At 39.1% G+C, this 138,745-nt stretch overlaps 1 protein-coding gene across 1 annotated transcript; it reads left to right on the top strand.

Annotated features, from left to right (window-relative positions):
• The first annotated feature begins 57,179 nt into the window (after window positions 1–57,179).
• Window positions 57,180–129,939, top strand: SCML2 (Scm polycomb group protein like 2). The gene is made up of 15 exons (XM_041472493.1): window positions 57,180–57,260; window positions 70,550–70,657; window positions 76,628–76,696; window positions 83,221–83,291; window positions 87,355–87,589; window positions 91,511–91,599; window positions 93,036–93,279; window positions 105,844–106,094; window positions 111,220–111,355; window positions 113,227–113,430; window positions 117,808–117,990; window positions 119,007–119,120; window positions 125,015–125,296; window positions 125,991–126,154; window positions 127,638–129,939. The coding sequence occupies exons 2-15, from the start codon at window positions 70,636–70,638 to the stop codon at window positions 127,761–127,763; spliced, it is 2,190 nt and encodes a 729-aa protein (XP_041328427.1). The 5' UTR covers window positions 57,180–57,260; window positions 70,550–70,635; the 3' UTR covers window positions 127,764–129,939.
• Window positions 129,940–138,745: the final 8,806 nt, after the last annotated feature.

Below are 138,745 nucleotides of genomic sequence, written 5' to 3'. Positions count from 1 at the left end.
TATTACCGACATATATTTTCTGTAAGTTTTTTCGTGTCTTAACCTTTGTTATTTGCCCTCCTCTTTCTCCAACATTTTTTCCAGTTAAAGTTCTTCAGGTCTCTACTACATGAAAACTTCCATGTAGCATCAAAAATCACGATGGGAAAAGATTATCTCTTCCTTAAAGGAAAAATAAAAATAAATAGCCTCCTAAAAAGCCCTTATCCTGAATCAAGGCAGAAAATCTAATAAAAACGCATGAACCTTGCAGACACAGGAAACAGCGTTTGTTGGTTTGTGCAGGCAGCTCTTGCAGGGGTCAGCCCACTCAGAGAGAAGACAACAGAACCCGGCTGAGGCCTCAGCACTAAGAAATGGTGTCTTTCATGGCAGGCCCAGCATGTGTTTAAAGAGTAAAACACCCTAATATTATTTTATGGTGTTTGAGCATGGATTTGTTGTTATCCTTACTGTTAAAGAAGCCTGTGAAGTACACCACAGGTTTTGCATTCACAGAACACAACTGAATAGAAAATCAAGACTAACAAAAGTAAGTGTCCACAAATATTTGTGAGACAATACTGAAATGTTTCAGGATACAACCAGATGCTCAATTCTAGCTGCTCCTGATCCAGATAAAGTTGTCTGCAAATCCAGGTATCCACAGTTGATCACAAATCGCTATTTCTACCACCTCTACTAGTCCAGGATCAAAAACCAGATCTAGTTTAAAAGTTTTTATACAAATCTACTTTACTTGTTTACATACAACTTTTTTTTAAAGAAGAAATCCCCACACTTATTTAAATAAGACACTTATTTAGCTGTCTTCTCTGAAATTAGATCCTACTTCCAAAAACCTTTGCAATAAGCCTACTATATCCTTTTTTTTTAATACAGAAGATTTTACACAATGAGAATAGAGAGCAGAGGGTGGGGGGGGGGTTTGTTTGTTTTTTTGTTGTTGTTGTTGTTTTTGGTTTTTTTTGTTGTTGTTGTTTTGTTTTGCTTGTTTTTGTTTTGTTTTGTTTTTAAATCTGCTCTCCCTTTAGGCCACTATCACAGCAGGCTCAAGGGGACACTCCAGAGCAGCTTTGCCATCTGGATTCCAGGTTGCCAAATTATTAATGCTCTTTCAAACAATGACTCCAAGCAAAGACAACAAACCTTTTCCAGAATCCTGCCACTGTTTTCTCTTGCTAGATGACAATTCCAGCCTCATGTCAGCAAAGACAATTCACAGACCAAGCTACCTAGACTACATGGATTCTCACACATCTCTTCTTACCCTAGCCTAGGTTAACGTGTTAAGATTTCACACTACAAAGTTGGAAGATTGTCTTCCAACTCTGTATCTAACAGAGGTGACTAAGTCTGTCCTGTATCACTAACAGATTAGCAGCATGACAAATTTATTTTCACAGCACAACAATCACAATGGTAAAAGTTTTACCTGTTGTGTAAACAAAAAGAAAAATTCACTGCTTGTGTTCCAATGCAACAGAGATTAGCTTGAAAAAAGATCGAGAAAGACAGAAGCTCTTTTAAAAAGCAATAAACATACCTATTTTTTTAACAGCTGCAAATGTGTTTGCCATGTCACAGACTTAAATCTGGGTATATCATTACCCTGTACTGCTTAATTCAATGCCTACAGATACTATAGATCATTATATTACAGTGACGAGGGAACTGGAACAAGCAAAAAGAAAGCATAACAATTGATCAGCACCCCCACAAAAATATACAAGAATATATGCCTACAATGTCATTATCCATCCCCCCCTTCCTAGTGTAAAGGATAACTAATTATTTAGTATTCTAGTATTCTAGTATTCAAGTATTCTAATACTTGAGGTAGAATATTCCTATGCTAAGTTCAATATCTAAGACTTGTAGGATGACATAAATATGCTGAAGCATTACGAATCATCCTGAGAAAATAAATATGACCTTTTGTTTTCTTAAGAACCCTTAAGTAGACAATTATCTTTTCTTCATTTAACTATATGAAAAACCTGTATTGGGAACCCCATTCATTCAGGAAAAAAAATAAAATTAAACCAACCATATTAAGGTGCAGCCAAATTTCCTGGATATCATCTAAGAAAAACTAAATTATCTCTACTCTCCAACTAATCAACTATACCTTCTAATAAACAAAGCAAGTCAGTACAAATAAGCCCTGGTTGCATGGCCAGGAAGTTTCTGGAATTAAGTTTAACAAGTTCTAGCACACGATAAACAAGTCAATAAATTTAATTATTTCCAAATGGAAATACACTGAAACACCATAAAACATGTGTTACCAAAAAAGTCTGTACAGCATGGAAAGATTCTTCTGTTATTCTACACTGGGATCCCATCTTGATAGCTTAAGCAGGATTTTCCAACCACGTACAACACTCATGGCCACAACCAGCTTCAAGAAGAATAAAAAGCTGAAGCACAAAATGAAATGCTAAAAACTAAACTACCTAAAACAAACTACCTAAAATAAGATACTAAACACTAAAATATATTTTAAACATTGTATGCACTCAAGTTACTTACCTTTCCAAGCAGAACACAAAATCAGAGAGCTGTACCAAGCGCTTGTACCCTACAGCGATCAGGATACTCAGAGCCTTTGAGAAAGCAAACAACTTTCCTTTCCTATCAGTGCTCAAACAAATACTGTTTTCTTTTTGATTTTGTTCACTCTGCAAAATGTATAATGTTCATTTAATAATCAGTTATTCCATTTTCCATTTTTTAACTCCTGTTTATTGTGAGTATGCAATCATATGATTTTTGAAATCATATAAGCAAACACAGGCCACAAATTAAGAAAACTCAGGTACCCTAATTTTTTTCTCTTTTATTCTATTTCAACACAGGAATATTTTAACAATTTGCCTATGTGGGCACATTCATACACCCCTAGGTAGGTTCTCCAGATGGTGTGTACAGACTGGAGGAGCAGATTAACTCATTCTGCACAATGCCCATAGGTAGTTCAAAAGCCAGGCAGAACCCCTGACTGCCCCAGACCTCTCCCTGTCATTCAAACACTGCTCCCACTGAAATCTCGGCTTCCACAAGAAGTTTTTCAATAGCGCCCAGCAGCAGGACCAGAGGCAATGGCCCCAAACTGAAAAACACGAGGTTCCCTCTGAACACCAGGAAACCACTGCGAAGGTGACTGAGCCCAGCACAGGTTTCTCCACAGAGGTCGCAGAGTGAGGAGACCCAAAAGTCACCTGGACATGGATCTGAGCAACTGACTCTCAGGTGTCCCTGCTGGAGCACAGGGCTTGGACTGGATCACCTGACAGATCCCCTTCCAACCCCAACCACTCAGTGATTCCGTGATCAGATCCCTAGAAAGGTGTAAGAGACACAGCTTGCCACCAAACGAAGAAGAAAGAAAGAAGAAGAAAGAAGAAGAAAGAAGAAGAAAGAAGAAACAACTCCCTTTCAAAAAGCTGTCATTAGAGCAGACTCCCTTTGCTCTCAGCTTGGATGTCTCTTATATCCCCCTCTCAATAACTGATCTTTACCTTGTCCTCAAATACCATCTCTCCTTGCCCTTCCCACACCATTATCCTATATCTTAAGCTCAGTCACTCTACTAAGTTAAATCAATTTCCTAGTGTCCTCAGGCTTTTCATCTTTGGAGCTCGGTAACTTCTAAATTCCAAACAGCAATAAGAACATTCAAACAGCAATTTTTAGTTTTTTTTAAATGCATGAAACCTGGACAAGTTTTTATCATTATTTGTGAAATCCTGAGTGAAGATTCACCATAAGAAGGTGAATCTTCCATCCCTTATTAGATATTCTAACAGCACTTTAAAAGAAAACTTTGATTTTTTTTTTTTTTTTTTACTTCTGAAGTAGCTTCTTTTTCAACAATTAACTGTTTTGGCTTAAATTAAATAAGAGTCAGAACTAAACCACATGAAAATCCATAAAATAATAATGAGGTAGTCATCCAATATAAGGAGGGTGGAGGGAAGAAAAAAAAATAGCCCAGATGCATTTGGCAAAAGTTATAAGCAATTTAAAAGGAGGATCCAAAGAGGAAGCTTTGGAAACCTTAATTATAGAAGAGTTCCAGACCTGTGCACTAAAAAAACCCCAACCCAACAAACCCAAAAACATCTGAAGAGGTAGCAAGACCAGATGTTTCAATTTACTCTTTTTGTATCTTTGTTAAATAAACATCACTTTTTAAAAAGAAGATTGGAAACTCCCATATATATGTATCAACATCTATTCTAAACCAAGAAATCTCACTTTTTATCTCCAGATCTGTATACATCATAGAACATGAGTACTGTTACAGTATTCAATTCTCAAATTTACAAATTTCAAGCTGACAACTATGATATTTATGAAGGCTTCATTCCATTTAGAGCAGAGATCTGAGACAAACAGAAAGGGATGGATTCAGTATGATAGACCTATAATGTGGAACTGGTGTCAATCTTTCTTTCAGAAATAAATAAAACTGGCACTGCAAGATAAACAAAAGACTGCTTAAAATGTATATGCTGTGATCTTTAAATTAATTTTTAAAAAATACTGAAAATGAGTCTAAGAATTGCAGGCAGTGGTCTTGGGGAAAAAAAAAATCCAGCTAAAAACCTCCACATCTTCCATGCTAAACCAGGATGTTTTTGTTTGGATATTTTTGTTTTTGGGGTTTGGTTGTTTGCGTTTTTTTGATAAATTCCTTAAACTGTTGTCTGTCCACAAGTTTAAGGCCATATCAAGAAGCCCATTTCAGTTACCCAAGCATTTCTTTCCTGCAAAATATCAATTCTTCAAAAGTTTCACTCAGTGAAATAAAAGAAAGCAGATTAAATCAAAAGATCAGTTCATGCAATATTAGGGCTTTTTCCTAATTTTAATAAAGAAGAGAGGTCTGCAATCAGGAACTGATTGGTTGGTTCAAGTGCAACAGGCAAGACTGAAATAAAGGAGAACGGTAACCAAACAAAAGCCCAGCAACAGAAAAAAGAGGGAAATATAACGACCTGTAAAATGAACAGCAGTTACCCAAGGAAAGTGTTCCAAATCCTACATATGGGGTGGGGGAACCGCTCCCTTCTGAAGTACTGCAATTCATTAGGCATTGCATGGTGTGATTTCTTTACCACAAAACTCAGATGAGCAAACTGATACAGACTTAAAACAGATGTGAATGTAATTTAACTTCAAGACTGCCAGTTGCTTACTTGGTAAGACGTTTTCAGGATTACCTGAAAGGAGCAGAAGTTTCAGAAGTGAAATTGGCACTGGGATAAGCCCCCAGAAACCCTAGACTCTTACATACACTTTTAGCACAGATTCTTGGGCTTTCTAAAATATTTTACATTAATAAGGTTTTCTTCTGTCACAACAAAAATAAAACTACAGCTCGAGAAGAAACACTTAATATTGTTTTGTACTAAGCAGAGACTTGACACATTCTCCCACCAGAGCCTTCAGAATTCATTTCTGGGTGATGCTATGCTGCCTTCCATGACCCTGAAAAGCACTAACCAATTCTGCTTCATGGATTAACACTGCAGATTAATATTGGTAATTGGATTTGTGTATCTGCCAAGAAAATGTGATTCAGTGCTCATCTACAATACTCATTTCTCTTAAGGTTTAGCATCACTCTCTATCAGTATGATCAGGAGGGATCGCATAAGAGTATCTCTACAGCAAATTATGAAAGCTAAAGAAATACTTGTGACTGCATATTTTCCTAATAAAATATAGAAATTCTGCTTGTAATTATGTAATTTAAAGTTATCAGATTCAATTTTGGAACTACCTTTGTGTTCCTGTGAAAAGGGAAATGCTATGCAACCATTTAAAGAATGGTATTTGGGACTGGCATCCTCAGCTGTTAAATATTCCTTAAATATAGATCATGGAACCTGTTTAGCAGCTTAGTTAAATTTAAACTTGAAATATAAGCCTTGGAAAAAAGAAAAAAACATCTGATCATCTACACCAGTTAAATACTGTCAATACTGTTTCTCATTAATCCAGATTTCAGCAAAATCCTGAGTAATATTTGTATCTCAATCTGTACTGCACTGATATCTCTTTTAGTTCTTATCTCCTTGGGCCACTACAATGTGATAGGCAAATCAGTTTGCATCAGAGCACACAAGGAAACTGGTACTAAGCTACATTCCATCCAGGTATTGGTTTTTATAGAAGATTCTTCAGCACTTGTATTTTTCTCTACACAGCTTTATCCTGAAAAAATATAAAATTGAGGGATCCAAATAATCACCTATCTTGTTCAAAATAACTACAAATTGTCCCTTTCTGGCATGATGTATACCTGTAAAATCCAGCATATAATAATCAGTCACCTCAATGACTTCAGTACTGTAATTACTAATTCTACAGATCAAACTACAAACTTCACTGGGAAGACATTAAGGCCTTGTTAACTTGGATAGCATTCATTTTAAGAAAGAAAACCAAAGTTAAAAGGCTTATGTTTCTGTTACACATGCTGAGCTTGTCTATACAGAGCAATAACAATAAACTTTATGATAAATATAATATTATTCCCTGCAGCAACTTTAGCACAGCCTCTCAAGTCTAATTCACTGCTTCTATATATAGTATTTTTTACTGTAATAATTTCCCTTCCATATGATTCAGTTCCATATACCTTTAAACTCTACTTTAGGGATTAAACAGCAGAGTATTGCATGAATAAATGGACATCAAGCAAATTAAACCAATGCTGCAGTCAGAATAATATGAATTAGTTCTTTCTGTACCAACAGCAACAACTGATAAACAGACCAGTGTACTACTCCACACTAATAATGATCACCTTAAATACACCATAATTTTTAGAAACTGACATTATGCCTTGCATGTAAGTCTCAGTAATTACAAGCAAATTTCAATAACAGCATAATCCAGGAGTTCTTGGATCAATTGCTATAGCAGAAGGAGGAGATAATAAAAAAATGTTCAACTGAATGTAAAGAGTTTTGGTCATGTTCCCTTCATGCTACTTGGTTTGTGTGCACTTTAGAGGTACAGGAGAAATGGCCAAGAAGGTCAGCTGGTAAAAAAAATGGTCATTGAGAAACCCCACAATTCCAGCAATGGCTATAAAGTCCTGTGATAAAAAATCAAGACACTGGCAGAAGACTACAAAGGTTTCCCAGTTACCCGGAGAAGCTCCAGGCACCTGCAAACTAACAACATTGCATAAGCTCAAACAGGAGAAACCAAGAGTCAGCCAATTTCACCCTGTCAGAACAACACTGGCTACTGTGTTCCCTCCCTTTGCAGTTTTACCAACAGCAGAATGGTACTGGCAAGACACAAAAAATCCTGACAGCTTCAGATTAGTAGGAGTTCCCAAATTCCCTTTTTCTTCTCAGCTTGTAAATTGGGAAAAGGTATTTATTTCTTCAGTGTGCTTCACAACCCACCTGATCACCATGGCAATCTCACAAAAAATAACATGGCTTGTTCATGACTAGAATCTTTAGCAACTCACATGTCTGAAATGAAAAACCAGCAGTTTGCTGTCACAGACTCTCATTCGCTTTCACCATCATGAACAAATCAGTAAGATTCTGATATTCTTCTTTTCATTTTGTTAATTCAGAAGATTAATCCACGGAAATAGAAAATAAGCAGAAAATTACCAATGAATTAGAGAGGAACTGCTTACAAGATAATTAACCAACTGCAGGCTGAACAATGCATTCATGAGACTGAAAAGGATAGGTACTGTGTTTGATCAGATTAGGAACTGCTGAGCAGCGTTGTTTGTAACTGCACCAGCAACATCTGTGAACTTCACTCAAGGCTGAGGGAGAAAAAAATACTCAAAATTCTCCTCAGTTATCCAAAGCACTTGCAGAATCCAAGCAAAATTAGCAAGGTTCATCTCAAGCTGTAGAACAGAAATCTTCTTCTCCTTCAGATTTGAAAAGCAAATGAAGTACAGCAACCAATTCAGGGATGTATACATGCAGATAACTTTTTAAGGTTATTTGAAGAGAGTTATAGGATTTTGTGAAGTACTCATACACACAAAAATCTTGAACTTTCACTTTTCAAAATACCTTTACTTGGTAAAGATCCAAAACATAATAATAACATTTTTTTTTAATTGCTCTAAGAATCCAAACAAGTCAAAGTTTTTGAATCAAAACCCTGAGAGGCAGCAGCTCCAGGAATGCTGGAGTGCTCAGGCTGGCCTCATGAGCCAGCAGCTACTGCCACTTTCCAATACCCTACTCTAGGCTGCCAAGGACTCTGTCAGACAGGTGACCTGATGTGGATCTTCTCAGTGTTTAAGTGTCTGACACGAGGGTGTGAAGAAGATCAACCCGGGTTCTTCTTGAAGGTGTCCCTGGAAGGACAAGCAGAAGTGGGCATGGACTGACACAAAGGAAGGTCTGGCTAAGGCAGCACTGTGGCGGTGAGGAGGGCTCTGAACAAGAGCAGGCTGCTCCCAGGGGCTGCAGAGCACATGCCAGAGATACTCAAAGCATCATTAGAACATGGTCCTTGGGCAGTCTGCTCAGTGTGGCCCTGTTGGTTGGGGGGTTTGGCTTTCCAGAGGCGCCTTCCAACCTCAGCTACTCTGTGATTCTTTGACACATTTGGAGTTACCTCAAACTACAGTACATGATGTGTCTGAGGGTATTACACAACAACAGAAACTAACTGCCCAAATTCAATAGAAGACTGCAAAATTCTGTTATTCCTTGCTTGTTCTATAGTGTCCATGTTTAATGCCTACATTTTAATTTGCCACAATCCTCTTTAGCAATCTTTATCTCAGGATTTTATCAATCCTGAGATATTCCTTCGCTCCTGCCCACACTTCAAGGCAGTGAGCAGCTTTCTAATCATTATGTTATCCATACATAGTCCCTTCAGATGTGCCTAAATTAAGACAGTCCTTAAACTTTGTATTGCTAATCTTGGCTCAGATGCCTGTTTTGCAAAATATGAATTGTGTGTTCCCTCTTTCAATGCAACATGATGTTTCCCGAATTTTCAGGTGTCTTTATAGCTTTCAAATAAAAAAAAAATTATAAAGAAAAAAATATATAACTTTCTTCTTTATTCCCCACACTTGCTACATTAAATTAACCAATTTGTTATGTCATGGAGCAGTTACTTTAGCAAACAGAAATACAAAAGTATCTGAGATTTTAAGAGATGGATCAGCAATTGCAACTTTTGAAATAGTTTCAATGATGCATCACCAAAATGATAATAATACTAAAGCAATAGACCATTCACTTAAAATCCCTACCAGAGGCCCCAGGAATGAAATTATTTTACCAGGCTAGCTTTTGTTATTGGAAAAAGCAGTATGAGCTGTGTCATCTTCCTTCGGGACAATGAAATAAAACAGAGATACAAGATGAATTTTAACTCCCCTTGAAGAATTTGCATACAGCCTGAAATTACGCTTCAAGACATTCTAGGTTACCTGTGTTTAGCTCACCAGTGGATTATTCTTCATTTGTGGTTTCATTTGTATAGCAAATTATTTATTAGCTGCTTATCCTCTACTTCATATTACAAAAAAACCCTGTCAAGTCTAAAAAGCCCAGACAGTGTAACTAGGAGAACACAGTGATATAATGTGGAGTGTAACTAGGAGAACACAGTGATATAATGCAACAAAATCTCAGACCTACAAGCAGGAAAATCACACCTAGAACCAAACATAAAAATGCATCACTGACTCAGGTTCTCCATAGGATGTTAGTTTTAATTTGCTGTGGAGATACAGAATGGATGGGGAAACACTTAGAACATCAAAGAAAAGGTTTCAGTGAGAAGTTACTGAAAAGGACTAGACTATGTATTTCCATTCCCACAGGAAGGTTTTAGCCTATTCATTGCTTGCTTAACTCTAACCATACTTATGATTTCTCTGGAGTATATGAATATACTGAGCAATAGTTGTTGAAATCAGAAAGGATGATCTCCTATAATCAAGGAAGAAAGACTGGATTCTGTTCTCTCTCCTACTCACCACACTGCATAAGATGAGATGCCAGGGAACACTCTTTGCTTACAAGGTCCCCTCTAATATCCCTCTCCCATTTCAGCATACAGGAACAGCCAGCCCTGGCATGGTAAAAAACACAGCCCTAGTAAGATTAATTTTAAGTTTTTTAACTGTTTGAAAACTGATGCCTGCACTACTTACTTTTTACAATTAGACTGACATGGTACAATTCAAAGGCAACCTAATTACATCCACATATCAAAGAACTGCTCAACACTTTTTCCTCACAGACACTCGAGGAGGAAAAAGCCTAAGTACAAGCATGTCCACTTGTAGGTATCATGTGTCTATTATAACATTTAATATTACATCAAATAAAACAATATAAATCAGGGGAGAGAGATAATATTTGCAGTCCTTTCCCCAAGTACATAATTGAGTATAACTGGCATTGAAACAATTGCTTCTGACCTGCTTACAGTTCTTCCATGATGATGATTAAATTCATCATAATGAATTTTAAAATTGTTCTCTCTTTCTCAGGTTTCTGAGGTTTTCAGGAGCCTCAAATTGTCCCACTGTATTAAAAAAATGTGATCTATTTATGGCATCTGCTAGATGCTGACAGACAGGATAGTGTCCAAAAAATTATTTTAGTGCACCACAGTACTAATACAAAATCGTGCAAGAGCAGGTAGAGGCAACAGTAAAAACCTCTTCACATGATCATCTGCCCGTAGTTTATGAATCTGTCCAAAACACACTGCTTTAGTCCACATTATAAATGCAGTATGCAAATTTAAGAGTCAAACAACTTCAGTTAGGGAACTCCTTATCTAGAATTCCTTGAGAATTTTTTAAGGCAAATACACTATTCACCATTAGAAAATGGAAAGTACCTTGCTATCACACTCAATCATTCAAAGATTTGGGAGAGATGAGAACAAATACCTAAACCTTCCTATTTAAAACAAAACCATCAATAACCCAGTAATTCACACAGTGAACAGCATGAGACTCTCAGCCTAAGCAAAGGCAAACATCAGTACTTCCAAATATCTTAATAAAAAGAAAAATTGCCAAATGCTTATTTACTACCCACTTTACAATTAATGAGCAGGGAAATATACCATCACTCTTTCTCCTCTACTTTCTCCTAGTACTGGTTCTTCTACTTCCCTTGAGGCTCACCTTGTGCTTTACAAAAAGTAAAAAGTTTCCTCTGAGATGCCAATGCAGATTCTAAATGAAGAAAGTAAAAACCCTAATCTGTGACACTAAAAAATGTACCTGCTAAATATGGAATCAGAGTAGGTATCAACACATCTAGGTTACCAAATCCTTCCCCTGCCTGCTCAGAAAGAATACAGGCAATAGCTTCAAAAAATTATTACTCACTTTTCATTAGCATGGCATCTGTTTCTTTAAAAGAAGGGGTGGAGGCTACATATCTTTAGATGTTCTTTATCTCTTTAAACCAAAAGTAAATCATTAACACCAGTAAGACCTGCAGACCATAGCTATTTCAAATATTTGTGGCTCTGCTGACTGATCGTACGAGTCTATACGAAGTATTGTCATCAGCCTAAAAATGGAGCTTTACTAAGATCCAATCTTCCAAGAACAGTAAAAAAGTACACTTGATTACCCACAAGTCTACCAAATCCAGCATGTGGTTTCTGTCAATATCCAAGAGGTAATAATGAGTATAGCACAGGAACACTACCAGCAGGAAAGGACAACCCTTAATATTCTCCCAAAGACTCTCCCTATACAGACACAGGCCCCAAACACAGTATTGTTCTCACAGTCTTCTAGTGAGATAATTGTTTTCTCAGATCTAGATTTCAGTACAGCCCTGTTTTGTGCATTTTGACAAAACAATGTTTATTTAACAAAATACCCCAGAAACTAAAAAGAGCATCATATCATGCCACGTTGACAATAAGACAGTTGTAACAAGAAGAGTAATTTAATACAAGAATAATCTACCAAATACAGATTTGCAAGTAAAACCTAGTTTACCTCAAACTTACACACAAATTTCTGGACGGGTCATAAACTGATTTGTGGCAGACTAAAGCAATTCATTAGAGTAGTTACTCAAGGTCTTAAAAACCTTAGTTTATTAGCCTTACTAAGTGGTAAAAAGAGTATCACTCCACAGAACAGAACAAGCTAAAAAGCAAACTGCCTCAGCTAACCAAAAGTCACTACAGTTCATTGAAAATGACTGAGTAATAAATCAGCCATATGTTAAAAATATTTTTTTCCTAAAAATGTCACATTCATTACTGAAAGGGCACAAAGCATGTGCCTTATTTGAAGAACTTAAAGTGGGTACCTGTCAACAGAAAAGGTTAGAATGCCAGAGCAACTAATACAGGGCTAAAGGATTTCTCATCCACATTAGTTCACATCAAGTGCAGAACAATTAAATCATTCCATTCTACCATGTCTTCAGACTGCTTTCACTGAATACTGAAAACACTGCCAAGTGGTACCTGTCTGCTAGAACACAGGAACCCAGAAATTTCAAGAATTATTAAAGTTATAGCTGTAGCTGCAACTTCGCTGTGTTCTTATGACTTCATCTAGTCAGGAGTGATTATTCTCATTTTAACAGAGTGCTGTTTAAGTGTAGCAATCCAGCTATAATGCCAAATTTGAACTGTGGGAGCAGAGGAGGGCAGGTAGAGAAGGGAAAATAGCCAGCTTGGTGCACTTACATTCAAGGTCTACAAAGTGAGCTTGCCTATGACACAAAATTGGGAGGGGCTGTTGAATTCTGAAGGCAGAGACATCCTGCAGTGAGATCTGTGCAAATCAGAGAGCTGGGCAGCCACCAACCCTATGAAGTTTAACAAGGGCGAGTGCCAGGTTCTGCACCTGGGGTGGGGCAGTCCTGTGCTGGGGAGATTTAGATTAGGTATCAGGAAAAGGTTCTTCACCCAGAGGGGAGGGCAGTTGGGCACAGGAATAGGCTCCCCAGGGAAGTGGGCGCAGCACCAATTCTGGCAGAGCTTGGGAAGTGTTTGACAACACTCTGAGTCACAAGGTGGGATTCTCAAGGTGTCCCATGCAGCGCCAGGAGCTGGACTCCGTGATCCTTGTGTGTCCCTTCCAACTCAGGACGTTTTATGATTCCCTCTCTTCCTTCCAATTGCTTCAAAAATTAACAGCTTTTAATGTTGTGAAATTCTCATTTAAGTTTACTAGCAGAAACAGAACATCCACTATCTGCTTATGCCTTCAAATAATTAATATGCCTTTTTCTCTTTTTTTCAGATTTGTAACATCAAAAAAAACCCTATTACCTTTTGACATTAATCTATTGAAATACGCTTCTGTAAAACTGATCTAGTAGTTATTAAGTGTAATTTTATCAGTTTAAATTGAACTAGAATGGAAATTGAATAGGGTGTTTTCAGTAGTTTAAGAAGTGCAGATTACTTGATTCATTCATCTCAACACTCATTAAGGGTTACAATTAAATTGTTTTAATATGGAAGTCTTCCTGAGAAGGCAAAGACATTTATTTCTGGTTTGAAAGCATTTCTTTACCTGATACAAAAGCATAGAACAATATGGAACTACCACTCTCAGTATTTCCCATCTCCTTCTATTTATTTCCATTGATTAGCATACAAACATGATTAACAACAGAATCTTACACTCACCACCAATTAAAATGCCTTGTAAAAAGAACTGATCCTAAATAATACATTTTCTTTAATACACCTTGTATCTGTCATAAATATGCAGCGTGAACAAGTATTATACAGACCCAGTTGTAGAAAACATAGACAAAAGATTAATATTGAAGACACTGTCACATGATCTTCTGCTGCAAAATAAACCCTATGGGCAGTAACAGTGACTTTTCATTCTCAGGAAAGTAACAGAAAGCACGAGTTCATAGGTGTATGATTTCCACTTTTGACCTTTACCTTTACAAAAATCAATATACCTTTACATAAATTATATACCTTTACAAAAAATCAATAAGCTTTAAAACCTGCTGATGCTGATCTCATTACTTCCACCACATATTAAGATGCTAGCCACTGGGAGGGCAGCAGAATAACAGTAGAGCTTCCATATGCAGAAGATGACTAACAAAGCAGAACTTCCTACACCTCCTACCCACCAGCAGAGCCTAACAGATAGTGTTTTACATATAGGTATCAGTCTTCTAGAGATGAATGACTTCCTGCATGTTCCCCTCTTTCAGAGTACCTGATCACTGCATTATTGTCTCATCTGAAACAAGGACTGGAGTATCAGCATCTTCAGTTAATTTGGAATACACACCTTGCACCATTCTATGTTTTCTGGGATATTTGACAGGAAATAAGACTTTGGGGAATAGTTCTAGTTCAGCATTTCATTTTATTACTGTCACCATTATGGATAAGCTATCACAGGCACATCTTTCAACAAAAATACCAAGGACAGTGTTTTTTCATTCTTCAAAATGTGACTGTGCATTGCAAATACCTAAAGGTAAGTGTTAGAACATCAGCTAGAATAAGAGACAATTAGCTAATTAGTTTCAGTCCTTTTTTTTCCCTTTTGTTCAATTGATAAGACATAGTCCACTATAAATTTCAAAAGATGTTTTCTTAGTACTTCAACTGAAGAGCTTCAAAACCCTATTTGAGGAATAAAACTAGGCAGAGAAAGAAAAAACCAAAAATATTAAAATGCCACATAGCATACTAAAGAATTCTCTTAAGATCATCTTACGTTTACAAACCATATGCACAGTATTTCTCTAACATACAAGTGCACTATTTATAAGAATGTTACGCTGTTTAAGGAAAAAATTAAAAATAGGTAGGCTTCACTTCACGGTTACACAGGGCTTGAAACTTCAGAGAAACAGAAATTGACTGAATTGAGTTGACACTTTTGTTTTCTTCTAGTGAAAATGAACATAAATGAAGTGCAGACAGACTTTTTTCTGTTTGATACAGCACACAGCTGGCATCTAAACATGAAGTTCTCAAATGGTAAAAAACCCATGTAGATGTGTAGATCTTTCTATTTCACCACGATTTTCTGCTAATCATAATTCTTCTCCTTCCTCTCTAAGCTCCTACAACATTTGCAGAAGTTCCCCCAAAAATTTCAGAACTGTAGAAGCCTACCAAACAGAATAATCCACACTGGAAAACTGAAGAACTACAGAGCTTAGGCTGTCTGCAAAACAAGAGTGGAAGAGCAGATCTCATTAAAGGTGTATTTCCCACTACTGAAAAAAGCAAGTTAGCCTGCTGTTTCTGCATTACAGTATTTTTAAATGTGTTTATAGATGTACAACAGCAACACAAATCCCCCTTCTCCCCCAGTCCCAAAAGAAATGCTTCAATGCTTCCCCTCTTGGTACTTCCACATCCTACCACCTCATTCATCAATTACTGCTTTGCTTTTTATTTTCTTTATTTTTACATAAGTACAACTGAACTGCCAAGCTAGAAATGTAAAGTTTATGCAATTATGACTTAATTACTACCAGGCCTTTAGTCTTCAAGGGAAAAATATTGAAAACATAGTGGGGTTTTTTGTCCCAGTCAGAAGAACAAATGCATTATGCAGTTGAATAGCTTTAATTTCTTTAATACAAATGGACAAAACAGTGAAGGACATTACAGGAACTTTAGGGAGAAATGACAATTATCACTGAATAAAAGAGCCCAGCATACCTTAGTATTCTATCTTAAAAGCAGTCTACAACCTAGGGAGACTTTTTAGATTTGATTTCTATTCAGTATTCTTCAATGCTGAACCAAGAACTCCACTATCAAAAAGGAGAAAATTAATGAGTTCCAAACAACTTCCTGTGTACAGAGATAGGAGAAGGGACACTGAGGATTGCTCAGAACAGCCCATCTTATGCCACTGTCAAAGCTGCAAAATCTATCTAAAATGTCTTCTCAGTATAGGCATAAGCAAAGCTCATTTCCACTTAACCTCTACCTTCTGGTACAAGTAGAACAGATAAAAACTATAAGAACTACTGCTGTTCACATCCTTCAGTTCTGATTCCATTAAGCAGTGCCTCTGCTGCAAAAAATACTTACAATAGAGGGATAGTTAATAGCATTACCAGATAATTAGGAAAAATTATGTTGTTTATTTTACAAAAGGCCTACTGTTTAACTAAAATCATTACAACTAAGTGCCAAAGAAAATACTGACCACTTTTTTACCTTAAAATTGTATAAGCAACAGCACATGAACAGTGGGGAATAAAAGACTAAAGGTGCCACCGTGATCAGAGCCAAGCAACAAAGGTGAAAACCACATAGCAACTTCAGATACAGCCCATAATGTTCACAGTTTATACCAAGAAGCATAAGTATGCTACAGATTTCTGTTTTCTCAAGGTTTGCTCCAGTTTGTATTTCTCCACCTGGTTTCACAAATCTCTTAAAGGAACACATGCAAAACAAGGCAATTAAATAAGCCCATTCATGGAAACCAAAGTATATTTTCAGGTTATGCTCAGCACAACTCCTTATACAGCACAGATTTTTATTTTTTTCCACTCTTTCCAAATTTAATATATTTTATTTACACCACTTAACTTTGAATAATTGGTCAGTCATTTATACCATGGTACACAATGCTTTATTACCTAAACTCCTTGAAGGCACAGGGGCAGTGTTTCATATCCCACAATTCTAGTAGACTTTTAAACAAAAAGCTCTCAGAGTACTAGTATGGAAACAGGGACTCTCAAAAATGTGATAGAAAACATACAGCTTTCATCATAGAACAAATGCAGGTAACTCACTCTTATTTACTCAACACTTGAACTAAATCTGTTTTTCACTACCAAAGGACAAATTCCTGTTTTCGTGTAATTCTTCTGTTGTGAAAGGGAAGGGTCATACAGATGCATGTTTAACAGTGTTTAGAGTTTAATTCAGGTATGCTGGGTTCACAGTATTTTGGGAACATAGTAATGAACCAAAGTAAGCCTTAGCCAATGGCTGCACCCTAGAACTTACTCACCTGGAATTGAGTCGAGTTGCTGCCTTGACTTACATTCCACCTTTTTTAGCACTCCAGTCACAACTGTACCATAAACAGCTAGCACTGGCACATGCACAGTTTTCTGCCCCGCCCCTACTGACATCTTAACTTGAAATCAATTTGAAAACTTATTTTATATGTTCTCCTTCAGAAGTATTACATTTCTCTTAGGTACTGCACTGCAATTGATCAACCTCCGCTTTCATCTCTTTTTTTTTAGATTAGTTTGAGCTGTTTCTCCTCTTCCTTTGGCTTCTAATTAAATGGCAGTATTGTTTTCCTCAGATGGAATTATTAGAAAGCATCTTGAGTTATAATAAAAGGGATAAACACAACATCCATTACTTTATCCTGTATTGTTAAGGAACAATATTTTAAAGGGAATGTCTACTTGTCTTCATTTAATCAGAGAAAATGGAAAAAGACTTATCAAATTGAAGTATTTCATTATGCACATATTCCAGATGACTTTCCTGAACACTACTTAAAAATATTTTTTGATGATCCAGTAATCTATATACCTTTTGGACAATTTCTCTTCAGCTCATGTATTTAAACATATTTTAAAAACAACACATTTAGGCATATTTAAAATACAACAACAAAAACCAAACAAAAACAATCAGGAGAAAATAAGTTCTTAGCATGGTATTATTTGTTACTTAAATATTCCATTAAGGCATTCTGTAATTCAAAATAATCTGATTTTTGTAACAAACAATTTAATAGCTTAATTTATAATAAAACTGCAGAGCATTAATGATGTATTTTGTAGCTTTTTGTACTCATCAAGTCAATCTTAAAGCACACATGACAGGACATTATCTAGCTTACACATACTTAGGTGCTCAGCACCATTTACTGTTTACCAGTAGCCCTACAGAACCCAAACGTGAGCACACACTACACTGCAGTAATATCCTTGTGCTTTTGCTTGCAACACATGACTTGAAAAAGCAGGGTTATCAAACACTGAAAAAGATCTCAGCTTTCATTATTTTCCTTCTAGAGTCAAACTTCAGGTTAAAGCATACTATGATGTCACTTCTACTGGGGTACAATGCCAAAAATCTGTTCTGTGTAACTACCAGGCATTTGCAGACATTAAGCAATTCACATCACGTTCAGAATTATTTCTGATTTACAGCAGAGAACTTCACCACCACAGTGAGCCATATGTAATTTAATCTGTCCTGCAGTTCCTCAATAAAATGGCAAAGTCTATTAGAGAAGGAAAAGGAAGTTAGGAAAAAATTTACCATGCATCACACAAATGTAATTGATCCTAGAGGTCCATTTTAATCTTTATCTATCATTGCACCTCAAATAAGATCCAATTATTTCAGCCTCACAGGTGCACTGGCTTTTCATCCCAAGGGATATGAATGAACCATGAAATAATTTTTAAAACATGTAAATTAACAATGCACAAATATATATGCTACATACCAAGCTGTCAAATCCCACACTTTAAACATCAAACTGAATCTGCAGCTCCCCAATTTAAACCTTTAGCACAACATATTCTCTCTAACATTAGCAACACAGCACAAGGACTGCTATCCACAGTATAATGCCATACTTGAGCACTACAGCTCACCTGGTGTTCCACCTCCAGCAGGAACACTCCAGGCCAGTGGGAGCCTTATCCACAGGGGCAACTTCTCACCTTGTACAACAGCCTTGTACCAGACCCTTCTCAATCACATGGCCCAGAATAATGCACACAGTCTTCCAGATCACCCAACACGTGTCTCTCCATGTCAGGGCTTCACAGCAGATGAAAAATCTGTAAATATGCTCAACAGAATAGTCTCATTTTCATCCCTGCTTCCATTTCACTACTGCAACCCAGCTTCCACTATTTCATTCTCAGCACTGTATGCAAAACCAGCTTTAAGGGTAGGAAATATACCCTATTTTCCTTTCTAACTATTACCTACATTCACAACAGGCTGTAGAAAGTGGAAGTGGTCAGGTCATTCATCTGTACAGCAACCTCCAGAAGCACAGATTAGGCTGGGGTCCCATCATACAGCCCTTACCTTTGAGATTCAACCGTGTAGAAACACATTCTTATTTTCATGCATTCGTAACGCTACTTCCCTACACCATCAACCTTGTATATCCAATACTAGAAGTTATTTCCCAAATTTGGGGATCTGACTGGTTTTAAATTGCTAGAAGTGCATAGGACTTGGCAATTCGAGCTATTTGGTGGGAACGATTTGTTGTAACTATTTCTGCACCTCACAAGTTACAAAGAGATTTAAAAAGTCATCAAAATATCAGAAAGGAGTAAGAAAAATTCCAAAATACTTTGATAGTCACGAAGTGAAAGTTACAATGTTATTAATAAATTCTTTTAAAATCTGAGCTATTCAAAAGAAGAACTAGGTGTAAGAACTAGGTTTTTTAAAAATTACCCATTGATTTTAAAGTGGGAAAGTAAATTTGCTAGTGTAAACAGTTTATTTATTTTTTCAGTAAGTGAACAATCTCTTCTCGCTAGCAATGAAGCTTTATGCAGACTAATTCTTTAAGGACAGCATACCTCCTCTTTTAATTTCTTTGAAGAGCAGCAAGATAACAAGCTTGATCTGCCTTCCATACTCAGTGAAATAGCCAACAATAGCTCAAATGTTATTTTAAGTGACTATAACTGGAACAGTCAAACGAAAGGTCACCCATTTTACTGGTATGGAAAAATACCGGATTGGCCTCCAAGCCTTCCAGGGCTGTTCAGTAGTTTGAATGATCAAAGGCGAGCAGACTTTGACCTTAACACAAATATCTTCCCATCTCCCCCTCATCCATACATATTATCTACAATACAATTTTAATCACTGTATTTTACAGTGATTTATATAAGCAAATGTGATTTATCTCAGAAAGAAAAATAAAACAAAAAAACCAAACATCTCCAAGCATCCAAACTTATAGTTAAAAGAATCTTAAGTTTCAAATACATTAATTACAAATATTCATTGATTTTTTTTCTTGTGAGTTACATCACATAATATTATTGAGTCAGCAGAAGCAACTGAAAAACAACTAGGTTAATAGATGGAAGGCCATGACTTTTTTTTTTTCAAATATGTTGTTCACTCACAGAGCTTTAGGCAACTAAAACGTCAATGTGTATAGGATTTACTGAAACAGATTTCATGATCTCCAAATGACAGGAATAGCTATTTGCTTGGGAAAAGCAGAGTCACTGTTCACCTTCTGAAAACACTGTTTTGCTACTATTATTGTGGGCATCCCACACTGTCACCTTCGTACTGAAATCTGATTTTATTTATACCAGTAGTAAAGATTTTAAAGAGAGTTGAGCAACACATTTGCTGTCCTGAAGCTACAGATTTCTTTAAATCCTCTGCTGAAAAAACATTTGAGCCCTCCAATTTTTTCAAGAAATATTTCAATTATTTCAATTTGATTTGCTGTGCTACAGCACCTCTTTTCTCTCTAATCCCCCTCATTTCTGTATTTGAAGTTCCTCCTGGCTGGCTGACAGTCTTCCTCCTTCATCAAGTTCACATTTCTGTCACTACTTTATAGGATATGCACCACCTCTTACCCACATATACCAGATGATGTTTTCTATGCCACCTATTCCCCTTTGCTCTTGATGACGGATCTAAGCCCAGCAGCTCTTTCCCCAATTCCTTAAAGAGAGGAAGTTCTTTAAAAACCTAAGTTAGACCATCAAACAGGTCTCCCACAGGGTCCCATGATCATCCATGAGAGTACCCTTGCTTCCCACCTACAATAACATCCCCAAATTATCACCCCTGTAACATCCCTCCCATCATGCCCATGCAATAACCTACTGCAGCAGCATCATGGCTCTCCCACTTTCCATCTGACCTTCCCTATGCACACAGGCCTAGCAGAAGGCAGCAAATGCCATGGTGGTTATTACTACAGGCCAGCCACAGACACACAGACTGGGGCTCCCCTTTTCTTGCGCAATCTCTTCTCTAACCACCTGCCTGTTTCTGTCAGTCCTGTACATGCAACAGGGCTGGAGAGCACGGCCCCTCTGCCAAAGTTGACTTGGAATTGGACAAGCAGTTCAGAAGTTACTGACAGGTGGGAGGACAGGCTAATGGACAGATGGATGGACAGATGGAACAATTGCATAAGCAACCTTCCCTCAAACTAAAATAAAACTTTGAAGTCCCACCTGTTCCACAAAGCATTTCATCAGCACTAGCCACTCCCCACTTCAAGGTTGTCTGTTTTATAATAGGCTGTAGAGCACAGAGTAGTAGCTTTAGCCTGTAGACTTACCAGATCAACACATTCCTGACTGTACATCACGATGTACAGCCACAGTGCTCCATAAATAACTGCCTTCAAACACAAGCTGTACACAAACAAGATTTCACAGTTAAGGAGAAAAAGAATGGTTGCATAAAAACATTATAATGGCATGTAATTTGAAACATCCTTTGTAATAATAATGCCAGCAACAAAAGGAGAAAAAAAGCATGAGCTTTTGGGGTGGGTTTTTTTTCAGGTTCATTTTTTTTCCTTTTTTTCTTTTGTTGGGGAGGGGAGGAGTCCTGTTTTGTTTTTCAAGAAATACAAAAAGAAGTAGAGAAGTAAAAATAAAGACTACTACCAATTAAAGGATCTGCAAAGGCGTCTTGCATCTCAACAGCCTAAGATTGTGTGAAGGGATAGAGAAGAAGCTGTGCTAGATGAACAGATGGATCAGGAAAGCGTGAAGAGGTCCATAAGGTAGACTGAAGTTTTAAAAGCACGAAACTTCTGAAGCCAGCACAGATTCTTGTAGGTGTTTTCATAAAAGGATTAGTTAAGGTGAGGCGACTTGGGGGTTTCTTTGGGTTTTTTAAAAAGCTTATAGGTGTAGGTAGATAACAGCATACTGTGTGTACACATCTGGAGTGGTGGATTTGGGAATACTCCCTCCTTATCCAACATGCAAGGCAAGGAAGACTGGAGGCATTTTTGCAGAGGTTAAGCAAACAACCTGATGGCAACATTGTGGATGTGGTAGATCAAGAGTAGGAACAAAAACAGAGGCAGATCAGAGCCAAGAGAAAAGGGGAGAGGGGGGAAAGCCTGCTTGCACCGAAGACATCAGCTTTGTTTTAGGTAGAATTCTCTTTTCAAGTGCTCAAAAGAAAATATTGTAACAGTATCATTACCATGAGCTGAGCAGGGAAGCGTGTTCATTCCCCAGAAAAAGAAGAATAATTTAGTTTTACACAACTTCTTCCTACTGACATTTTAGGAATAAACATACTTCTAGGAAAATACTGCTTTTGAGCAGAAGGTCTACCTCGAAAACCTCCTGAGGGCCCTTTTCCATCACTGATGTTAATTATCACTTCAAAATACCCTACGCAATCCTAGTAAAAACAGCAGCAGAAAGTTGGATTGGGAGTATTCTATATTTATTAATACATACAGCCTCATTTCAGTAAACACCCATCTTGCAATAAAAAAAGGTTATATTTAAAAGTAGTGTACGTTGTGAGGTTCACAATTGAAAGTTAGTAACAGCTACTGTCACTGCTATGACAATTGCCTAGTTTTTGACTAACAAACAGCTTTAACTTTTGGATGAATAATCCTATCTATAAATAACCCATGAACACAATAAACCATTTTTCATCTCGAATGGTATATAACATTAAAAACAAACTCATCTTAATGCATTATAAACCTGTGCCTGTTCATCATCATTACATTTATATTTACACAACACAGGAAACGCTGAAGAGCTTCCAGTATGCCTACCAACTATTTTGAACAACACCAACTTGAAATATCAACGAAGATATGTTAAAACCAGTTCCATATACTACATAAGATGCTATATGTTTTGACAACTTTAAGATTTCTTCACCTCTGAAAGGGGTCACAAAGTCAGATGGGCCTTAATCCTGCACACACTCCTTTATAAGCAATGCAACTAAAGTCAAACACATGCTGAACTCACCATGTGCTCAAATATTTGTAGAGAGGGTTTAAGTGACTCCAGGGAATAAACAAAATGCTGCCAAGTGTTCAAAATCAAAAAAAGAAAAGCAAACTTCTCCTGCAATCTGTTTTTAGCTACTGGAAAGTTTTATTGAACACAGCAGGTTAACAAGAATTTAGAACAAGTGTAATAAGTCTGAAAAGAAGAGCTTTAGCAACAGCTGACTACAGCATGCCCCCACCTTCCATGCACCTCGGTTTTGCTATTAATATTTCAGGTAACAGCTGAATATGCAGCCTACAAAAACAAACACAAAACCAACCAATGACAAAAACAAAACGAAGGAAAAAAAAAAAAACAAAAAAAATCCAAACAAAAAAAAACCCCCCACTCTCACCATCTCAAAAGAAGCAGCATGATCAAACTACACTACACTTATTCATTGAAAACGCCTGTGACAAACCTGCAATTAACATGATATGCTGCAACATGCAAGATACAACAAATCTCAGTGTGCCTGATAAAATTAAGAGCCAGCAGAGGGTAATAGCCAAATCCTTCCAGCAGACTTCTGAAGTTCGTCTGCTACAGATCTTCCACCAGAGCACCATTCTCTTCACCATCACCTAGAAATGCATCCAGATGAAAAGGGAGAGAAGAAGAGCAGCACACATCACCACGCGTCATGAGCCCCCAGCACTCAGGGTACACTGGACCTTCTGCTCTACACCAGCACAGTGCTGATGTATGCTGAGGCGAACACTGGGAGCCTTTGAGAAGTGAATTACATGAAAAATAGACAAAAAAAATAAATATGACCTTCTTAAGATTAGGAAATATAGCAGCAAATAAAAAACTTATAAATAAAAATTTACTATGCTATCAAGTTTAATTCAAAATATTCTGTGTTTTAAAAACAAACATATAGAAGTACAAAGTCCCGCTTGCTAGTACAAAGCTTAAAAAGCTGGCAGTTACTTCGCAGCCATGAAATCAGATTGGTTTAACAAGTTAAAATATCACCCAGAATATCACATACAGGCCAAACAGAAGGATCTACCCTCTCAAAGTCAGGAATGATGAAACTGAAAAGCCCTCAATGATGTACATTGGCTTACTTCGCATATAAAGTGGGATTTTACAGCTGAGGAGTTGCTCACTTCTTAAGCACTGACTCCAAGCAAACTAAACACACTGAAAAACTGGGTGTTTCTACACCAGACAGTGATCCCAGAGAATCATGAATTTAGTAAGGAATTTTAAAAAATCAATTGTAGGATCCCAACTTCTCCGAATGTGATGAAGAAGTCAGCCAAAATGTACTTCTATATAGAAATCATATTAAGTGTAATCTGTTTCTCCAAATTCACTAAGAAATGTACAGCTCCTACAATACAGGATGACTTTTAAACACCGACACCTATTTATGAAGAGAAGAAAGGAGTGAAAAAAAGTTTTGGTTTCATACTTGAGCTCCAAGAAAGATTTTTTTGATACTTAATAGTTGAATACATATTGAATTCTACTGAACCTTGCAGCCACATCCTCCCCTTCCTTCAGGAATACAGCAGTGTGTTACCATCAACATCTGAACTACTACATTCATCTGTAAGAACACATTAAAGAGACAGTGATACAATTTACCAAAATAATGGAGATCTATTTGGCTGGCATACTGAAGATTTAGTTAAAAATTGATTCACACTTTGGGGTTTTTCTCCCCTTAAATAATATTGCCAGGCAAGTATTTCTTTTAAGTGCAACTACATCACCAGGTTAATTATATTTTTTTTCCAAATAAGTGTCAGTGTTAATTAAGTTATCCTATTATTATAAATAAATAACTAAATTAAATTTCAAGACACTAGCAGGCAATTCCAACACTAAAAGGCTGCATTAAGAATTCAAATTTGAAGCCAAACTGGAGAACACAAACATCTCTGCTGAAGAGATGTTAGAAAAATAAATCTAATTACACTGAAGCTAGAATTAAAAGCTTTTGGGGATCTAACAGTTCAGTATCACAGAAAGTCATCATATAACCATAGCTAATCCATATGCATTTTCCTCGCTTCAAAACACAGCAATAGATTATTTTTACTCCACATCAGCTAAACGTAACTTACATCTCAAACTTCACATGACCGAGAAGAGGAACACAACTAACCTGAGAGCCCATACATTCATTTCTGAAAGTTACTTTGCCTAAAGGAAACAGTCATGGAAGTTCTCTGAAAGCTAACCTATTTCCAATTAAATGCTCACAGTTGCTTCAGAATAGGAAGGAAAAAAATATATGCAATATTTCTATAGCAACACAGTTTAAGACATGCAGCACCTTTTACATTTGTTTTGTTTTTTCTTTGTGACTTAGTCAAGATATTTAACACAACTATTTCTGCCATGCTAAAATATCTTCATTAACAGTGACAAAGAAATACATTACCATATTCTAAATTTAAAAAATAGTTAAAAGCTGAATACATTAGTCTTGTGAACATTCCGAACTGTAACATTTTTCCTTCATCCACATTTAATATTATGAAACTGTACAGACTCAGCAATAGGGTTGATGTAACAGCGATTTCCTCCATTTACGTATTGTTTTAATGTTTGTTTTAATTTATATTATAAAATTAATGCTTACAGCTTCCGATGCAGAAAGCTGGTATAACCATTCACAAACAAATCTTAATCTAGAGTATCAGAGTTAAAATACAAAATTTGGAACCAGGAAATTAATTCTATTATTTATTATATTAGAAACACTCATCATTCTCATGTTAGAAATAACATCAGAATGTTCTGAAGTAAAAATCAAGATAATAATCTAGAGTTTATAGGTTTAGCTCATGGGTAATACTAAAATTCTTTCAAATTCTCAAATAGAAATTATGACAAATATAAGGCATTCTTGTTCCTGTCACATGATGAGCACACAGTTCACAATTACACATTTATCCTCCAGGTCAACACATTTCCAGGGTAGTTCTCTCTCATTACTGTTTCATGACCCATGTTCATGCTTTGCACACAATAAGCACATAACCAAAAAAAGATTTCATAAATAATAATTCATATCCTAGTCAGAAGTTAAATAGTACCTAGGAAGAACTGTTGGTTCGGTCCCTTCTGTGCAGATTCCTACTGCTGTTACATGTTTGAGAGAGAGTGAAAGCCAGTGCTTACATGTGAGCAGTTTTCAAGAGTTTCCATATATAGTTACTATTACAAATAGTTATTTTTATAGCAGCACTGAACTGACTTTTCAATATATACAGACAGGGTGTTTTCTTCTTACAGAAATTATTCTGTTATTCTACCTTGTACTACCAGTCTTAGCTCTCGTCCCACTCATGGTCTTGCTCCACACAACAACAGAAGGAGCCACTGCTACTGTAAGGCCAGCCTGGGACAACAGTTCACAGAACACCAGGCTGGAAGGGACCTCAAGGATCATTTGGCCCAACCTTCCCTGGAAAAAGCACAGTCTAGACAAGATGGCCCAGGACCCTCTCCAGCTGTGTCTTGCAAGTATCCAGTGTTGGGGAAACCAAGAGTTTCCTGGGAAGATTGATTATTCCTTCAGCTGATTGCTTCTATTGTGAAAATTTTCCTCTCATGTCCCACTGGAATATCCCCAGGAATAACTGGTAGCCACCACTTCTCACCTTTTCCATAGGACTCCTTGCAAAAGGGAGTACAATCTTCTTTGTAACCACCCTTTAAATACCGGAACATGATGTTAATTAGATCAGTGCTCCAATAAGTTTCCACCAAACTAACACAAACCTCTATTTTATAAAGAGGCTGTCTTTATACTGATCGTGCAGTTTTTTTACACTTCCCTGTAGCTGCTGCTTCACTGGTAAAGAAGGCTTATGAAATGTATTATCTCAAGGTTTTTGTTAGGAACATACAGCTTGAGTATGCATTTCAGTACTCAGATCTCCAAGTCTATTTATTCCCCCATTATTTTTAAAATAAACTGATAGGATCTATGACAACATTAAAAAAGACCTGCAATTTCTTTGTTTCAACACCAAGTTTTGAAAACTAAGCCAGAGCACATCAGTTACATTAACAGGTTTATTGTAACTCTCATTTTAAAGTCAGACAAAAGGAGTGCAAACAATATCTAATTTCAACTTCCATAAAATTCCAATCTAAAATGTTAAAAAAAATCTTTAACATAAATTAACCATGGATTATATATCAGATTAACTAAAACTGTCCACATTAAGTTAAAGTTTAAAAAATGAGCACAATTCAAATATTTTTTTACATGTGTACTTTTAAAGATAATTGCTTTCAACAGCAGGTAATGGCAGGTCCAACACCCACTGAAATTAATTCTAAAATATCTAAAACATGGTATAGCATTTGCTCCTTGCAAATGATTTGCTCCTTGCATTTGATTTCTACAGCTTTAGATTTTTCCATGTGCCTACAAAATAGTCTTTCACCAGTTGTAATGTGCCATCCAGTTCTTCTGCATGCTAGAAAAATCTAAGGAGCTAAATCAAGGCAACCAAGATTTTGACAATTCTGATGTTATTATCTAAACACTACAGCTTTAGGTAAATACTGGGAAACAAGGCCATATTCCTAAGAGTTATTCAATGTGGAGGCTTCTTGAGGCAAGAGATCTCTCCTAGAAGAACATCTTGCCAGAAGTAGAAAGGGGGAGATTTTCTTTCCTACTGCCAGATGAGCAAAATGAGAGAAATTCTGAACACCCACACAACTAGAGGTAGTATTTAAGTCGGTACAATAGAAAAGGCCAATACTTTTCTTATCTAATCCACCTATTAAAAATGGCACTTCGTGCTTCTACTACACACATATATTTTATAAAAAGCTTGCTTTTTATTCACCAGCTGCAGGTCTTTTTGCTGTTAAAAGCAGACACACTAATACAAGAACAATCTTAATGATCACACTGTTTTAGGCAAACCCAAAAGACAATCTGAAATGCTAAATTTTCACACACTTACACCGCATCTGGGAACTAAATAGTTAAGTGTACACATAGATAGTAAAATAAAGTGGGACTTGTAGATTTTACTAGCCAAGGAGCCAGTATCAGCTGGCCACATACAACTTGATCTTTCATCACACTGGAAGCTGGTGGTGCTTAACAATCCTCTGAAAAACAGCAGAGAGGCATGAGGAAAACAAAAGAAACTAAGAGGACAATTTTAAACTTCTCTCATGCAATACTGTAGAAGCACTTGTGATCTGCGTTTACCAGTGTGCCAGTGGATTTTCCCAGACCTCTTCCGTCGTACATTCTCTTATAGCCTATTTGAGACCTCGCAAATCTTTACTAGATAAACACATATTAGTAATAAATGATTCGTCCAGATGTGACCGTGACTAATGTATTACCATCCTGACAAGCCTACTGAGTACAAGCCAGGTAACAGCTTCCCTCGCCCGAGGCACGGCACCCAGGAATATGCACAATCATTACTAATTTCACCATGGCACTTGCAGGCTGTGGCTGCCTCAGCCAGCTACCTGCCGCAGCCATGCTCGGCACTGCACGATGCAGGCAGGAGGATCCCTGCGAGCAAGGCTGGAGTAGTTCAGCATCAGCAACAGCGTGCAGAGCCCTCACATTGATAAAGAGAACGGAATAGGAGCTCAGCTTCTTGCTCCTCCAGCCCTAGAAAAGGCATTGCTGCAGACACACAAAACCCTGCTTGAAAAAAATCCTTTCGCCTTCCATATACTCCAAGGACAGCAACCGAGGTTTCCCTGCTCACCCGCCAATATAAAAGATGAAAGCTGAGAGCAGAAGCAAGGAAGAGCCCAGACACGGGAATCCCGGCATCCCTCATCTTCCTAGCGGCTCGAGGTGAGGAGCAGCCTTCTCTCCTGGGTGTTGTCCCCTCTGATGCTCCCTCTCCATCACCACCTGCCTACCTGGGAACAACTAGTGCGTTTTCTCACAACTGGCACCGACAATGCATAAGCTCAGCAACAGGGTGACTGATTAAAAAAAAATAAAACCAAAAAAAAGCCCCAGAACCACACACACCAAAAAAACCCAAATCCACCCAAAAGAGAAACATTACCTCCCCCAGTTCATAATAATCTAAGGAGCATATTTTTTAGAAAAAGCCCTAAGCCCTTCCAGTGCGACAGAAGAAGGCATCAGGGAGGAAGCGGGGAGAGCTCGCGCAAGACAAGGCTCACGGGCGGAATCCCGCGGGCGGAATCCCACGGCGGCCGCTCCCCCCACCCGCGGCACCACCGGCGGGACCGAGGGAGGGCCGCGCCCGCCGGCTCTGCCCCTCCCGAGAGGGGCGGCCGCGGACCCCGCGCCCCGCCGGACCCCGCCGGGCACCGCAGCCTCGCCCCCAGGCCCTTCCCGGCCCCTCGGGCGCACCTGGGCTGGGAGCGGAGCCGGGCGCAGACACCGACCGGCCCCAGCGGGATGGGAGGAGGGCGGCAGGCGGCCGCCAGCGGCGGCTGGGGAATCGCGGCTGGCTGAGGAGGACAGGGGACGGACAGGGAGCCGAGGGAAGGGGGTGAGGCGCGGGGTTGCCTCGCCGCAGCAGCAGCAAGAGCCCGGCAGCCGGGCGGTGACAGGTGAGGGCGGCGGGGGCACGGGGCGAGCCCTCGGCGCGGCTCCCCTACCTGCGCTCCGGCGCTGCCGCTGCTCTCGGTGCGCCCGCTGGCGCTTCCCCGCCCGCCGCCGCCGCCCCCTCGCTGCGCTCCCCCGCCCGCCGCGCTCAGCTCAGCTCAGCCCACCCCGCTGGCCGCAGGACCGCCCCCAGCCCGCACTGACGTCTCCGCCCACCAATAGCAGAGGATCGATGGGCCCTAGGCCACGCCTATACCCGTCTCGGCCAATAGGAGCTCGCTGTGGGCCCGTCTCCCCGCCCCTGGCACCGCCCCCGGCACCGCCCCGGTCGGGGCCGGTTGGGTTGAGGCGCAGCTGCCGCGCAGCGGGCACGGGAGGCGGCGCGGCCGCGGTCCCCGGGGTCGCCGTCCCGGGGGTCGCGCCGGGCGGTCCCGGGGACAGGCCCGGTCATGGGGGATGGGGGGACACCTCCGCAGGTGGAGGGGCGGGGGCCAGCCCCCGGCAGCGGGGCACGGCTGTGAGGGATGTGTCCCTCCCTAGCAGGGAGGGGGCAGGGGGCTTTTCGTGCGGGGGATTCCGCAGAACGGATGGGCTTCCTCTTTTTATTTTTTTAATTTCTTTTTTTGGCATGGAAACTGGTCCCCGCCTCCGGCACGCAGAGCCGTTTGTCAGCCGGGTGCGGGGCGGGGAGGTGGGAGAAGCGCCGTAGGAGCTGCTGCTGCTTCTGCTCGATGGGTGGAGAGAAGGAGAGCGGCTGGAGAGAAGGGGATGTTAAAATTCAGGATCTCCGGTGAAAATGCCTCCAGCCCTTGAGCATTTCTCCATCCTTTTTTACAAAACTCTCATCTGGGCTTTTCAGAGTCTGTGGCTGGCGCCTGTAAGGCTTTCACCTTTTAGCTTTGCTCACACATAATAACAGTTTTAAACTAAAAACCACTTTCCAGCCGACATCGAATATCAGATGCATCACGATAAAATGTAGCTCTGCAAGTTATGGATGCTTGAACTCGACTCCCATTTTCTTGGTATGCTTCAATGGTTATTTAAATGAGAAAAACATTATGAAGCCCAATGGACATAACATGCTGCAGAATTCAGCAATGGTTGAGTATTGCAACCAAAAGTATATTTCTTCTTTAAGAATATATACCCTAGAAAAATCTGCACAGACAGATAGCAGAGTTTAAGGCATTGCAGTGCATAAAAATGAGGCATCTCATTTTGGTTTGTTGCTCCATACAGACTGCTTCATGAGCCTTGGGGCGCTGAAGTGTTTTAGTTTGGATCAGAGATGCACTTTTGAGGTAAACGCTGTCACCATCTCTGCTAACAGTGCTGTAATTCAGAGTGTGGAGTGGTGTTGGAGTGCATGAAATAGATCCCTTTTGTATAAAGCTAAACTAATGCGTTCCTGCCACAAATGAGCACTGGGTAGGACTCAAACTGAGCTAGTCAAACACCAGGAGCCCTTGAGGTGAGTACAGCTTGAAGATCAGGCCCTCAGCACCAATGGCTGCACTCAGAATGCAAGGTCTCTTAGAGCTTGGTGCTTGCCAGTGAAGTTGGAGATTTGGAGCTTCGTAGTTCACAAGGAAGGTCCCAGGGGATTTCTAGTGTAACATCTGAAAGTAACATCTGATTCCTGGTTCACAGCTGGCAGTCAACCAATACCTAAAAACTTTGATGCTTAAAAGTCTGCCAGAACTCCCAGTTCGCGTATGGATCATCCCATATTCTTGTGTCAGGAGTACATCACATCATCCACATCCATAAGGATAACTTGAGCTGAAGTAAAAAATGTGCTACCACTGCTGCTGATCCAGATATTGTCAATAGCTTTTGTGGTCCTTATTAATCTCCCCACACCTGCAACAGATTCCAGGATAGAAGGCAGTGGTGCTGCAAGTTTAAAATTAAGATAAATTACTGTGTAGTGGTTTAATGATTCAAAATATCTGAATGAACTTCCAATAACATATGTTAGCAATGAAAACATTTTTTTTTTCTATCAGCGTATCTTGTCATTTTAATATGAGGCCAGATTGTAAGAAATGTAGCACACATAAAGTTTTTATAAGAAAGTGTATAGAGAACCACCGTGGTAGCAAAATCAGAGCTGATTTTTTTCTTATGACATACACAAAATAAAATTCTTTTTCTTACAGTGCTTCTCACAGGCAACCAGTTTCATGCACTAACATGACGTAGTTACTCCTTTTGCTGAGATCTGTCTACTTTTGGAAGGCATGTGTGAGAGAAATATGTTATTTGATAGATAAGATAAAACACTTTCTTATAAAATTTAATCTTGAGGAGCTTAACTACAGACAGCAGTCCATAATTTTACATGTCTGAAATCAAACATCATAGCTCACTTGTCTTCTAGGTTACTTCCATATTCATCATCATATTTTTTGCCCTCATCTTGTGGTTGTAACAGAAATGTTAGAATACATTTGTTTACTGTCTACAACAGATCTTTGTTTACTGTCTCCAAAAGTATAAGGGTAATTTAACTCAGTTATAAAGGTGGAATTTTCTAATGTGAACCCTTCAAATCAGGCATGATGTGGAGGCCAAATCATTTTTTACTGGCACTTACATCTATTATAGAGGTTTTGTTTTGGCAAGCTAGACTACATTTCACAAAGTCGCTAAAACAAAATATAGGAAAAATATGTTTTACCAGGTGAAGCAATCACATATGACTCAATACAAATAAGCAGGTCTCATGCATAACAAGATGTCTTTTTTAGACCAACTTCCTGTTAAAAAAAGGGGAAACACCCACATTTCCTAAGAGCCACCTAAGTTTTTCTCCAGGAGCTCCTAAAGGGATTGTGGAGTGATGAAGGCCAGAGGCAAACACCTGAAGGCAGCAGCCAGGTTGTCTTGACTTCCCTTTTTGGTCCCAGACACTATCTGGCTCAGTGTCAGGCTGGCCCTCCCGTGCAGATCAGAGCAGTCTGATCTGTTCTGCTGGAAATGGTGAAAGTGCCAAGTCCTACACGTGTCCTGCTTCTCTGGAGCACCTGTGAGTCACCACTTCAGCCGGGTGCAAAGGCAGCTCCTGGTTTGGTGGCCAACCAATGTCATGCAGCCTGGAAGGAGAGGCCTGCTTACCCACTGCATCCGTATTTTCACTGATAATAAGAGCCAAGTAGGAATAAGTTTGATGTAAACATAAATGGAAGTGAGAGACAAGAGGACATTGAGTAATGAGCATTAGTTTAGTGAGGTGTGAATGTATATAAATGGGCCAAGATACTATCCTGGCATTAGAAGATCCTTTAAAAGGGCAAAAATCAATGGGAGTTTTTCTTAGCTGAAAAGTGCAGAAATTGGCACATGGATAGTAGCAGAATATTCATTTCTTCTTTCTTGCGATGACATTTCATTACACACAGAAGAAAGAAAAACCATTAAATAGTCAATAGATATTGTTTCTTTCCTAAGTTCTTAAGGGAAAACAGTGTAACAAAAGGGAATGATGCTGGTTTTATTATTGTTCTCAACAAACTGGCTGTTGCTTTCCTGGGAACCAAGCTCTCAGTTGAGCAATCAGTGCTTTTAAAATAATTTTATGGTGAATTTCCTGTATGGTGTTGCACATTAAATACATGCAATAGTCACAATTCTCAGGTGGCAGAGTCTGCACTGACATCCTTTCACAAAACTTTTCCTAAAATGTATATTTTAAAATGTGTAATTTGCAAGTATTGCTCTTGATCATTTCATTTTGAAGATTAGGCTCATGATCAAAGAGCTATGGCTTTATTCCTTCCTGTACAATAATTTCTGTGCAAGGATACAAATCAATTCTTTCTTCCTTCATTTGGTGGGCAATGCAATCAAAATGGCAAGTGGTTCACTCCACAAGATTTTCCTGGTGTGGGTGGGGTGTGTGTGCTGGTAGGGATGAGGGTTTTCTGCACATCCCTGAGACAGAAATACAAGCAGCTCTACCCAGCACTTCTAAGCTAGATGAAGTCCTTTCACGAGCAGGAAAGTAACAGAAGAAATAGTGCTTGGTCTTTAAGAAACAGTCTTACTGTCTTCTTCAACAAGATTTGTTTAGGTCATGAAAAGTACCAGTGATCTAGAGCTCACCTATTCTCTGCCTCTTAGTTTAAAAATAGGTTTTCTGTGCTGCTTAACCACCTGCTGTATTCTCCCCCTATGCATTAGCACTGCCCTTTCTGCTGGCTTCCTAAACATACGTGGGTAGATCGCAAGATACACATTCTGCTTTTACAGAGGCAGGACTCAGCCTAATTATAACCTGCAAGATCAGAATGTGACTGTTTTGACTTGCAGAAGCAAAGATGAATAATTGAGTTGTTGGCATTTAATTTTAGATATTCTGAACTCAGTCCTCTTTTTACTGTAATTTATTGTGCTTATGACAGTGCTAATACCTGAAGAAAATTACCTATATGTGCAAGTGATCATTTGCATTGTATTTTCCAATGAAGTAAACTGACTTTTAGCAAAGTAAAAGCACTTTTGTTGTTCTTTTGTAAATGTAAAATCAGTGTGTTTTTGTTATTTCTCTATGACAAGAAAATAGTAGACAGAATAAAGTTAAAAAATATTTTTACAAGACTACAGTAATTTAGACAATTGGACATTTCAAGAGCTGTACATCTTGATTTCAATAATAATGACCAGTTGTGGTTAATGGATTTAATTAATCCTAATATTTCTTACTGTGTGTAATAGCTACCTTCAGTGTGTACATAGGTAGCATTGCCCATGATGTATTTCATCCTTGAGCATAATTTATAGTTCTGTGTCAGCATTTGGTTGGAACAAGACAGGGGTAAGATGACATGATTGCAGGGCGGCTTTCTGCTGTGCTAGTCTGTGTGTGAAGCTCTTGAGGGCAATTCCTGGGTGTCTAGACCCTTCAATGCTGCAGTCATCACCTTCATCTCAGAACAATGGTACTGACATATATCATTACAGACTAGCACATCACTTTGTTTTCCACCTATTTTTCCCCCATGGAGCTCTGCTGTCCCTAGCGATGATGTCAGAATGAGTGTCCCTATGGTGTCCCTAGCAATGACAACTGATTAGATAGGATAACTCACATACTTTGGTAGTGATTATTTTCTTAAAATCAGTCCCATTTTCAAAACATTTGCATCTTTACATAAACAGTTTCCCAAAGCATGTCCCTTTCATTATATTTAAATATTATACTTTCCTTCACTGTCTGACTTCTCCTTCTTACTCCTTTCTCTCTTGATTGCATTTAAACTATGTAGTTACTGCTGTTTTCAACCATACCAGCAGTATCCCTCATTTGGGGGCTCTTTTGACCTAACTTTTAAGTGAAATGTTTCCATATAAAAGAAGAATCACCCTTCCTTCTATAAGAAATATAATTTGTTAATTGTCTTTCTAAGCCAAGCCTCATGGAGAGTCCATGCTTCTACATTTAGTGTCTGTATACACAGTCGAAAAACTTCATGTAATATATGAAATACTGCACCTAGGATGATGTGCCAATAAATGTAATCTCCAATTAAATCAAAAATATAACTTGTTTAAATGTATTTTTAGTAAGGAGAAAGATGTGTATGTGTTTTTGTCGCCTGACATACAAAAGGTTATGTTCTGAAATCTGAATTTAAATATAGCAGAGAAAAAGGGGTTGGACAACAATGCAATTGAGATGTTTCAATTTTTATTTATTGTAACATGTATTATCATCACAATTTTTCTTAAATAGAGTCTTACTCTTGGACAGAATTGTTATGGAGATGGATCAGGTTTCATACAAACACAAAATTATAGAATCATCCTTGCTTCCCCCCACCTTATAATTAAAGGGTTCACAGTGAGAGACCATCGGGAAAGGATGAAGTCATTCACACACATAATAGACAGTTGGCTAAATGTATCTAAATTTGTAGCATCGTGGCAGAGGTGAACCTCAATCAGAGGCTTTTGAGGAAAACACTGAAGTGGCTTTCCTGATGTTTATGAGGAACTCAGCAAGAACACATAGGAGCACACAGGCGATAACATGGATGTGCATTCCTGAGTTTTTAACAAGCAGATAATACCTACCATCCTGGGTAGGGTGGATGTGAGAGCTTGGGAGATAGTGTAGTGGGGACAAACTGTAAATGGACTTCAAAATGAAGACAGTGTATCCTAGTGCTGTAGATGGAGGGAACAAAGAGACGGTTGTAGGAATGGAAGATATAGAATTTGCCATTTCCCATAGTGATGATGAATTATTAAGGTAATTGGTGGCAAGGGTAAGAAAACAGATGTTGCAGCAATAAATGTGTGGCATAATGAAAATTTGCATGAGTTTTAAGTAGGCATATAAATGCAAAAACCCTTCTATTGGAAATGTTAAAGGAAAGTCTTGTTAGGATTTCAGCATAATTTGGCTATGAAAAAAAGATGGAGGTGGAAAGTACAGACAAGTAGCAGGCTAGATATGATTTGTCATGGTGACTGCAAAGGAGATGCAACTGAAACTGCTGTTTTAAACACATCATTCTTGGGGGTCATGTCCCTGGAGAACAAAACTGAGCCAAATTTTCTGAGGCTTTCTTTTGAATAAAACCAGTCAGATCTGCAGTAAAGAGATGAATATTCAAAATAATAACTAAATCATCATAGGGTCACATTGTCATAAATACTGGAGGTGGGTCTTGAAAGAATGCCAAGGGACATGAAGTGGTAATGGATAGATACACAGAGAGAAAACAACAAAAAAATCATGGAAACTTAAGGAGGACAAAGTTTCAGTAACGGATTATTGTTTTTCAACTTTAGCTCAGTTCAAAACCAGTAACAGTTAAAGATAAAAGCAGATTATGTTCTGTTTAAGGGGAGAAACCTAGTTTACAGAAGTTCTGGAATGAAACTGGAGAAGAGGTAAATTTAATGAGCTTGGAGATGGGAATGAGGAGCAGAGCAGTTTGTAGCTGGTGAGAAAAGGGGATCAGAAAAAGAATGTTTTTGGTGGAAGCATGAGAACTGAAGGAGGAGTGAACAACTGTTTGCTCAGGATGGAAGAACTGAGGCAAACGGAGGAGTTGGAAAAGAGAAATTCTTAAGATGTGACATGGAAGAAGGAAAAGAGTTACAGAAAGGGAAGCGATGGAAAGCACATGTCTTCATGTAGAGGACATTGGTGAGATCCCAATGTGGAGAGTGAAGGAGATGCAGAGTAGAGAGGAGCGGAGTAAAAGGGAGGATGATTCAGGGTAGCTAAAATCTTACTTGAGATGACAGATGTTCCCCAACTGGAGAATGGAGAATTACCTAACTAGGAAACAGGAAGAAATATAGAAGGATAAAAAAAGCTTGCAGTGGCGAAAAGGGATGAAGTGAAAGATGTAGAAAATTAACAACAATCCTTGGGATAAAAAGAGAAAGGAGAAAATGAAGAAATGTGGGAAAAAGAGAAGGGAGACAAATACTGAGAATTACCGATCATCTGAAAATTGTGGAAGGATTGACTGACAAGGCTTGAGGGAGAAGATGACCTCAAGTATGAGGGTGCAAGGTATATGATCATTGTTTAAAAGGGAGGAACATAGCATCAGAGATTCAAGAATATGGCTGATTAAAATCAGTGCCAGGCTGTAAGCCTTGGTATAGGCTGAACTGAAGGAGGAATGAACACAGAAGGGAGACATGGGACTCTTCAGCCAAGGGCTCAGGTGAATTGGTAAAGATTTACATGGGATACAGTGAAAATAAAATTATGCCTTGTGCTGAAATAAAAGGACAAGGCTAAAGATGGAGAGCAGACAGAAAGAAAATAATGGGAAGTGAGTAGGGTCATATTTAATGCTGCTAATAATGGAGAAAGAGTAAAAGGGATGTAGCCTGGGAGGACTATGGACAGGGAAAGAGCAAAAGTCCAGTGTGACTGCCATGAAATGTATCTAGGGGGATAGAAATGAATGGAAAAGAGAAACTTCTGAAAGAGAGGGAAGATAAAAAAAGACTTGGTGAGGGTGAAAGAAACGACATATGAAAAAGTCATGGATGGCAGGGGTTTTTTACAGAGACAAAGAGAGTGGGAGGAAAGAAGGGTGTAGGTGTGAAATTTGAAGCTGCAAAAGAAGACAGGTAGAAGAAGTAAGAAAGGAAGGTGTAGCATAAAGACAAAATTTTCAAACTTGGATGGTAAAAATAATGATCTTAAATTCTCTTTAGCCATCTTAGTAGAAGGTGGCTTTAAAGCAGAGTCCCTCAAAATATTTTTCTTTTTTCTTTCCAGACATCATCTGCAAATAGTTACTCAGATGTGTGGGCTTTTCTCTGGAGAGAGCAGTAGGAAATGAACTATGGATTCCTACTCTGTCATCTTCAGTGTGTTTATTAGGTGGTGGTGGAAACTATATTTAATAAAGTATCAGGTATTTAATAAAGTATCAGTATCATTTAGCTGAGAGAAGGAATAGATGTTAATAGTGCCATTCCTAAACAAGTTTAGATCTTTCTGTTTCACCACATTTGGCAGGTCTGTTTGGATGATGCCTAATACAGACTTCAGCCTGAATGCCACCTAAATGGCTGCGACCAGGTTTATTTCAGCAGTCTGCACTGGAGGGCCCTGCTGCTTGATGATGGTGTTGGCTCGTGTCTTAGGGGCTTTCCTGTTTCTGCAGCTGCCTCTGCTTTGTTTGAAAGTGGACTTTTTTTTTTTTTTTTTCCTGGACGTGAGCCTTGCCGTGCTTCTGTCACCTGGAGCTTGGGTTTCTGCAGAGAACAGTCCATAAGACCATGCTCAGAGATCAAAAGGGAGTTTCCCCATGTGAGCACAGAACACCCACTGGCTGAGTGAGCTCCTCCTAATGCTCCTGGCAGGCAGCTTTGGCTCCTGTGAAATTCAAAGTGTGTGTTTTTACATGCAAAGCCTTGTGACGGGATCCATCTTGCTGGAATACACCGCTCAGTGCCTGGAATGGCTCAGCAGCTGGGGCTCTTTGGTGAGGGGCTTCTGCTCTCACCTGTCCTGGGCAAAGCTCTGCTGCTCTCGTGTCCTGCACGCTCACCATGGTGCTCTCCACCAGCATTTCTATTTCAGTCATCATGCCCACAAAAAAGCCTGTTTCCAAGAGAAGATTTCTCCTTCCTGTTTTTGAGAAGGGATTTGGTTGTTAAGCCTGCGGAGCTGCAGCAGACTGTGGTTCTGATTTGTTTTCTAGGAATGACTAAGAGAGGAGGAGTTTGTATGCTCTGACTAAATTCTGATGACTCTGTTAGCAACCACATTTCTTTTAACTGTACATGAGCATGCTGAAAGTATGTTTTTAATCTTGCAAAACCCTCCTCAGTTTCTGATGTCGCTTCTCACATACATTATGTTATTTTCCATTTTTAGTTTCAATCCTTCTGTGTTTGGCATACAGGATTTTCCAGAAATATTTTCAAATGGATTTTCTCAACTTAGTAAACCAATTACTTTCATATCTTTTCATTGTTGACTAATGTCTGAAGATTTCTTGTTTTGAGTAAAACCCCTTGACCCTGGTTAAAACCAATATTTTGTTTTACTATATAAGCATCTTAAAAGTGAAATATATTAAATCAGAAAAAATAAGAACTAGTATGTTGGAGACTTTGCTTTCAAGTTAAAGCAAAGAATGCAGAGAAAAAAAATTCAAGTCTTGATCAGAATAATGGGATGTGGGATTAATGACTTGGTTGGAAGCTGCATCAGAAAAAAGGTGGTGATTTGAATCCTCAGATGCAAAATGAGTGAATTACACAGGAGTTGGTTTTAGATCAGAATGATGGTTGTCCCAGATTAGCTTCCCTGGTATCATTTTAACAGCATCCAACCACGAGAGTGAATAGTTTCTTGTGTTTAGTCCCCAACCAGGAAAAAAAGTCTAAGAAAAAATCTGGTTGTGCATCCTGATACTCACTGTTGCAAATCTGAAAACATAAGGCTGCAGCTCTCCATTGTGGACCACTCCCTGGTGAAACTAATATCTTTTTCTCCAAAACTGTGTTGGAACTAGTTATCCTGTACTGCAGTGACATCTACTGAAGGAAAGGAAAAAAAGTCTTGGAAAAGCAGTCTTTGCCTCTCTAAAACATAATACATAATAATAATCAGGGATTTAATATATTATTGAACATTGAGAGGGTTAATATTTTTCCCTTTGTCAATTTCAGAGCTATTGTGTTTTTTAGGAAGCACCCATTGCCACTATGTTCCCAGACTTCAAACACATAACTAATGTATTCTGTCACCTGGTTTGTATGCAAATACTTAACTCCTGAAAGATTGTGGTTGAGTTTTAGTTCATTCTCCGTTTGAGAATGGAAGTAAAGGGACTTTTATTTCTCACTGAAGGAGGGGAGAGATTAGAATTTAGGGGCCTGGCAAATATAAATATTGCTCAGACAGAGCTGGCTGCTGTGTGCCACAGCGGGTGGAAAGGACAAGAGAATTGTCGCTTCTGCTACTAAGGTGAATTGCTTGTGGTTTTATTACCTTTAGGTGGAGAATATTTGAATATGTGCTTTCTTTATACTCTCCTCTTGCCATCAAGCAGTGTTTTATACTGGAAATGAACTAATGAATTGCAGAAGACTAATGGATTGCATTATGTACAGCTGCTTGTAGGGGAGATCTGCCTCATTTGCTGGCAAAGCTTTGTGGTCTGTAGCTCCCTCATCCAGATACTTCCATCTCTTTCTTCCAGGGAACTGGATTATGGGATCTAATCTTGCCATTGGCAGCAGTGTATGCAGGTCTCTGGATGAGGAGAGAAATGGGATTCATGCCTGCACTTCCATCCCTCAGAAGCAGACAACATCTTGTCATTTTAGTTGCGAGATCCTCCTTGAAGGGATACCGCCAAACAGAAGAAATCCCACCACTGTATGCATGTGACAAACTATCAATGAACTATTTAAAAAAAAGCATAATGTAGCAATGCAAAATATTGTTTGATTGAGATTACTGTTGTTTAAAAAAGACCTGAAATACCAGCGGGAAGGGTTTATGGTTCTGCTCCCTTCTGCAGTTTTTTTCTGGTCTTCCATCATGCAACACTTACAGCCTATAATTAAACCAGCTTGCTGCTATTTGCATTTTCATGAAAGGAGCCTCTTCTAACATACCTCTCTTAAATCTCCTATTTGATATTGAGTGAAATTTAATTTCAAGGTTTTACTCTTTGCAGATCATTTAACTCTGAATGGCTTTTCATCCTAAATCTATCTCTGCTTCTCTCTGAGCTTCCCTCCTCATCTCTCTGTCTCTCTTCCTCATTATTTGTTCACCTTTAAGCCATTCCAAAGCTATTGGAAAGACAGATTGCAAAGACAGAAGCCTGAATTTTGCTATTATGCTCTACAACTCTGGCATAAGTTCCTGCACATTCCTATCAGAAATATTTCTGGAACTGAAAATCCAGTGAGGGAAAAAATGAGCTCTAGGCTGCTTATTAGTTAAACAGTTCTGTATAGCACTATTTGCACATGGGAGTCATATTTATGGATTTAGCTGAACAGTCAAAGAATAGTGCTTTGCACAATATTCTTGGAAGTGCTTAACTTAAGGTCATACATAAAACTAAAATACAGTTTATATGCTCAGTTCTAGGTCCTTTGTGTAAGGCATCCCTTAGAAAAGTAATAGCTAGCAGCAAAGCATGTCTAGCAAGTGGAATTTTCTGTTGATTCTCTCATTCCCTTCCCTATCTTTCTTTTTCCTGACAGAAACAGATGGAATTTTATTTTCTCACAATTACTATGAACTGAGACTAACAGCTCCTAAATTAGCAGTGAGGGGGTGGAAAGGTGTGGAAAGCAATAAAAACATGCAAACCCTCTGTAACTGTCTGAACAGTGAAATGTGGAAATAAATCTTGTCAATCAATAAACCATAACTGCTCTCTGGCTTGAGGATTACACCCAATACATGTAATGATCCATCAGTCCTTCACATAATTTGTGTATATTAAATAATAATAAAAAATGTTGATTAGACCTTCCAAACTTCTACGCAAAAGAGGAGGACTGACATTTTATTTACCCACTGATAAAGTCTGCGAAGGATTTTTTTCAGCTTTGAAGTTGTTGTTTAAGCATGGAAGCCTTTGACTTTCTGCGAACATTTCCTTTAGGTTCTCCTTTCCCCTTTTTAGTCTTTTTTTTGCTCAGTTTCCTCTCTTCCAGAATTTGGTATTTTCTTTTTGTGACTGTTATCTTATTTTTAAATTGCAGTATTTAATCACAAGAGATGGCACAATGGTAATAAGCTCAGTACTCCAGTTATCACATGGGCATCTTCTGAGAAAGCCGCCACTTGACTTTCCTGTAGGCTAGTTCTGCAGCTGGTCTGGATGTGCTGCAGGTACTGGCAGCAATATGATTGTCTGACACATGCCCCAGGAGTCACACAAGGACCTCCTGCGCTACAAGTATGTTTAATTTTGAGAAAGAAGAGTTTCTAAATTGAGCAGGTTAAATCACTTAACCTCTAAGCAGGCTATATGGAAAGATGAGGAAATTAACATTCAGAGAAATAATGCTGCTGAGATGTCATTTTCTAAACCTTGGCTGAGGTGTGCAGGAGGAAGGCCTGACGCAATGCTCAGTTTTGTTCCTGCTGAGGATCTCATGGTGGGAAATGCACATCACCTGAGCTGGAGTGACGGTTCCCCCTCAGCACCAACAAGGTGGGGATATCCTTTCAGGCAAAGAGAAGTAAAGGAAGAAATCCTCTGTGAGGGAAAGAAAACAGCTACAGGTGAGGTATATTCAAGCTCAGTTTTGTCTTTGCTACAGAACCAAGATCATGCTGGTCCTGAGTACTGGTTGTGGGCTGCTCTAAGATCAGTACATTCATTTTGGGTATGATGGACTTTGCCATACTGATATTGCTGATACTGACCTGTTAGTTCAGGAACAGGAGGTCCTACTGCTTCATTCTTGGTAGTGTTTGTATTGACAATAACCCTTTCTAGAACTGATTAACAATGCCAGGTGATGAGGATTGCTGCCTCTGCTCTGACATATGGGTATCCCTTCTTCTCTGCTCCCACACAAGCATGATGGAGGCTGCTGTGTAAAACAATAGCCCAGAGGCTGTCAGTGATTCCTTCCTGTCACTGAGGCAGCTGAAATACAGAGGTTGCTCCTGCTTGTACCCCTGCAGCTTAAGCAGAGTTTCCATGAAGGTGACTCTGATTCATGGGATGAAAGATGTTCAGTACACTAAAATTATTCAGCTACATATTTTCTGCCAAGTAGATCCTGAAAGTTCTGGGAGAAATGCCAAAGCAATGCTGGTAGATGAATGCTTCTGAGCCATCATGTCCTTGACTGCAGGAAGACAGAAATGTTCGATCAGGACTTTTTTTAAGGTTATCCTCTCTTTGTTTTGTTTTTCATTGTATGGACCAGCTAAATACCAGCTAAAAAATGGTATACTCATTTCATGATGCCCTTCTCATGGAAAACCATAAGTTAGATATAGCTTTTAACTATGCAGTTTCCATAGATTCCACTTTATTTATTTTATAGTTACCGCCTACCAATACCATACACATTTTCCTGGGTTTTCTGGGTTTGCATTGTTTTGCTGATTCACTGCATACAGCACATTGAAAATTCTTAGTAATCTTGCAAACAAAATCAGCCTGATTCAAATTCCTTATACTGTGTGCTCATTTCATTGAAGGTCCAACTTCACTCTCCCTCAGCATATACAGCTGGGAAAGATTTGAATTAAGTGAGATCTAAAACCTCCTTCTTGAGCATTTCTTTAACAGGATTCTGCACTACAGATTGTCTTGTATTTTGGACTTTTTTACCTGTGCCTAAAGGCAGTGGCTATTGACATTTCTGCCATAGTGGCCATTCATAAAGAACTTTCCCCTGAAATATGGCTTCTTTAGTTCACTGAACTACTTTTCTTTATCTGAAAAAAAATGCAAAAATTACTGCCACAGCTATATCATGATTGTTTCAATTACATTTTTTGCTCCTGCTAATTTTCATGAGGTTGAAGTGTTTCTAGATAATGATGTATGTTTACTAAGCCCTTTTCAGCACCTTAAGTCCCTAGTATTATTTAACCATATAAGTATTACTACAGTTCTAGGGCTTTCTTTTCTGTTTAGCACAACCAATATGGAGAAATTTTCATTTTTGATCTGACATGTTTTCCCACATTGTAACACGAAGATATCTTTCTGTTTTACTTAGTCATATACCAATTGATGTTTCTGATGCTCTCTTTCATGCCTTATTTTTAGTAATTTTCCTTGGGCCTTCAATGGAACATTCATTTCACATTAGCTTTTGTACTTTGGAGGGATTTTGTAGTGATGTAGAAAAATAGTCTAGAAGCCTTTAAAGAAAGATTGTCGAAAATTAATTTTTTTAAATTAATTTTTGAAGCATTTTCTAATTTTTTAGTCCTGTGAGAACTTAAGTAGCCAAATCCAGTATATACTAAAATAATAAGCATTTTTATTCTGTAATATATTGCTATGCGAACAGAGAAAAGAAAGGAGCTGAGCACATAAGTATTCAGGAGGTGCTGGATACATAAGGGTCAGTCAGCCTGTAGTAATAAATGTCCCTTTTAATCTGCACAGCACTGGATTTAAAGGCATGGTTAAGAATTCTGGGTTACAAAGGATATTAAGAGCCCTGAACAGGTATATCTTTTCTGGGGTTTGGAGATTTATTTGATTATGCTGCATATGGTGATATGTTCATGGCAACAGGGATGTGTGAAGAGCCTCTGAAAACCAGAAAAGACAGAAACACTTCTGTAATCAATGACTGTGTAATTAGCTTTCTTACCAGTGAAAATAAGTTCCAAGGAAGCCATGAAGTGTCTTGATAAATATAATAAAAGTAGCAATATGTACAAAAATCTACTGTAGCACATAAACTTCAAATGCAGCTAAAGATAAATAAAAAGGGAAAAAAAGTGAAACCACATATAAAGGTATCTTTTTCTTTATAGGCTTAGGCTGAAGGCAGACTAAAGGTGGTGTCATCCAGACTTGCAGCATCATGCATGCCAGGACTAATATTATGTGGAAATTGTTCAGAGCAATGTAATTCAGATTCAGTGTTATTTTAGGCAATGTTAACATAGTCCTGATTCACAAGAGAGAGAAAATTAATTTGGTCTGGATCTCATTTTTCTCTCTGAGAATCTATCTTAGTTGAAATAGTTTTTTTTTATCAAATTCAGTATTGGATTTTCAGATGCTACTGTGCAGTCAGATTTACAGATTTGCAGTCCTACTTTGCCTCCTATTTTTAGCAAAACTCGGGCTTTGGAGGGGCTAAGCTAAAGCTTGGGGGCTTTCCAAAGTTGCAAAACAAAAACAACTGTTCCTTTTGTTTCTGTTCAGTCTGCTTCTTTTTCTGTCTGCTGGAGCATTGACCATCTCACAAGAGCTTGTAGCCCAATCTTTGGATTTGATGTTTACCTTCCTGTTTCCTGCATAACTACTTTGCCTTTTTGGAGTAAGGCAGTTTTATGTCCTATTGCTGTATTTTCTTTAGATCATTGTTTCCTAAAGTTACTGAAGCACAGAAAATGCCCACAAGGACAGATTTCATTAAAGGCCAGTACATGGGTTTAATTGTAAATAAAATAAGAGAAATTGACCCTTCTTTTGTCATCTCTATGCAACAGTCATTTCTCCAAATGCCTTGGGCATCTTGGAATGTCAGTTGGTTAAACCTGACTCAACAAAGAATTCCAGGGTAGTATTTTGCACACTATGTTTTATTAGTGACTTGGCATCAAGAATCATAAAACGTAAAGGTTCCCAACTTTGTGTATTAAAAGAAACTGAATTTATAAGTTCTTCAGTAGTGAAAATTTCCTATTTTCAGAAGGAGTTTCCTATGATCAGGACTGGATAGAGTAGTGATACATGGATGGGGATAGTGCAATGGCATTTCTGTTTTCCCATCCCATGACCTCAGAAGCACAGTTTGGGTGTTACAGCTCTCTCCTTGTCCTTCAACATCCCTCCTTCAAGTATCTACATTGGATCAGAAAAGTCAACTAGACAAATCACAACCAATCACACCATTCCATGGTGAGCACTTTTGAACTGGATGAGTAAAATACCTCAAAGTGTTCATGGCTCAGGCCAACAAGAAAAATTGGTCATAGCCCCCATGGTTTCTAGGGCTTAATATCCTGGCACAATTCCAGCATGTGTGGGATTTTACAAATGTATTTAAGGAACAGCTTTCAACCAAAGTAAGAGGGTCCTGTAACTTCTCTGCTGCCATGCTGTGTCTGAACAGAACATCACCACAGCCAGCTGGCCGCAGCCAAGAGAGGCAGATGGAATGAATATAGCAACGGTGCCATGAACTGCAGTGATGAGCACAGGTCAGGGGCATAGAAGGCCCTATTCTGCACATGGAACCAGGCCACTTTGTAAATTAAAAACAAATAAAAAAGTGGTGATTTTCTAATCTTCAAATTAGAAATTAGGTAATCATACGCGTTCACTAATTATCACATGACTGGTGGCAGGGCACTAGGATGAAGTAGACAGTTTTTAAAGTAACAATATTTTAAAATAATCATCTGTCTTTTAAATAATAAAAAGAATCTTTGTATTAAATAATTATTTTTAAAAAACAAAGTTTTTTCCTTATTGCTAAGTAATTGTAAGTAGGACATTAGTAACTTACTGTTTGTTTATAATAGTAGTCTCATAGAAAGATAACTAGCTCAACTAAGAGACTATAAAAATCTCCCAAAACCAATCCTTAAACAGTCTGTCCATACAATGGTATGACATTAAGTAATCCATGTCCTGCCAGTGCATTACCTCAACCTGTTCTTCACTTGTCACAGGTAGTAAAAAAGGTCTTTGTCTTGTGCAAATAAAAAGACATTTGAGCATTTCTAAGGAAAACTCTGAGAGAAAAAATATTTGCTTAAGACAAACAACTGTTTCACGACAGACCTATTTTGGGTGAAAAGAATGTTAAAATCTTAGCAATGTGTCTGTGGTGTATAAATAAATGCCCTGTAATTGTCTTTGCTAAAAGTGGAGGTAATGGCGTTGAAACAATAGGCTCCATTGAAAAAATGAAATCCTGTAAAGTGATAAATGTGTAAGGTCAGCTGAACTATTTGAAGGTAAATCACTTTTCTTTCCTTAGCTTCTGACATCTTTAATCTGAGAAAGAAGATGTCCAGAAATTAACTCTGTGTGTTCCACAGAGGTAGGAAAAGACCTATAACAGGTATAGGATCACACCTGCCACTTCACTTAGCAGGAACCCCTCCATTACTCTGCCTCTTGCCTGGATTAGACAATTCCTAACACAAAAATATCCAAACTGTGTTCAGACATGCTCAGCTCCTGCTCAGACTGTTTCACACAGATTGCTAGCAAGACTGATGAGGCTGATGCATTTCTGGCCAGCCTGTGGCCAAGGGGCTAATGCTTCACATTCCTTCTAAGGGGTTGGGGTCCTTTAAACAGGTAATGGGCAAAACTCCACTTGTACACACAAAGAACTGCCATATCAGTGGGCCCAAATCATACCTGGAAGTTCCATCTGGAGAGGAAAGGGCTGACCAGGAGGTAGTTACAGCTGAGGGGTGCTTTGACTACTTTGATTTGCCACAACAGGCAAGAGCGGCCAGCAGCCTCCAACAGGCTGCACTCATCAGGTAACATCACCAGGAGTGGAGCAGATTTAGCACTGCAGAAACTACTACCTTATTTCATGCCAGTTTACACAATGCACTCATGCCATACTTTCTCCATTTCTCAGTTTCCATTGTACCTTCCAGCCATTCCTAATTCAGATCTCTCGCAGCTCCCTCCAGTTTTATATGTACTTTACATATGTAAAATACTACATGTGTTATATTGTGTGTATATATATCTGATATGTACATATCTATACAGCACTGCTGCTGTCCCAGGCAGCAGCAGTATCCTGCTGTAAAGAATTCTCTCAGGGAGAGGAGAATGCACTTAAGTCAGCAGCTCAAGCATTCTTATTGTATGTGTAGAAACAATGCATTTGTGATGGGAACATCAACCTCTGCAGCAGTGACTGGGTGCAAGCATAGAGGGCTGAGTTTGAGAGGGTTTTGACTCTGTCTCTGTGCTCACATCCTCTCATGTGAGCTCTCTTTGAAGGCATGAGAATTTTTCCATTAGAGCTTACTTTGTGGAGTTATTTTGGAAATAACCTCACAAGAAACTGAACAACAATCAATACATAAACGTTGGAATAAAGAAAAAGCTGTTAATGCCAAAAGTGTTAATGCCAAGTGTGTAAGAACTTACATCCCTGGCAAAAAAAAAAAAAAAAAAACCTCAAAAAACTACTACTAGAATGAAAAAACATTATGTTCTGATAATTCCCATATTTGATGTCCTACTTCTTATGCAATGCATTTTCTTTACATCTCTGGTGTTTCCATTAGAAATATGATTCTCCTTCCCTGTGTCCTGCTCAGCTGGTATTTTGGTCATGACAGTTTTTCATTTTTAAGAACAAAGGAATTTTTGGAAAGGAAACAGAGATTTATGAAGTCCCATTACTTTCCTCTGAAAATGACAACATAAATTGTTCTATAAAAAGTACAAGCAATTATGACAGGCAAAAAAAGAGTTTTCTTTCTTACCCTCAGCATCTGTCAGCTACAAAAGAAAAACCCGAAGGGATGCTCTCTATTTAAAATTATATCTATTATTATCATCATAAGACAGTCAGAACTACTTTAACCTTTACAGGTCTATCTCTGTGATATCCTGTTAGCTGTTGGTAACAGCAATGTTATATTGTGTTAAGGAGTTTCACAGGTTTTTCTATTTTAGCTCATCACATTTTCTGACATTTAAGTTAAGTGTACATTCTTATGTTTGTCTGTGAGTTTACATTATTTGTATTTTTCTTTTTTGAAAGTCTTTATTTCTTGCCCCTCACTCATCTCTACATTAAACAGCCCCACATATACAGTGTCTCCTTGCATAAAAGTCTCAAGAGAATTTCTAATTTGTTTCATCATCTGTTTTTGAAATAATTCTGTTTGCATTTTTTTTTTTTTTTGAGATGGAGAGAACAAAATAAAACACAATAGAAAATATAACTCAGATTTAAATAGTGCTTGGATATTTTGAGAGTTATTTTCAGTGTTGCTTATAAACACCTTTCTTGATAAAGATCCTTTTATGCAGCGGCTTCCTAAGTGTGGCCTTAGGATTTGCCTTAGGGTCCATGAGCGTCTTTGACCCTTTGCTGGGGTGGAGGCAGAGAAAGTATTCCTAACAAGTTCCTGATAAGTATCACTTTGTCTGCCTAAGAGTGTGTATTATTTTAGCAGTTCCATGATTTATTTTAAAACCCTCTGAATGTACTGTTTAACCTGAGGACTTGTCCTTCACCCCATCCTGTTGTTTTAACAAGTCTCCCTCTGATTCCTCAACCTCCAATCTGGAGGTAGAACAGAAATGGTGTATAGGGCAATTCTGGCATTTTCTTACTGTTTCTACCTTCTTCTTATATCTTCATATTTTTAACAAAGAACATTTATATACTTTTTCAAAAAAGTAACATATACAAAAATGCTGTTAAAATTGAAAGCTAACAATTAGTTGAAATGCTTCATTTTTTTCACCCAAAGACTGAAAGCTGAAGGTAAGGTGGTATTTCTATGAGAAAGGAAAAGTACATTATTTTTGTATCTTTGTATAAAATACTTCAACTGCCACAACATCATTTATTAGACTAAAAACCTATGTATTTGTTCTAAGTAATTAATACTAATGTTTTGACACAGAGAAAATAAAATCCCATTCGCTCTATTTAGTGCTGACTTGGAGTCATCTATTATTAGGACAGGGATGGGTGACAGGAGATGAGCACTCTTTCCTTGCAGAAAGGGAAAGACAGAGGTGTTAGCAGCTGCTGCTTGTGCTTGTGGCCTTTGTCCGACCCCCTTTCCCTGGCCACCTGCCTCTCCCTTCACACTCCCCAGCAGCAAGGCTCTCCCTGGGGTCTTCTGCACTTGGTGGAAAGCTGAGAAAAGCTGTGCTTGGCAGAGACCCCTGCACACTACCAGTGCCCATGTTGCTCTGAAGGTGGCTGTTGAGGGGCAGAAGCATCTATTCTCAATAAAGCCAAGCACACTAAGCCATAAATAAATGAAGAAATAAATTATTAGAAGCTGAATAAATTGAAACAGCAATTTAAGTACCCTATTTAAACCAAGGTGTTCTGTTCACAAGGAATAGTGCTTTAAGGAAAGCAGAAGTCACTGGCATTTGTGAGCTTGCAAGCTGAGCTGCAAGCAAACTGCTTCTGTCATCATTTGAAAACATAATGCTGACAGATCTCTGACTTGGCAGTAGCACTAAACAGGATTAACCACTCTGGCATCTCAGGTTTCATTGCACTGAAATGGAAATAAGTGCAGTTCACACAAAGAATGGCATTTGTCATATTATTCATGCCTGTGGTGGCCTCTCAGGGTGTACATGGTTGGTCACATCAAGCCAAACAATGTGTGACTTGAAATTAAACTTTCAAGAGTGCTTTAATGGTGTTTTTATTAGTCAATTCTTCTTTTGGTTTAAAGGTACTAACTGAAAGAGATAGCAACCTGGCTCAAACATCCTGACACTCTTGGCTTCAAAGAAAGCACCTTTTTGGTTTGATTCTTATGCAGCACATTCCTTTAGCAGTTAGCCCTTTGCCCGCTCCCTACCACCTCCACTTCTCCCAGGGCATGCCCAGCACAGGGTGTAGCCCAAGCAGGATTTACACACCCATCACTCAGAGACCTGATTCATTTGATTGTGGATTTGAGATCCCGTTCCAACCAGGGCAGGTCCTTTCAGTGGCTCCAGCAGGTCACAGCTGCCACCCCTGCCCCAAAGGCAGCCCAAGGGGTGGCCAGCCTGTGCTAAACCCAGCTGCTGGCCCATTCCTCCCCCTCACTTGCCAGCTGCGTTCCACCTTGCTGCCTTGCTTGCTCCTGGCCTCCTTCGGCCTGCCCCACCATCTGCAGAGCCAAGGGGCCACAGGAGGCTGCCAGGGAGCGTGGGCTGGCAGGGAGCTGTCAGCAGGAACTGGCAAATCCCATGGCAGAAGTGCCCGGTTCAGTGGCATCACAGAAACTGGACTGGATTTGGAGGTTGTGGGACCATGAGGTCCAAAGGCTACATTTGAGAGAAAATCCCCCCTCACGTGTATCTGTATGACTGTGCCAGGTTACTTAAAAATACTGGGAGACAACAGTGCCTTTGCTTAAATTTTTCATTTTCTCAAAGCTTTCTCACAGCCAGAAGAGCTGGATTTTTTTTGGTTTTCTTTTTCACGTGGGACTGAGTGGGGCAGTGATGCCCCCAGACATCTGGATAAGCCCCAGCAGCAGGGAGATGGCAGGCTTTGCAGCGTGCTGCTGAATTCAAGGGCAGGGATTATCAGCACTTCATCTTGTTTGCTCTCACTCTTAGTGATGAGGGTGCTCTATTTTAATTGAATTTCCTTTCCACTTTCAAAGAGCATCCAAAGGAGAAATGTCAGCACATTAAAGGAGACTTTGCTTTTGTTTGCCAAAATATGAACCTGGAGCCAGAATAGTTCCTTTCTGGTAATTATAAAAGCGCAAACATTTATTACTCTCCTGTTGGATGACACTTGTAGTACACCTTGGAGAAATTAATTCTCACCTAGACATGCAGAGAAACCAATGGCATTAAGAGAAAAGATAAGTTATGCCATCTTCTATCCTGTTTTGTGGAGTGTGCCAACTGAATGACAGTTTACTTTTTTTTTTACTATTTACTATTTTTTACTATTTTTTACTATTTTTTTGGTGGCAGGATGTTTATTAAAGCTTTTGCATTTGGACCTCTAATACAAATCACTGACCTGGGTTATTATGACCCAGAAGTAACAGTTTTGTTCCCTGGTCCTGTTGCTTTATTTGAAATCCTATGTTCAAATCCATTTAATAAAATGTTTTCTCCTATTTTATTAATTTCTTTTAGCCTACTTGGAAAGATTTTACACAAGTAGTTTGGATTCACTGAAATTGTCTCCAGTAGAGGAATTATTTTTCTGCCTTTCCTGGATTAAAAAAAAACAAAACCAAACCTCAAAACAAGGTTGGTATTTTAACTCTCAAAATGAGATAGAGCTAGAAGTACTGAAAACATTGGATTTGCATAATTTGAATTCAAACACAATGCAACTTATGTCAAAGCAAAGAAAGGTTCAAATGAGGTATTCAGAAATACTGAAACAAATAATCTCCATATAAAAAATATTATGTGACTAAGTTTTACTTTGTCAGTTTATGAACATGTTCAGGATTCTTATACTTCAGCTATAGAAAAAACTACTGCTTAAAATTTTGTCTTTTTTGGTATTACAAATCTATTACATGTTTTTGCCCACAAGATTTTGGGACTAAACATTTTTTTTCTTATTCTTTGTCATTGTGCAGGAAGCACTCACTTAAAATAATATATAAAAAAAAATCTGTTTTCCCTTGCTGGGGCAATTTTAATCACTATTCATCCAGTGGCAAAAGATTAGCCATAGCTTAAGTCTATCTCACGGGAAATCGGTTTCTCACTGCTTTTCCTTTAAAAATCAATTTTTAACTAACACAGCCAAATATTTTAACAAGTTGTGTGGTGAATATTCTGTTCCCAGTTATTTCTGTGAGCTTCTTGTACCTCAGAGAAGTTATTTTCAGGTTTGCAGCTATGCAAATGAAAGTAACTTAACTCCTTTTCTTTCAGGGCTACCAGTTCCTACATGCATGTCTGAACACCTCATGTATGTACTGTAATATTATAGCATTAAATGAAACTGCTTTAGAAGGCCTGAATGTTTTTACTTACTCTAGTCACAGTGAGTGTTCTTTACACTTGTCATCTGAAATTATTCCTGCTCTTAATCTACACAGTTTAAAAATTGTGAAGGAGGTGATGGCATTTTTTATAAGCCAGCAGAAAAGGAAAAGAAACATTAAAGAAAATGTTATTAAAAGCATATGTCATTGTCACACTCAGGCCCTGAAGGACTTCAGAGGCTGTTCTGGAAAAGGCAAACTTCATTCTTGAGAAAAACAAAATGTTAATTTGCTGTAGGATAAAAATCTACAGTATTGGTTAAATTCACGTAACTGAACGCTAAGGCAGACCTCTTTAGGTCTAAATTGCAGCTTTCTTCAGCTAGTGAAACTGCACATCCTCTCAGATATCTTTGATATACTTAGTCACATAATCATATTGTGACAGCTTGAAAGGAGGAGGACTCAGAAAATAGAAAAGCAGTTTAAAATTCTTATTGAAACAATTTATTTTTGGAAGACAGTGGCATGCATTTTGCAGAAACAATAAAATCCTTTCCCTGAGGAAGCTGATATTTTCCAATGGCCTTCAAGAAAGCTTACATTCATTGAATCATGTTGTTATTAGGGACCATGGAAGGTGGCTGAGCCACTCTCTGCCTGAGGGCCAATCTACCTGTGCCAGTTCTGAACTGTGGTGCAAGCTCTTCTTGTAGAGTCTGAGGATATCGCTACACAAACACCCAGCCAATCTTCTCCCTATCCTTATAATTTCTATTTTCTAATCTTCTTGCTTTGTTTTAAACCTTGATCCATCCACTCTGGAACTGGAGAGCGAATTAATCCTTTTATCTTTACAGCACTTGCATATACCTGCTATACATTCATATCAGTACTGCATAGATATGTATGTTTCTCTTTCTTTTACTTTCTCCCTTCAACCTAAATTCAGCGTTGTGGGATTTTAAAAAAATTTTCTTCTAAGTCATGTTTCATAGATACCTGATCATTCAGATTGTTCTTTTTTGCTCTTTCCATGGGCCACATATTTATTGAAGCCAAACAGACCATGGCTACTAAGTTTTCCTAGGGCCATGTAAATAAAGCTGTTTCACAAAGAGTCCATCCTTTTTCTGTATTGTTTTATGTGGTTTAACTTTCTCATTGCAGCTTTGTGACATTATCCCCTTTGTATAGATTGTGATTCACATAAAAACAGAACGTTTTTTCTTTTTTGGTCACATTACTGCAGCTTTTTTCCCTGCAGAACACCGAGTAGTTTTCCCTTTCCTGTTTGTATAGCTGATCGCATCTGCCGCCACCCAGTAGCAGGCACTTATCCCTGTTGAATAGAACCCTCCTTTTTCCAACCCAAACCACTAGTGTGCGAAAATCCTTCTAAACCCAACATCTGTCCTCCAGCATTCTAAAGACTCTCAGTTTGGTATAATCTCCAGTAATGTAAACATGTTTTCTGAACCATCACTGAGTTCATTAAGATCCTTCTGACAACGAGCCGCTTGTATGAGCTCCCTAAATAACTTCTTCTACATTGTTTTCCTTGTTTGCTGAAAGAATATCATATGAAAACATGTCAAAAATCTTACTGAAGTGACATCCAACATGACCTTCAATGTTTCTCCTCCGCTGATGATTCCTCCTACTTTGTTGCAGGAGAGATTAGATTTGACATCTTTTGTTCTTGACAAAGCTGTGTTGGCTGTTACTTGTTGTGTTACAACTGCTTAAAGATAGCTTGTTTACTTGCTCCAGTATTTTTTCTGTGTACTGAGGTCAAACAGATTGGTATGTAATATCCTCTTTGATTCATTCTTTCTCAACAATACAGTTTCTCCCCTTCTGTCCTGTAATATACGTTCACTGTAAATTATCAATGATAACCATTAGTTTTCATCATGCAGTCCTTTAAATTCAGGTGATAAAAAAGCAGCAAATTATGTTTGAATAATTTTTCACTTGATTCTTGGATTGTCAAATTTGAAATGACTTTTTTCCCAATTATCAATAATGCCTGGTGTATATATATATATATGTATAAAAGTAAAAATTACATACAAAAATATTAAAAAGCTTGACTTTCCCAGTGTTGTCTATTAAAAACTTACCAGTTCTGCTTGATAGGGGCATAATCATTTGCTTGATTCTTTTCCATGCCTGGTAACGTACTTAGAATTACTTCATGTTACCCCAAATATCCCTTACTAGTTGTGTCTCCTTTTCTGCTGCCTTTTCTTGCTTTTTCCCTGCATGATCAGGCTATGCTTTTGTAGCTCCTCCAAGTAACCTGACCCAACTTCTCTTCTCTGGATTCTTCATTCCTATCTGAAGCTCAGGAGACGCTTGTGACAGCGTCACAAGATCTTTTACTTTGCCTGTTGCACTTTCTGCATGGAGAATCCATTTACTTATACTCTTATTGTTTCTTTGGGGAAGTAACAGCACTTAAACATTTTTTTTTGTCTGCATCAACCTCCCGGAACATCATGTTGGCCACTTGTAGGAATTAATGGGAATCTACCTCCATAAAATGTATTTTTTGGTGTGTTTTGATGTTTTTGCCTTTTTTTTTTTTTTTTTTTTTTTTTTGCAGGGAGATCACAGAATCTCCCTGCAAAAAACGTGCGAAGCCATACATTTATATATGTATACATATACAAATATATGTATACATACATACTTATATATACATGCAGAAGCATGCGTCTATCTCCCTCTTTGTGAAGAACACTGAGAACTAAAAAAAATGCCTGGTTTTTCTGACCCAGGTATTTCAGTTAAGTACCTACAAAAGAAAATGAAAGATGATGGGCAAGTCACCAGAAAACAAGCTCATCATTCTACTGGAAAATAGAAGCAGTCAGGATTTCTTTCTTCTTTCTTTTCTAATAATCCTGTAAAGATTTTTTTTGTTTTGTTTTACATCAGCTACAGCTTGGAGGTGAAGGACACATGTGAAGGCATTATAAATCCATTCCTGGATTAGAAGAAGGTGTTAAAAGTTTTCTTCTATTCCGCTCTTTTTATGGGTGATGTATCTTGTAGACATTTATTCTTATGACTATTGTTTATTCTGCTTCATCACTTCAGGGATCTAAGAAGCAGGATTATTGTTGGCTGGACTTCCTGATTTCAGCCTTCAGGGAAAATGATGAGCAGGTATGGGACTGCACCAGTTCATGTTGTTCTGAACAACAGCTGTAGAAAGTGAGATACGGTGTCCCACTGCCTCCCAGGGAACAGATTCCTCAGATGTTGTATCTAGCACTGGCTTGGGTTTAAAGAATAGCTTTACAATATGTTTTCATTTCCTCTGTGTCTCACAGGGATTAGTCTGTGACACTTGGCATGTTTTTGTATCCATCATTACAATGAACATAATCTCTCGTTTTCCTGCAAAAGCTCAATATTACAGAAAGGGGAAAATATTTCAAATTAAAAGCAGCATTCATCTGCATTGATGATGAGCATAACACATTTCACTATGAAGGCTTTCTGTAAGCATATTTCAGTATTTCTTTCTCTTCCTCTTGTGTATTTTAATTACTTGGATTAGCATATTTTTACTTATTTCTTTCATGTTGTCTTAATATTAAATATTTGTGGTTATGTCAAGGACTCATTTTTATTGTTTCTAAAAATCCACTTACTGCTTATGAGAGTGCTTAAAATAAATTGTTAGTAGTAACTTGAAGTATATGCAGGATATTATGAATTTCACTGTCATACAGAAGAGTGTGAGGGGGGTTTGGTAGATATTTGGTGTTTCTTTTCTGTGGTTTGGGGTTTTTTTTCCCATTAAAAGAACTCATCGAATCTCACTCTCTTGACTTTTGTATAATTTCGCATTTAAAATTTCACTTCCAAGTGATGTTAAACACTGAAGATGAAAATTGGGCACAAACTCCTATGAATGCTGGCAGCATTTAAAGTATTATTTTTTTTACCAGTTATGCTTATGCCTACTCGCCTCTTGGGGTCTGAATTAAAACGCCCAAAGCCTACAAAATCGGAACGCATCCTCCCAAAAAACCAAGGAAGAGCTTTTCCTATTATACAGTACTTATAAGCTTAGATGTCTGTAAAATAACTGTGTGATATTTCCCAAGCGGACACGCACCGATGATAACGGGCATTATTACCCGTTGTAAGCGGCGATGTGTAATTACACGCACATTCCGTGTTCACTCGCGCAGTTCAGTGCAGGGCACTGTTCCCCACGTGTACGCTGCCGCTGCGGGCACCGCCGCGCACGGCACCGGCCGCCTCAGGCTTCCCCTCGGAAGCCCTGCCGTCGGTCCCTCACGCCTTTTCCAGGCGTTCACTGCTCGCACCGAAGTGTCCTACAAGAACACCTGCCAAGGGCTCATTTTCCCCTTCGCACGGCGGTCCCGCTCCCCGGGCGCAGCAGCCCCTGCCAACCCGACCTCCCTCCCGCCGCAGGTCCGGGTACAGCGCGGGGATACTGACGGCGCGGGGGTGCCGGGCGTGCGGGGATGCCGGCGAGGCGCGGGGATGGCGGGGGGTTGCGGGGATGGCGGCCATGAGGGGATGCAGGCGGGGCGCGGGGATGGCGGGGATTCCGGCCCTGAGGGGATGCCGGTATTTCGGGATGCCCGGGGGCAGCGCAGCCCCGAGCGGTGCCGCCCCCGCCGCGGCGGGCGGAAGGGGGACGGCAGGGGGAGAGGCCCCGCGCCCCCGGTGCCGCTGCCGGGCATGCGCGGTGCCCCCGGAACATGGCGGCGGCGTGAGGCGGGCGGCGGCAGGAGCTGCTTGACAGGACGCCGCGGACCCGCGTCCCGCCCGCCCGGTGAGTGGCGGCGGCGGCGTTTCCCGCTCCCCGCGGTGGCGGGCAGGGGGAGGGAGGAGCGGAGAGAGAAAGGGAGGCGAGGCGGACGTCGCGCCCCCTGCTAGGGCTCGCATCGCAGCCTCCGCCCGCCGTGGCCGCCGGGCGCCCCGGTCCTGGGTTCCCCTCCTCGGCAACACCATTGCGCTGGAGGCGGCACCGGGTCTGGCGGGGTTGCCCCATGCTCCAGCGCCGCTCCCCTCCTCTGCGGGCTGAACTAACAGTGCAGCGGGTCCCGCGGGGACCCGCGGGTGGCCGAGTCCGAGCGCAGCTGCGAGGGTGAGAGGAGAGCGGGGCGGCTCTGTCTGCCGGCGCTAACAGCGTGCCTCTCTCTGCCCGGGGGTGGCCGCGACTCCCAGATAGCAGGAGCTCCGGTGGGCAAGGGCGGCACGGGAGGTCCCTGAGCCGCCGGTGCCTCCGGGCCGAGCGGCGGGGCCGGCGGCGTTTGACAGGAGCGCGGGCAGGACACGCCTCCACTCGCCGGGGCGGCCCCGCCGCCTCCCCCGCGGCGGCGGTGCTGGCTCCCCGTCGTCCCGCCGGGGCTGCGCCTGATCGTCCCTGCCCGCCGACCGCCGAGGCTGGCGAGGTACTGGGGAACGGGCGTCGACAAGCCGGATGCCTGTTAAAAATCATTTAGTTCCGAGCGCTCGCTTGTGTTGGGTAAGGGGGCTGGGGGTGCCGCTTGAAGACAGCGCGGTGCCAGACGTGGCCTGTTGTGGGCCACTTGTCGGGTTGCGATGCACTGCGGCACTGTTCCCGTTTTCTTTACAGTTAAACTGCGTATGTGGCATATATTGATTGTTGAATTAAAGGGGGTATCTTGCACGGGTTGGATGATCCGAAGAAAGTAGTTTAAGTATGGAAAGTTCTTTGCCGTGTTGCGTGTCATTGTTGTCGTTAGCTGCTAGGCTAACCTATAAACACGTTGTAGTGCTGTAGTGTGTATCAATATTCAAGTTAAATTTTGTGCTTAATTATTCTTTAGGAGTGAAGGCATGCTTTAAGTGTTAATACAATTTAAAGTTGAAGTCTTTCCCTATAGTAATTTGCTGTTTCTCTCTGATGAGTTAGATTATAAGAGATAGCAAAAAATAATTCTAAGACCTAAAAGGTTTAATGAAAACGGGAAATACTGATATTTTATTGGGTTCTGCTAATGTAAACTTTGCTTGTGACTCATGCATATCCTAACTAATGTAGACAAGGTGATTTAAACTTAAAAACGTAGACTCTGTAGATGACAGTAGGTTTTCAGAGCATGCTGTGTCTGACTTGTAAACAGATCTTCAAGTTTGACTGGTTATGAATTTTTTATAATGCGAAGTAACAGTCTTAAACCTTTGGATTTTAAGATCATTCCTGCTTCCCGTTACCCTTTGGAAGTGGCAGAGCAGAGCAGTTGGTGAGGCAGTCATGCAGGGTCTGTAACAACCGCAGCCCTGGTGCAGATGGGAGCAGTATTGCAGGGAGGTGTTCGCTGTGTTACCCTTGGGTTTTGGGCTGTCACGTTAACGTTGCAGAGTAAATGGGGGAGCGAATGCATTGTGCTGTACCAGCTCTGCACGGGCCACCATCGAGTGCTGCTCAGGCCACAGCAGCCCACAGCCCGCCTGAGTGGTTGCACTTACGGTGTGTCCACAGACACTCTTTGTACAGCCAGGCTGTGCTTTGGGGGGCAGGGGAGCTGATTTTCTCCCTTAAGGTACCATAAAATGTAAGTACTACTTAAGGATGATATTCCTTGATATGACGTAAAGAAGAAGTGCATTTGAGACCCTTCTGTTAGTATTTTATTTATGGGGAGTTGCACAGTAATGCAAGTGGGAAGCTGCAGGAAACAGTGTATGGTGAAACTGAGGTTGAGACCGGGAAGTATTTATATGGCTTTTAACTTTAACATGGTCTGGTCTTGAATATGAAAATAGAGTTTACTAATTTTGTTTGAAACTCAGTTGATGGAGTTGATGCTCTGTTTTTCTATTTGATGTAAATAGGTAGCAGTATTTGTGTGATATCTTTCATGTTGCTTGGTATTTTATATTTTTGTAGTAATGTTCAGATTCAGCAAAAACGAATGTTGGCTTTTCATGATGTACTACAGTAAAAGTGTAAACTACTTTCACAACAATTAGAGTCCATGTAGATGTGAGAACATAACATAACTAGATTGTCCTTAACATTCAGACATATATAAGCCTTGATGTAGGAATTTTAGGAAACAGCAATGCCAGTACTTTAAAATATTTTTCTTTTGACTTTCTGTGTTCCTACATTGAATGTACAGATGGTTTTTTCCCCTTTGCTGTGACTGCCCTTGCTGTGATCAGATAGTGTGCTCTTAAGGCAGAGGCATTGTTTTCTGGAGTAGCTGCTTGAATTCAAAAGAGGCAGTTTGCTAGTGTGAAATTTGGAATACTGAGAAAGTATTGATTCTATTATCTGTCTAAAATTTGTGCTAAAATGCAGCTTTACTTGAGAGAATGTGAATCTCTAAGCAAACATAGATAGCTGCTTGTGCCTATTGTACATAGGTGTCTGTTTTTGTTTTCTTGATATTCCAATGGGGTCGTGAGCTGTGAGTGAGTCCTGTTTACTCCCTTTGGTGAGTGAATGTACAGGGACAAATGAAGTCTTCAGCAATTATCCACTGCCACTAAAAAGTGTCACTAACAGGAAATGACATTTGTCATTAACTGTTCAGGACACTGCAGCTGGCTTTCTTATTTGTCTGGATACATCTGCCTCAAACAAGGATGAGTGAAATACATAGTTATTCTTTTCATGTTTTAAGGAAATCTTTAGAAATATCGTTTGACAGTCTGTTGTAATGTTTTTAAAGCGTAAATATAGAACAAATTACAGGTAGGGACCAGGACACTGCTTCAAGGAGTCTGGACAAGGGAGGTTGTTAACCAATTTTGTGAGCTCCACATCTGCAGGGCATTTAAAGTTCTGTTCATTCCCATTTGAAAGAAATAGCCTTAGGCACCCAGCCTTAGTGGTGATTGCTTTTTTTCAGAGATTAAAATCTTAAATGTAAAGGACTATACCGTTTGTATTCTTGAAAGTGTAAGACATGCAACATAAATTGCTCAGAATGAGATTTTTCTAGCATGTGGGAAGAGCCAGAAAAGCCCATATAAAATTGTCAAAGCGTAATAGAGCAGTGGGTAAATAAGAAGCAATGGAAATGTTAAATTTAAAGTCCCAGAATATTTGTTAACATTTTAATACAATTTGATGAATAATTCTTTTTTACTGCGATTTGTGCTTTTGGTATATGAGGGTGCTTTTCCTAGAAAATTTGTACATCTTCGGAGATTTCTTGTAAGGTCCAGCTGCTCTATAATTAAGTGTTAGGAAGCTTGAATATTAGTTATATGCAGTTAAGTTTATTTTTGCATTGTAGTGATGACTGATAATGTGTGTGTGAGCAGCTTTCCTTACGATGTCTAAGTGCAAAGGCAATTAATTTGTTTGAGGTAAAGTTGCTGAAAAGTGAGGCAGTTAAGTACTTCAGTGAACTGCAGGGCTTTTTAAGAGTATGCTTCTGTGTAAGTACTATTTTTGTACCTTCATGCACCTGCTGGCTGACTTGATGCGTGTGGGCAGTGAGGGCTGAGGGTGTGCACCCAGCTGCTGCTGCAGTGCTGGCCACGGAGCAGCAATGCTGCCTCGCTCCTGGGAGCAGCAGGAGGTGATTTGGTGACTCACCTGCACAGTCCTGGTGTGTTTGTGTAAACTCAGCACACTACTGAAAACTCTGTGTTCTGTATCTGTGATCTGTTCAAGTAGATTACTATCTTTTGGGATGGGAAGCGTGGCTTCAGGTACCTGAGCCAACAGTGAGCAGGCTCCCCTTTTATCGGTGGCAGATCTGTACACAAAGAGTAACTGGTGCATAAATGGTGCTGATGACTGTCAGAGGTACTTTTATCTCGTCCTTGTTAGTCTTTCTGCTTGGTCAACAACGGTGTAGGTCTGGAGGAAAGTCAGGAGCTGCCTTATAACCATTCAGAAAGCAGCAGCTGTCTCTATTACCCAAGTTATAACTTTTATTTATTTGGGCTTGCTCTGATAGTTTCTTTTATATACAATGGACATTTGGCATAAGTGCACACAACTAAACCATTTGTAGTAGCGGGCACATAATGTGTTACACCCTTTGCACTGTGTGTCTGCAGGGATGTGCTGTGTACGTGCCCTTAGCAGCTAGAGAGTTGAGCCCAAGATCCCTGTCAGATAAAATAACAGCTTTAGTTTCTATGCCTTTTGGATAGGACCAAAAATTCATTATTTTCTTATCTTGCATCTAAATGAAGTACTGATTTCTTCTTTGAGATGTTAAATTCCATGTCTCTTTGTTTCAGCAGTCTTGTTTCAAGACTGGTTCGTACTAAGGCACCTTCAACTAAGGCACCTGCTTTCTGGGTAGTGGTTGATCAGTTTGGATCCAAGCTGGTGCAATATTGATGCTTATTGTGGTTCTTATGTGGTGCTCTCTTTCTGCTCTTCTGAATTACTCGCAGAACCTAATATCAAAGTGTTTCTGAAATACTACACCTTTAGCAGAATTTTAGTGCTCTTTCATGTGTTTTAGCAGGATGATAGTCGTCTTTTTGCTTCACAGGTAGGATACTGTCTAGATATCTTATGTCCACACTAATCCTAAAGTACATTTTCTTTTTTGGCTTTGTAAGAATAATGCTGTCTCCAGTTTAAGCATGAGCAGTGTTTTGGACTGATTACTGTTTTGTTTTTTTTAAACCCATAGGTGGTTTATAGTCTTAATATTTGTATGTTGTCATTAAACCCAAGTAAAACATTGTATTAAAGGTAGATGTGGTAGATAATTTTATTCTCTCTTGGCCTTCAGCTTCACAAATCAGGTCAAATTCTATTTAAGACACCAAGGGAATTCCGTCATTTTCCTTTCCATCAATTTTCATAAAAGGGATGAACTTCCTTGATGGAAATCTCAGTCAGTTGTCTTCTCAAGGTAATACGAGACTCCTTTTAGTGTAGGGCGAAGACGAGGTTGAGCCTTTCATCCTCTACCATACATTAGTGCAGGGAGCAGCTGAAGTTTATAAAACCTGTAAGAGAGTAGCACCATTTTAATGAGGTGCATACCTAAAATGAAACATGTACCATTATTTATGTACTGTGTGGAATCTATCAGAGATTAATGCAGGCAGGTTCAGTGGAAGGAGTGCAGTTTGTGGGGCACTTTTAAAAGCCCACTTAAAAAGGGCAGTTTGTAAAACTGAGTCTCGTGCATGGAGGAATGTGAAAGGGTATCAGAGCTGCTAAATTTGGTGGAACTCTTTATTGTCACTAACGTCTGTCAGGGGCTCAGAGATTAAAAGAGCTGCTGCATGTTTGATGGCACTTCCTCTACCAAATCTCTTGTATGCGTACCCTGCACTGGAGGGCTGTAATGAGGCAGACAGTGGTTTTTTGATATGAATTGGCTTTAATCCCAAAATAAACAGTGTTATGGTTAGATGGAAAACTCTGAATATGGTTTGTAATTATTTTTCAGCTTGTTGTAGAAAAACACTACCTAGTTTGAATATTTCTAGTGCTCAGTGGTGTAAGCACTGAGTGGAGGAAAGAGTGGGGCTTGCCTTCAGAAAGGGTGTCTCCAGAAATAGCAGAAAGGGAGATACTCTGCCACTGTCCTGGGCCTGAGCCACATACAACCAGTCACAGATGTGCTGTCATGGTGAGGAAGAGGTGGAAGAGGAGATTGCCCTGTTATGTCTTACTTCACCTCTGTGTTGTTTTTTTTAATACAATTGGGAAGTTGTCATAGAAAGTGGGAAGAGAGATACAGATTTGCTGCAAGTTTTCATGACGCTTTGAGTCTTTAGTTATCTTCTGTTTTTGAAGAGTGAAGCAAATAGCACAGCGAGTAGTTGCAGCTGTCTAGTTCTTTGAGCATTTAGGAGTTGTTATGTCTTTTATGACCTGTTAGTGCTTTGTTAGCTGCAGAAATGTCTAGCAGCACTGAATGGGCCTTTGGAATGGCATTTGGTGTGATTCTTGGGGTTGTCCTGCCCAGGGACAGGAGTTGGACCTTGATGATCCTTGTGGGTCCATTCCAACTCACAGTATTCTGTGATTCAATGATAATGTTTGTCCAATAGATGGACAAATATTTTTGGTGACATTTGCACGAAGTTCCCTTGTGTAAAGGGACTTCTTGAGTTGGGGAAATAGCACAGCTGTCAGCACCAGCAACAGGTGAGTCCAGTGTGCGTGCCTGGAAACTGCAAGCAGCTCTCTGGGGTTTCTTTTTTTTCAGAAACATTGTCTCAACTGCGGAGTTATCAGGAAATTGCTTAAGGGCTGTTTAGTTCTGGTTGGTTTGGTTTTGTTCCCTGACCGGACACCAGTACGTGGGATCTGTGTAGTTATTCCATTATATAAGCCAGGCTACACCATGGAGTGTTGCCGCAGCAGAAAAATGAGTTGAGGCAAATTGTGTCTTTGTTAATATATAGTGGCAGGGAGTCCCAGTTAGCATTATGTTGTTTGGATTATCAAGTGGGAGAGAGAAACAGGTATTTTATGCACTGGAAGAGAATGGTAGCAGAAGTATGTTGCTGCTGGTGTTGAGTAGAGGCGAGGGGACACAAACATGTTGTTCTGAAGCTTCATCTGGGGTGCTGACAGTGGTTGGATTGTATGCAGAAATGTCCCAAGGCTGTTCTCCATGCCTTCAATGAAAAAAAAATTGTGCATGCTATTTGACTTCTGTATATTTCTTCATCAGACTAAAAGTAGGTGTGTTTCTCTGGATACTCCATTGTGAATAAAAAATCTGGACTTCGGGGATGAATTTGCTGACTGTGCCCTGTGTGGATAGAGCTCTGTTGGATCATATCTGAACCAAGCTTTTACAGTCCTTTTCCAGTGTGAAGGCAATGTAGAAGGGAGGAAGCCAAGGTTGCCTAAGAGGGTGAAAAATTTCCTTTCTGCCATTGTGCCTTTGTTTGTCTTTTTCCCCCTTGTTCCCTTATGTGTTACACACTCTGACTACTGCTGGTGCTGTTGCTTCTTGTCTGCGAAAGACAAGTGCAGAAAAGCTGTATAGGGTTCTTTAGCACTTGCTGTGTTTGCAACAACAATTTCTTTTCTCATTTGCTTGCTGTATTTGCATGGTGCTAAAAGTAAGCTCAGTGCCTTGCAGAATGAATAGTTTGAGACCTCTCTTCTGTGTCAAGGGAAGCTGAGCTGAAGACAGAGGAGATGTATCTGAGTGTAGAGACAATTCCATGCAGGTATGTAGCTCTTAGTGCTAATCGCACAGGGGTTTTTTATTCACAATTTTTTTCAAACTATTTCACAATAGTTTGCTTTATGAAAAAAATTGAGTTAGGTATTTGGACAAAGCCAGGTTGAATAATGATGATGAATGTTTTCAGGAAGAGTACTCCAGTCTTGAAGGGGAAGTAGAAAACAGCACAGAGGTTTCAGTGTGCTGAATTCACCAAAATGTTTAAACAAATTGTCAAAATCTTGTGCTACTGTAAATATGTACTAGTAAACTACTAAAACTGGCAGTTTTGTTCAAGATAGAAACGTAAGCTGTGTTTTTAAATTTATTTTAATAAATTATTTTAAAATTTATTTTAATATAACATTAAAATACCCTTTCATGTGGGAAGATTGGCATTTTAAGAATATTTAAAGCTGTTAATGGCCAGCCGGTTTGCTGAACTGCTGACTTCACACATACCATTTCCTTTTTCAGGTTTTTACAACCCCATATCTTCTGACTTTTAAAGCAGGATGGGGAGGGAGGGAAGGAGGAGAAAAGCTTTTTCATTTTTTGTTGGTAGCCATAGAGCAGTTTTAAACTCCAATTTTAAAAATTACTGTCAATTTAGTAAATGTTAAATCTGCATGACATTAATTGTTTCTGTTGTGCATTAATACAAGCTATGCTGTTTAATTTCGAGACCTTACTTCTCTGATGTTCTCACGTATAAGTACTATTTCTTGCTTCAGGATTTTTTTGGGACTAATTTTTGGTCTAAACCCTGTTAGTGTTTCTTTTTTTTTTAATATGCAATGCCTTACTGTACTGAATAACACACTTAATAGGGTTTGAGAGTTTAGAGAGAGTTTTGCATTCTTGAAATGTATGACTTACTGTAATTACAGTTGCTCATATTCTAAAGCAGGTCGTAAACTTACCTGGAGAGAGAGCAGAACATTTACAGGCAATATTTTACTGCTGACAGCTTAAAAGTTTGTTTATGCTAATCACTTCATAAATAGTGAGCAGTACACCACTGGTGACTTACTGAGCAGTTTTGCAAGTGCAAAAAATTTCTGCTTGATGTTAAAGAAAATGACTTTACAAAAATATATTTGTAAAGCACTAAGTACCCACTCTCTTAAACAACTCAAGTTTAGTTGTTGTAATGATATATATGGCTAGTTAATATTTGCTGGTTTGAAAGCCTGTGAATTTGATTAAAGTCTATCTGTCTAGCTTTGCTTTTAGTGACTAGAGGAGGTGTTCAGATATATCAATTTATTGAAAGTTGAGCTCTATGAAAATGTAGAAGTTTAATTTCCTTTCCTTGAAAGAATTTGGTTGTTTTTTTTAATACAAAGAATGTGAACTAAAAGGGATTCCATCTCGGATCAAATTTCTTGTCAGAACACTGACAGATTATGTATTTGTGTGCATAAATGAAGAAAGAAGACCTGATTTTTAATGTTTGGTTCAAAGTCATATATGTGTATAGCTAAATAATACCGAGTTTATAAATAGGAGGTTTTTATTACATTTTCTAAAGTTCTGATACATTAATGTAATTTTTTCTTCCTTTAGCCTTTGAGACCTTACTTTTCCATAATGATGCTACAGTATGCACTGAGAGGTAAACTGACTATCTCTATTACGGAAATAAGGAAGTATGTTGTTGTGTCTGCAAGTATACTAGATGAGTCTATATGCTGGGTAGTTTGCTGGAAATTATTTTTAAGTATTGCAAATTTTGTTTAATACTGTATATTATTTTTAAGTTTTACTCTCCTTGTTTACCTCTTTTCAGCCCCTCAAAGACTTTTAAAAATGGTATGAAGTAGGGTTTTATTTAAGAGACAGCAGATGAGTAGATGGGTGATTCAGTTTAAGGAAAAGGTGTTCCAGATTCATGAAGGATGGCTTTGAAGTAATGCAGTTAGGTCACACTGGTTTGGGAAGTGACTGGTGCCTGTAGGTGCACGTTCCCCATGTGGAGTCTGGAGTGGGAGCAGCGGCTGCTGGACTGTGTGTCCATGGAGGAGGCTGCACAGGGCCTTTCCTTGAAGGGCTCTGCAGCGCTGGCAGTGGCAAACAGCAGGGAGGAGAGGAGCAGGGAGCGTGGCCAGCAGTTGTAGCTGATGTCTCATGTGTTTCTAAATGTAATAGTGCATGAATGCTGCTGGGGAAAGCAAATGTAAGACTCGTACAAAGAACAGCATTGGCAGGGGGAAGTATCTCTTAGCTTACACTGTTCCTATTTTCTGTCTATAACTGGTTTTGCTGTTTAAACTATGTGTAATTCTTTTTCACCCTTGCATATGGGATTTTAATCTTGAAACATTTGTAGAAGGAAAAAAGGGGCAAATACAACTCCTGGTTCACATTAAGCCTGAAAAATTTCTGCCTTTATTTCAAGCTAAAACTGAGAACTTCATCGATGCTTCCAAGTGGCTGTTTTGTTAGATTCCTCCTCAGTGCAGTGAATCTGTGTAAAAGAATAGTCTCAGTCCTTATCCAGCAGAGATTGCCCATTGACAACTGTCCCACCCATGAAGATGCCAATGGTGAGGTCTGAGTTACTGCATTTGTACTACTGGTAGGGTCAAAAAAGCTAATGGGCTCTAAAATCGCTGGCTCTTGTCGTGCCTTAGATGCAGAGTCATTGAGAGAAAAACCTGAATATTTTTTGTGCGGACTGAACCCATGATCTCCTCTTTGCTTAAGCTTCTTTTAAATGTTATGTTTATCTCCATAGTTCTGTTGTGTGTTTTTATGAGCAGGCATGCTGTCAAGATAAACTTGCACTGGGAAGCCCAAGATATGCATGCATATTTTTTTTTCAAGACATTTGGTTTACTTGAATGCCTGGCTAACAGTGAGGATAATGGAGATGCATGGCAGGCAAAAGAAGGAACGATTTTGACAGTTTCTGTAGAATGCTGCCTTCTTGGAAATGCAGCAATGCATGCCCTTTGAATAATTCTTTCAAAATAGAAAGAGAAAAGTTAGGCAGTTAGGCAGGAAAAATGTTTTCCATCCTGTTTTTTGACACCTAGTATTATGTACTAGCAATGCAGAGAAGGTAAAGACTTAGCCTTGTCTTCTAATATAATGCTTTCTGACTAAGGGCTTGCACAGTGGGTGGTGGCTAGTAGAAGTGATTTGGGGATTAACAATAAAAACTTCAGTAAGGCATAAAAGGCAGATAAATGCTTTCCATCAGATTTTTTAAAAAGGAATTCATGTAAGGGATGGAAATCAGAGAAAGACTAAAACTCAGTTTACAGAATGATTTGAGACATAAGTGATGCAAATAATACACTTCAGGAGTGTAGATATCCTTTGAGTGCTCTTTGGATTGAAGACATTTTGATGATTAATCCAATATTATCCTAGGTTTGTGGATTTTTTTTCCCCCTTGCATTTTCCTTAATTTGCAGCAAATGGTTTCTCACTGGATTCTGTACTGACAGTCTCTTAAATGCTTCGGTGATTTTCTGTCTGTGACTGAAAACCTCTGTGTTTATCTCAGTCTTTATAACTTTGGTTTTCATTCTGCTGTTTTGTGTACTCTAATGCCATTGCCCTTCAGCCTTGCCATTGCATTTCTTTGTTTGCTCATATATTCCTGACCTTGTTTTGTTTAATTTTTCCCTTAATTTCTAGAAGCTGCTCGATTAATTTCTTAACCCCATCTTTCTCAGTCAGCCTGCTTGCCAAGACACACGTACAAGAATGACTTGAGATTTGTCCTTGCTATGTAATTTTACCAGAATGTGCCAGGAGGTGTTTTCCCTGTGTTTGCTGGTGGTTTTCTTCTTTTCTTTGTTGGGTGCGCTGTGGGTTGAGCCAGACTGGGGATGGTGAGTGCGACATAAGGGACTTGGTTAGCAAAGGACACAACTGCCTTGCTTAGGGTTTGCAACTTAAGTATGTGTAGTGATGGAAAATAGTTCCTAGATCTGCCCCTGCAGAAGTTGCACTTTGTTTCAGGTTGACCCTGCCCTGTCTTTGAGTAACTGGTTTTAAGTTTGCTGTGACAAACAGTACAATCGATGAGTTAATTTAACAGCAGCTTTAAATTGAATACTTAGGTGTAACGGAGTTCTAAGTAGCACCTCTTCGAAACAGTAATATATTGTGCTCCTGAAGTTGGATTTCCCTCATTTCAAACAGCTCTTTCAGAACTTTCAGTTGTCTTATATTTTTAACAGGCTGGTGGGCATGCTGTAAAACAGCCTATCTGGTACAACACAAGCTAATGAAAAGCTGGAATCCTTTTTATGTTCTCACAGACGCTCCGGTTGTGCTAAACTTGATGACTATCACTGCAGGGTTGGAATCTTTATTACTGCACCAAGTGCAATCTGGTACTTGGAACAAAAAGATAAAAACCATTCGCTGTTCTAAAGTAATCTGTAAAAACAGTTACTTTGACTCTGCATCACCTTCCATGATTTATTACTTGCAGTGGAAAAGCTTTGAATTTTTGGGGGAGTCTGTGAAAGTATAAAGTATTTCAAATTTATTTGATGGCTTAAAAGGATTTCTATTCTTAATCTTGATGATCACTTATACTATGAATGCTATTGTGTAGCAAAACCTGCTTATTTTATGGTAGTATTCAGTTTTATTTATAACTCCTTTCAAGTCTCAGTCTTGAGTTTTTGTAATAACTGTCCAGCATGTTCACAGACAACACACACATGAAATAAATTCATCAATCACTGACATTTAAAAAACCTTTTAATTAGCTTTAGCCGTGGTCTTGCACTGTATAAAGTTTTCATCATCCAGTCCATCATCATAGTGCTTTGAAGTTTTCTTGAAGTTTCAGTATGGGATCACAGTTTCAGGAAAATACTCAGCTGTATGATACTTCTCTTTGTGTATGTGATATATATGTGCATTTTAATTTTTTTTTGCATGTGAGTAGAAGAGTCAAGAAATTCCAAGTAGATAACCTGCTTTTCAGCTGTTACTTCTTTTATGTCACAGTGGAAAGATGTAGCTTCTAAAAATGTTACCTTTGACAAAATTAATCATGGAAAGAGTATGCACATATATAAATTTAAAAAAAAAACTCCTCAAGTTTTTGGTGATGTCAGCTTTAAACCTCATGGAAGTTGCTTGAAAGGAAATTATCCAAGAACATAATTCACAAATTTGAATGTATTTACCCATTGTTACTTGAAAAGTTAATGGAGAAGGACAATAAACTTGCTGGCTTTGTTGCTTCAAGGCTAGATGCTTAAAATGAGTTTAACTTGAACACAGTCAAAGTTCAAAATACTAGATGCTGGAGTAGAAAATCACAGTAACACACACAAAAAACAAAGCTTGTTTTTGCTGTTTTACACTAGTTTAACCAATCTGTCCCTTCTAGTTTCTAAACCCTACAAGAATGTGGCTCATTGCTTTTATCTGCAGTTAGCATTTCCCTAACACTTCCCTGTGTGCTGTTACAAGTCTGTTACAAATCATGGGGCAGGAGTATCAGTGAGCACTTGGGCCTTGTACAGATTTTTTACATTAGTGTTTTGTTCCCTCTTCAACTGTAGTTGTGCAAGATAATGTGTTTTGCCCAGAGGTATTGAAGTTGATGATTGTTTAACTCTGTGCAAGTGAGATGGTGAGTAGGTTATGTATAAAGAGTCTTCCATTTTTCAGTAATATTTCTTGGGGGAAAAAAGAATAAAGCACATTTTATATCTTTCTTTGTTTTAGAAATCCACAGAAAATGCAAATCATTAGAGAATGAACTGTCTAAAACAAGGAAATTAAAGTTTACATTTGGTATTTTTGCTACTTTTAACTGTTTTTTTCATGCTACTCTCCTACAAGTAGTTTGTTAAACACTTGCAATTTAAAACCAGCAAGATAATTATAGACCAATACAAAAAAAATCATCCTTTCCAAAAAAAGAAAACCCAAATGCCAACAACAACCTCCCCCCTTAACTTGTTGTATTACTGCTCCACAGGAAACTGTTGTGCTGAAAGGAAGAATTAACTGGTCTTTCAACTTCAGCCTTTTTATTGTGAGAGGGGAGATCACAGAAGTGTTACCATGGGGAGAACAGCAGCGAAAGGTAAGGCCTGGTAGCTTTAATTCAAGAAGAAAGAAAGTGGGGAACCTGCTAAATTCTCTTTTAGGAGCTGGTGGGATACAACATGACAATTTGCCATTCTGTCAGATTAAGAAGACAGTTTGTGATATCTTTTGAATACAGGTAAGTTCAAACTTCACATTGTTTTAGAATACATATGCTAAATTTGGCTGTCTTGAGTTCTACAAGTTTAATGAAAAGAATTCTGTCCTGTGACAGCCTTGAAATCATTACTGCACTCTGAAATTGAGGAATGTGTCTAGATGTGCTATTAAATAAAATATAGGCCTTTATTCTGGAGTCACCTGTAATTTAGCAGGATAATAACTAAGTAGTACAAAGAACCAAATTTTATTACAATGAATGGCATTAGCAACTGTCTTTTGAAGATAAAATGAACATTTTAAGAGAAATTCATCCACAAGTACATGGTGTACTGCAGAGGTGTGATTTCTGCTGTGTCATGTCTGCAGATGTTTATTGTGAGTTCAGAACGAAAATAGAGAGTGAGACTTAGAAAGAAACAAAAGTGTTTGGGCTGGTGATACAAAAAAAATATGAAGAGCAAAAGATCCACTCTCTGAAACCATTTTGTTGCTGCTTTGGAAGTTTTCACATTAGTAGTCCTCCTCCATAAAAGGCTACTAGCACTTCTGTACTTTACTTCAGCTTACCACCTTCAACCCAAGCTGCTTTATGTGCTTGTGTGTTCCCTTGGTAAATAATTGTCTTCTGCTAGAATAGATTTTCTGTAATGGCAGGAGTCATCCATTTAATTGTTGCACCAGGAGTTTATGGAGGAAGTCTGACCCCTTCTCTTGTAGGTTTTCTGCATGGCTGTTGTTTAAATATGGTCAAAGAGACTGGCTGTTCCCAGCAGATAAGATAAAAATCCTGCTAGGGAAGCACAAAAAGAAAGGAAAGGAGAAATTTCATTTTTACTCTGTCTGGATATCCCCATCTGTGTGCACTGAGGCTTGGTGAAAGGTGCTCACAACCCTGTGTAGTAGGCAGTGAGAAGAAGGCCCCTTCCTGAGCAATGGTAGGTCTTGGGCTTGTTTTAGTAAACTTCCTTTGAGTGTGAGTAACTCTGTGACATGGGAAGAGCAAAAGTTTTTGTCACCCAAAGGTATTTCACATACATCAGGAAAAGACAAGGGGTGCCTTTGAGAAGAGTGGTGTCCTGCCATGTTTTGAAGACCCAGAAGAGTTGAAGACATCAAGGTGGCTAAGGAATAGCTGCAGAAGTCTTGAAAGCATGACTATGAACTTCATTTTCCCCACAGTGGACAATGAGCAAATAACAAGCTTAGAAGACAGCACATACATGCCTTCCCTACATGTAGCACACTATTCTGGGATGAAAACTATTGCTGTTAAAAGACATGATATTTGCCATCACCTAGACAAAACAGTCATCTAGTTTGCTGAAAGGTTAAGTCTTCTAGAAAGAAGTTGCAAAGTTTTAAAGCTTATCAGGCAAGAAACTGGAGTTCAGTATGGGAGCTTATAAGAGGAAATACACATTGGTCACCAGGATTATCTTTGCCTAGAGCTTTACCACTGCCTTCTCTGATTATTTTTTTTATTTGGTATTCACAAGTCAGTCAGGATAGCTTTGTCCTTTTTTTCCCTTTGTCTCTAATTTCTTAAGTGATAGATGTGGTTGCTCTTGCCTGTCTTCTGTTGAGTAATCTTATCAGCAAAATTCTGTGGTTACAGATAGGGTGGGAGTAATGTAAACACAAGGAGTTTTGAATCAGTAAGCAGAAAGTACTATGTTAAATAATCTTACTCTAATCTTGGCTTGTATCTAAAGCTTTACCTTATGAAGTGCACTCTAGAAAATAAATTGTTGGTGAACAATAGAATATGTTGCTTTTAAAATTTTATTATATGCTGCCCTAGAAGAAAGAAATCTTTCATAGGGTATTTAGCTACGTGGTATAGGCAGCGAAATATGTATAAATACATAGCAAATATATAAATGCTATGTACTTATATGTATTACTTTATTTTCAAAACTTGTTTTGAAATAACTATCCTGTTCTTCATTGCTTTCTTAGAGAGTTGAGTAGCATTTGATTAAGTCCATTTGATTAAGCAAAATTTCATTTTAACTCTTGTTTTGGCAAATGATCTAACACATACTGTGTTTTACATTGAGAAATAAGCTGAAACTTTTCTCTTTAAAAATGGACAGGGGAAGATAGATGATGAGTTAAGCTGACCTATTTTTTTTTGTTACCATGAGCTTCAAGACTGTAGGACTTCTTTTGTCCTTCTGTCTCCAGTATATAAATAGAGTTCCTATTTTTAAGTCAATTTTTTGGGTTTCAGGGAATTAGCCATTGAATGTGGCTAGGAGCTGAATGTGCAATGAGATTAAAAGAAAATACTCTTTGTACCTGTACAATTATTTACAGGTACATATTATGTCTTTAATTTTCATATTTTCATATTATTACCTCATTTTTTGAGGTTTGACCTCAAAGCTTGACTAAGCTGAGGATCATGTGCAGAGAGAGTCATCTTGTTCAGCCCAGTGATTTGAATAATAGTCTTCTGTCTAATTTTTTTCCTGTGATCTTTGGAAACTAAATTTGTTAAAATATAGAATATCAAAATTTCAAATATAGATGGGCATGCATTAAAAAACTCTGTGTTTATGAAATATTAATATTTATAAAATTGGTTTTTAATAAAATCTTTCTTTATAGTTTTTTTTTTGAAAATAAACCATAGTTTTTTATCCAGCCTAACTGCCAACACTGGAAAAAGCACGCCTGAACGAGGCTGGGAAGTATAGACAGTGAAGTAGTGACTGTGAAATACAGACTGGAGGAAAGGTTTCTGAGGTGGCAATAGATAGATGCAGGGTGTCTGATGTGGAAACAGGTTAGTTGGCAGTTATTCCTGCTAGTAGCTTTGCATCAAAACACACCAGCTTGGTAATGGTGTTCCCAGCTTTCCACTGATGAAGATTGGAATGCATAAAAGCAAGGGGATCCTTTGAAAGCAATCTTGGTTTTATTCAGACTTATTCTTGGATGCTTCTGCATATGCTGGGTGAGATTTATTTGTGCCTTTTAAAGAGGAGATATCCTACCATCAAAAACAAGCGATAGTGACAGTGCTTTGTGTTTACTGTGAATGAAAATGCCTCCACCTCATATGAAATAATTGTTTAAAATGCTATTGAGAAAGCCACTTCTCATTAATCATCTCTTCTTTTCCTGTAGTTTTCTAATGGCTGATACGAAAAATAAGTTGCCAAGAGTGTTTTGTTTCAACTTTCATATTTGCTGTGATATTTTTGAAAGAGACACTAAAGCTAGCTGGTACAGGGAATAAATAATCCATGTAGTGATTGTCAGCAAGAACACATGTGGTGTCCAGGCTGCAGTTTTTCACATTCTTTCACCTGTTCTTGATGTCTCTCATCATGAAAAGCTGTCATCTTGTTTTTAATCTAACGCTGTTTGGTAGATACTCTTTCATGACTCTGTCCTTCAAGCTTTGGGTGCTTGCAGGAAGCAGTTATTAGTTCTCTTCTTTCAGTGGAGTTCCACATAAGAAACTTATTGATTTCCTTTTTGGACATAGTCAGATTGGAAAGTTACTTATTTTGTAAGCTGACAGCCTGATGTCAGCCTTAGTACCCTGACTGTTTGTGGGAAATACTGACTCAGGTTGTAGAATGTGGCAAAAGGTCCTGCCATTGATTGCTACCTCCCAGCAGAAAATTAGCTGGATTCAGCTCAATCCCAAAAAGGCTGGATGAAATATATTTTCGTAGGATGTAGGATGGAGAAGGTGAACCTTAGCCTTGCATCTTTTCAGTGTTACTGAACTAGTGTTAGCATTATCCCTTCTGAGATTCCCACAGGTAGTTGTAGGGTATTTACTTGTATGGCTTAAAGCCCTACTGCTTTACGAGGAGGTACTGGGGTTATAGTTCTGTAGGCACTGTCCCAAATAATTTCAGCAGTTCCGTCTGAAGTTGATCTTCATAAGCATTTTTTTTCAGGAACCTATATAATAGAAAATTTTCCAAAGCAAACTTCTTCCAAAAGAAAGAACATGTAAGTCAAGAAGGAAGATTAAGTCAAGAAGGAAGATTAAGTCAAGGAGTAAACACAGCATTTTTTTTCTTTTTCAAAGGACTTGGAGTTCTGCCTGTGTCTGCTTTAGGAGTAAGGGGTGGTATTTTTGCAGTATATTTTGAGCAGTTATGTAAGCTGTGCACTGATTTTGTAGGACTGTGAGGTCTGGATTATTCTTGGAAGGTGTCGTGGTCCTGATTACACCAATAGGCTTTAATGACCCTGACTCACCTGGGGCCTCCACCTGCCCTGCCCAGGACCCCATGTCAGCCCCTGCCCCAGTGGTGCTGCGGCAGGGCCAGTCTCCAGATCACCACAGCCCTGGCCCCCTGTCCCATCCCAGCCCCAGCCTGTCTCTTGGGATAGCCCCCAGTGCTGGTGCTGCCCCCAGTGCCACCCCCTGGTAGCTCCTGGACAGAGTGATGGGGTGGCTCTGGATGGCGAGGCCCTGCTTGGCCACCCCCGAGGGTGCCATTACTGTGCTCTGACCAAAGGAGCGCCTCATCCTGCCAAGCACAGAGCCACGTGGATGGCTTATCCTTTCCTCACTTGAGTGTTAGGGGAGGATTTTGAGACTGGTGACAGAGGACTTGCATTATGTGGCAATTTCCTGATAATGAAGGATGTGAGATGGAAGTGCTGAACAGCACACGTTGCTTGTCAGTATGTTTCACAAAATGCTTTACTTACAGAAAAGAAACACTGTTAGGGCTTAGTCTTTTCTGCAGAACAATTCATTGTATTTCAAGTGTTTCTGTCACCAAATGCTTCACATTCTAGGTCAAGAGTGCTTTCATTTCAAGAGCAAGCCAGTCAGTAACTGTAGACTTAAAAGCGAGTGAATACAGCTACTAATGCAATCTTGCAGTAAAAGTGAGCCTTCCCTTCACCTGTACCAGTTCAGGCTAAGTGGGGTAACCCAAAGTGTGAGCTAGGCACAAGCCTAACTAGAGGAGCAGCCACATTTCCCAGTAATGAGGCATTTGCAGACCAAGACAATTATTCTCCTATGCAGATCTTGGTAAAAACAGAAAAGCTTTTTAGATCTGAAAATGTACTTGCATTTTTGTTGTGAGGTCAATATCATATTTGAATTGCACTCAAGTCCATGAGTGTCAAAAGCAGGTCACCAAACAATGTATTTTAAAAGGAGTGAGTGGAACTGTCTCAGTCTTTTCCATTATAGCTGCCCAGTTCTGCATCTCTCATACATGCTGAAATCCATCAAAATGAAATATGGCAGACCCCTTTCTAAGTGTGTGCCAAGATTAATGATAGAAAAAGTAGATTCTTCTGAGTAATTATTTTAAATAATTCATGTGTGCTGAGATAGCTGCTTTGAATATTTGAGAATTTTATATTGAGACTATTGATTATTAAAGAATCTCAATATGGAATGAACTCTTTAATTTAGAAATACGGTTTTAGGATGGGTTTGTTTTTTTCCTTGTTTCTCAGTTCACAGTGATATGTGTATAACCAGATGTACAAAGATATCCAGTGATCTTTGGGATCTCAAATTTTGTGTAGGTTGAAGTAAAACTGTTTAAAAATGGGACAGGATTGCTATCTGTGGAGCTGATGTTCTGTGTTCTGCAACTAGATTCATTCTAATAATTTATATAAAGTAGTCAAAAGCTCTGCTTTTTCATGCTGTACTTTTCAATATATTTTGAAGGGAAAATAGCGTGGTGATTAAATTTACATACCTTTTTGATTATGTACTGAAATGAATGAAATAAAGTGAACAAGATATTCTATATTGTTTGAAAGCATTCTGTGTTATGCTAGACATTGTTATGATGTGAATATTACATTTATTATGTAATGGAATCTTGTCTTTTAGATTCAAAGAATATTAAAAAAGAGAAAGATGGAAAGAATCAGCAGGCAAACAACCCATCTTTAAAAAGTGGTAGGTATTGCAGCTGTCAGGTTCTTAGTTAAGGTACTCTAAAAGAAAAAGTGTGTGTTTGGATTGTACTGTTTTCTGACTTCTTTTTCTTGTTGGAATCTCTTGGGTTATTATGGTGGGCAGTTAAAAACATACCTTTGCTTTTTTGTCTAGCTTTTATGAAATACGTTTTGTTATAGAAAGTGATGGTTGAAACTGCTTGAGTTGAACCTGCTAGTTTTACTAGCCAAATAAGTACTCTTTGTATGTATAATCAAAGATCCTGTGTAAACGTTATTATTTTTAAACCATTACTGATTTGTCTCTTTTTCTCCTCATGTATTTTTCAGTCTCATGCCTTTTCTGCTGCAGTTACCTTATGTTTCCTTAATGTGTTTCCTGGTGCCAAAAGAAGGATTTTCAGTTTAACAGTCTTGAGTTTTTAGGATTGCTAACTGGGTTAAATTGCTTGGGATTCTAATTTTACTTTAAATAATTGATTTGAAAGCAGAATTTGTGGGTTTTTTAGTAAACTGAGGAAAAGTGCACACTTACCAGAAATGATCCAAGTTCTTTGCTAACTTAGCCTCTGCTATGCACAGCGGGTGCCATAAGGCAGTGTATACATGAGATTCCTGTCAGGGTAGCTTCTATGGTGGGCTGCAGTGAGACAGCAGCAACATCCTTAGATATGCTTTGCATGTTCACGTTGTTTGTTTGAATTTGGACAGTAAGAAATGTAATGAGCGGTATTGACTAAAGTACAAAATCTCTTCAGGAGTTCTTGAAAAAATTACACTGAATTATTTAAACTCTCACTCTGCTCACTTTTCTGTGCCCTCTGACTCCTGATAGATGGTCTGGTTCTTCCTGGGTACCAGTGGAGACAAGTAGCATAGTAACTGATCAAGCATGCCAGGATACTGAAACATTAGCTGGGTAATTGAGGTAATGACTTGGCATAAAAGATATCAGTCATAGTGCAGCCTTCAGCTGTTACATTTGCCAGAGCTAATTTTTTCATTTATTAGGATTCTGGCCATCACAGAATAGGTTGGAAGCAACCACTGGAGGTTATCTTGGTCCAACCTGCTGCTCAAGCAGGATCCCCTAGAGCACATTGCTCAGGATTGTGTCCAGAAAACTTACAAGTGTCTCCAGAGGAAGAGAATCTACAACATGTGCAGGCAACCTGTCATCTTTATTTGTCCCTGTTACTTTGAGCCACAAAAGGAAGCATATTTGTCTCTTTTTCCCTCTTCTGCAGTGTAAAAGGAGCTCCAGTCAAACTGGACTCAGCATGTCTGTTTTAAATAATGTTGTCTGACATGACAGACAGAGTGCTGTAAGACACCCCCCCACCAGCAAAGTGCTCTTCATAAGTGGATAAGATAACCATATTTCATGAGTCACTGGAAAATATCCCTGCTTCCTCCAGCAGTTGAGAGCAAGGTGTTGAAAAAGCTTTGTGGAGAAGCAGTGCTAAGCAGGCAAGCCTTATTCTGTGTTCCATGTTCTTGACTTGGTCTGTGCTGTTAACCTAGTGTCTGGGAACTGAACATCCCCAGGAAATCTAGGCTCAGCTTTGTCAGACAGAGAGGAGTTTCTTGCAAGATCTCTAATTTTCTACAGATGAAATAGTTTTTATTCTGTGTTGTTGCTTGTTGGTGGCAGAGGAGCAGAAGGAGCCCCTTGATGCTAGATGAAGACGCCATACAATGCTTTGGGCTAGCAACTAGGAAGTCTCCAGAGTTTCCAGGGGAATGTGTGATAGGAATAGTTGAAGAGGAGGTATAGAGGTGTGAGAGGAATGGGTTAAAAAAATAGACTGAAGCAAGTAGAGAAAGACATGAGGAGGAGAAAGATTTTAATTGGGGGATCATGACATGTAGAAAGAGGTACAAGCAGAGTATGAAATACCTTACACCTGAACTACTGGATTTGCAAGAGTGTATGAACAAAAATTATAAGGAAATCTCATCTTTGAAGAAGAAAGATTATGGGATGAAGACTAGAAAAGAGGCATCTCCATGTCCAAATTCTCAGATGGGTGCCAAAGGAACCTAGAGGTGATCTGAGAAGATATGACGTGTTCCATCTGCCCAAACAGTGTTTAGGCTATGGTGATACTGTATTATATTAACCTGAATAAACCAGGACCTTAAATTTTACCAATCTGCAAGTGACAATTTGTAGTTTAAATCTTCAGTTAAAATTTTGTAAAACTTTTGACTTTCACTAAACTGGAGAATTACATATGGTGAAAAAAGATAGGGAGCACTTCAACAAACCAGGCATTCACTTATTCATGGCAGCAGATGTGGCACCTCCAGGGATGCTGAGGCAGGGGACTGATGTCACAAGGAAGTTTCTCGCTTCTTTTGGAGAACTTGTAGTGATTGAGGAAGTTTCACCATGGCTGGAGAAGGTCAAATAGTACGCACTGTCAAGAAGGACGAGATGGGAGCACCTGGGGAATTACAGGCTGGCCCGCCCAATCTAAGGCTTCAGGAAGACTATAAAGAAAATATTTCTGGAAACCACTTCCAAGCAAATAAAGGACAACAATGAGGTTAGGAGCAGTGGAGGTAGATTTGTCAAGTGTGTGAACTGTACATGACTGATGTTGCCTTTTGTGCTTAGTTACTCTGGAAACAAGGGAGAGCAATGGATGTTGTTCATGTCAACTTTAGCAAAGCTTTCTGCACAGTTTCTGTAGCATCCTTTCAGCCAAACTGGTGAGATGTGGTTTGGATAGGTGGATGAAAAATTAACTGGACTGTCAAGCTGTGCGAGGACCACCTGTCCGATGGTAGCTAGTGGCATTTCTTAGAGGTCGGTATTAGGGCTGATGCTGTTTAAGGCCTTACTGGCAAATGGGGAGGATTTTACAGAACACACTGCCAGAGTAGTTTGTGGGCAGCACCTAATGGCTGGAAGGCAGCACTGCTCTTCAGATGGACTTGCCATGCTGGGGAAATGGAATGGCAGGACCGCGGTGAGACTCGGCGGTGACTGGAGCGTCCTCCTCGGCCGCGGGCAGAGCGGAGCCCTGCGGCAGCCCGGGCTGGAGGCGGCTGCCCGGGGCGGAGCTCGGCACGAGCGGCCTGCGCCCGGCCGGCCGCAGCGCAGTGCGGCCAGCAGCGAGCTCTGGTGGCCAAAGAGCCCCACTGCAAAGGCGTGGGAGGAGGCGTTCCCTGCTTCGGGGAATGTGGGACACTGTGTCTGGAGAGCTGCATTCAGTGTTGAGCTGCGCAGTACAAGGAAGGCTCTGCGGTGTTGGAGTAGCTGGCTTGAAGTTCTGCAAAAAAATTGAAGGAGCCAGAACGGAAAAAACTGGTACTGAAACCAAAGGAAATGTTTATTTTTCAGCTAAAAGAAAAGAAAGCTTATGGGAGATGATCATGCTGTCTTCAACTACCTGTCAGGTGGATGGAAAGGGGACAGAGCCAGGCTCCTCTCAGAGCCAGTGTGGAAGGAGAAGTGACAGATACTGGCTGGAGCATAAGAAATTCCTCCTTGATGAGGGCATCTTCACATTGAGTCTGATGGAACCCTGGAGGAGCAGGAGGCTGAACTAGAGACCTCCTGAGGTCCCTTCTAGCTTGAGTTACTTTGGGATTGGGATTGGTTTGACAAGAAATGATAGGGTATTGATACAGAATTGAAGAGAGCAGCAAGGGTCATTGACCCATGGGTAGTGCCGGTAATGCAAGCAGCTGTGACATGAACTCAGTCCCTCCATTGCTGCTTGTTTTGAATCACTATTTAAGAGCCTCACTCTTATGTGGGTTTTGAACTAATATTTTTTTTCGTTTACAAAAGGCTCTAGTTACCTTCTGGTTTGGGTTTTTTGTTCCATTTCAGTATATGCTGGTTTGCTCTTCAGCATAAAATTTTCTTTGCCTCTCCAGTTTTCACTCTCCTGGTGGATTATAAAGTTGTGGTTGTTGCATTATGGTCTTTTCTTAAGCTGTTTTATTCAGCCTGCAGATTTGACTGTGAAGAGAAATGCACATTAAATTATTTAGTATGAGCTAATTTTCGTAAGGATTTCTAGTGTCAGAAGCTGCATATTTTCAGGGTCTTTAGAATTAGAAATATGTATAACACAATTGCTTCTTTACCTGTGCACACTGAGAATACAGAGAAGCTTTCGTGTAGCTATTTTTTCAATGTGCTTATCTTTCTAGAGATGCATCTTACATGTTGCAAACATACATGTGTCTCCTATTTCTATAACTGCAGTAATTAAATGATAATTAGCCCCATCTCTGAGAGCTTGGCTCTAATTTAATACAGTCTTCACAGGTGGAGAGCTTCTAATTTTAACTCCAGGACATTTCTGCTTGATGCAAGAGCTTTTGATAGCCAGGATTTAAAGCAAAGAGCTAGGCAGTGTTTTCCTCTTGGCTTTATCTGTAGCTGGCTGCTTACCTTCTCTGTCTTTCTAGTAAATGTTCTGTTACCTTCTGTGTCTTTCTAGTAAATGTTCCCTTGAAAAAACAAAACTCTTTCTTTCTCTCTGTATTTTTGGTCACCCCATGAAATTTACCGTTCTGTCATTAAAATTCTGATAATTTGGGAAATGTTACTATATAATTTTTTTGGAGGAGATGAATGACAGTTTGTCCTGGTAAATGCGGTGTCACTGAAGTATCACTATTTGTACAGTCCGTAACACAATGAGGCTATGCATGACTACAGCTTTTACATCATGTTAGATCTGAGACAGTTGGGACACACTAATGTTTTCTTTTGACTAGATTTAATTATGTAGAATTAGGTACTTTACTAAGGTAAACACTGATTTAATTTTTTTAAAATCAGAAGGCAACCTGACGTGGCAGTTTATTATTGGAGTCCAAGAAGAATTTTTATAAGATAAAACCTTGCTATCAGGTTATAATATTTAATTTTTGCTCCTTGGCTTGTTAATGAAAAGAGCAACAAATCTGGAGGCTACTTTCTGGGGAAAGCTCTGAAGAGCTATTTCTGCCTTCCTGAAATACAAATATATGCTTAAGTTAATGTATCCTGCCTTTTGTAAGTAATACAAAATCAGTTTTACTATATCAATGTGTGAATAAAATTTTCGTTCCAAAATAGGTGGAATTCCAAGATGTTGTGTAAAAGTATCTTTGTTACCTGCATATATTCCAGATCACCAAATTAACAGCTTTTGACATTTTTCTGACTTCTCACGTTCCTAACAAGCACATGGCTTCTGCAGTGGCAAGGAAACCGACTTGTACACTTTTGAGTATGTTTCACCCAAAACCCGGACCTCAGCAGGCTGAAGGGATGGTTCCCTTTTGCTTGAGGCACTTGATATTGTCAGCTGAATGCTGTCCTACTGCAGGAAGACTGGGTTTGAGCCACCACACATCCTTCAGGGAAGCTGTGTGCAAGTGCTGGAAAATGCTGCCATTTTCTGATTTTTCTTTGTTTCTCCTCTCTCCTGAAAACTGCAGAGATGTGTTTAAATGTCTGTGCCCAGTGGTGTTTTTGGAAGAATTACTGGCACACCTGGAGCAAGTTCTCCATCATCTCCAAGGATTTTGCATTAGGCCTTGTGAGTGGCTGTTGTTGAGCCACTGGGTGGCATCGCTGCATCGTTTTGGGTTCATCAGTGCTTCATTCTTCAGGAACATCAGAAAGATGCCAGCTGCCCAAACAAGACAAATAAGCAAAAGAGCTCACTCTGATAATATAGTAACAAAAATATTAGCTGTGCCATTCTAGTTTTTTTTCTTACACTTTATATTAAAATAATTAATATGCTTGCTTGTATCTTTGATGTTGGTACTTCATATTTTTCCATTAGTGCACAACTGGTAACACTAGTTAAATCAAGTGCAGAATCCACTTGCCTGTACACATAAACAATGACAGTATTAACAGTGGAAAAAATACCATGATTTTGTTACTTAATATTGCCATAATGTTTGCCTATCTATGCCATATTACATGATATTCTACAAAAAGAAACCTTTATGTGACTTCAGATAAAAAGAGACCAAGATGCAGTTGGAAGGCTGTGCTAATCTTCTTGATTTCAAGTGGATAGTGTTCATAACATACATTTCAACAGTATCCATGTGTCTGTGTTTTTCAGTGTATATCATCTCAGTACTCATATGAGGTTATCATATCAACTCTGCTGTTAGGGGAACTATAATATAGCAAGGCTAATGTGATTTGTATAAGAGTACTTGGGAGATCCTTATGCAGAGAATTGAATCTAAATACTCTGACCTAGATCATTTTGCATGTGGAGCACAAAAAAAAATTGAAGGAAATTTTATATTAATTTTGCCTATTGTGTGTTCAACCCTGTAAATTAACATTACTTTTGAAGCTCCTTCAAGGTCTGTATGTATTTCAAAGGTAGAGTTTTCATTTGAGAATGATTCCGCTCTTGAAAAAACGTATTCTACAAGATAGTTGGGTTTTCTGTCCCTTTCTTTCCTCAAATTTTCATTTAATGTAAATTCCTTTTTTTATAAGTGTGTATATGTATTTATTTATCTTCTGTCTTCCAGAACAGTTTAATTGGGATGATTATCTGAAAGAGACTGAATCAGTAGCTGCCCCTCTGCATTGTTTCAGACAGGTATGCCAGATACTGTTTAACGTGTGTGTGTGTGTGTTTGTGTGTATTGTATGCCTGTTACAGGGTGATCCTAGAAAAACTTTCACATTTAGACTGCTTGCAGACTTCCCATTTGACTTCTTTTGATCTGTAGTTATCAGTAGCTTACAGTTTTGGCAGTTACTAGCTACGGAAGTTTTTTCATTCTTGGTTTCTGCCTCAAGCCAAATTTTGAGGGTTTCATTAAAATTGTTTCTTTGAACTCTGTTTTCCTTTAAAAAAAAAGACTAGCTAATGAAAACAGATAGCCTTGTCAGTGTTCAGAAATGTTTTATATTTTTTCAATAATCTTAGCGCTACCATGGTTTTAGTGAGAATTAAAAATTTGGCTGATTGTCAGAGGAGTCTTTGCCCCATTTTTTGAAAGATTTCTTTCAATTCTGTCTAGCTGTAAGATGTGTGTGTAGTAGAGTTGAGTCACCACTTGTTCCTGGGTATCTAATATATTTAATTTTGTCTTTCTGAGCAAAGTGCTTTCTACTTAGGGGTAACAGATACTAAAATTTTAAAAAAAATCAAGTGGAATATATAGGAATACAAAGAAAATACTGGATTTATGATGAAGGGTGTTTAATGTACTGTTTTGTATTACTCTGTACCCTACAAGTTTGATCCCCCCTACCTAGTGGTTTAGTACGTATTTGCAGATGCAGTTTTAATCTACCATCTTGTGTAAGCTAATGACCTCCAGTTGTTCAGCCCTCTGGAGACTGGGTTGATCTCTTTTGGCATCTTTCTCTCTGTTTTCCCAAGCTGAGGTGTATCTTGTCTGTGTAAAGTTAAATAGGATTCATTTTGGTCTGTGTGCCTTCACTGTGTTAGGAAGATCGTTGCTAAGGAATTGGATTGTTCAGGTTCATAGAAGTGTAATAGGTGCTACAAGCAGTGCATGTCTAGTTTAGTGGATTGCGCATGTTCTGAAATTGTTTTCTAGGGTCTGTTGGTGGTCTGATTGTACTGTAAATGATACTGGCCACCAGTGGGGGCCCAAATAAAAAGCAGCACGAATTGAAGAGTCTGAGAGAGAGAGGAACCATCACTAGATGAGTCTGAAGCAGTTGCAGGAATGGAGAATTAGGAGAGAGAAACACAAGTGGTAGCATTTCCTCGTGCTAGATCTTGAATCTCAGCTTGCTCTTTGCAGATGAGGATAAAGGGCAAAGAGCCCCTTGCATGCTGCTTTCAGTGAGGGGGAGCTAAAAACACTGGTGTTAATAGCTCTGAGTGGAGCTGCAGAAATTAATTTCACAGTATGTGTTTTTCACAAGGCAGACACCTCAAACTCCTCCTGGATAGAGACAGAGGGTGGTGTGTTGTACCTGGATCTTTCTGAGGTTAATGCCATACTCGGAGACCATAAACCACCATGACCAGAGTATGCTCCCAAGGAATGTAACTACTGTAGAAAGCTGCTCAAAAGCCTTTCCATGTGCCTTTCTTGCATCTTCCTGTCCCTAGTAATGCTCAAGAAGTCTGAACTGAGCAACCAAATAATGCCTTGCATAGAGGTGCTTAGGTGACATGCATTGACAGAGATAAATCCATGTGACGTAGATTGCTTAAGGAGTGTGTGAGTTGAAAAGAAGAGCTTTAATTTATGTGCACAGCAAATTTCAAAACAATTTGCTTATGCAGATTTTCATTTTTTCTAAGAGTCAATCTTTAGGTGGAAAGTGACATGCAATGGTGATAGGTGCAGAGCTAGATCCTCTCACTACATAATATTTGTAGATTTCAGAAACTAAAATGGTTGTGCTTTGCCAAGGACTAATTTGAATTTTATTGGGTTACACATGAATTCTAGATGTCATTATTACTCTGTGTAATGCAAAGAAATACACTGCTGTGGCCAGCCAGAAAATAAAGTGCAGCTAGAAAATTAATTTGACAATTACATCCAGAATTTGTGACCTGTGGGAATTTTAAAAGTTTAAATTTTGTAGTAATTAAAAATTACCTGGGGAACAATAAATTAAAGCCTCTACCATAAATTAGGACAAAGACAGATAATGGAAATTGATTAAAGTATTTATCTTAATTTAGAAGGTATTTTATCTGTTGCTTTAAGTTGTTTTTAATAACTACTTAAAATTTCAATGCACTTCATGTTCCTTTTTCTTGCCTTAAACTTTTTCCCAAGCAGTTGAAAATTTTAAATGTAAAAGCTCAGTCCCTTGTGGTTTGAGCAGAACTTAAAGCAAAGCTATTACTGAGTGAGGTTTTTTTATTTTATTTAAAGACAAACTAGCATGCAGGACTTACCTTTTTAGTAGAATGAGTTGTTGTCTTGAGTTGTTGGTATTTAAACAAGCTCACCTTTTCCACAAGCAAAGAAACAAACTCCCCACTTTCTCAATTTCTGTTGTTTTTCCTGGTTGTACAAAATAACAGCTTGACAAGCAATATCCTGAAATTGAATTGCCCTTTAATATGCTTGGGCTCTCCTTTCAGCCAGCCAGCCTGCTGTCCGAGTTCAGCACTGGCAGATGCTCACTGAATTTTGCTCGCCTCTGACTTTAGGGCTCAGGCTCCTCCGGGGCTTCCGCTGTGGATCTAGGGTGTGTTGTAAATAGTGCACCTGCACAATATAGCAAGTAGAGCAAGATGTAATTTAGAGATTTAAATGTGGTGGAGAAAAAATATCACTAACACTTGTTGCAGGAGCAGATTTCTCCTGTCTTTTCCTGTGTCCTCAGACAGGTAGGTGCACTTTGTCTGCCTGCTGTGAGATCCCCACCTGACCTGGTCAGGCAGACACGAAGGGACATAGGAGTCCTGTGAGTGTGAATGCCTATGGTTTTGGGTATTCTAACATTCCTCCTGTATTAGAAGTCAGACTGTGTTAGTCTGGATGGGGTAGCTACTGGGTTTAAATGTCATGGGGAAGGTGTCTATTCAAAAACAACTTTGTACTGAAGAGTTGCAGAAAAGAGTTTCCAGGATGATAGGAGAATAGTCATCATCTACTAAGAGAAATTTCAGTGCTTGATTTATTTACATTGTTGAAAATGTACTGAGAAAGGGTCAGTTGTAGCTTTTGGTTTTATTTGCTTAAAAAAAAAAATTATGATTAACTGATGGCCAAAAATTCCATCAATAAAACAATAAAATTTAGGCTGGAAATGAGGAGACAAGTAAAGAGAATAGTGAGAGGCATTCCATCCCAGTTAGTGTTAATACAAAGTTTTAAACATCATTACATGTCATTTGCCTACAATATAACAGAAGGCAAGTAATCAGACTGCAATCCAGTCAATCTCTGCCTGTAGTGTGTTGATACATGAGTAAAAAATACTGTCTTTTGTTCAACTTTAGCATGTGACAAAAAGTTCTTCCTAACAACCAAATTGCATTTGTCACATTTCTTTTCCCTGTGTTAATTAAATTGGCATTGTGTGTATGTTTGTGATTATATTCAGTTCTCTATGAATAAGTACAGGCTACAGTTTTCATCATAGCACGGAAGTTTTATGCGTCTTTAGGACTGTTTTCTTTCTTAAAAATGTTAACACTAACTCCTTTTTCTGTCTTTTTTTTTTGTAATGTAAGCTTTTTTTTTGATACAGAAGGCTCCAAATTTTGTTTAGATTTCCAAAATGTTATTGCAATGAGGATAATTACTTCTTTTGAATTGGAAGCTAATAAACCTTGTGGTTGGGATTTTTTTTATTAATGTGTGTGTTGGTTTGTGTTTTGGTTTTTTGGGTTTTTTTTTGTTGAACGTCATGTTTCCTAATGTCCTTGTATTCCATTCACTTCACTCTTGTGTTCATGTCTTTCTGAAGGTTCCCTTGTTACCCTACTTAGCATCCTTATCTTTTTAGAAATCAATTATGCTTATGCAGTTGGTAGGTTATCCAGTTGCCTTTTCTGACTTGCTGCTAGACACTCAAAAGTTTAAAAGCTTCTTCATATTTATAATTTTTATGCTGAGTTTGGAGAAAATAAAGCTGTCTATTGAACTGGCTAGTAAATTCAGCAGTATTAACAACTACAAGAAAAAGTCTTTTGCCTTTTATTGTAGTCTAGAATTCCACCTACGAACGATTTCAAAGTTGGTATGAAACTGGAAGCCCACGATCCTCGCAATGTTACCTCAGTTTGTATCGCTACAGTCATTGGGATCACTGGTGCCAGGCTAAGGTTGCGGCTCGATGGAAGTGACAACAAAAATGATTTCTGGAGGCTTGTGGATTCCTCAGACATACAGCCCATCGGGACCTGTGAAAAGAAAGGGGGCATGCTCCAGCCTCCACTTGGTAAGTAACAAAGCTGCTGAACAAATGTGTGTGGAGTATTGCTTTCAGAAAGTCAAATTCACCTTTTCGTCTTGGCAAATTCACTGGTATGAATAGCTCACCAAACCATTATTTAACTGAAAAAGAGGTAAGTAAACTAATTCTGACTAAGTGAATTGTGGCTTTTTCTTATTTTTTCATTCTTCTGGCATAAGAATGAGCAGTTTTGTTTGTTGTTGGTTTTTCTTAATAGGCCCTTAATATTAAATGTGCTCATTCTGTAAATGTTCCCCCACACACAGCCTGCCTTATGTGTGTGTATACAGTGTTTTGTTGCGTGATGCCATGCATGCTTCTTTTGGGAGCCCTTGGAAAGAACTGGAGAAAGCCAAATTGCACCTTTACTTTCATCAGTGCATCCAAGCAGCTCACAAGAGGGCACTGGCTGCTGCAGGCCTGGGAAGCTTCAGCAGGCTGCTGAAAGCACGCCCCTGCAGGGCAGTCAGGATGTTTCCTTGGGCACCAAGCAAACTGATTGTGTTCTAGGACAGGCAGCATAAGGTGGGTTAGTGCAGAATTGCAGCATTCTGCTCTGAATTTTTACTCTGAGGTAGTAAAAGCAGCACTCCAGAGCTCTAGCAAATTGCAGGCTTAGGCTGCATGATATTCTTAGTGTCTCAAATCAACATATGTTCAGGAATGTCAGATCAGTTTTGTCATGGCTGGTTGTGAGCCCAACAAATGCTTGTGAACAAGGTATAGCTTTCTTAGGCTTAGAAATACCATAAGAACTTCTTTTGCCTTCCATGAGCAATATGAGTGACAACATTGTGTCTCCCCAAACTGAGAAATAGTGCTTGGGTTTAGACTTACTGAGGAAGTTTATTAAATAGGGAATTCTACAAAGCAATTCCTTGTTACCTGGTGAGTGGTCAGAGATAACTTTGACTAAAGCGCTAGAGGTAATAAAATGTGACATTGCCTTTCTTTGCTGTGATTAACTTGTATATTTAGATCTGCATTCTTATATTGTATTTGTCAATAGCTTAAGCTTCTATGTATGGAAGTATTTAAAGATTTCACAATGATCTACAAATAGTTTTGCTTTTAAAAAAGAGGAGGAATAATGACCAAAATTTACCCAAACACTCTCTCCCCTTTTGTCTTCTCATCTTCTGTAATTTTAAGATGCAAGAAATAATAGAAGTAATAAACTCTAAAATAATAAAAAAAAATTACTTGTATACAGAAATTGGTTGCTGCTGCTTTTCTGTCTTATGCTTGTGAACCTACTTTGGTGCCATCAGTAATTTGTAGAGAATTCTAATTGGAGGTTTAGCAAGGATAGGTATTCTTTCTCTCAGTAGCCTCTCAAAAAGCTTGTCATCCTGCTTTGGAAGCAACTTCCAGATTTTCTGTTTGAAAGATGAAGTAAAAAATATAATTTCACTACAGTATGAATCTTGATTTGCTTGTAGAGAGACAGGCACAGGAACAGTTTAAGACTTCACATAGATTTTTGTCCTGTTGTAGTCCTTCAGAAGCACAAGAAAATTAATGCAACCAGGGTGCCAGTCTAGAAAAATATTGCTTATGATAGATACAGTTTGAGCCCAGAAGGGCTTTTTTCCCCCTTCTTTCAATGGATATATAGAAGCTTTGGTTGAGTACAATAGAAATTCCTGACATCAGGGAAAAAGTTGTTTTTTTAAATTTTTTTTTTAAGAAGTTTCTCAGTTTAACCTCTCTGAAGTTCATGATATAACCTTCTAGAATGAATGAAGTGATACCATTATAAAAAATGGAAGAGTATGGAGGTTCCTTCAGCTGTACACATGTACAGTGTTAAAAAAATACGTCTTCAGGAACACAACAGTTTTTAAAATGTGTTTCTAAGCCAGAGTGATGAAGGAAACAGCTCTGTGTATGTATGATAGGGGCAATCGATTTGTTAAGAGGAGAAACTTTCCATGATCATCAGTGGAAAGGTTGATGCCTTCTGCTCAGATACTATTTCTTACTCTTATGTGGCCGGGCTGCCTGCAGTGCAGCACCTCACAGGCAGCTGTTTCCATGCACTCAGGCATGTAAGTTTACCTGCCCTCTGAACAATTGCTGATTATTCAGAAAAGAATGTGAGTGCCACTATTTTGGCCCTCCTGCCCTAGATTTTTCTAGAGATAGGCTGAATTCCAGCAATCAAACATTCTGGCATACCTAGATAAATTTTTGAAAAGCCTTTTTGGCAGTTTTACAATATCCTGTTCCTGGGTAAAGCTGGGAGCTAATTGGGTGTATAATTACCTCCTGTTAGACATTTAACCAACGAGTTTTTTTTTCCTGAGTAGTAGGGAACCTTCTGGATACCTAATGTTCCACTTCTATCATAATAACTAACTAAAATAGTCCCTCCTACCTGATTTTTACATGGCTTTAATTATGCATGTTACATAAGGGTTTTGAGAAAGTAATTATTGCAGCAAAGTGTTCCTGTTCCAGCCTCTGTTTTCCATAGCTTTTCCATAGCTTTTTGTTGTTGAGAGCTTAATCTTCTGAGCAAATTATGTTACACATAGCATTTTCTGTTTTACCAGGACAACTTAAAGGCCAAGTGAAGTGACTTGAAACTGTTGTTTAGTTGTCACCCCTCTGTCTTGCTTGTATATATTTGCTGAGCTACCAAATTGGGAATAGTGTTTCAGTAACCACACATGTTCAGGTTTTATGAAGACTCTGGTATGAAAGCAGGCCTGACAGTCAGCTCAGTGGTCCCTGAATTATGACACCATTTATCATATAGGAGCTCTGCATTAATTTAGGTGTTGAATAGGTGGTTCTGGCTTGAAAACTGTTTATTCTACTGAAGATAGCGTAAAGCTATGAGTTCAAGAGCCATTATAGCATATAATCAAATTTTAAGTGAGTGAATTATTTAACTGTTGAAGAATTGCAGATACGGTCCACCTTTCTAGTTACAGATTTTTAAGACAATTCTTAAAGATCAGTTATGAGGGAACTCATGAGCTCTTGGCAGATTATGATACTATTTGCTTTGTGGAAAAAATTCCAGTTTGCTGTATTATGTCTGTTTCTCTGCAGAACTGTTCCAGACAGCTAACTGCTAAAGAAGCAGAAAAAAATGTCCAGTATGTCTGTTATCTTACTCATTACTTTAAAACATTCATTTGAAAAGCAAAGAAAGCAGAAGTATTTTTTGTTTGTTTTGTTTTATCTTTTAACTGGAAAGTGGTTGATTGTGAGGGAAGATTATCTGGAATAAGAAGGTTTTCAGCCAAACCTTTGTTCTGTTTGAATAAGGTAGTTCATCTAAACAAATTTGATTGTTGTTTATGATTTTTATTCACTTGTTAATGAAGAATAATGAAATAAAAACACCATCTGGTTTATGCTTTTCGATATGATACATGATTTATTAAAATTTTTTTTGGTCACTCTTAGTTATGCTTTGTTTTTATGGTTACTATTTCTTTTAATGAGAGAGGGAGAAAAACCAGTTGCACTGTCTTTTTGTCTGTGGTTTGCTGAAAGAATAACAAGACTCTCAAAAATAAAAAAGTATCTTCTCAATAAATGAGCTAGAACCTGAAGAGAAAGCTAGGTGCTTGTGCCAGGGAAGTTCCACTGGACCAGAGATTGTGTGGGACAACCTAATGGTCTCCTGTACTAGGACTTGCGTGTCATTAAATCCTAGAAATTAATCTGTAATACCTGACGTTATGATGAGTGATTTTGCACTCAGAATGGAAAGGAATTGCACAGCTTTCTGCAGCGACAGCGACGTGTTCATTTCTTCTTAGCTGCTTCTATTTTGGCCAAGTCTGAAATAGAGGGAATGAGGCATTAGTCAAATAGACTTTTTCTCCTATTGTATTTTACAAACTGAAAGTAGGGCTGTTTGTTTGGTTTTTTGTTTGTCCTCAGGGTTCCAGATGAATGCATCCTCTTGGCCAATGTTTCTCTTAAGAACTCTCAATGGAGCTGAAATGGCACCTGCAGCATTCTTTAAGAAGGTAAGAGGAAAGGCTTTTGTAGTAAACAACTTCCTGTCAATTGGTCCATGGTTACATTTTTTAATGAGGATGCTAAGATATTACTCTGTTGTCTGCAGCAAAGATGGGGAAGACAAGACTATTATTTAAAATTACTTTGAACTGGATTGACGTGCTATGGAAGTAGACAGAAAGGAATCTGCTTCTAGTCCGTAGAGAGGGCCGTTTCTTTTCCTGAGCTGAGACTTCAAAGTGTAGTGTGTTACTTAGAAAAATTGTTTGCTCCTTTTTTGTCTTATGGATTTTAGATAAAATGCATATCACATTTCTTAACAGCACTGTAGTCATGTGAATGTGCACAGGAGTAAAAAAATTTAATGGGGAATGAGACCCATTGGAATACAGTAGTGCTTGGAAGGGTTTTGTTAAACATTTTCATTGGGCACACACTCATAATTTAAAATGTTAGGAAGTAGTTGAAAATAGCAGAAAAAGCCTTTCAGTTTTTTAAACATGGCTCTTGAGCAAGTTACTGTGAAATATGGAAAATTATATAAAAATAACAGTAATATTAAAATTACTTGGTTCAGTTTTTTGTTGAGGTGATAAAACCCTGTTGTCATACTGAGTGTGTGTTCTTTTTTGGATACTGAGAGTGATACTGAGAAGTATGTCAGCAAATCAAACAGTTTGGTTTAGGCCTGCAATCACATCACTTGGTGTTAACTTCATATAATTATAATTTTTTTAGATAAGATAATATAAATTTTCTGAGGCATGACGAGCCATGCTTCTCTGTGCTAGCCTGCAGCACATCTGAGATGGGCTTGGATAATAAGGTTCTTGAGGCTGAGGTGGTAATTTGTGTTCTGTCAGATCGCAACTCCTGCTGTGGAAGTACACGGATACCAGTCACATTCACTTGATTTTTGTTTTTCTTGTGTCCACTTGGAATTGGTCTAAGGCCAAGTGAGTTAACAGTGGCCTATAAATAATGTCCAATGCTAATGAATTTTTCATGGATTAATTAAGAGGTAAAGCTTTTACCAGACAGTTATCAGTCCCCAGAAATATCCATGCTCTGCAAACCTCTTCTTTATTAGCATGTAATAATTTCATTTTAGTGTCTTGGCTGTCTTGCTGCCCAGACATAATGTATTGGTTGCAACCTATTGCTTATGTAAATACTTTTATCAGGGTCTTTCTGTCATGGAGAATTTTGCTAATTATCCCAGCTGTGTTTTGTGGGAATAGAATGAAGATTTTTCTAGTGCAGAAGAGCAAAGGCTAATTTGAAACATGACTAAGTTTTCTTGAATATGTTTCTATAACTTCCTGAGAGTAGTGACTATGAGTAGTAAGAACGTTGAGGAAAAAAAAAAGGGCTGTTACTTAGTTTTGCTTTTTTTTCAAGAGGTCATAGAAATACAAATATTCTACCATGCTTATTTTTGTAGGAACCACCAAAACCTGTGCCAAACTGCTTTAAAGTTGGAATGAAACTTGAAGCTATAGATAGAAAGAACCCATACCTGATTTGCCCAGCAACCATTGGAGATGTTAAAGGAGATGAAGTTTTTGTTACATTTGATGGTTGGAGAGGAGCATTTGACTATTGGTGCAGGTGTGATTCTCGAGATATTTTCCCAGTCGGATGGTGTAGCTTGACAGGAGATGCATTACAACCACCAGGGAACAATGGTAAGATGACTAATAATATTGCTTAATTGTTTTTCTCCTCAATTACAGCAGAATTTTAAAAACCAGCTGGCTGTATGCAGATAAGACTGAAGATTTGATTTGTGAGTAGCAGACAAGGATGAAATGTCGTTGAGTTTTCGTTATGTAGCTTAAAGCTAATAGAAATTGCTGGGAAACAATTTTAGCCTGCTCATAGTATCTCTAGGAACATTATTTATTTAATAGTGTTAGCAGGACTTCTGATGACCTCTAATTTTTGTGTGCTTGTATAGAATCTTGAACTAGGTTTGTACTATTGATAGAAACATGCTCCTGTTTAGTGATACTAATATATTGGCTGCTGCAGCACTTTATGTTATGCTAACTACTAAGTAAAGTAGTCTTTGCTTCTGTGATGATTGTAGGTCTAAACTATATATTTAATGTTTCTTCTTTCATACTCACAAAATTCTGTCTTGCAACTGCCTATTATGAAAGCTGTGTCATCCTCTTGCCTTTAGGGATGTTTGTTGATCAGGTGATAGTGTCTCTTTAACTAATGGCTGCTTTATAATGAATAACTCTCAACCTTAGAAAGAAGGGGAATAACATGAAGAGGGATATCCCTCAGTGTAATCCCTTGGCTCCTCTGGAACTGCTTGTCAGGTTTCTGTAGTGTAAGGCTTTTCTGTCAAACTGTTTGAGCTTTTCTGTCCTCATCCCATTAAAAAATGTCAGGAAGAGAGGTTTTGAAGGAGGGGAATAATATTTTAATTAATTTCTTTATTAACCAGAATGATTTGTTCTCAGTGAGAATTTTCATAGCTGGTGTTAGGTGAGTAAGGGACAAATAGATTGGTGTCACAGAACACTCACTTGGAAGTAGGAAGGGAACAGAAGCAAGAGGGCAAGAAATCAGTAATGTTTCCTGGCCTTTCCATCCCCATTATTTTTTTCAGTCTTTTGCTAGCAGATCAAGAACTCTATAGTTCTTGGAAGTAGGAAAATCTAACTGGAATTAGCTATGGGTACCTCTGCAACCTTGTTCTCACCTGCCTGTGTGAAGTTGCTGCCAGGGGTCATAGTACCTGGAATCGTGTTTAGCCCATTCTGGCAGATTCAGCAAAGGAGTAACTGTGTGTAGCTGTACTGTCCAAAATGATCTGCAGTGAGAGGGAAGGGGAAAGTCAGGTGAGGATGATGGACACTGGATCACACTGGGACCACACTGACCTTAGTCTTAATGTTTCTGTGCTCCCAATCTCTGAAGTGTCTTTCTCAGCTTCTTCAGAAGGTTGGCCTTGTCTTGGGAGATCATGAATGAGATAGATGTGTTATTACACTTAAGCTAACTATTTCTTTACTGTGGGGGTGACTGTGCACTGGAACAGATTGCCCAGAGAAGTTGCAGTCTCCCTCACTGGAGGTATTCTAGAGCTGTCTGAACACAATCCTGTGCCATGTGCTCTGGGATGACCTTGCTTGAGCAGGGAGATTGGACCAGATGACCCACTGTGGCCCCTTCCAACCTGACCCATTCTGTGATGTACAAGAGGGGCTGTGTAAATAAGTGGCATAGAATTTTTAAAACATGTTTTTTGTGACAGTTTAGATTACTGAGTCCAATTTCATCTTCTGGAAAGAATATTATTAAATTGTTTAGTCTACTCCAATTTCACTGCTGGAAAGCCAGTGATATTTTGAGGTAAGACATCCAGATTTTTTTTTTTGCCTGACTAGTGCTTGATAGAGCTCAAGGTTGTTTGACGATGAGTAAAGCTGGTTATGTAATCCAGTTCTTCAGGTAATAAACCAAACAAAATTCAGACTTGAAATACCTATCCAGTGAGGATACTGTTGCTTTGAAATGAGAAACAAAAACACTCCAGGCATTAATAAAATCTGAAGCAAGGTTCTTACAGACTTATAGTTAAAATTGAGAATTTTGGACGTGTAGTAGAAACTGAATGCAGAGAGGTGCAGGCTGGAGTGGTGTTTATTTTTGTTTCCAAAAGTGAGGCCAAAGTTAACTGCAGTTTTATTGAAATTGTGTATTCATTTTTTCCCCATTCTGAGCATAAATAATTTGTTATTTCTATTTTCCTTTGTGGTTTTTTTTTTGTTTTTTTTTTTTTTTTTTTTTTTTTTTTTTTATGTTTGTATGTGTTATACACACTTGTTGAATTTACATATCTGGATGAAATATTTTTTGCTCTCAGGTTAGGTTTTTCACTGTTATTCGATTGCTGTTGAGCCATTAAAGAGCTGCAATGACAATCCTTTATTAAGATTTAAATAATAGCTTCAAGAAGAGTATAATCAAGCCACTTGAATTCAGAAATATCATGATGCTGTCAGGATTCTTCATTACATCACACTAACATTGACTACTCCTGTTGAGGGAGAAAATATTACAGGTACTGCATTGTAGGAATTTCCTTGGAGTATTGAAGTGTTATTCTGCTCTGGACCTTTTTCCTACTGGTTACCTCAGTATTTCTGGCTTGAATTTCTGCAATAGAAAATGAAAATAATTGACTTAAGAGTGGTTTGAATTCCAGAGTGAATATGAAAAGTATTCTTGATTTTTCTAAAGCTGAAAGGTATTTAAATGTGTTAAATCAGTACTTAGAGGGCTGAAAAAAAAAAGCCTGATATTTTAGTGAACATGCAAAGCCAATATCCTGCAATCTAAGTATGAAAGTGATAAACGATGCTTTAAATTTCATTCATAGCTAGGACAACAATTTCCTGCCATGAGATGTATTTTGGGGTATAATTTAACCTTTTAAAAGAGAGATTAAATGCAGTAAGGGAGACAGTATGCAAATCAGGGAAGAATGTATTTCAACTGTCTACTGTCTTAGCCTTTTAGGACACCCAGAGAGAATGTAGGACCTCTGCCATGTGAGATGTTTAAGAACAGGCTTCTAGGATGTGGGTTATTCAGGCCAGATTATGTGTTATTTTTACTCTTTAAAACTGTGTCTTTTGTACCTCTCATTGGTATGAGACAGCTCATGAACTAAGATAAAAGATAATACACAGATGTTAGGTGAAAAGTTGTTTGGACCAACCATTAGCCTTCAGACCCTAATATTTGTGTTTATGTTTTGTCTTTGGTCCTTATCAGAAAGTGTGACTTCAGTGGACCTGACTGAATGTCAGGATATGTGCACAGTGGTATGAAATGTACCATTCAATATTTATACTATCAGAAGCTGTGCTTAGCTAATATTGTAGTTTGTGTCATTAGAAATATCTCCAATAGTACTAATTGGTTGCGTGTGATTTGACTTCAGTGCTTGATGTTGGCTTGGCCCGCTGCCTCAAGGTTAATATTTTAAGGATGCAATAGATTGTTTTCTCTGTGTCTCTTGGTCATTTAAATGCTTTTAGAGATGACTAAAAAACACATAAACTAACGAAAGAGATTGATATGGTAATGTCTGTGCTGGACCAGTCTGAAGGATGATCTGTTCTTGAAGGCTTTCTCCAGCACTGGCTGAAAGCAGATGTCTGAAGAAAATCATAAGCACATAGGAGACAGGTTTGCACAAGTGTTCCTAGTATCTGTCCATCTGCAGCCCAGCTCCTTCCCAGCCCAGAATAATGCTTTTATGCTGATTACCTTCTCAGGTACTCAGTATAAAACGGGAGGAACTTGATCTAACCTGTTCTATTATATACTGGAGCCGTCTGAACTTTTAGCACCTACAACATCCTTTGTAGCACCTACAAAATAAGGCATTCTCTACTTGGGTATATTTTTTTGGAAAAGGGGATATTCCTTTTCCTTGCTGGTAGTTTCATTTGTTGTCCTTGGTTTCTTGTACTGAAACACGTTCTTTTCTTATTCTCAGTACTTTTACAGGAAGATTTTGGTTTTGTTGTTCAGGGATCAGTTTTATTCTTCTGGTCACCCTTGTTCTTCTGTACTGTTTCCTTTCCACTTACAGCATTTTTGAACCACTGGATCCAGAAGTGCACAGTATATGGAAACTTAGTGACATAGTGGTGCCTTCTGTTATGTTTTCTGTTATGTTCCTTCCATGATTATTCATTAATTGGTATTTGGGATTTTTGGACTTACACTGATATTGTGTGCTTCCTTGGAGTGAGTAAGAATGCAAAATAAATTCAGTCTTGTTGTTTTAATGTTACCTTCTGCATCTGCTCATTCTAAAATCTGGTAATCTCTTGGGTCCATGTAACTTATGCTTTTGATATACTTTAAGAAGGCTTTTAGAGTTTTATATCCTCTGCATGTTTTTTTATTCACTCTTTTTCTAGGCCAAATGTATTGTACTCTTCTATTTAACCGCAATAGATTGTAATTTTTACTTTACTCTGTTGAATAATAGAAATCTGTTACTATACCCAAGAATATTCTTGATATTCATGTTGCTTGTTGTGTTTTGAGGCTTATGATTGAAGTAAGCAGCAGGTGACTGGAGATTGTCAGAACAATTTCTATTTGCTGCTTCTGTATAAATTCATTTTACTGTTTCATTATTACATGTAAATGGCAGTTACTTAGGCAACCCACCTTTTTATTTATAATAGAAGTAAAACCTTTTTCATAAAAGAGAGAAAACAAAAGAACAACTGGGGACAAGCCATGTGGGAAGCAATAAGCAGTTTCCCCTGCAAAGTTTGATTTCAGTGTTAAGTGGTATCTATCATTTAGATATGAACAGCATCTGGAAAGAAGGGGATCCGTTTCTACATATCCATGATCCCCCCAGCATTATGAAGCTGGATTTTTAAAGGATAAGTGATGCAAATAACTTAAAAAGTCGGAACTGCTCTCTGTGTTTCCCCTGCAAAGTTTGATTTCAGTGTTAAGTGGTATCTATCATTTAGATATGAACAGCATCTGGAAAGAAGGGGATGCGTTTCTACATATCCATGATCACCCCAGCATTATGAGGCTGGATTTTTAAAGGATAAAGGTGATGCAAATAACTTAAAAAGTTGGAACTGCTCTCTGTGCTCTAAAAATTTGGGAGGCCAAAGGAAGATGATAAAATAATTTTAAAAAACCAACCAAAACCATGATACACTGTAGTTTTTACCATTAGTCATATTCTTTCTTTCCTCTGTCTCCCCCTCTTCCACACCCTGCTGTTGAATAATAGAAATCTGTTACTATACCCAAGAATATTCTTGATATTCATGTTGCTTGTTGTGTTTTGAGGCTTATGATTGAAGTAAGCAGCAGGTGACTGGAGATTGTCAGAACAATTTCTATTTGCTGCTTCTGTATAAATTCATTTTACTGTTTCATTATTACATGTAAATGGCAGTTACTTAGGCAACCCACCTTTTTATTTATAATAGAAGTAAAACCTTTTTCATAAAAGAGAGAAAACAAAAGAACAACTGGGGACAAGCCATGTGGGAAGCAATAAGCAGTTTCCCCTGCAAAGTTTGATTTCAGTGTTAAGTGGTATCTATCATTTAGATATGAACAGCATCTGGAAAGAAGGGGATGCGTTTCTACATATCCATGATCACCCCAGCATTATGAGGCTGGATTTTTAAAGGATAAAGGTGATGCAAATAACTTAAAAAGTTGGAACTGCTCTCTGTGCTCTAAAAATTTGGGAGGCCAAAGGAAGATGATAAAATAATTTTAAAAAACCAACCAAAACCATGATACACTGTAGTTTTTACCATTAGTCATATTCTTTCTCCCCCTCTTCCACACCCTGTGTCCCATCTTTGCTTTTCTCCTAATTTAGTGCATTTATTGGCAGTGAGAGCAATCTTCTTTCATTATGCTAATCAGAGTGTTGATGTTAAAGGTCTCCTTCTAAAACTGTCTGCAGCAATAAGAGCAGTACAGGCTCAAGCAGAGATTTAAAAGTATCTTATTTGTCTATTTTTCTTAGCTTTATTTAATTTTCAGTCATGTTCTCAATGTTTACTTTGTGCAGATTTTACCAAACTAGATACTAGAGATGGTCTCTGTTGTTGATGAAATTATGTGAAAATAGCTATCTTATGTTTTCAGCTAAGTTTGGCAGAAATGTGGAGCATCAGTACAAACCTAAGTATTTGCCCTGTTTGCAGATGAAACAAAAGAAGTGTTGAAACTTGAGACAGAGCTACAATTAGATCTGTGAAGATTCTGTGATGTTTAGAGTAGCCAAAAAATGAGATAAGCATGATAATTAAGTTTCATTAAAGAAAAAAAAGTGAAGTGGTACAATTTCATGCTGCTGGAGGTTTTATTTTTCTGTCAATGCAGCCAGCTTCTCTTCATGAGCAGATCACAGTAGTTAAATCAGGCACACACAGTAAGCAGATTTATGCTGTCTTCAGAATTGTGCATGAAAACTCCTCAGCGCTTCAGGCTAAAACCTGATTTGCCACATTCTCTCAAATGTTAAGCTTTTTTTATTTGGTATTGATGTTTCTTGACATCTTGCAGCAAGGCTTGGATAGTGCTGCTACAGGGCAGTAATCGGTTAAGGAAGAATAAAGGTTTTGCCTTTCCCAGAGATGTGACCTTATTGTAAGTCTGGATTCCCTGTCATCTTACCATGTTTATTTATAAGGCAATCGTAATTTTCTTGTAAATTGGAAGTACTCCAACACATGTATTTTTGACTGCTACATGGACCCTTTTATTTTTTTTTTAAATGTGCTTTTGTTTGGGTCTTATGGACACTACAGGTATTTCAGTATAGTCTAAACAGAAAGTTGTACTACTGTACAGACCTCCCATCTGCAGCTTGAGTAATAAAAGATGCTACTCCTGTGGAGACTACGCAGTCAAGGGTTACTAACCTAGGTGTGCCAAGCCACAGCAAATGGTTGTGGTGCCCTACCAGTGGATGTGATTGAGTAGATATTTTCCAAATCTGTGTTAGTAGCTATAAGCGATTTACAGAGTGCTGTCATTCACATGCTGAGACAAAACAAATTGTTGCATTGTACTATTCATGCATGTGTGTCTTTTTTCTTCCCTGGAAGCTTGTTGCATTGTATTGTGTCATTTTGGGCCCACCTTCCATCTTGTCTGTGCTCTTTGGGAAAAAATAATGGCAAATCCAGGGCAGAATCAGTAATGATTGGATGAAGAGTCAGGTTGTTAAATTTGTACCCAATTTGTAGAGCTGGGTCTTGCCGGGCTTATTGACAGATTCATCAGCAGCACATCTGAGTTTACTTCAGGTAACTCAAGTTGATGCTGTTTTGATAGTTTGAGTTATTTGCTTGCTCTCTTCCTTGTCTTCCTTCCTTCCAGATTATCAACAAAGTATAGGTGTTTTTTGGGAGGTTTGTCTGCTTTAGGTTTTTTGCTAATGTGGTTGCAATGGCAATGCTTGTTCAAGGATGAGACTAGAAGCTGGCTTTTCACAGTTCTTGGTTTCTGGGGACTAACTGAAAAGATCTTCCAGGAGTCTTTCTTCTGTTTTGCCTGTAACCCCCAAAATCCCACATATTCCCTGCCCCATTTTAGCTCATAGAAGTTGGGTTTTTTGGAAGTGATGAGTTAGTTGGGTTAGCAACAGGTTTTGATGGATCTTAAATTGTATTTTCAGTAGTTGGTTCTGTAGGGGCTGCTTGCCTACCTCTTGAAAATGTGGCAGACTGGGGTGAAGGACTGAGGGACTGAAGGAGTGGAGCTATGGTGCTGCCTGGGGAGGTCACTGGGAGAGGAATGTTTTTTTTTTCTTTCATCCATTTCTGTCTTACATTGCTTGGTAGCCTCCATTTTGCCTTTCAGTCCTGTGTAAGGTAGGCTAAAAATTTTCACAGAAGACAGAGACTTTTTATTTCTTTTATTATATTGGTAACAGAAACTAAAATCTAGAAAAAAGTTTCAAGCTGTAGTGTCCATGTCTTGCCAAGGTGGATGTTGAAGTTTCCCAGTATGATGTTGCTTTTTAGATAGCAGAATAATGACTTATACCTGATTTGTATCATAGCAACATATCAATTACTATCTCACAGCTACCTCATAACCAGAAGTGATCCAAACACAGATACGGAGTGTATTACAGATAGTTAGGCTTTTGAATGGCTCTGTTGTTCAATTGAGACATAAGGACATAAATTTTTATAATCCTTGGCAGTAAGCTGTTTTGAAAAAATTGCTAATCTTTTCCACTTCCTTTGCCAGTTGTCAAAACTATCATGATAATAACTGACTGTATTAAAGAAGGTTAGTTTTGTAGTTAAAACTCCAGGCTAGAACTCAGCAGATATGTTTCCATTACTTCTCCTGTGGAATGCTCACGTGGATTTAGGGTAAGTTGCTAAAACTCTTTACCTTTTTTTTTTTTTTTGCATGTACATGACAGAAGGACCAGGCTTTTATATTCTCAGAAGAACACTGGGCATAGGAACAATACTACAGTACAAATAGAATAATTTATCTCTTGAAAAAAAAAATGTTTCTAAAAGTGAACTACTTTTTTTACTGGCCTAAATTGGCACCTTTGCCTCAGGTAGCAATTCTGTGTTCACAGAATGCATGGCAGTGAGCCCCTATCTTGCTTTGTATAATTTCCCATCAGTTGTTTTAAGTCTTGTCTTGTAATTGCTGTTCTGTGGCACTAACTGAATGGGAGATTTATGATGTTTAAATATTACAAATCTGAACCTTTTTTTCCCCCTGCTTTCCATAAAAACATGGAGTGAAACTGTCACTGCTGATTATTTGAGGGAATTTTACTAATTAGAATTGCATGAGAATTCAGGCTTTAGAGCTGTCATCTGTTCCATCCCCTTCCCAAGTACTGGAGGTTTCAGTAGCTTCAGATTTCACAGTTGTCTTAAATATGTTACTTACTCTGGCGAGAGATCTCAGAGATAACATTCTGGGGTCAATTTTGCAGTTCTACCTGTGTCTGGGAAGTTTTTCTGCTTCTGCAAGCAGAATTTGGCCCTCATGTGAGGTGTAACTTTTTGGGTCCTTTTCACGCAAATGGGCTCAGTTGATTGCAGTGGCTCTGCTTGTTTCAGCGACTGAGTTGTGCTGTGCATCTCCAGGTTGTGCGTTCCAAAATACAGGATTTGGGGTTTCTCTTATATTAAATGCAAAGTTCACAGGTGTTGGGATTCTTGCAGAACCGTTTGGGGGGGGCAGGGGGGAAAGAAAGAATGTTTTGAAAGAGAAGTATTTGAAAGTATGAAAGCTGTGAGTTGCATGAAGGGCTGTATACCTATAGCCCACAGAAATGTGGCAGTATGACTTGAGCTCTGTGAACTCTGAAAGCACTGCTTAGTTGCTAACATTTCTATGGTAAAATATATCTGTGTAGTGTGACCTCTGTTCTTCAGTTACTAAGGGTGCTTGTACAGGTTTTGGCTCTAAAGAAGATATTTGAAAAGGAAAGCCATGCAATGCATCCCATTCCTGAAACTGGAGTGGCGGATATTTCTGTAGATGAGCAACATGACACAAATGCTTGATTTTGTTTGTGCAAATGAGAGGGCCTTTGTGATGCAAAGCAGCATCCTCAAAAGGCAAATGTGCTTTTTTGGTTGTAAATATCCCAGCTAAATACTGCAGTAATTGCAAGCAGAGCTTGGCATTTTTCCTCTCTATTCTCTTCATCGTTATATTTTAACAAGTTCTCATGAGACTATTAAAATGTCTTAGTTTTTGGAACATGTGGCCTAGTGGGGATAACTCTGTCTACAGATGCAGTGGGTTGGCAGCTTGATTTTGCATGTCTTTTCATTTCCCTCCAGATCCTGTGACCCAGTGTAACCTTTGGTCTCCCTCTGAAGGCCGGGGTGAGGGAAGTATGAGCAGGTGACTGATGATCACTGTCAATACAGCCTGCAGACAATATGGGAATTACTTCAGCAGTCTCCCTCTCCTTGTGCTCCCCCCATCCTCTCTTAAATCAACAAATGCAAATAGCAGCTTCCTCATTTGCTGCTATCTCTGGGATGCTGCCCAGGCAGCATGGGCTTTGTTGCAGTCCTGCCTATTAAAAAAAGCAACTTCAGCCCTAGGCAGAAGGAAAAATACCAAGTGGGACGTGATTCCCCCCACCCCCTTAATGGTTAATGCTGGTCATATTTGGTCCTCTGGCATATACAGGTAGGAAGATGCTGAGATAAGGTAGTGCTTGATGTGTGTGGTTCAAGAGAACAGCGGGAAGTGGCTGGAGCTGTTTGCATTGTTACTCTTTGTCTGGTAAACGTCCTTCTGGAAGGGAATAGGGATTGCCCAGTGTCCAAAACTCATACCTGTGCTCCTAGAACCTGTTGACTTGAAAGTAGTGTGTATTTAACAACAGCTATGTCTTTACTGTGTGAGAATAGAAATGCATTTGCTAGATTTCAGCACAGGCAGAAGCACAAAGAATTTGTTAAAACAACATTTCTTTACAAGGTCATGATTGTTTTGTTCTGTGCATACTTTTGTGGCACAAATAAATAAAAATAGCTGCATTTTATATTGTTGTAAGTATAATACAGTATGTAGTATTGCATTGTACAGCATACAGTTGATATTGTTTTGCTTTCCAGATACACAACTTAACGTGAGTTATCGTTCAGCAATTCAGGAACATAAGAGTAATGCTGTGCCAGCATTTTGTTAAAATTCTGTTCATCTTATTTTGTCATTGCATATGAAAAGATGTTTTGGCATACATAAATAAAAGGAAAGTGATCACTTTGTACATCCAGAAGGTGGTCCTTCTCAGATACCTTGGGATATCCGGTCTGCATTTGATGTATTAGAATTGCAACCAGCCATAATGAAGAGATTTCTTCTGAACTGCCATTAAGGAATATTAGATTAGTAACTGAATCAGGCAAATAGCAATGTATGTAAATGCTCCTACTGCTTTAGAAATGTATGTCAGTAGTAGTTGTATTTTATAAGAAGTCTTGTGTGCAGTGTGTATTTAATCTTGGTGAATTTGAAAATAGTGACACTCTCTATTTCAAATACTTAATAACAGTTAACTCCTGAATAAAGATACAGGGTTAAAGGAACAGTTGCAAAGCAAGGTGCTGGACTGTTAAGTTGAATGTAATTCATAGAGCTAGACATTAAAATTGTTACTCAATCTTTAAATATTTTATTTTCTCAATCTCTGATTTCAAAAGTATATTTGTGTTTTATTTTTTGTTATACTTGCTTACCAGAAAGCTTCAACATACTAATATTTTCAGAGAAGAGAGATTCCAAAAATCCAGAATTAACAGCCCCCTATGCTCCATTTCCAGTATGAATTAGTGCTTTGAGTCAGGCACTGATGACCAACACAGTCAAAGCCTGCTTTAACTCTTACTTGCAATACTTCTCTAAGTTATGTCGCATTAAGTTTATCATATTTAAGGTTGGGGTGAATCACATGAATTTCACGATCAGCAAGATGCAAAAGGCTGTGATAGGGGCAATGTGACACTAGAAAGCTGTCTAATTTTAGTGTAAAGGTTTCAAATTATTTCAAATATGTTGTGTGTTTCTTTCCCATACCTCTCAACAAAGGTGGTTTGATGTCAAAAAATTTCCCTATTTCATCTTCTACTTACCTGTCCTGCAGTTTCTGCATGTGTCTGCCTGCCAGCAGGTGGGCCAACAGAATGGAATATTTGTCAGCCACAGGGACTTAATATTTGCTTTTTGTTGGCCACAGGTGCTGCTGTAGCAGGTTCATTGAGGGTATGTCCTCATGTTCTGTTTGGCGTCCTTTTGGTGTTCTAATCTGTCCATTGGGAAGGGAATTGTTAAAATAAAATTGTCATTATTTCAGAGAAGAGCGTGGAAGAGACCTGTTCACTAGGAAGTTTTAATTTAATGAAATCTGGTTACGTCTTAGAGCCTCACACCAGATTATAATGCTATCACAGCATATGCATATTGGAACATATCCAAATGGATATCTGTTGGGATCCCATATTGAACTGGAATGGGAGATTAAGCCATCTCATGGGAGAAAATCACTTCAGTCTTAAGAATGAAGAAAAATTATACTTTGTGTTTGATTTTTGGAACGCCTTCTTCAAAATGGCACCAGGTAGAAAAATCTGGATATGGTTATGTGAGCTTAACTTTCTAAACCAGCATCTCAGACAAATACTCATTAAAGACATTTTGCTTGTCATCAGTTTCTCCTTGTAACTGGGATGATTTTCTTTGCTGCTCAGAGTTGTTTTGTAGCTCCCTAGAAGCAGTTTGCATGTCTTGTAGTTGTGGAAACTGCTCTTAGTGGAAAAGGGATGTATTATAAGCTATATAATTTTTGAAGTATTTTTGAAGGCCTTCTTTATGAATGGCACTTTATAAATATTGTAATTAAATTATGGGAAGCATTTATAAGGTGAGTGGATTAATTCTTGGGTTTTTTCCCCAGTTTTTATTTGAATGTTTTTCTCTTAGGAAAGTCCCTGTAAAAGAATGGGTACAAAGAGTTCTCTCTTTGGCGTCAATGAAGTTCTGTAGTTTCATGCCAGCTACTTAAGTTCAAAGTATATTCATTTTACAATGTAAATTGTGCAGTACACTTTTATTTTTTTAAGCCTTTGTTAGAAAAGTTGCTTTCCGTTGTTCATTTTGAGGTTTTCCCCCCCTTCCCTTTTGTTTTTGTTTTTCCTCAGTTTCCATTACAAAGAGCAGTGCAAAAATCCAATCTTCCCCTTCCAAAGTGACCCGGCGTTCAATGCAGTCTCCACAGAAATCTGCTCCAGTACCAGCGCAGCGGGGCAGGAAACCAGGTCGGGGCAAACCCCCTGGACAGTCTGCAGTTCCCAAGAAGGGCAGGTCTCCTAAAAATATTCCCCTGACAAAAAGCACCTCTCATACTGAAAATCTTAAAACAAGGAAAAAAAGTTTAAAACCTGGAAAAAAGGTTAGTCCTTATCTACTACTTTACTTTATATTGCAAAATTTTGTAGTGAGATTTTTAATTATTATTACTTAATTTTCTATCTTCTCTTCAGCCTTCAGGGCTTTACTGTTTTCAGCAAGTGATTACAAGAAAAAGTTTAGAATAGCTCTTCTGGAATATTTTAGTATAAGATCCTGTGGATTATTTTATTCCCAAACAAGATTACTTGATTATTAATGGGTGAGTAATTGGTGATTGGTGTTGAAAAATGTTATTCTGAAGTAGAGAGACAGGGAAGCATTTAAGCTTTTTAGTTTGGATTAGTTTGTTACTGAACCGTGTATATATATATATATATATATATATATATGTAGCTTTCATTTTTTGGGTTTTTTTCCAGGTCTAGAAACAAAGAATTAAAAACAGTGAGGACTTTATTGCATAATTTAGGCTTCTTAAGCATACAGCTGGATTTGCCAAATGAATCTTGTGGATACTCCCTAATCCTGGAGCTTCTACTAGCATGAAGCAGGAAGCTTCTTTTTCTCTAGATGCAGGCCTAATTCTGCCCTGGTTTGAAAGGCATGATGCCTTTCTCCCTGCCCTGCTGAGTCAGACCGGCAGTGCTGGCAGCTGTCTCCATCTTCAGCTCTGGTAGAGCTCTTTGGTCAAGTGCACACTGAGCTCTTTGCTCAGGGGCACACTGGAGCTGTTTGGTCAGGTGCACACTGCAGCTCTGCTCAGGTGCACACCGGAGCTCTGGTCAGGTGCACACTGCAGCTCTTTGCTCAGGTGCAGCTGGAGCTCTTTGCTCAGGTACACACTGGAGCTCTTTTCTCAGGTGCACACTGTCCCTTCACCCCACTTCCTGCTGCCACTGACAGCAGCACTGGCACATGAAAAATCTCCAAGTGAGCCATTTCAGGGAGCTCAACTGGTAGACAGCTAGCACAGCATCCATCCCTTCTACTTCCTTCTTTGTCTGCTCCACCCCAAAAAAGCACAAATTCTACAGCTGCTGCAAGGAAGAATAGGATCACAGCAGGGCAGACTTAGGGCAATTTGAATTGCCATGGAAGTACAGTCTATTTTCTGCGGCTTGCTCATGCACAGCAGGCTGTCCAAGAAAAGTAGCAATCCTGCAATATCTTTTCTCAGGCAATTTGAGTCTGTCCTTGTGCTCCTTCCTGCTTTGCATTAGCACTAGTGAGGAGGTGGGGGGCAGTGCTTTTTCCTGGTGTTTTTTGGTTTGGGTTTTTTTTTTTTGTGTTCATTCCTCTTTCCTCCAAACAAGAATCAAAAAGTAGAAGTTTAGGGGCTTTTCTCCTCCAGTCTGCATCAGTGTGGGCTGTGGGATCTATGGGAACAGGTGGAGTAATGGCAAGGTGGGGATTCTCCCTTCTGGTGATCAGTGCTAGCGAAGTAACATTGCTAGAGCATAGCTGGAAGCTCTTGTATGAAACTGGAAGCAGCACTTCATGATGATGATCATAAGATAAGAAATAATTTTGGGCACCATAAATTGAAAGCTGAGCACTCTTCTCTGCTGCCTGCCCCTTGCAGTCAAGACATCCAAACTGGTAGGCTACTGATGGAATTGGTCTCCAGTTTTGTTTCTCTCTTACTTGGTGTATAAAAATGCACAGTGACAGAGATTAAAGAGGAGAAAGGTGCTCCTATCCAGGCTTAGCTGGTGGGTGGGGTGTTCTTTGTAAGTCTGGACAGGGCTTTAAAGGACAGCACTGAACACAGGACTGTCATATCTTAAGGTCTTATTCAGGTGTGGCAGGATGTGCACTTGCATGTAAGAATTTTTTCCTATCGCTCTCATTAAAAAGAAATTGAGAGGCTTTATCTATGTTTTGAAACAGTAATTGGAGGCACCTTGCCATTAGAAGAGGCTTCTGGGCCCTGGGTGTCTGAAGGTGTCTGCTTGGAGCATATGACACCTGGTTTGTGTGAAGTGCTTGGAGGTACTGTTTGGGGAATGGGTGTTAGTGCTGACATACCCTGTCCTGGGGCAGCAAATCTGAGGTGCCTCTATGCACTCCTGATTTCCTCTGCGGGACCAGGCAACAGAGGGGTTTTGCAAAATCTAGGTTTAATGCATCTAATTTGGGATTTTTATTTTGTTAACTTTAGCATTAAAAACTTGAAAAATTAGCTCCTCTTGAGAATTTGCAGAAGGCTGTTATTGCTTTGGTAAGCGATTAAATTGCTAAGATGTTATACATATGTGCAAACTTTTCTTTGGACTATTACACCTGTTAGCATAAGGGTAAGGAGAGGAAATGGGGCTTTGTGGGAGTTCTGCAGACAGGGTGTGTCTGACATGAAGTGCAGCCATACAGCCTGTTCACCTCACAGTATGTATGCAAATATGCAATTGGTATGTGCCAAGAGGCTTGAAAGTGCTTTTTTTCTTCCATCCACCCCCCCAGACTGATGCAAAAAAAACCCCTCTCCAGATGTTGCACTAAATGGTTGTGCTTCAAGTGTGAGCTGGCTGTTTGGTGTATTTAGGGACATTGGTATCTGCCTGTCTCTCTGTAGAGTTGTTTGAATTTCTTTGCCCCTTTAAGTTTGTTATGCTGCAGTATTTATCATTTTGCAGATACTAACTTTTATTATACAGCTAGAAATGTTGAGCTGTTGCATCATTTTTCTCCTTTATTTAAATTGTTTCTGAGCTCTGTAAGTATGAGATGCATGTTGGATTTTGTTTTTCATTTGTTTCTCACAGCTTGCACTGTATGTTTTTACTCTTCCATAATAAAGAAGGAACCTCTATACATCTCTTTCATTGTATTTTAAAAGTACACTTTATATAACAGTGCAAAGAATTCCTTTCAGAATTTCTTAAGGAAACCCCTTGGTCTGAGTGTGAGTACCAACCCTAAATTCAACCCCACAAAAAGAGTTTTTAAGCGTGAGGGTGAAGCTGCTGAAGTTGTCCTGGTGGTACAAGCTGTGAGCCCTCTGAAGGCAGAGCTGGTGTGCCCTCCCAGCTGGCAGAGGCCGGCCAGGTAAGGCACTGTGCCCAGCCCTGTTGGGATTGTGGCCTGTCTCACGAAACAGCACAGCTCTGGGCTCACAGCTGGCTGCCCATCATGGGGGGTGCAAAATGAGAGCCTCAGCTGAGCAAGCATAACGTGCTATATTCCCTTCTGAGGGAGAAGATAGGAAACAGCCAGTGAGTCTCACCACTCATGTGCATTGGTGTGGAGAGGGATGGTTCCTCTTCGTTTAGTGTTTGTATTTTGTTTTCATTCCTACATTTTCCCCCATTTCCTCATCTTTTCCCTCAATATGACCACCCATTTTTGGTAGCGTGGTAAAAGAAAACTGTCCCACCTCCCCCAAGAATCCCTGCTACAGGGGGCCTTCAGGAATGTTGGACTTCAGATCAAAACCTCAATCTTCCCAAGTGCATTTTTTTTCTCTGTATTTAGGATGGAGACCTTTCTGTCACCCAGTGTTAAGATAAATGGTCAGTTCCTGACAAGTACATCACTACTGGTTCTGTGCCACCTCATCTCATTCACAATGCAATGCCAAGCCTTGGCAGTCTGTTCCTTATGTTCGTGGTTCCCCCCAGTGCCATATTGTTAAGTACTTCCCCAGCCAAACCCATCTTCTCCGAACTGTAAGTGGCACAGAATTTTTTTTTAAGTGCCCTGGATTTCAGAAGAAAGTTAATTTCTTCTTTCTAGGTGTTGTGAAGTTAAACACTGCTTCTTTTAGGAAGGTATATATTCTGATTGCTCTCTACATGGTTTTCAATACATTACTTGGAAAATAGGCTGATTCTAGAAGTGCAGAGGATGAATACTGCTAAATGGAAGAGGGCTTAGCCTTCCTTAGCAAATTGACTGAAGTTTTACTTCACTATATATCAGTTTTAATGGTAAATCCTTATCACATTACCACAAGTCTCTGCTGTGTTCAGCAGAGATTACCTTGGATAATCTCTTACATTCCTAATTTTTGCTAGGTAAAAGGGTGAAAAAGTAATGTGTCCTTATGCAAGAATAAGTGGTGAAGGGAAAAGTGATGAACTCCAATTTATTATTTCTTTTATTTCAATGTATTTTCATAGTATGTCAAAACACATCTCTGATGACCAGTGACAGGACACAAGGGAATGGCCTGAAGCTATGTCAGAGAAGGTTTAGGTTGGATAGCAGGAAAAGGTTCTTCACCCAGAGGGTGATTGGGCACTGGAACAGCTCCCCAGGGAAATGGTTGCAGCACCAAGTCTGACAGAGCTTGAGAAGAGTTTGGACGCTCTCAGGCACAAAGTCTGACTCCCAGCTTGTCCTGTACGGGCCAGGAGTTGGACTCAATGATCCTTGTGGGTCCCTTCCAACTCGGGACATTCTGTGATTCTGTGAAATGTCTTACATGTGCACATTTCTTTTCTAAACCCCAGTCCAAACCAAATTACAAGATTCTCTTTTCCTCAGGTGGAGAAGATAATGCACATGGACCAATCTCTGAATTGCTGTGCTCTGAACTCTGGTTATCTGTCATATGATAAGCTGCAAATAAGTTTGCTTTGGGAAAGGAAAATGTTTTGGCAACCAGCATGACTGGATTGTAGCTACAGGCTTGTTTGATATCTTGCATGAAGCACCTGAAAATTCCTTGAAGTGATTACTTGAGAATTTCAACCCCTTTGAAATAAGCTGAGGAAAAATACAGGTGCACTGTAATGTTGACACCTAGATGTGACTTAGGGTTTTTATGGCAGGCAGTACGTACACAGCTCAGCTAACTTACCTGAGCCGTGATAAACCCAGCTGGAAGGGCATGGGCAGGAAAATACCCTGGAATACTTCTTTCTAAGATTTTTAGAAGAGTCATGAAGTAGTATATAAAGCTCTTTCTTTTCCCACTTTTTAGGCAAAGGTGCATTCTAAGTCATTTGTATTCCACTGCATTACTAAAGTAGCTGTAACTGCGAACTGAGAGTTTCTGGTCTTCCTTTCCTGAACTTTCTCTTCTCTGCTGGGTATGATTCCTGAACTTTTCTAATAAGGAATCACACACATTCATTAAGATGGTAACTGATAGCAGGAAGGTTGTGCAGACTCCTTAAAAAACATTAAACATTTTGACTTTTTTTTTTTTTCTCTCTTAACAGAAAAAAATCTTGCCAGAACAACTGACTCCTACATCTCTTTCTCCTCAGTCATCTCCTGAGGGGGAAAACGGCACTGCACAGGTACTTAAAGATGGAATCAGTTTGTCTGGTGCAACTGCAGCAGTTATATCCACAGGTAAAAAACAAAGAAGTGTATGAAATGGCTTCCATGTCAAGCAGTTTAATTTTTATGAAGAATGTGCTGCAAACTCATTACTGTAAATCATTATCCAGCTGCCTTATTTTTGAAAGATATTTGTAGGAGCTGGAGTTACTTTTCAGAACTGGTATTTTGATGCCCACATTATAGCAATAATTTCTGGGGCACTGGGACTTCTGATAGGTCTGCTAGACCTGGCAGTTTGTTCCTGTGTGAAGAAGGAAACTGTGCAGTTCTTTCATGTCTGTCCTACTCCTTAATGTATGAAATGGGAATAGATGTAGCTAAAAGCCCATGTGATATTCTGATCCCATGCAAGCTGTACTGTAATGTTACAAAATGGAGATTTTATCTCTATATAGCCTTACATTAAAAGAAACAACTCTGTTAAAACCCAGTCGTGGCAATCAGAGGTAATACATTCCTCTTTCCTCATGTTTGTTTTTTGGTTTTTTGGGTTTTTTTGGGTTTTTTTGCCTCTAAATATAACGAAATGTGTCTTGAAAAGGATTGGCAGAAACGAAAGAAGCCAGTATATTAACTAACCCATCGAGGAACTGGTAACCCTATAGTGAAACAATTCATATATTTGTCAGCCAAAATCTCAGAACTTTCTAAAAACTCCATAAATTACCATAATTTTGCTTGGGGTGCTTTTTACATTCAAAATCTGTTTTTACAGTAGAAGTTGTCAGGCTCTTCTCACGCCCAGTTTCCATCATGGATGAGGGGAAAACAAGTACCTTTTTCCTAGGAAAATAAATCTTTTGCAAGGCAGTTGTTGCTGAGCCCAGGTAGAAAATGCCATACTATTATTGTTGATTTGTATCTTTGATTATTTGTACAAATAGATTTCCTTCAATTTACAGAAATCAGAGAGTAAGCAGATATGCACAAAGACATTACATCATTAAAATTCTTGTAGAAATATTTTATTTTTAAATGCTCAGAGTTTTTATCTAAAATCAAACTACAGTTCAGAAAATATGTAAGTCCTTTGTGTAATAGAATGTTTAGATTGCTCAATCACCACAGAGGCACATATTTTCATTAAGCTGTAATAATGTCTTGGGTGCATTCATGGTCATGTGGCAGCCAGGATGAACAAGAGAAAAAAAATCATCATTTACATGTTTCCCATGTCCTTCTGCCTTGGCAGTTGTTTTGGAAGATAGTTTCACATTGTCTCTTTAAAAAGTAGTTACAAAAGTCCTATATGATTGTTTCGTGCTACACTTTAAACCACCTTACAGTGTTTGTAAAGAAGTGTTTATTTAGCAGACAAGCCACATTGCAATGTGGAAATCCTGGGAGTGGTTCAGGTCTTGTGAAGCTTCAGGCCTTTGGTAGCCACTCTGTGTGATGTATATGTTAGTGCCAAATGGGTGCTTCAGAATGAGCATCAGTGGCAGGTATACAACATAGGGTTCTCTTTGTTGCAGCTTCTCAAGTAGGAAAAAAAAATTAGGCAGTAACTTGGTAATGCCTGCTTTGTAGAATTGTGACTTGGTGGTTTGGAGTACCTGCCAGTAATTTGTACTTTACTGGAACTAGTGTATGAGCAGAGATTAGTCAAAACACAAGCACAGATCCCGTCAGCTTTGTTACATTAGTGAGATAGAAAAGGGCTTCAGAAAGCAGGAAGAAAAGTGAGTTTAGGATTCAGTCAGGAGAACCTTGGTAGAAGAGCATTTTCTGCATGCTCTGAAAGTAGGTGTGCATGCTCAGCTTCTTGAGTTGACCAGTATAACTTTTCTTCAGGATTAAAACTAAAATGACAATTTGCAGTTCTAAGTTGGAAATGTGTCTTGGTTCCTTGGCAGTAAATATGGCTTGTACCTTTTCAGTGTGTGTTTATGTGAACAAGCATGGAAATTCTGGGCCTCACCTGGATAAGAAGAAGGTTCAGCAGCTTCCAGACCATTTTGGACCAGGTCCTGTAAATGTGGTACTTCAGCAGGCTGTACAGGCTTGTGTGGATTGTGCCTATCAAGCCAAAACAGTCTTTGGATTTCTGAAATCTGGCCATCATGGAGGGGAAATGATAACTGGTATGTGAAGATGCTCTGTTTCTTTTGTTTCTTACTGAACTTGAGGTAGGGCAGAAGAACTAAAGTAGCTGCAATGAATTTATATCACTTTTGTAGCTGTGTGAACATTGATGATGTATGATTTATCTTACTCTGAGTTCAGAGTGATTTGAGCAATTTAAATTAAAATATAGCAATAGCAGTGTTTAAATTACAAATGCACAATGCAATTAGTTTCTTACACTAAGTAGAGCTTGTGCATCTCATTTAGCAGCTGTAGCCAAACATTTGTGAAATAAACTCACTACAAGTGAAATAATCAGCTTTATTAGTTCAAGTCATTCGCATAATCTTATCCATGCACAGCGTTTGTGTTCTTAAAGCATTAACCAAGTGGGTGACAAGTCTCAAACTAATCTGTTTAGCTTCCAGGCAAGAGATTCCACACGTCAAAGTTGCTGCTGCTTCCCTTGCACCATTCCCCAGAACTGCAGCAGTATCTTAGGTCACTCTTCATCCACCAAAGTCACCTATTATGGAATAGGTTTATTTCTATTACATATTGATGGCAGGTCTGTAGATAAATTATCTCTGTGTCTCAATCTGAATAGCTGCTGCTTGACATCTTTTCCTTCTAGGCTAGGAAGTATTCTATCCACAGCAGTTAGCACATCAATTCTTAATTCCGTCAGTGGTGGTAAAAGACCTGGCATTACTTTAATCTCTTTACATTAACACCAGATGTGAAAGATGATTAGTGGAATAGAGGTTCAATTAAGTACTCATAAAGATGTTGCTGTCTAACTGTATTTAAAGAGCAGCATCCCAACCTGTGTATGGCAGAACTACAGTGAGCCTTGCTCAGGCATCCCCCTGAGTTTGTGCACAAAATGGGTGCTGCTTCTCTGCTGTGTAGTAGAGGTTTAATGGCATCATATATATGTGGTTTTGAAACTGGTACTGCCTTATTTTTTCAATATATATGAACGTTTGTTATATTATTAATACCTTGCTGTACCTATTTCAGACAAGTCAATTTTCTGGAGCAAAATGCCCTGAGATGTTCACTGCCAGTATTCTGTTTGTGATTGTTTATCATCAAGGGCTAAATCACAGGCCAGTGGCATCTCTGAGCTGTGACTGAGTAATTGAAAATAATAATTTCAAACAGGAGAGAGAAATTTCAGCTTCCTTATGTAGTTGTGGCTTGTTTGCATTCAAAAATTCTGTACAGAAAGGATTTACTGCTGTGCACCTGGCTTCACCCCAGGGCCTGTATTCTGGATTTGAGGAATCTGGCGATGTGGACTGCTCTGGAAGCAAGAGTTCTGGTCTGGCTGATAGTAAACCACAAGGCCCCAGTGGGTTTCTAGTGTTCTTGAGCTCTTGCTTCTCCTTGGCTTGTCAAACAGGTAGCTGAGAAGTGGTTGAGCAAACACTCCCTGTCATTTTATCAAAAATTTGTGGGTGATAAATTTTGTGAAGCATAAAATAAGATTTAGACTAATGTAGCACATTACATCTAGCTGTGCACATGAGTAGTAAGGAAGAAGAGGGAAGCAACAGTAGAATAAAATAAGGAAATACAATTGTAGCCTTTTGTTTTAAAGTTTGGAGGGTGGCTTGTTGTTCAGGTTTTAATTGGGTTTTTTTTTTAGCCTGTCAAGAAAAAAAAAATGCTGTGGCAGAGAATAAGCAAAGAAATCTTAAGTCATTTGTGAACTGATGCTTTTATAGAAAGTATTATACCTGCTATAGGATGAAACGGCGTGCTGATGAGGACATGGATAAAATAATCTTGCTGGAATACATGGAGTAATTAATGGATTCTTTTGGTTCAGCTACCAAAGAAAATAATTGTTTTGAATAACATTAAATTTAGGATTTTACAGTCTTTTCTTTCCAAAGCACAAACTGTTTTATTTTTGCTTAATGCATAAGCTTTCAATTCAGGCAAATAAAACAGAAAGGAAATTAAAGGCTTGATTAGCAAGCCCACTAATGGTGGTGGTGTCAGCCCCTTTTTTCTCTTTGTAGCACAGAGACTATGGTGTTTGATGGAATGAAAAAGATTGAGGCTTAGATAAATTCTCTCAAGCAGTGAATTAAAATCAGACTCTAGGATGAGTGTCATCAGTATCAGAAAAACACATTTCTCTGATTGTTTCGTTCTCAGTCTTTTTCCCAGCTTGAACCTGGTATGTAAAACATACTTAAAGAATGGGAGGTGAAGAAATGAGTATGACTCTTCATCCTGAGGGCTGGGGTTGCACATGCAAGCTCCAGTCCCTGTTAATGTATCATTAAAATTGAAATTGTTGCACCTCAGAGGTACTCCTTTTTATTTTTTCCCCTAGCATTTATCTGGGAAGTAAGATGCTTATGTTTTTCCCAAGCAGAGGAGACAGTTGAGCCTGTGGATCTGGATCCCACACCCTTGGTTAGAGTTTGTATGGGTGCCCTCAAGTGTTAAGAGTCTGAGGGAGCTGTGTTTGCACTGACTCTTTATTTGTGGATTTTTCTCATGGAATGTTTTGCTGGGGCAGTCACCAACACCTCAGCTGTTTCTTGCTTTATCCTCTTGACAACTCCTGACTAACATTGTTCTTTTCAATGTTTTCTTTTCCAAATGAGAAATTAAGTGGTATAGAATAAGTTGTTTCCCCAAAAGCCGTATAGGAAGATCCACGAGTGTATTACAGAGCATTTTAAATTTCTGCTGTAGCTGACTACTACCTTGTAGTTAATTTGTCAGGAGGTCAAGCTATGGTAGGTCTCACAGCCCATTTGCTCTCCAGAACTGATTAAGTTCCAAGCAAAAATTTGCCTTTGGAGACTCCTTCCCCAAAGAGTATGTAGAGGACCTTGTGTCTGAGTTACATGTGGGACTGTTAATCACTAGCATTTCATTTGGACATTGGAGCCTGGAATAAACTTAATAGGCCATGGGAACACTTCAGTGTTGTAGTACTGACTCTTAAACTTCAAGCACTTGCACTGGTCAGTCTGTCATGAAAGCAGATGGAAGAGGCAGCTCATTGTTGTTGATGCTGGCTGGTTAATTCACATTAACTCTAATCAGAAGCTTCCTTACATCAGCAGTGTAAGTAATTGACACTTCAGATTTCATAAGGAAGCCTAAAATATGCTAGACTTAGGCATTTTCTTTGGTTTTGTGTATATTATCTGTCTCTTTTGTAACACAATATGGAAATATTCCTGAATTCAGATCTGTGAGTAAAGGCTTTCTTGCAATTTCTGGCTTTTTTTTTTTTTTTTTTTAAGCATCTGCTACCAACAAAATGCGATCTTTTAAAGCTCTGCTTATCATTTGGAAACTTATGTTAACAACAGAAAGCTGCATGACAGGCTGAAAACAAAAAAGACAAATTGATGCATAAACCTGGTGTTTATGCCACTTCTTTTCAGCCCTAAGCTTAAGTTGCAAGTTTGTTCCTGCTTTGTTCTAAAGCCTTCCTAATCACAAGTAACTAAAAGTTTCAGCTGATGTAATTATTTATCCATGTATCTGTAGTATTGATTCTTTTCCAAACCTTACTAATTTTCACAAAAAAGAAAAATATCCTCAGCTGCCACAGTGTTTGAGGGCAAGGAAAGAGATCAACAAGGAAAAGACATAGGCATATATCCAGGCTTTTTGTAATCACTCAGTTTAAAAGACAGCAGATCCATTTGTGGCTGCTGTGGTATCTCTGCCACCTAACTCCTGTTGAAATAAATGGGTGCTTGACCACTGTAGTGTTGACAGCAGGATAGATTTCTCTAGGGATAAAATAGCAAATGGCAAAACAATTTCTAAGTCAGAATTTCAATGGTAATGGATGCCAGCACCTTACCATAAGTATTCTCCATTCAGTTAGAAACTGAGAAAAACAAATACTAAATTTTTTTGTTTAATTTCTTTAGGGTTTTTTTGGCTTTTGGTTGTTTGGTTTTTTTTTAAATAACTGTTTGGGCTTTTTGTTGATTTTTTTGGAGGATTGTGGGGTATTTTTTTAGCAAGTATTGTAAAGGGTTTTTCTTGTGCTATCTCCTGTAAATAGGTGGTGGAGAGCTTGCTGCTTTGTAAGGGATGGAAATTCCACATAAAGTTTCAGTGGCGAGGGAGTTGTAAGTTTTGTTATACTGGTGTGAATCCAAAATTATTTTATTAAAATAAGGTCCCATAGAGCAAATTTAAATTGACATGGATCCCATGGAAGGTGAAATCAGTCCTTTGGATATAAATTTTTTGAACTATCAGAATGATTGTTTACTCCTCTCATGTCTTGCATAGTTTAAATCAAATCTGGGTGTCTTCTCCTTTAAGTTAATGATGGTGTTTTACTATACTTCATGATGCTTGTGGGGTGTTTGACATAATCTTCTTATTCACAGCTTCCTTTGATGGGGAAAAGCATGCCATCAATCTTCCTTCTGTAAACAGTGCATCGTTTGTGCTGCGCTTCTTGGAGAAACTCTGCCACAGTCTGCAGTGTGATAATCTCTTCAGTAGCCAGCCTTTCAGCCCTTACATGGGATGTGCACACAGTCCTATGGAGTACGATAGGAGTAAGCCAGGTACTGTTACTCACTTGTTATTTTCAAGTGCTGATGTTTCTGAGAAATGTGGGGGCTTTAGGAGATGCAACTTTTTAGTCTTTCTGTGACATGAATTGCTTGAAATTAATACACTTCAGTTCTTAGTGAATTGGTTCCAGTGTGGAAATGCTTTGACAGTAATGGATAGGTCATACCACATGTGCAGAAATAATTTTCTTCAGCAAACTTCTCCTTGTAGGCAAGTCAGAAAACATATGTACTTAACCACAGTGATACTGCTAAAAAGACAAGCTTTAAACTTCACATTTCATTTGTTAAATTTATGTTCGACTCATAAACTAAATTTACCAAAAGATGCTTGCTCCCTGTGAGAAGGCACTTCCCCTGAAAGGGAGTTCAATACAAGTATGAAGTCCTTTTATTCTTTTTTTACCTTACTTAGGGGTGGCTCAAAAATTTTTACATTCTACTATGTACAGTCCAGTGATCTAGTAGAAAAACTTGTGAAATTGGCTGCTTGTGAAATTTTGTGTGAGTCCAGTACCTTTACTGCACCAGGAATGTAGAGTGAAGGGGAGATGCAATTACTTGCCCAAGATCTCCCAACAGGTTGTTTGTAGGACCTGGTATTAAAAGTCCCAGATAAAGCCAGGAGTCACAGCTGAGATACCTTTGTTATCAAGACAATTTCACAAGTTTTGTATTGGCAATGAAACTTACTCAAGAGCTCTTTGATAGCTGAGTCTGTATTCTGGGTGCTGCTGTAGAAAATGTTTTTCCTCTTTCCAATGCAGAAATTATGTTTATAATTCTATCTATTGTATGAAAGTTCTTTGTTTTAACTGTTCAGGAAGGTAGACAGGGTCAAGGTTATTCAGCTTTGAAATTTTGTATTGAAGAGACTGAGTCTGTGTGACACAAGAAATGGAACTCTAACCTGGTGAATGGCTGATGTCTGTCTTTGCTTCAGTCTCTGGACTTAGCCCATGAGCAGCTTTATGCTAGAGTAACAGGTAGTGACTTCCTCTTCACAGCCAAAGAAGAAATACCTGAAAACAGGAGTGCTAAACGATACCCTCAGGACTCTCCACCATACACTGCTCCTCTTTCCCCTAAGCTTCCCAGAAACGATGCTCATCCATCTGAAGGTAATTACATTATATCAGAATTATATATGAGGATTATTTATGGTTTCAGTATTTCCAGTCAAAAAGGACTGAGTACAACATATGTATCTGGTTTGTCTCTAGCCTTTGACAGGTCAGGGTGGAAGTATGTTCATTATTGATCACTGGCACAGATTTTGCACTTAAGGAAGATCTACTGCAAGTTCCAGCAGTGCCTTACCTAAACCACAGCCTTTTCTGTGAAGGGGCTCAGGTACTCAGGTGACAGATGAAGCCTCCTGCTCCATGTAGGGCTACTGAGCAGAAAACCAATTGCCTTGAAATGGGTTAGGAGATAATTGGAGGCAACGCTTTACTCCAGGCTGGGTTCATTAAGTGAGTAAGGGTGCACTCTGATGATACAATTCAGCTGAGTTTATGGCTAGCTAGCTGCCAGTGGAAGTTGTGCTGCTCCTGCTTTCCTTGCCTCCTTATCCCTGCACTGTGTCCTAGCCCACTCCCTCCTCCCTTTCCCTGGCTGGGTAGTGAGCTGAAGCACTGAACAAAATCACAGAAAAAATTCTGGTGAAGAGTCTTGTTTTACTTCTCTGGAGTGACTCTCTGTGGATTTGGATGAGCACAGGGAAGGGCTGAGTGGAAAGCAACCATGGCCAGGGGGCAGTGTGCCCCCCCTGTGACAGCTCACTCTTAGGTTGGTGTAGTTCACAGATAAAATAACACTTCTTCCTGTGCTGCAGCTCAGCTGCAGTAACTGAGCACATGTCTAGTCTTAGTCTGCCTCAGATGTGAAGTAAAGCATCTAGGTTTAAATGTCAGTGAGAGAGACCCAGCAAAATGGTTGAGTATTTGCTATTTAACTTGTTAAGACATGGTAAGTTGATGATACTGACTTATCCCATCTGATACATACTTTCTCTTGCAGCAAGATAGCTGCACGTCGTTTCCAAGGGCTTTTTTGAAGTATAGTGGGGATTAGTAATTTTTTCCTCCTTTTTTTCTTTCTTTTTGTTTGGGACCTTGAAATGATTTTGTATCTATTACCATGAGTGGAGGCAGGATATCTCTTCTGTGCATATTAAAAAGCCAAAAGACTACAGTTAAAGCAGAAAAGGATGTAAAATTAAAATGTTCCAAACAATAACTTACTTAAAATTATGTCTTATTATTTGTGTATATATAACAAATTCACATCTTTATATTTCCAGTAGCTGTTATTATACGCAGTTCTGCATTGATTATTGACTTCTGTGTCTTCACAAAAGAAGTTCTGGTTTAATTCTAGAGATACATTAGGTATCTAAGTTACATTTCTGGTACTAACATAATAAGTGTGGAGCACTTAACACTCAAATGAAGTTGTTTCATTTGGAGCAAAACAAATGTTTAAGTAGATCTGCAGTATGTTGTAAGAAATCTTACTCAAGTAAACATGAGTGCACATACTGCTTTTTATTTCTTGTTTGCTAGTGGATCTTCTACAGATGGAGTTAGGGTACCCTTTAAAGTACTTTTTAAGATCACTAGTTCATTGTAAAATGCAGTTACTTGAATAAAAAGTAATTAAAGTAAGTATTTTTCCATAGTTTCAGAGGCTTGAATTTGTACTCTGTGTATTTTAACAGGCAAAGTGTTCTCTAGCATTGTGTGTTTCCCATTAGGACAATGTCCTCTGCTAAAAATCTGGAGGCAATTTTGTAGCGGTCAGTCATGGGTTGGTTAACAAGAAAGATCTGCCCCCAAAAAGTTCTGGTTCCATTGAGACACAGTCACAGTTGTCTTAAAATAGTTGTTTTGAAATATAATTTGAAGAAAAAATGGAGTAATTGTGGGAAAATCTTTCAAACGGCTCGTTTTCCTTCTGATCTGCTCAGGGATATGCTCTGCAGGTTTTGCTGCCTTTCTTGCTCAGTAACAGTTTCTTCTTAAAATTACGAAAGATAAAGAAGGAGGGAGTGGGGAATAACTCAGACTCCCTTCCCCTGAAAACAAAGTGTTCCTACTACTGTGTCCAATTACATCATTTTGTTATGTATGAGACAGAACAACTGGCTTCTAATTCCCAGAAGAGCCTCAAGAAAACAAAACATCCAGTTCCTGCTAAGGCTTCAGTGCCTAAACAGTCTGCTCTCATCCCTACATTTGAAACTTAAGGCCTCTTACTGGCCTTTCATTAATCTACCCAGTGGTCAGGCATTCTGCAGTGGAGCCTCCCATCTCCTTCCATACCTCTGTTATTCACAGCTGCTCAAAAAGCCAAGGTAGGGGAACTGTGTCGCACCATGGATTGCAATGCTCCATTTCCTAGATGCCAATTTTGCTGCATTTTGTTTGTAGAGAAGCTGGATGGATGGATTGGAAAGTGGATTGGATACTGTAGCTACTGAACAGAAAGTCTTACCTAAAAAAAATGAGGGGAAATATGCCAGCTTTTCCATCTTGTGTATATGAGTTTAGAATTTACAGAAAGATGAATTCAAATACTGATATCTTGGAGAAAAAAAAGCAGAGTCGATCTTTCCCAAACCTACTATTTCCTTCAGGATATTTAACATCAGAGAGAAAGCTGGGATATAATTGGAATGAATACAATTAAGTTCTTTTGCAATACAGTAATTTTTTAACATTTTTCCCACAGAAATCTTGACAAAGATAATGTAAACCAATTATTAAAAAACAAACAAACAAAAACAACATACTACCAGGTTCCTGCTAGTTTACCATAAAACCTTTAAAAATGTTTTTTCTTATTATGTTATATGGCTGATATATGCTACAATACTCCAGTTGAAACTGTCTGCTGGGGAGTGTTGTCTCCATTGTTCCATCCTACCTTTTAAGACTTCTGAAATCTGAATGTACAGGTTCAGTCAGTTAAACATTATGCTCCTTCATACAGCTTTGCTGTAACAATTTAAGGTATCACCTCTGCCTTTCAGCCTTGGACTGAGATGTGGTTTCATTCTCCACAGCTCTGATTTTCCCTTGGTTGGCTACTTTTTAATTTTATAGTGTGCATCATTGACTTAATCTCTTAAAGTCTCTCTGAAATTCTGTGGAATGATACCTTCTGTTTTTAATCTTGGTAAGTTGCTGTAAGTACTTCTGAGAAATAGAAAGACTTTTATTTTCCTCTTTGTTTTCTTCAAATACCTCAGTAGCTTCTTTGTTTTTGTGACTCAGGTCTGACAAACTAGAAAGTTTTGCAGCGGTTATTTTGAAAGTTTTTTGTATGAAAGAGAAGGAGTTGTATCCATAAAAGCTTCTTTATTCCATGACTATCAAATTTAGTAAAAGATGTTGCATCACCTTGCAGATAAGGAGTCCAGGAAGGCTGGACATAAAGATGCAGGAGCAGGCTGTCCTCACATGCTGAAAGACAAGCTTGCCTGGAAGAAGACTGTCCTGGGTGAACAGAAAAGTTTGGCTGGAACTCAGGGAAAAAAAGGACTTTGGAAGAAGGGGCAGGAAAATCAGAAGGACTACAAGGATGCTATTAGGTTATTTGGGGCAAAATTTATAAAGGTCAAAGCCCAAATAGAACTTAATCTAGCTACTGCCATAAAAGACAAGAAAATTTTAGTTTCATTTTTCTCAGCAGTCAGGGGAGGGCTAAGGAGAATCTCAAGCCTTTATTGGATGTGGGGGGAAACAAAGTGATGAAGTTTTAGGAAGGCTGTTTGAAGTACTTTATGCTTCCTTTTCCTCCGTCTTCAGTACTAAGATCAGTTGTTCTCCATGTACCCAGCATCCTGAACTGGATGGTAGGGACGGGAAGCAGATTGAAGCCCCAACAATCCAAGGGAAAATGGTCACCACCTGTGCACAATGTGCACAAGTCTCTAGGACCATATGGTCAATGTGCACAAGTCTCTAGGACCATACAGAATCTGCCCAGGAGTACTGAGGGAGCCGGTGGAAGTGCTCACCTCCTTTCACCTTACTGTGCTCTACAGTTATGTGAAAGGTTATTGGGAGGTGGGAATTCATATCTTCTCCCAAGTGATAGGACAAGAGGAAATGGCCTCAAGTTGCACATGAAGAAGTTCAAATTGGGTATTGGGAAAAGTTTCTTTGCTAAAGTCTTGTCAAGCATTGGAACAGGCTGCCCAGGGTTGAGTCACCATCCCTGGAGTATTTAAAAGACATGTAGATGTGGCTCAGTGGTGAACACAGTGGTACTGGGTTAACAATGGTCATCGTGGCTTTTTCCAGCTGAAAGGATTCTGTGGTTCCATTCTGTGGTCTTGCCTTACTGAATTCACTCAGTAGGGAGCTGGCTCTCTGAGAGCCTTTAACTCCCTTTCAGGGTTATGCTGTTTCAAGGTCAAAATACACATTAACAGTTCTTCACTGTACTACACTTTAAACAGGATTAAGAAAGAGATCCTGAGAGAAGAACCTCAAGCAAGAGGTTCAGAAGAGAACAGAACAAGCAAGTTGAAAGCAGGTTTGAGAAGGTCACTAGGTTTTTTAGGAAAATACTCTTCCTTTGGTTTTAATTGGGCATTTGCCCAATAAATTCTTGAAAGTTTTCATATAAGAAGGGTAGTAAAAAGCTTGTTTCAGGAACTTGGTTTGCAGAACATACCAGTTCTTATTCCAAAGAATATGCTGCCTCAATAGCATATGTTTTATAACTTCAGTAGCGTTATTTTCAAGATGGTAGTGTGGGGCTTACACTTCTGTGAACTTGTTAGCTATATTTTTCCAGCTCTTAACTCTCCTGCCAAAGCAGCATTTGTTTCATACAGATTTGTGCATCAAGCTTCCAACTTCTTTCTTGTGCTAGATACTGGTCTGATGCAAACGGAGGGGAATGTCTGTGATTGCTAGAGAATAGATTAGTGTTCCTGTTGATTTGGTTTTTTTTTCCTCACATAGCATGCTTCTCTCAAACAGACTTGAATTGGGCTGAATGGTAGTGGAATTTTCAGTAATCAAGCAAACCTGTCTCATGGCCCAGGGAAAGGGACATGCTGAACTCCACTCACGTGGCTTTGAATCAGTATTGACAGACTTTAAAAGTTCACAAGTCTTCTGAGTACATGTTGTTTTTCTTTTGTAGAATATAAATTTGCTGAAAAGACATAAGAACTAGAATATTGTTTTACTCCTCTCCTGAGACTTCACTTTTTTTTTTTTTTTTTTTTTAAACTTGCTCGTAGGTCCAGTAATTTACCTGTATTTTTAGCTTTCCAGAGTCTGCAGTTAGGGACGTGGAAAAAGAACTGTGTGTAGATAAAGCAGGGTGGTCAAAACATTGTTATATTAGTGTGCCATACTAGGCACTCAGCCTTCTGTGGCTTTGTCTGTAACCTCTTCCCTTTTTAATAATGGCTCTTCTGTCTGAACCTGTTGGGGTTCATAGATAGAAATTGTCCACTTGTTTTCTTTATGAAGTTGGTAACTCTATTGTTTAGAACTTAACTAAACAATTGTTAGTTAACATGAGTGGTTTTTTTTGTATTAAAAATGTCTTGAAGAATAAATGCTACATAATATTAATGGTTGGCTTTATAATGATGTGTTTAAAAAGCAGTAAAAATTCTTGACTAAAATTATTTGATGTATCAATATTTACAGCAGACAGTTTCATAAAAAAAAAAAAAATTCCTCTATCATTTCCCTGCTCATAGCTTTCAGTAAGTACAATTGAAATGATTAATGGAAGAATGTCTCAAACTTGACATATTAAATCTTTTGCTACAAAAATAATGTTTGAAAATACAATAAGAGCCCAGTGATGAGTTGAGGAAAAGGGACAAACATTCAGTCTCAGTGATTGTCTCACAAGAGATTTGTTAAAAGGATTACAATATGTCAGTACCTTCAAGAGAACATAGCAAGGCCTTAAGTAACAAAGGTGTAATGTCCATCATTTTGAACATATTGTTGCTTGCCTTTTGTTTGTGTAGCAGAAACATTGCCTATAGAGGAAAACAGCATTTCCAAAGAACACCGATTTTCTGAGGATTCTATGGATTCTGCACTTAATTCTGTAAATCCGTCAAAGCCAGCCTGTCGCAATTCCACGGAGTACCGCGCTTCGGGAAATGCTGCATATTACAGAAATTCCCATCAGCCAGCAACTGCTACCTCAAATTCAGCCCCAGTCCTGCGCAGGCTGTCCCTGAGCTCGGCTGGGAGCAGTGGCTACTATGAAGTCAGTAGGAATCGGATACAGAGGCGGATTGAAGGTATGCTGTTACACAAAACCTTCCAGAATATGTAACTGCTTCAATTAACATGCAAAGTTATGAATAAAGAAGGTCTTTGCCATTGGAGAGTTTGCATATGGAGTGAAATGTGCTGTTGCCAAGCATGTCAGGCTTGCTAGTGTAACTGCAAATACAGAACTTAAGCCTGTTCGTATTAATAGTGTAGTGCGAGCCAGGGAAGGTCTTTGCTGCTGCAGCTTCTTCTTGCTGCTGTGATGGACCCTGCAGCAAGCCAGAGCAGACACAGATAGCTATATGCAGCTCACTTCCTGAGCATCTTATCAAATATTGCCATGTTGCTGAAATACAGGGATAGGGTTTCCTACTGTCTCTCCCACTGTCTGCACAGCTTCACTTGCCTTTGCCTCATTCCCAGATAATAGCATCTTGGGACCTGGGAGCCAAGTACAAGTAAAACTAATCCCTCTAGATATGTCACAGTGGTAATTTGTGCTGCTGTAAGTATTTGCAGTTACAGAAGTCATTTAATGACAAAAGGAACATTTCAGTATTATTAGAAGGAAAATAAAGCATCTTTTCATTTTAATATATTGCAAACAATGCATAATAAATGCCATAAGGTAATATTAAAGTGTCTTATGTGAAATGAAATGTGTTATCCCTGTACAAACTAGTGACACTTCTTCCTTTCACAATATTTTTGTATTAAAAGCTGCAAGTTCCACAACTGGACCGGATTTGAATTCACTAAAAAGGGAACCTTCAAGAATATTGAATAAGGATCCTTCCACTTGGTCAATAGAGGAAGTAGTGCGTTTTGTGAAAGAAGCTGATCCACGGGCACTGGCTCCACATGCAGAACTCTTCAGGAGACATGTATGATGCTTGTCCATTCTGTTCTAGTAGATTGTATCATCTTAATCTCTTAAAATACAACTTTCATGTCTATCAGTCTGTTCACAGCTGGAGGTGGAGTAGACTCTCCTGATATATTAGAGAGAGGTAGAAAATTACTTTTCTACCTGACACCCCTCCTGCAGTATATTTTTTCTGTCTTTCAGTCTTGATAGACTAACATAAATAGCCACCTCTTTCCATTGTATGTGGAATAATGCCAACCTGGAAGTGCACAAGTTCTAATGGCCAACATCCACGATACCCCTGTCCTCCCTGGTGCTCTAGAGACAATGACATTCTCATGTACAGTGTGGAGCATTTGGTCCCCCTGTTTTGGAGATTTAATCTTCTAGAGCAGAGATGATGTCACCCATCGTTAGCTAGGTACTTGGTCATTGATACTAAAATTCAGAGAACTGAAATATTTAATTAATCTGTTTGAGAAAACAATGTCTAGAGTTTTATAGGTCTGACTAGATGTTATCTTTAGAGACAGAAACTGTATCAGTTTGTGGTAGGTTTGATCTCCCCTATTTCTTCTTGCTGTGCCTTTCTATGGTAGGTTGCTCAGTAAAGAGCTGCTTTCTTATTTTATTGCATATATGACCCTCCAAAAAGAGATTGGCTTTCTCTTTAGTAGTATTTCACCCATGTTCTGCTCCAGCTCCTCCTAACAGTTTAATCTCTGAGTAAGCTGGATTGGAAGGAAAAATCAAAATAACTTCCAATATAGATTCTTGTCTTATATTTTATTCTTAGTTGTATAACAACAGTAAGTGTCACTTGTTTTGTCAGGTTTCGGTTTAAAAAGGTAAGAGAGAGTGTTTCTCTTTATGGTGCTTTATGGAACTAATTGCCTGTCTGTGGTACGTAATGATACTAAGAGCTTAGGACTGTCATATTTCAGCAGCTTCTCAGTCAGACAGTTGAAATCTGACTAGGTTGTCCTTGGTCTTGATCCTGACAATCTCCTTGGTTCAACATGGAAATAGATCTGTCTAATTTCCCATATTTAGATGGTCTCTAGCCCTTTCCTCCATATGACCATTTGCACATGCATGCCAAAATCCTCCCACAGCTGTTTTCAAGGTTCAGTGCAAGGCCTCAGTGCTTGGATCATTTAATCTCTAACTGCACAGACCTTCCTTTGCAGCTTCTTTTTATTTTTTCCCTTGCCCCATTCACTTTTTTTCCTGGTTGGAAACCCTAATTCTGAGGGCTCTTTGGTCAGTTTCTTTTATTTACTACAATTTTCTTTCTTTAACGTCTCAAATACTTAATCACACATTAAAAAATACTAAAACAAATTAAATTTCAGTGGTCGTCTGTAAATTCAAACTTACAGTTACTGTTTTATATATAGTAGATATATTTTTACTACAGTATAAACAACTGTAGTGTAATTTTCCATTTTACCATGCAGCTTATTAAAGTTGTTGTCTTTATTCTCTTCCTTCTGCAGGAAATTGATGGGAAGGCACTACTCTTACTGAGGAGTGATATGATAATGAAATATATGGGACTGAAGCTGGGGCCTGCCCTAAAGTTGTGCTACCACATTGAACGACTTAAACAAGGAAAGTTCTAGCCAGTGGGGATACCACAAACATGAGTTGGGATCACACCAAGCTCTCAGGTTCACAGCCATCGCCTGGATTTGAAACGCTTCTGCTGATAGAAACCTTTATTTTTTGAAAGTGGCCTTGAATTGTAAAAGAGACATTCAGGATAAAGGGGGGGAGGGATGTGTATTACATTCTAGTATTTTTGCAAACTCTTTCACAGCAAGTTGGCAGGGAAGGACAATTGATCATACTGGGTGTGGGCAGGTCTGGTAACAATGCTCTCCAAATCCTGGAAATTGTGTTCTGTGTTACAGGCTTCAGCCAACGTGTTCATATCCAGAACCAAAACAGCTGAATCCCAAAGGGAAATAAGAAATTAAACCAGCATCAGGTGTTACTAATTTTTACAGGAGCAGCTGTAAACTTTTATATTGCAAGAAAATCTTAAAATAGAAGATTTCATCTCTCTAGTGAATATTCTGGTCTTTCAGAAGAGAGGAAGGGTAATGGAAGAGAGGGCTTAATACAAATATAAGCTTTTATAAAGTGTGATTATCAGTCCTTTGGGAAGTTATGAGGACAAATGTATCATATATTGTCAGTTTAGGCAGGCAGTAAATATTTCTGTTTCATGGAAGGTCATATTGGCTGTATAAACAGCCATTTCTGAGACAGACTGATTTCACTGGAACAATGCACCCACATATGAAACATTCCATCTTTTTGCTAAGTTTGGCATGGATGTGTTCATGCTTTTTATATGTACACGTGTATGTGTCAGGGAAATACATACTATATAAAAATATACATACACACTGTACATATATTTTCAGTTTTTTAATGTGTACTTTGCACTGTGCCAGAGAGAACTGTACAATTTCTTGTTTTTTTACCAGTAAATTTGGTTGTGTATTACTTTCATTAGCACCTGTTTAATTTGTTCTTGGAGTCAGAAGGTGACAAACAATCAAAAGGTGTTTATATTCATACAGGCAAGATCCCTGTACTATGCAATACTCCTGGTTACTCATCCCTTAACTCTGAGCCATATATTCTGATATATATTTGGAAAGACACATTTGGTTCCAATGTTTTGGGTTTATATTTCCTGTGAGGAAGTGCTACTATGTAACTGATAAACCTTTTTTTGGGTAAAATTGGTGCTGTTTGTATAAGCTGCAAGAATGAGTGGTGATAATAAAACAGTTTGTTGTCACTGCCAGTTGTAAAATACATCAGGGACAAGAAAATATACTTTCTGTTTAGGAAACTGAATGTACTGTATGTAATAGTCAAGTGATAAAACTGTTAGGGAAGGTGTAGTCCTAAAATGGTAGGATTTATTATATTTCTTAATGCCTTTTTATATGAAAGCATATAGTATAAATGTATTTTTTACAAATTCCTTTTTTGAAAATGGCTTTCTTTACCCATAGACTGATACTCATCAAATTTCAGCAGAGGTACTGCTAGAGAACAGTGAATTTTGTGACTCACAAGTCCAAGTATTTTGTTATTTTAAGTGACGGCAATGCAATTTCAATTCAGAAAGTCATTTGGGTCCTGAGAATTGTTTTTGTTATTACATCATTAGACATTTGACACTAAAGTTTATCTGTATCAATTTGTTTTGCATATCTTTTGTGGTGCATGTATGCTTAGATGATACAATACAGGCACGCTCTTTATAGTGAGAAAATGTCAGAGCATTGATCGAAGAAACAGAGAATTTTCTCTTGGTGTTAGAAAAATACTGGCTTCACTTTCATATGGTTACACCAAAAATTATATAGTAATGAAAACATCATGCCCCATGTGTTTAGTATATTGTTTATACATATATATAATTGTATACTACTTCTTCTATGCTTTATTATGCTGAATTTGGGTTCTTCAGCATAAAAAGATCCCATACAATTTAAATGGAAGTAATTAACTGAAAGCAGTTTTCATTTTTTACATTGCCCTTGGCGTAAGAAAAACAAAGGTGTTTGAATTTTATGTTTGGTCTTTTGTACATGGCACTATTATGGGTATAAATATTTGTTCAAGACTTTCTGTGTACCCATGTGCACAAAGATAACTGTGATGTTGTTGTACCAGAATTTCTTTGTGTGCTGTTGCGTGAGTTTCAAGCATTCAGAGTCTTACAACAGAATATATTTTTTATTCTTTATTTTCAGTGGGATGTTCTTACCTAGCAAGAAAAATAAAATAGTTTGTTCATTGTTGTAGCTGTCTGTTCTGTTTGATGCTGTGTGGATGTGAGTGCTCTCTGCATAGGCAAGGGTGGCTGTCTGATCTGGCATTTGGCAGTTTTTGACAGTTTGTGGAAACATCTGATATAAGGAGGTTTTAATGAAAAGGGTAAGATCATTACAACCTTGTTCATCTGAAGCAATTAATGTTTGAATTTGGGTTGTTCTGTGCTTTCAAAGTAAGAACTTATCTAGTTATTTAACTATTTTGTTTTGTATATCTCATTTTGCAACTTAGAGCTTATAGAACTCTCATATAACCAATGAGGAAAAGAGGCTGATAAAAACTGTTTGTGCTGTGTTCAGATAAAGATATGAAGTATCCAGGCAGTTAATGGCAGTAAGTTTGAACTTTGTAGACTTCAAGCTTTCTTATTTCTGTGATACAGAAGTCTCTTGTTCCAGCAATCTGTTACCAGCAATCAGCCAGTGCCTGAGAAGGAGCTTGGATTGGGTTAATGGTAACCTCACAACTGTCACTGGCAGTTGATGAGCATTGGAAGTTGGCAGTGCCAGTAGCCCAGAGGCATTTTGCATCTATCTCTCTCAGAACATACTTAGTATCTTTTTGGTGTTTATTTGATATACAAGACAATATGATTTAGTCTCTTTGTTTCTCCAAGTTGCTTTTCTATCAACATGGATTCATCTGTTTATCTGGTTCTGTAACTTTTGGTCATCTTGGAAGACAGTGCCATAACTCCTCAGTGCATCGTGGGACTTTTGGAAGTTAAAATACTGCTGCCTGGGAGGACTAGCAGCTCTAAAAATTATTTTTGCAGAACACCTATGCAGCAGTGGAATTGAAGAAGTCTATGGGGTAGGGTGTGGCAGTATACATACTGTAGAACTTTTCCACACATAGGTAGGAATGACAGTGAAAGACAACAGTATCATGTTGTCAATGTTGGCTTGAAGGATGGAGCATTTTCCCCTTTTTTGTTGCTTTGGATAAAGACACACCATTTTTTATTTCAGGGGGCAGACACAGGCACAAAGATGTTAATCTTATTACTCGTTATATTGGTAGAAACTCTTCTTCCTCTGAAGTCAGGGATAGAATTTGCAAAAAGTGGTGTTAACCTTCTCTGTTAACTCTGACAGTTTTATGTGAGTCTGTGGATGTGATTATGTAAGCCCTGAACATGATACAAAAATTCTAAATTTGAGTATCTCAAGTATTTTTGTAGGGGAAAAATGAGCCCTGGGTGGGGATGACTAAAATCTTGAACTTTTAACCTGATCAATAAAAAGTTTCTTTGTGCTTGTCTTTCCTTTAATTTAAGCTGAAATTCAGAGAATTTAAGTATGGGTACACTGAGGCAAAGCTGGTATTCAGTAATTCAGCCTTTTTCATGTTCTATGTAATGAGGTCCCCCACCTCATTCAGCAGCGGGCCCAAGTTTTCCCCAGTCTTCTTTTGTTAGCTATAGAATGTTGTCTATTTTAATGCAGGATCATGGAGAGAAACACATTTTAAAAGGGAATGATAGCAGTATTTTTTTCTTTGATTGGCTAGCTAGTTACATAATAGAGTAAAATGAATGAAGAGGTGTGAACCTCTTCTGAGCAATGAGCTTCTTCATCTTTTTGTCGCTCTTTCTGCCGAGTTGAGGCTGTGTAGAGTTACAGTGGCTTGGCTTGAAGAGGAAAAAAGAAAAAAAGAGAGACCTCCTTGAGATCAATTTCAAAGGTCATATATTCCTCCTCTCTACCTTTATTACATGTAAAACCGTGGGAGTGAGTAAAAAGTGCTCATTTGGAGTAATGCAGGGAGGCAAAAGCTGATTTCATGTCCATTTTAGTGGTGAAGTGATTGCTGGGTTTTTTTTTCAAGCCTTGATTATAATCTTTCACTCTGTAAAGCTTACTAACTAGCCCATAATCCTGGGATTGTGTTCCCCAACTGTCAGTGTTCCTGTTATTTCAAAGGTCATGCAGAGCCATTTTGAGACTTGTTAAAATCTGAAGAGTCTGTTGTAAACTCTGAGTCTGCAACTGTATACATAACATTTTATATATGTTTTTAGTTTTTTTTAGTGTGAAAACTGCAGAGATAGGGTTGAGGGGTTATTTAATGGTGAAGTATTTTGCTACTTTGTTCTCTGATGGTTTGTTCTAAATAAATCGTCATTATTGTGGCTGTGGTAGATGATGAGAGTCCTATGAGTACTTAAAATATGCCATTACAGTGATCCAGCGGGCTTTTAAATTCCTCACTTACATAATCATCCATCCCTGTCCTAGCAGATAATTTTGATTAGCTGTAATTTGTCCCATTTGAATCAGAATTAGCTTCTATCAGCTCTAGAATATCCCAGTCCTGCTATACATGCTGAGGAGTACCACAAGCTGCTTCTCCTCATAGCCTTATGGACCACTGCTAGTTTTATTTCAGCTTTCATTAACTGCAGGGGAATTGTTTAGTGCTAATAGCAAAGGCTGCACACCTCTACTTCTTTTCTTTATAAAATACATGAAAGCATTTTCATCCACAGAGATTCAATTTCCAGCTTCTGAAATCTAAGGCCTTTGAGGACAAAGAGCACAAGCAAACAGATGCCAGCACAAGGGGAAGGGGAGATTGCATCCCATGTTGTCTGAACAGACAAGCGTGAACAGATGTACAGCTTGAAGCTGGCAGAAACCCTCTCTGCCAATGCTTCCTTTCTAGTTGTGACAGCTGGATGAATATGCCACAAAACTACCATGACAATTGCCATTACCCAGTGTTGCCTGTCCCAGCTCTGAGGTCCAGATCTGGAAAGACAGACTCATCTACCCTTCCAGGCGGACGCTGAGAGAATTGGCAAGGCAGTGGGAAAAAAAACGTAATGAATGGTGGTACATCTTAGAAACTCTGGTGTTCAAATGCAAGAGGTCATGATTTTACTGAATATTTTCCCTTTCTCATATTTAGGTTTTTTTAATAGTTATGGAGGCACTGTTTCCCTAAGCAACTGGGCTAATGCTGTCTAGATTTCCAAGAGTGAGGTTTTCAAACAGGTCTGAACTCTTCCACAACTTCCATCTCTCCAAACTAGTGCTGCAGAACACGTTTCCTCTTATTGAAAACCCTTTTGAAGGAAGGCTCTTCCCATGTGCTTTTTAATCCTGCATGTTATGAAAAGTAAGGGAAGGAGTCTGCAGCTTTTTCTTGCTTTATCTCTGATAAAGCAGTGATTGCTACTGATTTCAGCCCTTGCCTGGGGATGTACATGATGCTCTGTTATGAACAGATGCCTCTCACCTGCACAATGTTATTCAAGGTGGGATCTACAAAGTGTTTTTCTATTTAAGTCCCTGTGCTTATATGAGCAAAATTGTGGGGTGGGAGAAATTAATAAATAAATGCTCAGTTTTAGTCTACCCTTGGTTTATGCTTGTACTTTAGGGGTGAGGTGGAACATAATTGCTAATAATTGTTATATTGGAACATAATTTCTTATTAGGTTCAGTGGGTAATGGGACAGGGGGCAGGTTTTGTTGGTTGGTTGGTTTTAGTTTGGGGGTTTTTTTGTTGTCTTTCTTTTTTTGGGTTTTTTTTTGGTTTTTTTTTTTTTTTTTTTTTTTTGGGTTTTTTTTTTTTTTTACCTGACTGCTATCAGCTGTTCATTTGTTTTCAAGAGGACAGCTCAACAAAAGGAAGCATATTACTTTCATACATCTTTGTATTCACTGTAATATATTAATTGTAATTGTCTGGGTGGTGTTTGGCTACAGGAAATGAACAGGTTGGGGAAAGTTTAAATGTTTTGAAAGAAAACAGAAATGCAAGGCTGGGATGAGTGATAGGGTTTGCTTGCACTAAACATGGGAAGGAAAATACATGAAGAATGAAGTAATGGAAAATTAGGAAGGAGAAAACCAGGTGGATATATCAAGATAAACTGTTTCAGATTCACAGATGACTCGTGTCTTTGACTGTTCATGTTAAGCTGGGATTTTTAATGGGAAAGTTAAGAATAAACATTTTGAACCATGTCAGGGATGTGAAATCTTATCTTGACATACTTTTATCTGAAAACAAGGGATAAATCCTTGTAATTCCCAACCCAGTTTTTGGGACATGCACTCTCTCTCCTTAAATTGTTTCTTAGATGCTGCTAACAACTCGCTCTTCGTATGACTTCTTTTAAAGCCAGACCAGTTGAGGAGCCAAAACCTGGGAAACATAGGCTTGGGTTTCACTTAATGTAACTTCATTTCTTGGTATCATAGTTGTCCAGACTCTTCCTGAATTTAGTCCATGGGAGTTTGAGGATATGAGTGATCTGACAAAATACCGTCTGCTTTACAGAGACTTCTTGACTCTACTGGTTTTATTAGCCAGTTTCTATCATGGGAGACTCAATACTCATTTCAACTTCAGCACATGACCTAATTCCCCACCTAAAGTGCTCTTCATTGCAAGTAAGCTGGAACAACCCTCTTACTCGAGTCCTTCATTGGAAGACCTAGCTGGCATTGAGAAGCAAATGTTCAGGTGCACATCACAGTGACCAAGCAATGTTGGCCGGGTCTCATGTTCTAGCACACAAGAGGTCTGGCTTTAAAGTCCAGTTGTTCAAAATGCCTAGCCAAAATTCTATCCATAGAGAATATCTGTGCTTTCTTAGATCTTTGTTGTTGCACAGAATGCTGTGGCAAAAAGCAGACAGCGAGCACTTAAATATTCTGTTGGTGTCTTTTAACCCCACTCTGACCCCTGTGTACACAAATGCAGGTGGTTCTAGGTGAGTGTGGCATATGCATCATTGGGCTGTAAGATTGAGTGTGGTGGCTTTGTGCCATCGTGGCTGAGCTGTGGAGGGTCTCTGAAGGGTAGGTACATGCTGTCTTACACTGGATTGTGCTCTGTGGGCCAAGCTTTCAAAATACTTATTTTGAAACATTTGTTAAAAAAAAAAAAATCTGCTTGTTACCTTTATAACTTTGAATGCAGGTAAGGTTGGGTTTGGGGTTTTTTTCCTCCATAAGTGAGAAATTACTTGTGTATCAGACACCTCAAAAATCAATAGCTTTCCCATGCTTACTGGTGGTACTTCTAGGGGTTTTCTTTGGGTACATAAACTCCACAAAGAAGCACCTCCTTGTTTTGTGTCCAGTGGCCTGCCCTTGCTCTGTCAGATGCCAGTCTGGGACAAATAATTGCCTAACTTCGTTCCTAAGCGAAGAAAGATGGGAACTGTTGATGAGGATGTGGTGGGAAGGATGATATTGAAACAATGCAAAAAATGTGACCGTTTTGAAACAGCTGTGGCCTAAGGAACATTAGTAATCCCAGCAGCAAGCGGGGGGGACACAGGGTGATGCAGGGATGCAGTGTGTCTGTTACCAGCGTTTCACTGGAAACACACTTCCAAACAGTGAAAAAATGATGCTCCACTTGGAAAAAAAGTAGAAATAGTCCTTCCTTCCAGATATTTGATTAGATTGTACTCTGCTGATTGCTCTTTTAATTTTCATATCTTAGTTTGGAAGAATCCTAATAATTTCAGTACTGGGATAGTATGGTATTATTCTAAGAGAGCTTGGGGTAAATGGGCACAAAGCAGTACTAAATATTTTAGTGATTAGTAATATTTCTCCTCAAACATCTTGAATGTTTCAGATGGTTCAACAACAAAACAGATTTTCCTAACAGGATTGCAATACCATGATTTTAACAACTGTGGAAAATAGGTTTTCCATGCTAAAATTAGGGGATTTGCTTGTGTGTGTCAGACTGCCCCAGAGTGCTCTGAATTGAAAACTTCAGCATTAGGGGTATGTAGTGCAGTCTAAGAGAAATGCAACTTTAAATAGGAGGAGGAGGAAGCATTGGGGAAAAAAGTGAAAGGTGACTGAAAAAAGGAAAGTGCACAAATTAACATTATTAATGTCACTGTGTCAGGCTGTCTGCCTTTGGGAAGGCAGGAACAGACCCCAGAGGAAAACAAGGTCCTTGACTGAGCCCTTCAACATGTTTTTATAAACTTGAACACAAAAACAAACTAAAACATCTGGCACCAGGATATTATGCAATGTTGTTTTTTGCTGCTTTCATTGTTTTAATATTCTTCATGAGAACTGTTAACAAGTCACTTACTGTTGTCGGATCACAGTCCCAAGTTGCCTCTGTGCAAGTGAAGGAGCACAGACTTCTCTGATTCATTCCCTTCCATGCTCAGTGGCCATTTCTCTGCCAAACGGTTTCCCCTGAAACCTTTCATGTGCATGTGTGTGAAGCTGATTCTTGAGCCCCTATGGGTCAAACCTCTGCAGGGATGTGCAAGGTAATGTAATCATCCCAGAGCTCTGGGAGGCCTGAGCAGAAAATGGGTAGAAGTGGTTAAAAAAGTGAGCACTGATCGTGAGACATCGTGGCATATCAATTTTATAGCAGATAGGAGTGTGGGTGGTAGGAGAATATAGGTCACACATGTTCCCTCAGGCATGGGAAAGGCAAAACCAGCTACCTTTGCTCTTCTGCTTCCCTTTGCATTTCCGCTGGGATGGTTTCTGCCCCTTGTCCCCTGCTGTCAGGGCAGGAGGAGCAGGAGGTTGCACTGATTTGTGTGCTCTGCATGTGTTGCTTGATATATGGTCTCCCCCAGCCCTCACTTTTTGGCTGCCTTCAGCCCCAGAAGGCATTGCCCTCTCTGGGCTCAGTGCCTGCCTTTCTCCCTGCTCTCACCCAGTGGCCTGAGCTGTGTCTTTGAAGCTGATGCCCTTCTTTTCTCTCTGTCAGCAGCTCACAGCCAAAGGCTTTTGCTTCTCCATTTCATTCTCTGTCTGACTGCTTGGTAACTTCAATAAAGGTACAGTACAGGCTTGGATCTTGTCTCAGCTTCCATTGCCTGCTTTCCTCTCCCTGTTGTCCACCTTTTCCTTGCACTTATGGCTGTCTGTGCATTACCTGACTGTTTGGTGTCCTCCCAACCTAGAAGCTGCCCAGTCCAGGTAAGTTTTCTGTCTGAGAGGCTGCTCATTCTTCTTTTGGATTAATTTATTTTGCTAACAGCTAACTTCATGTGTGGAAGCCTTAGGTGTGCACCCCTGGTCCTGCAGCCGTGCTTCGGGCAGCACTGGAGAAAGGCTGTCCCTGTGTAGGAAAGCTGGTACATCTAAGCACTCCTGCCCCCGAGGCTGCTCTGTCCCATGGCCTTCATCTGAGATGTGTAGCCCTTCTGCCTGCCTTGCATTTAGTTTCTGGATTCCTGTAAAGCCCCTGCCTGACAAAGGGAAGAGAGCAGAGGGAAAGGTAACACGACCCCACAACCTTCTACCCTCTCACTCACTCCCTAAGACCCCACACCCAAAGTCCAAGTCACATGGAGACTGGAGCTAACAAGGCGTGCCCCTGAGGGCAGGGCTTCTCTCTCCCTCTTTTACATCTTCCATATACTCATCATTGTAACACTGTCTTCCTCCTACCATTACAGCTTAATGACTTTCCCTTCAACTTCACTAGAGGTATTAATGTCTCCATTAACAGCCACCAGAAATGGAAGCTCCATATATCATGAGTGCAGCTCCACATCCTTCTCTTCATACAGAAGTTTCAGAAGCAGTTAAAATGTAGCCCTGTAGAAAATTAATGGCCCAATACACAAAATCTGTAATTGCTGCTAGAGGTGAGGAGGAGGAGGAGGTGAAAGTGCTCAATCTTGGTGTAATTAAGTACTTTGTCCTACGGCTGCTTCTCCCCTGTGCTGATGGGATGTAGGACTTGTGCTTCACACACGAGGGTGGTGGGAGGAAAGTGGTCCCTACTTAGTGTCATTTGCCCAACGAGCTCAGCAGCAGGAGAGGTGCCAGTGAGTGGCTCCTCTTCCCATGGCACAGCCTTGAAGCCCGGGGTTGCATGAAATGGCAGCAGGGTAAGGGAGTGCTAGCTGTCCTAAGCCTTCCTGGGCTGTTGAGAATATTCCCCCTGCTCCTGCAGTTTAAGCAATGGAAAAAGCCAGGCAGTGGGCTGGCTCTGCTCTGCTCTGCTTACCCATTTCTAGGGGAGTGGCTCCAGCATGTGTCACAGGCTCTGGGGATGTTGGTGGCAACTGGCAGTGCCAGGGAGCCTGCCTATCCTGGCCCTGCAAAGTCAGGCAGGCTGTCCTGAAGTGGCAGAGGGATGCTGGGATAATTGGAGCCTGCCCTGGTTTTCCTCCACCCTGCTTCAGAAGGAGGAGGTTGCAGTTACTCCTCCAAGGGGCAAGATTTAGCCACATGGCTGCTGGTCTGGTCTACTGTTACAACCAGCACCAGCTGGCTTTAAACTCAATTTGTTGTCCTCAGGCATTGGGTGTTTTCACAGTGCTTGTATGGGTTTATAATGTCATAAAGCTGATTTAGCCTAATTTGTTGTCAGGGTTTCTGGAGCCTGTGGTCTAAATTCAGTTAAACCAGACCTCTCTGTGTGCAGAGTGGGCTGGGAGTACCCTCAGCATTGATGCTCCCTGTAAATGCCTCTGAGGGAGAGGAGGGAAAAGCTGAGCACCTGCAGCCAGTGGAACCAACAAGCTCTGCCCGTCCCAGCTATCCTGTGGCCAGCAGGAGGGGCAGCAGTGGATGGATGCCGTCTCTGTCTGCTGAGGATGCTGTAGGGAATGACTCAAACAAGGACAGCAAGGATTGGGGCAGTTGGTACAGCAGATGCCACCACCAGTGTGAAACACTTCTTTAAAAAAAAGAAATGAAACTTCTTTTGAACTTGCTTCTGTCAACTGCAAAATAAAAATGACAGTAGCCAATTCAGTGACCGCCTT

The sequence above is a fragment of the Pyrgilauda ruficollis genome, unplaced genomic scaffold, assembly GCF_017590135.1.
Source record: "Pyrgilauda ruficollis isolate IOZ18807 unplaced genomic scaffold, ASM1759013v1 scaffold29, whole genome shotgun sequence".
NCBI classification, from domain to species: Eukaryota; Metazoa; Chordata; class Aves; order Passeriformes; family Passeridae; genus Pyrgilauda; species Pyrgilauda ruficollis.
This window is presented reverse-complemented; position numbering and strand designations above follow the sequence as displayed.

Coding starts and splice junctions, on each gene's coding strand:
- SCML2 (XM_041472493.1), top strand. CDS start 70,636: ATGGGGAGAACAGCAGCGAAAG. Junction 111,356..113,226: donor TGCAGCAGTTATATCCACAG/GTAAAAAACAAA, acceptor GTACCTTTTCAG/TGTGTGTTTATGTGAACAAG. Junction 125,297..125,990: donor GATACAGAGGCGGATTGAAG/GTATGCTGTTAC, acceptor TTGTATTAAAAG/CTGCAAGTTCCACAACTGGA.